The sequence below is a fragment of the Carassius auratus genome, chromosome 23 (assembly GCF_003368295.1).
Source record: "Carassius auratus strain Wakin chromosome 23, ASM336829v1, whole genome shotgun sequence".
Classification (NCBI taxonomy): domain Eukaryota; kingdom Metazoa; phylum Chordata; class Actinopteri; order Cypriniformes; family Cyprinidae; genus Carassius; species Carassius auratus.
The window spans coordinates 17,004,698-17,121,111 of NC_039265.1; the positions used below are offsets into that span (position 1 = coordinate 17,004,698).

Here is a 116,414-nt window from a genome sequence, read left to right on the forward strand (position 1 = left end):
ATAGAATAATCTATGAATAACAGATTGTGTTTGTGTTTATTTTTAAAATATATGAAGTATTAAATTATATATAAATAAATATTTTCAATAATTTACTAATAAAACTTTATATAAGATGTGTGTGCGATTTTATAATTAAAATTAGCGTTACATTCTAATCAGCGTATTTGTTTTTGAGTTCTAAATAATGCATCATTGCACATTATTCCAAATTCTTTTAGAAAAAACAAACATGTACTTGCTTGGATAAAACTTTTCACTTTTCAGTCGACCTGTCATAATGACTCGTCAAGCTGTGAATCTTTTTCATTTTTACTGGAAACTTTCTTTTTAGGACTGTATTTACAATGCATTTGACTTTATCATGTCATGCTAAATGACTCTTAATGATTTGAATCCTATATCATAACAAGTACTTTGAAGTCAAACCTCTGTTAGCGTGTGTGTGGGCATTTGTGTGCTTATTTGTACAATTTTCATTGTGTGTGGTATTTGTGATTGCATGTCTGGAATGTCTGCCAGTGAGTGAGCGCACATGTGCGTCTTGGTAATGACCTAAACCGTTTGATCTGATGTATCTGTGGTCCTTGCTCTTGGACTCATTACTATCAATAGTAATGAGATCATCTAATTCGTCTCGGCATAATTCGTGTGCGCGATTCATCTTCCACACCCACTGTCACAGCTCTGTTTCTCTTCCCGAGCAAATGTCCTCTGATAGAACTAATGATAACGTCTAAGACCAGCGTTTAAGCTATCGGGAGAGGAGCGGCCAATGTCCGAGTGGTTGTTGGTGTGGTGGAGTTATTATTAGTGTGTTGGTGGTCCTCTTAAGTGTGCGTGAGTTTGAGGAAATGAAGGCAGAAACAGAAAGAGAGCTCTGTGATCCGTTTCTGATGAGGCACATCTGGTTGAGGCGAGAACATCTCTTGTGTCACAATATAGGGTTTGATTACAGCCAATTAGATTGCCCCTGCAGTTGCTTTAGTTTTTTTCTATTTGCATAAAAAACATGGCGGAAGTGCTCGTTTCTCCACAGCCACAAGCCACAGTCCTGATGGAGGGTTAAACATTTACTGTAACACCAATCAAATGCACATTCACACACCAGTTGAGGTCTTTATTGTTGTGTAATCCAGTATTCTGGCTAATTTTATACAATTAAAACTGTCTATCTCTATTAAAGCTGACAATCACCCTTTCTGTCAGCCCTCCAGTGCTTGTTTAGGCAAGTATTGAACTTTAGCGCGTAACTAATTCTACAATTGCTTTGAGAAAGAATGACAACTTAAATCCTGGATTTGTTAAGGTCAGATGTTCTGTTACTTCTCTAATTGGTCCTGAGGGCGATAAAGTGGATGGAAACTTACACTGCCTTTCAAACGTTTGGGGTTAGTATGAATTTCGCTTTACAAAGCTGCATTTCTTTCATAAAAATTACAGTAAAAACAGCAATATTCTAAAAAAAATAATAAAAAAGTATTATAGTTTAAAATCAATCATTATTATTTTATTCATGTGATGCAAATCTGAATTTTCAGCATCATTACTCCACTCTTTAGTGTCACGTGATGCTTCAAAAATTATTGTGTGTAAGATTAGTGTTCCTGCTGAATAAAATATTGATTTCTTTCTTTTTTTATGATACTCATCTCAACCTTTATGTATATATAAAAAATAATAATAAAATGTAAAAAAAAAATTGAAATAATGGTATGAATTGGAAATGCAATTATGCAGTGATGGGAATGGTTAGGGCCTTTTTTTTAATACATATTTTTACACTTTGGTAGACATTTCTATATTACATTGCATTGAAGGTATACATTTCTTCTGGTAATTAAACCCATAACTGAACCATTAGTCCAGGTTTTAGTCCAGACTTAGAATTTTATTTTTAGACTATAATTTGCATTTAACTTTGTCTTTTTTAGCCTCACGAGAATACACCCTTGTGTTTTTAGCAGGGGAATGGTAGTCTTGATATTCTTAATGTCATGTGCTGTTGCCTTTTGCACAAATCGGCATGCTTTGCATTTAGGTAAAACAGCTCAGCTTTAGTTCAATTGCATAAACATGTCATTCATTTGTGTGTTTTTGCATAGTTCAAAAGTGATTCAAGATGCTCTCCTTTACAAAAAGATGGCTGCCTCTAATGTACACTGCAAACCACATTTGTGAATTGCTGGGATTACCGAGGACAACTGAAGTTCTTCTCATGATTTTAAGATTTGTGCTTAGCTACAATTTCACACTCACGGTTGGGTGATTGTTAGAAGTACTCACTTAAAGGGGAATCCCAAGTTTTCTTCTGTACCGGGATGTTCTTTTACACTCAGTTGAATTTAAATAGATTTCATGACAACTGCTTAGTCATTTTTATAGCCAAAGTTCACTACACCCATATGCGTGTGATCATTTTAATATTACTCATAATGGCTAGTTGAAAACCTACCAAAAACATCAAAAACCAATTGTGCATAGTTCTTTAAACAATTATTAGATAATTTCCCTGGCCTTCAGTTGACATTTATGTTATATATTCATTTCATAGTGATGTATATTTCTAATATGGTGCATTTGCTATTGGGGAGGTGAACATGCAGGTAATAAATTTCAATTATTAAGTGAAAACTTGTCTGTAGTGTGGATCTTACGACTCAGACTTAAAGATTATTCCAACAGAATGTATTTGCTCCAGACGCATTTGTCAACTAGTTAGTATAGTATGTGAGTCGGAGATGAAGCATTTAGGGGGTCTTCCTGAAGCAGATTTTTTAAAGTAGTACTTTGAAGTAATTAACTTAACCTTAAGACAACATCTCACTTTTGATGTCACATTATGAGGGAGAGACACCTGGCATGGAGAAAGCCTGTAAGGCGCAATGCTTTGTCAGAGGGGTAAAGAGAGGCCTGGCTTTATCAAAAATTAATTTTAAATGGGATAAAGTGTATTATTTTATGTAAATATTCGCTAAATATAAAGATGTTTATCATTTGAATTTTAAACCTGCAGGAACACCAAAGGAAGGCTCACAAGATAAAGGCTTCTAGAGTTAGTAAACTGACCAATCAGAATTATTATTTAAATGATGCTCCACTACTATTTATTCATTATTATTCAAATTTCTCCACCAACGAAAATAGTTCTATACAAAGTCACAGCAGCAACATTTGAAACGCCAAGTAAAACAGAGTTGCATTCTTTAGTTATTCATTTGTTATGGAACAAATCGGTGGAGTGAATGAATAATGTCATTTGTAAATAAATCAGTGTCTTTTAACGAATTGGTTCTTGTTTAAAAATGTTTGCATGTTAAAATAAACATTAAGTATTTGCATAAAAGTTGTACTTTTTTTTGCTTAATTTTTTTTTTTTTTTTTTTTTTTTCATCAATGCACGTTGTTTTATTGTTCAATTTATACAGAAAATTTTAAAGTTTGTTCATTAAAGTTCATGTTATTTTATTACAATGCTAACATTTATAAATATGATAAGACAACTAATAACTTTAATGGACTATTTGACAAAAGTAGAGAATAGAGGTGAATAGTTGTTAAATAAAATTATGCTCTTTGTTCATTTAATGTGATCATAAGCACAAGTGCCTCTGCTTGAATTTGACAGGGGTTTTGAGATAGCCACTAAATATAATTCAATATTGCAAAAAGGTAGCTGAGAAGTTTTCTTCACTGCACCATGCCTTGTGAGAGAAAGGACATGTGAGATAGTAAAGTGACAGCATGAGTCAGGATCTCACCTCATAGGCACCAGGTGAGAACAAGGCAAGTTCATTCAAACTTTTCTTTATTTAACACCTGATCAGTATGATCCCAGACCAGCTTTCCATCACAAAAGTCTCTTAATGACCACTTTAGCTTTGATAGAAAACTGATCTCAGAACAGTACTCAAGCCTAATCACCACCAAAACCTGCGCCATCTACGTACACTCTCCATCAGTAGGTGTCAGTGCCTTTAGATTTAATGGTAAGAGCGTGACTCACACTGACGTTCGACTGCCACTGGTGTAAAGGGTTCATCTCACTTTCGATAGTTTGTCGTCTTTGATTAATAAGCTGAGTGTGGCAAGGCCACATCTTTTCCTGCAATTACCTATGAGCCCACAAACCTGAAATAATTGGTGAACTTTTCTACTTTCCACCATGACTGGATACATAATATAATATACATAATAAACTGTTAGTGTACTAATGCTGTGTAAGGCAAAATATTAAATAAAATAATAAAACACCAGAACTAAAGGTTTGCTGCTGAATCTACAGAAAGCACGACTAACGTAGTCTGATTAAACTAAATGACTCTTATGAGTTGGTTCTTTTTAGTGAATCAAAAACATGGACAAAATAACCAGTGTTGTTTGACTCTTGAACAAATGACTCTTATGAACAGGTTCTTTGAATCAAAAACATACAGAACAAACAGTGTAGTCTGACTCCTGAAAAATTACCCATGATTTACAAATCCTCAAGCCAGCCTAGGTGTATATGATTTTCTTCTTTCAGAAAGAAATCCTGCTAACTGTTGTACGTGTGTTCCAGCAGATGACGTAGGCTCTGAGCAGAGGGAAAAACAAAACATCAGTCATGAACTAGAAGTACAAAATGAGGATTTATAAAGGAAAATGTTGGAGGATTTCGATATAATCCAAGAGGACACTGGTTTTTCTTTACTGTAAACAAAACTTGTTTCTTTCAAGACTAGCATATTCTAACTTGAGTTTATGCTATGTCTACGTCCTACTTCATCCACTGGAACACCACTCTCTCTTGAATATACGTATATGACAATTAGAAGTTAGGGATTACTGTTTAATAAAGTATTAAATATGGATTTTGTTTTTTTACACAAAGTGGAGCACTTTTAATGGTGGATGGATGCACTTTTTTGGGCTTCAAAATCTTGACCCCCTCGTTTACTGCCTTTTTACAGCTTGCAAGAGCCAGGACATTTCTTAATGTAACCCAGATTTTAAGTCATATACACCTAGGATGGCATGAGGGTGAGTAAATCATGGGGTAATTTTGATTTTGGGGTGTACTAACCCTTTAAATTGGTTCATTTTGGTGAATAAAACTTATAATACCAAAAGAATTGGGACACCCCCTTCCAATGAACAGGTTTAACTACTTTAGTAATTTCCATGAGTACAAATCTTAATGTTTCAATATAAAATTATATTCTGCGGAATTGTGTGCTTTTAACTTTACAGTAACATTTTTGTATATAGTGTAACTACAGTTTATAATCATCTAAATAACTAATAATTTCTCAGTGGTTGTTCATACAAGACTTCCAAAAAAAACAAGGTGTAAACATACTTTTTGCTTCAAATGACTCTTTTGAGGTGGTTATTTTTAGTGAATCAAAAACATACTGAAAAACCAGTGTAGTCTGACTCTAGAAGGAATGAATCTTATAGGTCAATTCTTTGAACCATAAACATATAGAATAACCATTGTGGTTTGTTTGACTCCTTAACAAATGACTCTTATGAACAGATTCTTTGAATCAGAAACATACAGAACAACCAATGTATTCTGACTCCCAAATTAAGTTGGGTTCTTTTTATTAACCAAACACATACCTACAGTTTATAAGCCATGGAACAACTAATAGTTACTGAGTGGTTGTTCACACAGTGCCTCTAATTATGGTCTCAACATAGGTTTTTATATATATTTTATCAGTCCGAACCAGGCTGAGTTGTCCATTTATCTGATCACCTCTCAAGTCATTCATCACATACACTACCTGATTCATTCTCCAAGTCTTTCTTCATCCAATCAGACGGTTTCTTTCCCACGCTATTTCATCCAATCCGACTTCATCAGCCTGCTGCCTAATTCACAATTCCATTCATTAAAGTGGCAAAGTAGACAGACGAGTTTGAGACACAGAAATAGAAAGATAATATCTGACATTGTGACATTATCATTATCTGCCCAGAAAATCCTCATCTTTGTAAAGTTGGTGGGGTGTAGAGCAAGAGAGAGGATTCATTCATAATGTCCTGTCTGCAGCCCAAGTTAGTTTCTCTGCATATGTGTGGATTTATCCAGACCTGTTCCAGTTCTCCCTATTAGTTATTAATGACCACTCTCCATAATCACCATTGCGACAGCACTAACAATCAAAAAGTAGACTTAAAACTAAACCAGGGTCTAAAGAAAGCTCTTCTTTGAACACTTCTATGCATGTGTTATTAAGTCGAACCCATAAACATTCATACTGTAACCTTTAACCTTCACATCAACCCTCTCACCCTGACCACTAAAGATAAAAGCAAAAATTTAGGAATGCTTCAATCATACTCCTACTGTCATGTGTTGGCGTTTGTTGCCAGCAGGATTTAGTGAAGGTGGAGTGAAATCATCCGCTATATTTATAGCAGCTATAAAAACCCATAACCCTGGGTAACAAATGTTAACATGTAACTCATCCCATTTTATATGCATGTTTGTTGGTTTTATAAACATGCATGGTAAAGAAAATCGGATTGACCAGCAGAGATTTCTTACAGTTTTTTAGAAGTCATCAAAATTATGATTTTCACCTGTTGGACACTACCAAATAAATGAATATATTAATGAATGGTCAACCAGTGTTATACAGTCACAAGTTTGGAATAATTACATTTTCTTAAAATGTTTTTTTGTAGAATAAATCTCATAAGCTCACTAAGGCTGTGTTTATTTGATAAAATAAAATAAATAAAAGTTAAAATTAGTTCTTTTACACTGTAATAATATTTCACCATAAAAGTGTTTTTACTGTAGTTTTACTGTTTTTTCTAGCCTTGGTGACTTCTTTTAAAGTAAAAAACAAATTGTAATTATTCCAAACTTTTGACTGTTAGTGTAGCCTTACATTGATGGACATATCTAGAGAGCAGAATGCCATAGACATAAGTAAAGGTAGATTTCTCTCCAGAGACGTCTACTCATCCGCCCTCTTGCAATGGACAGTGTGTCATCACTCTCAGTAAAAATCAATGCCACAACATTGCACAACCTCTGGTTGTAAAAAACAAACAAACATAGCAATCTAAATTGCCTGAAAATGAGCTAAACTTTTAAAGGTGAGAATGTGTTGTTTGGGATTTTCAATATAAAACTCAGTATTACAGGTTTTTAAACTGTGGTATCTTTTTAGCGTCATATTAGCTAACAACTTCTTGTGTTGTGTTGGTTTGGCAAATTCATCTGCAGAAGTCTATTGCAGAAAGAAATATTCTTACATGTATATAACTAGATTTGTAGATGCACAGTCAGCTTGCTCTCAAGTGTTCATGGACTGGCTTTGATCGCTCCAATATGGTGAACGCCTTACATATAATGAGTGGCTGAGAAACAGCCTCTAAAAATGCATCTGTTCTGTTTATTGTCAGACAGTTTTTATGCCAAAATCCACCTTAGCATCCACATAGCAATACTCTAGATAGCACTCACTACACCCGAGCTAGCATCCTGGCTAGTACCTCATCTCCAAACTGTTAAAATGTAGCATTCTTCACATACTTGTTGGTCATAAATCACTTAAAACAGCTTTAATATATATTGGCGACCAGATTCGTTTTTGGGAAGTGAATGTTTTGATGAATTATTCATTAATTAATTCGCTCAGCTGATTCATTCAACAACATCGATTACTTCAGAAACTTAAATGACTGTCTTTAGGACTCTTTGAATTATGCACACAACTGATTCATTTAAAAACTCTGGCTGAATTCAGAATAGCAAACTAGTTTACTAGTTCTACTATTTCTGCTATATATAGATCAGTAGTATGCTATTCCGATTCTGGACACTAACTAGGTAGAAACAAGTTTACATCTTCATAAGAGATTCATTTATTTATTCACTAATTTAACAGAATCATTTTAAAAAGCTGATGTGAAAATGAATGTTAAAATAGTTTTAGCGAATAGCAGACTCTGCACCAGACCTACACCAGTTTTAACAATAACAAAACGGAGAAACTATATTATGTGCTATAAATAGTGCATCATCATGTTTTGGTGTGAATGCTAATATACTTATCTTTATAGTTTCAATCTTGGCGTGAACGGTACGTAACTAAATTGTTAATACTTGATATTAACGTCTGTTTGTTGAACAGTTCTATAAAAGCTCCCTGCTGCGTGTTTCCAAAATATATAGCAAACACGGTTAACTCAACTCTAGTTTTAGACAGAAGAATCACATTTATATTTCTTGCCAAAGGAAGACAGAATGTGTTATCATTGGCACTGTATAAAAACAATAGGTTCATGGAATTTCCCCACTATAATTATAAAGCAAACATATGTAGGTGTGCATTGCTGCATGTGCATGTTTTGATATCAGTAAATAATGTGCTGAACTGGGGCTTCCCCCATATAATTAAAGCACTATCACAGCTGATCCAGCCAAACCACGCTCAACATGCTTTCACTCGCACAGTACCTCCTGCACGCATACACATTATGATCAAATAAACACTACCTTATACAGAAACAACAGCCTTTAGGCCCAGAACAACCAACACTGACCATGATGTAATCATCCATATTAAAAACAGTTTAGCCATTATGATGATACTTATGTTTGAGTAGAATCTGAGTTGATGACTTAAGATCAAACTAGTGACATCACAGAGATTCTGTTGAAAGAGACCACGAGTGACTAACACAACAGCCTTTGATGATGATTCTCATAATTGTCGTAATGTACGCAACTTGATGTCAGAGTATTGTCTGTCTTCAAAGTGGTTCTAATGGCACTTTTTCCACTGCGTGGTAGAGTCAGAGTTTAGAATCGCTTTAGAGTGGCCGGGATTATTCACATGTCGTTATAGTTTGCACTGCCTCTATAGTTCTATTGTTCCACTCCTCTGCTATCAATGAGAGGAAAGTCTGTACTTCGGCATCAGACAACAAAACTTTTTGTTTGTTAAAAAAAGGTGCGCTCATTCAAAACGGTTGTGTTCGATCCTTCGCTGGCTGTGCTGATTTATATGTAGTGGTTCTTTTGTGTTTGTGTCACAAGTTTAGTGACGCAGGTAGTGACAGTTCTCTCCAGCCAATCTGTGATCAGCAGAGTTTACACATCACGTTTTGGTAACTGTACGATTGGAACCTCAACAGAGGTGGTACTAAAACAATTGTCCAGGTACTGTACCCAGTGGAAAACCCCCCAAAAGTAAACCATGCAGTGGAAAAGAGACATAAGTACCACGTTATATATAAGGTTTATCTTCCTTATTTTGCAATTTATTTGAATGAGCAAGACTTCTGATTCATTAGCCCCTATAGCTAAAAAAAAAAATAGAAGAAAAAGAAAGTGCTGTAAGTTGTAAAAATATCTGGTGTATGAACCAGTGCAGTTTGATTATGAAAATAATTATAATAATTTGATAACAAATGTCCTTTTCAGAGCATCATGTAACTCTGTTTACTAAGCTTACAATTAAATTTCATTTATGAAATCACCAAAGAAATCTGAAAACAACTGTGCATAAATGTTGTTACTTTTGCTCAAAAAGCGTTATTACATTTTTTTTTTTCAGGTTAGATCAGCATGCGCAGTCCTAAGAGCACATCTCAGAACTGTTATATAGATGTTATAGATGCTAAATGTTATATAGCAACCGCGACTTCTAGAGGCAGCTTCAGTGATGCACTGATTTTACCGATTAGCGATTGGCTCTTTCATTCAGAAGGCGGGGCTTCCTGCGATTGAGCAGCCATATTGAGCGTTGCATTTTTCCCCATTCAAAACTATAAGAATGACATGTCTTGGGTATTCTATAGGTAAGTATTGTCTTGCAATTCTAAGAAAAAAATATATGAGGTATGAACTCAGAATTGTGAGATATAAACACAAAATTGGCAGATATAAATGTAAAATTCTGAGAAGGTAGGTCAGAGTTGTGAGATATAAACTTCCTATTGTGAGAAAAAACTTTTTTGGTGATATTTATGTTGTGTCGGGGAAAAATAATTGAGAGATGTAAACTTGGAATTGTGAGAAAGTTAGAATTTCGACTTCTGAATTCTGAAATCTGAAATTCCCAGTTCCGAGTTTCTATCTCTCAATTGACCGTTCGCAAAGAGCTTGATTAACTGCCGATCCGACCATCATAATGCCAAATCTGCCAGCTTGTCCAACAGTTACGGATGGAAACTAACAATAAATGTAATTTTTGACCTATTAGATTGTTTAACTAACATCTACAGTACACCTACCCCCAACCATATAAAATAATGCAAAAACAGAAATTATTGTTGTGGGGTGACAAAAATATGCTTTATTATTGTGCGCATGCCCAGGAGCCTTAACTGTATCACAACCACAAATAAGACAGAAGAGTAGATTAACCTCTTAAACTTGAACTTGAAAAATGGTGTTCCGCAGTTGAAATAGAATACTTTCAGATGTTAATTTCGTGCTTTAAGTAAATATGAAAAGATGATCGTTTCACATGACACTTTAACTGAGGCAATACAGTGATCTGTCATTAAACCACAAAACGGTGTATATTGTTTGAATTTCTATAAAAATAAAATGTAAAAGCTGAAAGTCCTGAGACATGAAGTAAACTGCTCTGTATTGTCTGTCCGTGAAATGCAAGTTTATATCTACATTGTATATATGTTTATATATTCAATTCTGAGTTTTCTTTTTTTAGAATTATGAGGAAAAAATTTGTATCACTTCCATATGTTTTTGACATTTCTTCAGGTACAGTTACTACAACTAAATGGCACCAGAAAACATCACACATTCTTAATAGTTAAAAATAGTGTGGATAAAGCTATTTATTTAAGGATTTGGTTTTTATTTAGTGTTTGATCATTTTTGTCTGATAATGTGAGCTATTGTGTTTAGATCAGAAACATATTGTTGATTGAATTAATAGAGCAAAACCTCCAAACTCAAGCAGTCATCTGACACAAAACCTTTCAGATTGTTTGTATAAAGTAATGGGTTTGTTTGACCCAGGCAAGGACACAATTCAGTATAATTACCTTCTTCCTTGCTGAATGGCACACATTTAAAATTGCAGCCTCCTTCTATCATCCATTCTCTCTCTTTCTCTGTACATCTCATTTTTCTCTGACTGATTTGATTTGGCTGTTTGGCCCTTACCTGCGTCATCATGTCTTTTTGAAGAGATTCCCATCTGCCTTGTAGCTGAGATACGTTGTCAAACACAGACAGCCCTTCCGGAAGAATCTTTGAGACAAACAAGGGCAGCCATGTCTAATGGGATTTCCAATAGTCAGAGACCCCAAAAGGCCCTAAAAATATCACAGGCATGCTGAGAGAGTTTCCCCCACCCTTATGTAGCAAAACATCAGAAAGAAATGTGCACTACAGGTCAAAAGTTGGAATAATTGAGACCTTTTTAAAGTTTTAGAAAGAAGTTTTAAACTCACCATGGTTGCATATATTTCTTTAAAACATGGTAAAAATGTACAAATATTATTATTAATCTAGTAATATTTATTACATAAAATAAATTAACAGTTTTCTATTGATGATATTAGTTAATTAATTCTATAATTAATATACTTTATTTATGGACGATGTAAACTAGCTTAAGACTTTGAGCCCTTGCAAAGGTCTTTCAGCTGTATTGATTTGTTGCGTCTCATTTTTGTATCTGTATCTGCCAGTGACTCACTAATCGTATAAAGTTACTGCTGACCACTCTGAACGTGTGATGATGTCATTAAGAACAAGCACGCACAGATGAAATCGTATGCTGTCATTTTATAGTATAAATGCATACAAAGGAAATATACCTTTGGGAGGATGTTATAAATAAATACTGGACTGCTGGATTTGCTGCTTTGCATCAAAAATTTGATTGCTTGCATTATTCACCATCCTTGCATCACATCTAGTACATGGTGTTGGTACAACATAGAGGGAGGAGATGGAGAGTTAAGGCAATAAATAAAATATCAAACTATCAATATACAAACACTGAGTGTGCTTGTATCCTGAATTGGAGATTTCATACCAAATTGAGCAAAAACGTGTGTGCTTAGAGATGTGGAAATCATCTTAACTTTCATTAAAGTCTAATTTTAGCTGTAAAACCCAGAAAAAATAAGTATTACCTGTACCTTGCCTTAATATTTTCCATCAATGAGTAAAGCACCTACAAGCCATTTCAAACCGATTTGCTTGATTTAAGAGGAACTGGCAACATTCACCAGAAAATTATATATATAACTTATTTTTTTAATAAATTATATACTTTATATTAATTTATTTAACACAAATGATTGAACATTTATAATTTAGATTTTTATGAATAAAATACCTTGAAATATGCATGTTCCCAGCAAAGCTTGTACTTCCTTCGCCAGCTGAGGAAGTTTAACTTGCCACAGGAGCTGCTGAAACAGTTCTACTCAGCCGTCATTGAGTCTGTACTGTGTACCTCAATAACTGTCTGGTTTGGTTCAGCAACAAAATCAGACATCAGAGGACGGCAGAGAACTGTTCGGACTGCTGAAAGGATTATTGGTGCTCCCCTGCCCACCCTTCAAGAACTGTATACATCCAGAGTGAGGAAAAGGGCTCAGAAAATCACTCTGGATCCCTCACATCCAAGTCACCCCATCTTTGAACTTTTGCCATCTGGTTGGCGTCTCAGAGCCGCAAATACCAGAACAGCAAGGCACAAGAACAGTTTCTTCCTCCAGGCAATCTACCTCATGAACAGTTAAATGTTCCCTACTTATGCTTATAAACGTGCAATATCCTTATATTTATTTGTTAACCCTCCATCCTAGAACATTCCTGCATCTCTCTCAATCCTATTCCATTATCATTTATAGCACAATTGTTTATACACTTATTTATTTGCCAATTTGTAAATCTTTTTTTTCTTTTTTCTGTGTGTTGTTGTCTCTGTGTACTGGAAGCTTATGTCACTAAAACAAATTCCTTGTATGCGTAAGCATACTTGGCAATAAAGCTCTTTCTGATTTCTGATCTCAATCACAATACCCCATAGATTTTCTATTGGGTTAAGGTCAGGCGAGTTTGCTGGCCAATTAAGAACAGGGTTACCATGGTCCTTAAACAAGGTACTGGAAGCTTTGGCACTGTGTGCAGGTGCCAAGTCCTGTTGGAAAATGAAATCTGCATCTCCATAAAGTTGGTCAGCAGCAGGAAGCATGAAGTGCTCTAAAACTTCCTGGTATACGGCTGCGTTGACCTTGGACCTCAGAAAACACAGTAGACCAACACCAGCAGATAACATGGCACCCCAAACCATCACTGACTGTGGAGACTTTACACTGGACCTCAAGCAACGTGGATTGTGTGCCTCTCCTCTCTTCCTCCAGACTCTGGGAACCTGATTTCCAAAGAAAATGCCAAATTTACTTTAATCAGAGAACATTACTTTGGACCACTCAGCAGCAGTCCAGTCCTTTTTGAAGCGAGACGCTTCTGAAGCTGTCTGTTATTCAAGAGTGGCTTGACACAAGGGATGCAACAGCTGAAACCCATACAATTGCATACAATTGTGTGAAATGGTTCTTGAAGCACTGACTCCAGCTGCAGTCCACTCTTTGTGAATCTCCCCCACATTTTTGAATGGGGTTTGTCTCACAATCCTCTCCAGGGTGCGGTTATCCCTATTGCTTGTACACTTTTTTTCTACCACCCCTTTTCCTTCCCTTCACCTCTCTATTAATGTGCTTGGACACAGAGCTCTGTGAACAGCCAGCCTCTTTTGCAATGACCTTTTGTGTCTTGACCTCCTTGTGCAGAAGGACGGAACTAGACTGAGAGACAATTTAAAGGCCTTTGCAGGTGTTTTGAGTTAATTAGCTGATTAGGGTATGGCACCAGGTGGCTTCAATATTGAACGTTTTCACAATATTCTAATTTTCTGAGATACTGAATTTGGGATTTTTTTGTCAATTATAATCATCAAAATAAAAAGAAAGTAACATTTGAAATATATCAGTCTGTGTGTAATGAATGAATATAATATATAAGTTTCACTTTTTGAATGGAATTGGTGAAATAAACTTTTTGATGATATTCTAATTATATGACCAGCACCTGAATGTATGTGTGTATATATATATATATATATATATATATATATATATATTTATATATATATATATATATATATATATATATATATATATATATATATATATATATATATATATATATATATATATATATATATATATTATTGAATTATTTCCTCTGTCCTTTATGCATCTGTGCACTGCACCATGTTGTGTCAAGAACATGTTTGTAGTAAGGGGAAATGTTGTGTTTATCAGGTCATGCATTTTTCATTCATGTTAAATACATTATTAATGCTTTCATAACATTTACCCTACTTCCTGAACCATTGTTTTATTTTTCACCCCTGGTTTCACATTAATTAAAGATTTTGTTTTATTTTTGCAGCCTGCTTCTGTCATAACACACTGTGACATGGTCAGCCTTTAAAGCACAGTTCAGCGTGACGAAGATGTTACACAGACCCTGTGATAATTTTTGCATTATTTCAGGTATAATTCTTAGTTATTATTGTTATGCAGACTGGCATACAGATGGGGAGTCAGTGAAAACATAAACAGCTTAGATTTATAGATTGATGATATAGAGAAATGTAGATTTACAACCATACTAAATGACTGAATGATGTGAATGATTTTCAATATGTGTTTTCTAGATTACCTCATATGGTCTTGATAACTTCTCGACAGTGAAAATGATTTAGACATCTCTATATCCGCAAAGGGCTCAGGTCTGAAGAAATATGAGCAGATAAAGCTTAAACACTCAGACAGTGGGTTTTTAACACTCACTATATTACACACTCAAATCCTTGGCTAGCCACGTTTTCCTCAAAGTCCAAACAAATTAATTGCTGATTTGAATGATGCAAGACATTCAAAGTGCTTGGATGGAAAAACATGTTTTGTTTTTTTGTTTTAAATAAGATTATCTGCTTGTGAGGGATCCCCTTGCTAAAATATAAAGTATAAATGCACTAAGACACAATTATACTGTCTGGAACAGATCAGGAGAAATTTCGCATTGCCATTAATTGCTCACTACTGGATTCTCCAGTGAATGGGTGCCATCAGGATAAGAGTTCAAACAGTTGATAAAAACATCACAAAAATCCATAAGAAATCCACATGAATCCAGTCCATCAGTTAACATCTTGTCAAGTGAAAAGCTGTGTGTTTTAACTTCAGGACTATATTGTTCCATAATAACAGTTCTCCCAGTGAAAAAAAAAGTCAATTTCCTATTTTCCTCTCAGATCAAATACCACTGACACATTGGTTAGAACAGTTTTAGACAATAAACGGTGACTTTTCACCAATCGCTTGTGCTTAATCTCTTTATATTTTCCCCTGATTCAGATGAGCAACCTTTATCACTGGAGACAATTTGACAGAGAACTTATATTAAGGCAAGACGCAAAGGTTTTAAGTTAAAATGTCTTAAAGATGGAGATGTTTCTTATAAACACTGTTTGGACTCTCATTCGTACGGCACCCATTCGCTGCAGATGATCCATTGCTGAGCAAGTGATGTAATGCTAATTTCCCCAAACCAGTTCTGATGAAGAAACAAACTCATCTACATTTTGGATGGCCTGAGGGTGAGCAAATTTGCAGCAAATTTTCCATTTTGGGGTGAAGTATTTCTTTAAGAGACGACACTTTCAAAAATTCCAAAATCCAAAACCTCACACATGAAGACGCAGCCAGATCATTTCCATAATGACCAGAGCAATCTACCTAGAGCAGCGAAAAGTACCACCTGCTTGAAGACATACTTTTTTAGCCTGTAAATATTGGCGCAAATACCAGTAATTTGGCAAGTGCAACCATTAGTTAATCACATTGCGTGATTAATTTTAATACTCTCCTCCCATAAATTTTCCATCTGAAAGGAAAAATCCTACAAATCCATATTAAAGGGGTCATATGATGCAATGAATGTTCCTTTCTCTTTGGAGTGTCAGATGCTCTAAAGAAGATCTGTAAAGTTGCAAAGACTAAAGTATTAAATCAAAAGAGATTTTCTTTATAAAAGTTAAGAGTCAACCACACCTACCTAAAACACCTCATTTAAACACGCCCCCACATGTCTACATCACGATGTGGGATGATTTGCATAACACCACCCAAATCATGGGCGTAGGTTTAGGGGGGGACGCTAGGTACTAGTCCCTATCAATATTTTGAGATGACAAATTTGCTCCTTTGAACTGCTATTTGGATCTTTACACTGCTATTTGGATCAATTCTAACGGCCAGGAGGACGACAGTACAAGAAACGCTGTAATTTGATTGGCAGTGGGGTATCTGACAGGCTACACGCGCGGGCCGGGACTACTTTTGTGCGTGCACTAGCAGCGAACGGGTGGTTTGCGTGCGCGCGCATGTTGATGACGCCGACGATAAGTTACAAGGGCTGTCTCTCTGCCACATACAAAGGCCATAGTAAAAACATTTTAATATTCCTTTTTTTTTTTGCCCCTTTTTGTACTTTGTAGATGCCACCCAAGAATAAGAAAGGGGACATAATAAGCTTTTTCATAAAGCAGAGTCAGAGTGTAAGTAGGCAAAATAACTAGTTAGCCACAAATAAGCTAGCAGTAGTGACTGACCAGGCTTTCAAATGCATATTCTGTGGAAAATAGTATTAACTGGTGATAGTATTACCCAGATAGAATGCTACGTTAGCAAGTAACTGAATGTCAATTAGCCTGTAAGTTACCTTAACTTAGAATCTTGCTGTCAACATAAACGTGAGTGTCCTGGAGGGTAAATAGTGTTTATAATAGAAAAAGGTTATTATTTATTTATTTCGATTTGTTTCCTTGTGGCAAAATATTTTTTGTTAGTGTAAATACTAATGTACATAATAATTTATCTTAATAAAACGTTTGGTTGTTCAGCATTACACAGTCTCAGATTTTTATTTTTTGAGAGTGCATTTTTGAGATTATACAGTTATACTAAATCACCATTAAATCACTGGTATCTTACAACAAAATAATTCCTTATGGGGGTGTCCCCACCAAAGCTGAGACCAAACCTACGCCCATGACCCAAATGTTCACACAAAGACAGAAGGCGTAACTTTTATTATCGCTGTTGCTACCGGCACCATGTTGTGGAGATGCTGTTTCGTTCCAAAAGAGGACACAACTAGAAATCAGAGGTTAAGTTGTATTTACAACACTGTTCTGGAACAGTTCAACCCAAATGTTCAGATGTGTGCAGCACATTTTATGGAGGACAAAGACTGTTTCCTGAGAAAGTAGCCTACAATGCCTGTGTCTGTTTCTATAAAGTCGGGCAATTCCAACTTTGCAATGACGGTCTGGTGCTTCTGACTCACAGCCTGTAAGTACATTTACATATTTTAAAGGTATTGCTACTAATGATTCAAACTTGAGTTTTTAGCAGTGTTGAGTAGCGCTTGTTCGTCATTTCTCTGATCACAAATGCACAAAAGGTTTATGTTTATGTGGCGCGGTATGCAACGCAACACATAAAATATAGTATAAGTCATTATAATCAGTAATTATGTGCCCAATGCAACAAATGCCGTTTTTGTAATGGGTTTTACTGGTTTTGTCTTCTCATGCAGGGGGACTTGGCATCACAGTATGGTAAGGGGCGTAACATTTTCGTCACAGGCCAATCACAATGCACTGGACAGCTGGCCAATCAGAGCACACTTCGCTTTTCAGAATGATGAGATTTGTAAAAAAAAATCGATGCATTTCAGAAAGACCAGGAGAAACAATAATGAACATTATGTGGAAAATAATGTGTTTTTTTAACCTTAAACCACATAAACACATTGCATTACACCAAATACAGAAAAGAATGTTCTTTTTAGCAACATCATACGAACCCTTTAAATAAGGTCAGGCGCAAAAATAACCTTTTCAACGCAATTTCTTCACTGCATGTCGTAAGTAAATTCTGACAGTGGCTATTATTATAATGCCAAAACAAGGTTTGTGATTGAAAATGATAGGCTTTTATAATTATATTTAATGAAAAGCCATTTAGAAAATATTTACTTTATTAAAGTGCAGTGTATTTTTGTCTACCTAATGTTAAATGTATATACACTTTTATGCTATTTCTTTAGAGATTAGCGCATTGATGTTGGCACCTGTTGCCAATCTGCCAATCCCTCTCATCTCATTTTCTATGGACATTTTTTTCTCTTTTAGAAATACTTCTGTAGTGTAGGATGATAATCTGTTATAATGAAAGCATGCTTTGCTTTTCGGCTTGAATGAAAACCCATCTTGTCTTCCTTGTTTGGGCTAAATAAGTGTGTACATGTGCGTCTGTGTGTATTGTTGCGCAGAAGCAGTATCATTAGCATCCCTTCTTAAGCCTTTAAAGTGCAAATGGGGACACCCACTAAAGTGTTCCTCAAAAATATCACACACGCAGTTAGCCTACACACAATGCTGTCCTGTCAAAGAGAGTCCTCTGCCATCTCTAATGATGCTTTCTGGAGGAGGGAAGACACTCTGCCCTTTAACATGATGCAGGGCAGGGAAAGAGACTGATAGTAGGGAGGAGTGGGAGAGAAGGTCAAACTGAAGGTCGTCAAGTGGCCAAATTTTTGGAAAAAGAAGGACACACCCACCTTCTTCCCTCCCATCTTCTCGAAAGCAGAGGATGTTTCACACACCCATGTCAACCGCATGTTTTCCTGATAAAAACAACATTGGAACTGTCTTTGCTGGCTTGCAGAGACAAAGCAGAGAAAAACAAGTGTAGATATCTGTGTGGCTCTGGAATGTTCTGTTTCGTCCTCCCAGAAGAAAATAAATCCTTTTATAGCCTCTCCCAAAGTTAAGAGGGTCTAAATACAATTTCAGGAGTATAAAAGGACAACAAGACATGAGACCCCTCTTCTGGGGATGTTATTGGCCCCCAAAATCTATGTTTTTTTGCCTCATACACTACCCTTAAAAAGTTTAGGGTCTGTAAGATTTGTGGTGTTTGGAAGAAGTTTGCATTTATTTGTTGAAAACAGTTGTGATGCTTAATATTTTTAGTGGAAACTGTAAAACGTTATAAAGTTTCTGGCATACATAAATCATTATTTTTTATATCCACTTTGTGCAGTAGATAGTTTTTTTTTTTTTTTTATCAGATTTGATATTTATAGTTTTATTTTTTATATTTAAAAAGTCATGCATTTTCTTCTTAGCACATCCCTACATTTATGTATGGCATTTATTCTTCTGTAAATGTGTGTTTTTATTTATTTATTTATAATTTTTTTGTAAATGTAAGACTTGATGAAAACATGTATACATATATTTAAACTTATTCAGCAGGCCTGCATTATTTTGATAAAAATTGACAATACAGACATTTATAATCCATTTCAATAATTGCTGTTCTTTTGAAATGTCTTTTCACTAAAAACAAATCACAGTTTCCATAAAAACATTAAGCAGCACAACTATTTTTAACATTAATAATAACAAGAAATGTTTATTTCTGCTTATTAAATGGTGAGTGAATTATGTTTTCTTCAGAAATTGTAAAGCTCTAGTTATAGTGACACAGCGTATTCTGTTTGATCGTATCATGGCATTACGATGCACTTCACAGCATCATTTCAATGAAAAAAAATGTGACTCAATGATATAACTCATGCTGAAAACAACCTGTCTGCCTTATCTTTAATCTCGCTATCTCATAGCTAACCTCCTTTTGATTGTAATGTAACTATATCCATATTCACACATCCATCTATCAATTTTTTAGTCATCAGCCTCAGAATTAAAAGAAATCCCTGCTTTCTGGAAGATCAGGGAGTATTTGTAATCAACGTCATCATTTCCTCTAAGTCAACATATCCCTTACATTACGATAAGTGCTGTGCAGCAGCGCAGTTCCTGTTAGCACCATTGTACTTCCTGGATTATTAGTGAAGATCAGAGATTTAGTAGCCAGGCATCAGAAACCTTGACATAAACGCTGCCAGTCAAACCAATATTATGCAACGATGGTGTTTGCGATGCTTTCAAGGAAATCATTAATAGAGGTTTGAAGTCTAGACGGCACGTGCGTCTTGAGTGTGTGTGTGTGTGTTTGTGTGTGCCATCTCCGGTTTCTCTGGAAGAACTGCACTGACACACTTTGCTCTATGATTGGAAAATGCAGCGTTTGGGTCATGTGACTGTGTGGAAGTGTGATGCAGTCAACGTCAGGGATGCTGGGAAGAGCAAGACAGCATCACTGTCCTACTGAGCTGATAGACTTCAGCTGAACCGTCTCACAAGCGATCAATAGCCTTGATACATTTACAGTAAACCATGCAAGCCATAAATACAGAGACAGCACAACTTTTTTTCACTCTTTCTGTAAACGTTTACATGAATCTGACCATTTGAGCAATTCAGTGCACTACATTTTTTTTATTAGACTCTCACCAGAAAGTAATGTTAATCAGTGCTAAACTTTTTTAAACAGTGAGTAGGGTGTTGTTTATGTGACATGTTTACATCACAGCCATGATTTGCTACTTGCTAATACTGGGTGGTACTAACAGGAGGGAAATTTTCTGAGGAAAAAAATCCAGATTAAGCTGGTTTGCAGGTCTTAGTTAGTCTGCTTACCTGGTCAGATGTCAGACTGGTCTGTTGGCTGGTTTTATAAGTTTGGAGACTTTTGAGCTGGTCGAGCTCAGGCTAAAAATAAAAAAAGATATAAAACCATATAAATACTGTCCAGTTTCTTCCACAGAGCAATTGTTTTGTGTCTTTACACATCAATGTATCATCACAAGCCGCAGGGTTTAATTTGGTTTTGTTTGTTTATGTTTATTTGACTATCAAAAATGTGATTCCATCCTCTTACATTATATGACATACAGACTGCAACGGTTTGTCTTAAAAATCTTTGTCTGTGTTCTACTGAAGAAACAAAGTCACCTACATCTTAGATGCACTGGGGGATTTGATGGAAACATCACACTTTCCTTTTTGGGAGACCTATCCATTTAATAGTGACATTAATGATACACAGTTTATCCAGGATCTGAACTTTGTGAGAAAAGGTGTGAAGTTAAAGGAAAGATAAAAGTTGAATGTGACAATAATCTTTCTTTGTAGTTTTATCTTGTCTTCTTAGCGATGGTGAGCGCCAGGAGTTTGTAGTTGAATAGTTTGCAGTCAGAGTGAGCCACAGCTGCAAAGATAGAAGATTCAGTATTATCACCATGTTTGAATGAAGCTTACGATAAAGAACATAATTATGCATTAGAACAGAACATAAATGTGCGTTCTAACACCTAAATGTTGTTACACTTTTATTGTTTAGGAGACTTAATGTTTTTTCCCTCTCATTTTCTGGTTATCATTGCTCCTCAATGATGCTGGAAGACTAATATCTTGTGGATTTAATACTTTTGGCTCATGTTTGCACCATGAAGGTAGTGAAATGAAAGGATGTTCTTAACAAAGCAGAAAGTCAAAAAACCACAAATCCTCTGACATCGTAAAACTCATTTATCTTCCTTTTAAGTGTACAGAAAACAGGCCTTTGATGTCTCAGGACTCTTCAGAAAGCAGAAAGCTTTCCAGGAAAGCACAGAGCACCTGTTTCAGATGGTCCCTGTGTTACTCCTCTCTTGTTTTGGCCATAGAACTGGCACAGAAACCACTTGAAAATTCACATAGAAGAGAAATGCTGGGCCAAAGCCTGGCTTCACTACAGCTAACTCACTTTGAAACATATGAATGTTGAGTCTCCAGACCCTTGAGGAGTATTGTTAGCATTACAACTTTCCAGAAATGAATATCATGTAGCATCACACATCACTCCTATATGAAAAAGAATACATTTTGGAATCCAGAGCTGGATTTTGGCTCATTTTCTCTAAGAGGGAGAAAGAGGGAGTGAATAATGAAGAATGAAAAGTCAATAATATTACGAAATATGACTTCATTTTACTGACTCGTGAGGATGGTAGTGACTCTGAAGATTTGCCACTGTTTCAGGATGAGATCTCAAGACATAAGTGAAGCGACCTGATAGTCCCCATCCAAATCACCATCATTGCACATCAGAAATTCAAAATCTCCTTGAGGCCAGATGATTTTCATAATGATTAGCTTTGCATTTTGAGCATCACCTCAATGGATTGTCTAATCCTGAGCTCTTCAAAGCTGCTTATAATAGTCCAATTATGCATGCATGCATGTGACTCTGACCATATAGGGTGCACTGCAACATTTATGCACTGCACTACACTTAACCCTGGGGAATTGGTGTGCTGCCCCCTCTACTGGTTAAAGAAAGACATTTCATTAAAAAAATCTCCTCTTTTCCTTATTTACTAATGTGATACTTTTCCATTGCAAATTATATTATCTGCATAATAATGTGTGTGGAAGTTAATATATATATATTTTAATGTGTGTGTGTGTGTGTGTGTGTGTGTGTGTGTGTGTGTGTGTATGTATATAATATATATGCACATTTAAAAATATTAAAGGAATAGCTCACCCAATAAAGAAAAGATGAGTTTGTTACTTCACTGTAACAGATTTGGAGAAATTTGTAAGCAAACAAATCTAAGCATTACTTCACATGCTCATCAATAGATCATCTGCAGTGAATGGGTGCAATCAGAATAAAAGTCCACACAGCTGATAAAAACATCACAAATATCCACCAGTAATCCACACGACTCCATTCCATCAATGAATGCCTTGTGAAGTGAAAGTTGTGTGTTCGTAAGAGACAAATCCATCAAGGTGTTTTAACTTTGAACTGTCGCTTCTGGCTAAAGTCAGACTGCTACCTCCAGTAAAAAAAAAAAAAAAAAGTGAAATGTGCACCGATCAACCATGTTTACAAACCAAAACTGTTCTAAACAATCATTTTACGGGTTTTGATGAGGGGACAACGGGGTGGAGGAAGCATTATTATTAATTATGGACTAATTTAGTTAGAAGAAATTGTTTAAAGTTAAAATGCATTAATAATAAATTTATTTCTTAAAAACAAATGCATCTTTTCACAAGATTTTAACCAATGTACTGGAGCATTATGGATTACTTGTGATGTTTTTATCAACTGTTTTGACTCTCATGTTGATTGCACCCATTCACTGCAAAATATCAATTGGCAAGGATCCTTTTCAGGAATTGGGTGCCGTCAAAATGGTTCATAAAAGCATCACATTAATGCTAAATCTCTCCAAATCTGTTCCGATGAAGAAAATTAAATCATCTACATCTTTGAATGCCTGAAGGTGGGTACATTTTTAGCAAAAGTTCATGTTAGGGTTAACTATTCGTTTAATGTTCGTCTTAAAAACAAAATAAAAATCACAAAACTTTGTTTATTTGAAGGTTTAAAATAAATTATCTTTTAATGTGATCTTAGACTTAAGTGGTTGTGCATCTCAGTTGCTGATGTAGAGGTATAACATTAAAAGAAAATCTAAGTCTATAAAAAAAACATTCAGTTTATTGACATAACTACCCAATTTACACATTTGACAAAAACAGGGTTTTTCAATGTTAACAACAGACAAATAAGCAATATTGAGCTCTGGAATGGTCAGTATGTACACAAAGCGGTTACATAATACAGTTGATGGCTTTCTCCAATAGGTTTGATAGTATTATGATTTGATCAAATCAAATATTCCATGGAGCATCCATCAGCATTCTGAAATAACACTTAAGCACCTTCACCAACACATATTTTCTAATGATCACACCATCTTAAACAGTCTTTTCTTTCTCTATATTTGCCCTCCACCACTGGACAGTATATAAATGGAGCACATCCTGTTCATGTCTTCTACTGCATTTTTTTGTTCTCTCTGGCAGCTTTTCTCTTTAATTGCATTATCTTTAATTCTGTCATGGTTGAGAAGGTCCTCCATACCCACACAGCCTAAAAAAACAGATTTAAGTATAATCAATACCAAACGTTTGACCAAGTTAACATACTCTGTACAATTAATAAGATGCATATTGCCGTATTTTATATGAAGAAGAATATTCTGAAAGGAAAAACTTACCACAACAATAACAGTGTTGAGCAAGAGTGGGACTGAGTATACTAATGAAATAAACATTCCTTTTGAATCAAAGTATTGGAACTTTGAAAAAGACCTAAAAACAGAATGCAGATATGTTCAGTATAACAATAAAACATGTATAACATAATGTCAGGGGGTTATGGAGGGTATATGGTCACCTCCAGTTCATCGCTGCCAGCTCATTCAGGTATTCTGCACTATAAACCATAGCGACTGAAAAGAAAAGAAATACAGCGTTATCTGGTGTATAAATGCCTAACATATTTTATATAACTAAATAAATGTAAATGATATTTGGGGTACTTTAGCAATTCACATATTTTGTTGGTTGTCATGTAATCTTTTCAGAAAGTTAATGCTGTGTTTTTCTAATATGATTGTATCCATTTTCTCTGATAATATTTTTAGTGCAAAAACTCACCCATTAGGAGAAAATGACAGATCTGTACGCGGTAGTATTTGCAGGACAGGATGGTGAAAGCAAAACACAAGACATGAAAGACCAGCAGAGCCATCAGCCAGGGTTCAGACCAGTCTACCTGCAAACCAGATCACAGGATTATTACTAGTTCTTCCTAATTACACACACACACACACACACACACACACACACACACACACACACACACACGTTTTCTTTACTTAATACACGTGGCCTCAGTTGTACTGACAAAATAACAACTAAACTCTGGATCGTTTGTATGTGAACCATAAAAAAACGTAATTTTGCTGTAAACTTACAGACTGTAGAAAGCTCCATAATGATGTGATGCGAACATTGCTGAATCCATCGATTGGAATAGCGCTGACATTTTTCGCTTTAGATTCGGTCATTTTATCTGAGTACACGACACTGAACTAAACCAACTAAACCAGTTACAACATAAACACTTCCGCATTCGTCACTGTCCTTTTCTCTCAACAGAAACTCATTTGCCGCCCATCAAAGCTATATTTATTTTGGTTGTTCTAATCTGACTTTTTATGTTTTATGTCATTTATGTTCAATAGTTTTTTTTTTAAGTATCTCGAAACGTCAAAAAAAATCCTTCGCCTCCTTGAAGTCCAAGTCCCTTTCACATACATTAACATTAAATGTTTCATTATTATAATAATTATTATTATTATTATTATTTCTACAAAATTTTAGGACTGGGTTGAAATAAAAATATATATATATTTTTAATTCCCACATCGGATTAAAAGGAACAAGAATGTCTCAATAAATGAAAGAAGACGTGTAGTAAAGGTAAATTCAAAATAAAAGTCACCTGGACGATTGTGATACTCGCACTACAAAAGTTAAAGCAAATGTTACAAGTAAATGTCAACTAAGACTTAAATATAGATGATGCGATACATTTTTTAGTTTCATTTAGTTTTCTTTAAATAATATACCCTTAAAGGGCTCTACAGTGCGAACATGAACACATATTTAGGAGCACCAGTGAGATTGAGCTCAGGGGAGCTTCAAAGGATTGTGTTTTTGCCTTCATCTTATTAAAACATTTTTTTTTTTTTTTTACTGGAGCCAATGAAAAATAAATAACTTGCCCTAGTGTACTGTGATAAATGTGATACTGATTTAATACAACAATTCTATAAACAAGAAGTTAATATTAAGTGACTTACATTGACTATATCCCTATTGTCTGATTTTGCTCTATTTCGTTATCGTCAAATAGTTTGAAAAAGTCACAGTGGAGCCACTGAGCATCTCCATTCAAACACAGCGGTGTTTCGCTTATGAATGAACTGTGTTTTTAAATACAGGTGCTTGTCATATAATTAGAATATCATCAAAAAGTTGATTTATTTCACTAATTCCATTCAAAAAGTGAAACTTGTATATTATATTCATTTATTACACACAGATTGATCTATTTTAAATGTTTATGTATTTTAATTTTGATGATTATAACAGACAACTAAGGAAAATCCCAAATTCAGTATCTCAGAAAATTAGAATATTGTGAAAAGGTTCAATATTGAAGACACCTGGTGCCACACCCTAATCAGCTAATGAACTCAAAACACCTGCAAAGGTCTAGTTCTGTAGGCTAAACAATCATGGGGAAGACTGCTGACTTGACAGTTTTATGTTTTTTGTCAAATATTGGATTATTGATTGTAGGGTGCTCCTAAAATGTAGAACATGCTCCTAAATTTTTTTAGTTAAAAAAGAAAAGTAAGCGTAGAGCCCTGTATTATATCTGGGTTTTTAGCTTTGTAATGGCCATTACAAAAAATTATAATAATTAAAACTACCAAATACTAAAATTGTCAGAAAATGTTTCATTTTAATTAATGGATGCATTTGGAGTAGAAATAAAGACGATTTTGTGTCCAGTTCTGAACGGGTTAAATTTCAAACCGCACCGCCAGCCGGCGATGACGCGCTTCCTGTGACGCAGTGAGATTTTAAAACATTGTCCTTCTCAGTAATGGCGGCTTCGTTCCCTTCGCTTTCGCAAAATAACAATAAATGGTACTTCACGCGCGAACAAATCGAAAACAGCCCATCTCGCCGAGCGGGACTTGATCCCGACAAAGAGCTCTCGTACCGACAGCAAGCTGCTAACCTCCTGCAGGACATGGGACAGCGGCTCAACGTGTATCTTTTTCAGTTTGTAAGGCGTCGTTCTCGGCAGTCGCTCTGAGGAGACTGACGCCGGTTCGGGCGGCTTCTGGGGTGTTGAGTTTCAGCATTATAATGACCAGAAACGGCTCTACCAGTATACACGCCTTTTGTATTGTGAAACTTGTGGATTAAGGCAAACGGAATAAAAGATTTATGTCCCAGTTTTGTGTTTTTGGTTTAGTTTAGGCCGCGGGGCCTACTGAACAATAGCGCAGCCGGTGTCATTGCCATTCCCACTCTCTATTCTCCATTACTTTCTTAATTATACCATTTGTTTAAACTTTATTATTAGATATATTTGTTACCTATGCCATTCCAAACCTATATCTGTTAGTAGTAATTAAACATACATTGATTTGCCCTGCTGGAGGGAAGGTCTGATACAGTTATGTAATAATTGAGAGAATATGAGCTATTGTTTTATTTTAGATTAATAATGTTCCTTAGATTAAAGGAAAATTTGTCAGGAGTGAGTACTTTCACTTTTAAATTGGAAGAATGGTTCTACTGTGTCTTTAAAAATGGTAGCACCGCTGATGTATTAAAATAGAAGGATTTAATGAAATCATTCATCTGTGATTGCTTCATTCATGTAGCTGTTATGATCCTTTTGAAATACTGAGTTTGTCGAGTTGGGCAGTTGTACTGTTTTCTTAAATGTGTTTGTGTTAAAATCCTTAACTTTGGACCATTAGGTCTCAACTTACAATTAACACTGCCATTGTGTATATGCATCGGTTCTACATGATCCAGTCCTTCACTCGCTTCCACCGTAATGTATGTGCTTTATCCTTCCACAAGTTTTATTAAAATCCTCTCTAACCAGGACCCTCTAACCTCTTTGTTTGTGTCATGTGCTGTGCAGGTGATTGCTCCTGCAGCTCTCTTTTTAGCCGCGAAGGTGGAAGAACAGCCCCGCAAGCTGGAGCATGTGATTAAGGTGACCCATGCCTGTCTCAATCCTCAGGACCCGTCACCAGACACCAGGAGTGATGTAAGTAATGATAGAGTGTATGTAAGACGGTCTTCAAACCATCTGTGAGAGTCACTGCTTCCATCTACTTGCTTTGTTTAAATGTAAATTATTTGTACTTTTTTTGTTTTTTTTTGACTGAATTTTACTTTTCGATTGAACTATTTCTTTAAGGAATAATAGTTCACCCAAAAATTCTGTCATCTTTTACTCAACCTTATGTCATTTCAAACCTGTATAACATTCTTTCTTTTGTTGAACATAAAAATATGTTTTTGTTAATGTTTTGAGGGTTTTGTGAACAAAAAATACTGAGATATTTCTCGAATTATCTTCTTTTATGTCCCACTGAAGAAAGTAAGTCACAGGTGTGCACTGAAATGAGGGAGAGTTAATGAAAGGAATAATTCATTTAAGAAATAGTTAAAGGTACAGGTTGTAGGACATGCCACGAGAGGGCGACTATCAAAACAGTAACAATCGCGTGGTTTGATGAGGCTAACAAGGAGCGTGGAATGATAGATTGTGTTGTCTTCTATCCAACTGCTGACGGGCATCAATCAGACAAAGATAAATCATGGATTTAACGCGAGTTCAACAATTTGCGCGAGTAGATTACATACAAAGTCAATGCAAAGACGTGATCAGACAATCAGATGCGTCCTCGCGCGGGTCTAGAGATGCGATGCCCCGTGTTTGGAGTATATGCCCCATACTACTAATTTTGTTGATTGTTATAATAGCATACGTTTTCTGTAAAGAAACGAATCACAACAACTCTCCTGTTGAGTAAAACACAAGCGAGATCAGCATTTCATTCTAGTTGAAGTTTGTCGCGAAACTATTTCCACATTTGTGCACACACTGTTGTCATGTGGTTTCTTCGTCAGTAAAGGTGTAACTAACGTCATTGATAGGCGACTGCACTGCCCCTTGTCACTGTTTAGAATGGGAATTTTCTCATGATTTACAAGTAGTTGAAAACATTAGAGATATTGTTAGTAATCAGCTGGACAACATATATAACACTAGCCTAGTGGTTTTTGGACATTTTACTGCAAATATCATACAAATTGGACCTTTAACTTTTGAATGTCCTTGATGAATAATGGGTTTAAAAAAAAATCCCATTTGTTTATTTTTTTCTCTCCAGTCTTTGGGGCTTACAATTTACCCACAATGTTATTATTTTATTTTACTGATATCAGATCAATATTTGCATCAACTAATCTAAAATATCAAATTTAGTCTTAAGCAGCAGAACCACAGCATCGACCATAACATTGCTTTTTTTTTAACAGGTTGTCTAACCCACATATTTCTATATTTTCGTCTGAATTGATCTTTTTTTTTTTCCTCTTAGGTTGGATATGTGTAAACTTTCTTCAGTCTTTAACTGTTAATCTTCATTAACTATCATATTTATGAATTGAAAGGGCATATCTTGTGTCATAAGGTGATTGGCTTGGTGCAAAAAGAGGGTCTTAATAATTTGATGAGAGTGAGTATGTAGTCCATGACCAAGAGACCATATGAGTAACCTGCCTGTCCTCTCAATCTCAGACATACCTGCAACAAGCCCAAGACCTGGTCATTCTTGAGAGCATTATACTGCAGACCCTGGGTAAGTTTGGAAGGGCAAGACTGAGTCAGTGAATCACCATACTAGAGAGATGCACAGAATAACCACATTTACTCTCATTAACTGCTTATTCCCAGAAGTCGACTGGACTATTACAAACTCCTCATTACTACTGTCAACTTAGTCATTTTTATTTCCATTTCAATCTGGTAATGCACAATACCTGTGTGTGGTTTCACAATGCTATCTATTTTGTGTGTTAATCTTGAGTCCACTAGAAATGAAAAAATATCTGGTATTAAATTAAAACACATGTAACAGTACCCTTTTTTCCAACAGTATCAGTGCCAAGTACCAACCTCAGTCTGCTTAAATCATAATTTATTTTTAATTTATTTTTAGTTGACTTTTTCAACTAAAACTGTTTTACAGTGTTTCTGCGTGTCTTAATTCACCCTTCCACAAATGAAGGCCTAAAAAGCTCTTAAATTGAAACAGATTGTTCTAGATTTATAATTCATGGTTTTAAACGTTGCATGTTCTGTGAAAAATGTATATCAGAAGGGACAGTAAAAGATATTCCCATAGTGATTGGAAGCAGAGGTATCCAAGCACTTTGTTTTTTGTTAAATAAATAAATTGGAGATCTATTGATTGTTTTTAAACTGTGAAGCATTACTAATACAAGACATTTACAATATTGGTCATATTATATATATTTTTATCCCTTGTAATTTAATTGTATATATATATATATATATATATATATATATATATATATATGTGTGTGTGTGTGTATGTATATGTATATATATATATATATATATATATATATATATATATATATATATATAATTTATTTATTTTTTTTATTTTTTTTTCTTATTTACTTGGTCATAAAATGGTCTTTAAAATGTTTAAATTTGCCTTCATAAGACTCGTAGAAACCCTGTTTTAATTTCATTAGCATTTAGCCTTCAAATCTCTTTCATTATAAAAAAATTGTTACTATGAATATCTTTTTTTTGGATTGTGTGCTATAGCAAAACAGTTTTACAGAATATTAAATCATGAGATGGTAATGGTATCAACTGCTGTTATATTATTATTATTGTGATATGTCCTCCGCTTTGGAAAATTCTCTTCCGGTGCCCATGATGCTCATTTGTTTTGAAAATTTTGACTATAACCAAATTGCCCTACAGGCCACTTGCATGGAGCTCTAAGATATTTCACCAGTCAAGCACAGGAAGACCCATGCTTTTGATTCACTTGCTCAGTGTGTAAATTGTGTGTGGGGGCTTCACTTCTAAAGAGTCGTTATAGTTCAAACCAAAAACTAAAAGTCTCTTTCTCGTCTGCTCTCTTCCTTCCAGCTTTTGAGATCACCATTGATCATCCTCACACACATGTTGTCAAGTGTACCCAGCTTGTGCGAGGTGAGAACCAGCTGCTCACAGTAAACTGTGCTTCGTATTGCTCAGTAGTGGGTACTTCTAGCCCACCAAGCTCACAGATTTCAAATCTGATTATGAGCCTTCCATTTGTTCTTCCAGCGAGTAAAGACTTAGCTCAAACCTCATACTTCATGGCAACAAACAGGTATGTCGATTTTCAAGTTTTTCAAAGGTTACATTTTTTACTACAAATTAGATCAAAAATACTTAAATGAACATCTGTTTTTGAAGTAAATGGCTGTCAATGTTGCATTGCAGTGTAGACTACCACATTTTGAAAAGTTAAAAGTTAGAAGAGAATTTACTTGAAATTGAACATTTTTGTAACTATACAAATGTCTACACTGTCACTTTTCACCCTTCTGAATAGGAGTATTATATTATTAAAGAAACCTTATTGACCACCAAAATTTTTTAATTATAGTGTATGTATTTATCATTTTAGAGTTAGAAGAGTGTTAAATAGTTTCTTGTTTTTACTCATGTTTTTCTAATCGTGGGTGCTCTTTTTGCTGCAGTCTCCACTTGACTACATTTTGCCTGCAGTACAGTCCACCCATCGTAGCTTGTGTTTGTATTCATCTGGCCTGCAAATGGTCCAACTGGGAGATTCCAGTTTCCACAGACAGCAAACACTGGTGGGAGTATGTTGACCCCACGGTGACCCTTGAGCTGTTGGATGGTATGTATTTAAATGGCAATTGTCTCTGTAATAGAGAGTGTAATGCTAGAGTTTTAGAAAAGGTTGTGAGGGTTGTTTTTATATTTTTTTATATTTGTTTTATATAAAACCATTGTTTTATTTGTTTCAGTTTACATGTAAAGTCAGTTTTATGATTTTTAATAAGCTCTTGTTTGAAGATCTGCAGTGTAAACTTGGGTGAAATTTTTGGAGTTTAGCCAGGAAAAGAAGCTATATAGCCTTTTAAATGTTTATTTTTTATTTTTTCTCAAGTTATATGTTTTCCACAAGTCCTAAAGGTTTTGTTAATGATTTCACAGAGCTTACTCATGAGTTCCTGCAGATCTTGGAGAAGACGCCCAGCCGCTTAAAACGTATCAGAAACTGGAAAGTAAGTCGGTTTACATAATTTTTTTTGTAAACAATTAGATTTTTCGGAATTTTCCGATAAATAGAATGCGCAAAAGAATTACGTTTATTTAAAATGTGTTCTTGTAGAATCTTACTAACCCCAAACTTTTGATCAGCACTCTGTTCTGACCATATACATTTCATACTCATCTTTTTCTTATTTGTTCTGCTTCAGGCTGCGGGTCAAACTGCCAAGAAATCAAAAGGTCAAGATGGTGATCAGTCTGATGCCATTATGAATATGATCTCCATGGCATCGGCTGACAGCACGTTGGCCGGGCTGATGAGCCTCTCTGGCCCACCCTCGGGTTCCTCCATGGACTCCTCAGCTGACGACCACAGCACCGCTCCCTCATCCCAACACTGGCAGCCTCCTGCGAAGGAGCTGCCCGCTACCAACGAGCTTCACGCGCCTGCTAAGATGTCTCTGAGCGAGTATCGGGTGAAGCATGCAGACGTGCTGGCGGCGCAGAAGCGGAATTTGGTGAATATGGAGGCTAGTGTGAAACAGGGATATGCCACTGCCGCCCAGGCCCTCATGAACCAGCAGAGGAAGGAGAAGCACCATCACCACCAGCAGTCCAGCTCTAGTTCCTCAGACCTAAACAAACCCTCACCCATTGTCCTGAAGATCCCGCTGGACGAGCGATCGGAACGTAGTTCCATAAAAATGCGCTTCCCAGTGCCAGGCCAATCCGGCAGCGGGGGGCACAGCAGCAGTAGCAGCAGTCGAGGATCCGAGCAGGACATTAAAGTGCGGATCCGAGTTCCTGAAAGGCGAAGTGGCTCAGGAGAAGATGGGAAAAATCGTGTGAAACGCAGAGAGCGGTCCAACCACCATCACCACCACCACCACCACTCTTCCTCTTTATCAACATCGTCTTCCTCATCCTCATCACAAAAACACTCGAGTTCTGCCAGCTCATCAGGAAGTAGCAAAAAGGTCTCAGGTGATCCTATGCGAATGAGCTCTTCGTCATCCTCATCCCGAAAAAGGACCCACTTGCCTGATCCTCCTTCTGGCAGCCATCTCTCGAAAGTTAGCAAATCGTCCAGAAACTCGTTTCAGTTGCCGGCGCTCACCGGCGTGCCCTCCCACGCGATGGGTCAGGGGTCGGACATCCTTCCCTCGCTGAGCCTCTCGCACCATCAGGGAAACTATTCGCATTCCAAATCGGACAAAGCAGACACGAACGGACACAATACGGGCAGCCAGTCCAACGAATACCAGGACACGTTTGACATGTTGAACTCGCTGCTCAGTGCACAGGGCGTTCAGCCAGCGCAACCGCCGATGTTTGACTATCGCTCTCAGTACGGAGACTATCGGTACAGCGGTAGCGCTCGCGGAGGAACACAGGCGCCACCTTTACCCTCAGAACCACCTCCATCTCTGCCGCCACTGCCCAAATAAACCCTTTTCCACTCAATTCAAATCAATCGTCTTGGGAATCCTGGGTTCCTTTTGTGCATCCAACTTTGTGATATTGAGTTTGACAGCAAAGTAATGTAAGGCAAAAAATGTACCTGGTGAATCTTTGCCCTCATGTTGTCTTGCGTTTTGTGCGGGCGAGTGTGTTCACAACACCCATCTGTGGCAATAATGTTATTATAGAACAAAATATGGCAAAAAAAAAAAAAGCAAAAATATTATTTATTGAAAACAAATTGTACATACTATTTTTAATGTTGCTCAATTTTATATCCGCGCTAACAGAAAAGCATAATGGAATTAAGGGTATGTATTACTGAATGAGAGGGACCCATTTTCCTCTTTAAAAAGTCTAACTGAATGCAAAAAAAAGAAAAATGATTTTGTTTTATGTATGGATTTAAGTCTTGCTAACAATGTCTTTTTTATCGAGTATGGTATTTATTATTAGCCTTTTAAAACCATAGTTATTAGCAGTCGTTGCTTGAATGCGTCAGACGATATCTGGATTTATTTTTCTACTGTTGTAACCTGCTTCCCAGTCTGTATTTACTTGACACGTAATGTACGTTTTGAGAATGGACATACGAATCCCCAATATTTACATCGAAATGTATGTTTCTAATATATGAATAGTCACTGAAGTAATGTTTGGATTTTGTTTGGTAAATCTCTGTGGTGTCTCTTTTTTGTAATTTTCAGCTTCTGTAAATGGACTATTTTTACATTTTTCCAAAAAGAAAACCTGTCTAATTTGGGAAAGTTTGTCTAGTAGACCTATGGTTCTAGATTCAGAGTCAGATGCAGTCATTGTTTTAAATGGTTGTAGAATTTCACGCTCGTATATGATACACTATACACAACAGGATGTCCAGCTTGTACTCATTTCATTCTTGTGTTTCAGTTTATTTCACAAACCCAGATGCTATCAGATACAGGCTATTTGTCATTTTAGAATGTAACTGACTTATAAATGGCCTTTAAAATTAATCTGTGATGGGTAAAAATACAATCCAATGAATCATCTTTCCACCAGTTTTCGGTGAAACTATCTTTTTTGTATTTCTTTGCAAAAAAAAAAAAAAAAGGCAACAGTATAAGATTAATTCTGTCTGTTTATAAATGATTACCCTTATATTGTCCATCATAGCATGATTTATTTTCTTTTATGTTGAAGGGATAGTTTGCCGAAAAATGTACATTCTGTCATTTGCGCACACGACTTATTTCTCGCAAAAGTTATTTTTTCCATATAATGACAGTCTGTGGGGGTTGATGTTTGTACTCCAAAGTATCTTCAGTTTTCAGTTTTGGATGACTATCTCTTTAAAAATGCTGTGTCTTTTAAGGTCTGTTAGGTATTTGTCATCTGTCTGTATTTGAACACTCCTGTTTATTTGCTGTAATACCTCCATTTGTGTTTAACCCTGTGATTGTATCAAGGTCATGTTTTTTTGGAGTTTGGAAATGTCAATGATAAGCCATCCGGTCCTAACTCATGAAATTAAAGCTGGTGGGAACTTAAAAGTTTTGAGCCAGTCGGTTTGTACCTTTAACAAGATCGTCTCCATATTCATATCTTGCGTGATCATGTTTTTGTATGCACTTAATAACTGCCCTGAATTAATGGCATGACTTTCATTGATCTATTTATAGACAAAAGTATTTCTAGTGGAAGCATGAAATGGAGTTTCAGAGTAAATTGTGCTTTAATGTTGCATTCTTTTAATAAGATGTTAGCAGGGATTCTGTTTCACATTTCAGGAACATTGTGAAATTATATGAAACACTATAAGCTATAATAGATCTGGTTTAGCATATATGATGCACTCCTCGTTTCCTGTCCCGGTTTTATCGTTCCAAAGTAGAATTTGAAGGTTTACCATCATGTTTCAGCTTTGTGTTTGCTGGTTTCTAGTTTGGTTCAGTAAGACTAAGACTGATGAGAAGGCGTTCTGTGGGTCTAATGCAATTCACGTCACCACTGTTTACCTATGTACCTCCGTCTCAAGAATATAGCGTTTTATCAAGTGTACAGTAAATTGTATTTTAGTGGTACCACATGAACTCTCAGGTTTTGAATTGAATTTTTGGGGTGTTTCTTGTGAGAAGTTAAGTTTGCATTTTTGTGAACTCCGTTCCTTTTTTTTTATAAATGTGGTTGATGTACAATATTGTTTTATGAAAAAAACATTCCTGTGGGTGTTTTTCTGACCGATTGCCGTGTAAATTGTAATCATGTGACAGACGTTCTACTCATGATTCTTGCAGTAAATTCACATTTCAGATTTTTCTACGACAAACTGAGCAGTTTTGCTTCCACCTGATGTCAACACCTTCATGGTTTGCCTTTGAATTCAGTGAATAAAGAGATATGAGAATAAACAAGGAATGTTAAATGTGGCTATTCAGAACAATTCTGAAGATCAAGATTATTTTTTGTAAGGATGCCGAAGAGCCAAAAATCTGGGTAAACCAAAAAGTCACAAGAGCTGCTGTAATCCTGATTAACTTTCCATTCCAGACATATTTGTCTAGCCGGAATGTGTAACTTATTGTTTTATCGACACCTTTATATGGAAAATTGCCTGAATTAGAGTGTCATAATTCAGATTTCAGACCCAAATCCAAAGAAAAAAAAAAGTAAATTATTTTTTGCTCAAAGGTAATGAAGCAAAATTAATATGCGATCAAGATGTTTTGCATTGTGCAATTACTTTCGATAATTAAGAGCATTTCCCCCATCCTTAGTCAAATGCATATTACTCATATTTCAGAAAGTAATTCACTGAACTACAGTGCAAAAATGAACCTGTTAACCTCTCTGCATTAGTATTCACAAAATGTAGATAATTCTTGCAGTATTTAGTGAATGAGCACTCTGACATGAACAGACTCTTATTGTTCTTGGAGTCCGCCATCCTTAGTCTCACATGACTGATGCTGTACCAGCCGTCTACAGTAAATCCAACACAATTTCCCTCCATCTATCTATAACATTGTTTTTCACTCGTATCTCAAAACTAACATGCATGTTTATTTTTAGGACCAAATCTCAAAATGCAGTCTATTGCGTTTGCAAGGCTATTAAAAATGTTAAGATAAAAAAGCGTAAGATTATGGCCACTGACCCAATTAAGAAACAAAGCTTTCAAAAGCATCACACACAGGTCCTCTGGAATCACATGTAAGCATTCTCTAACTATGTTCCTCATTAAAATAAGCTCAGCCTGGAAAAGAGTTTTTAATCTCAGTGTGACCCCTCAAAGTAAAATAAATAAGTCTCAAGATTGCAAATCAACCATTCTATACTATTAAACATAAAAAACTATTTGGAGCAATAAGGTAAAAAAATATTATATACACTTTATATATATATATATATATATATATATATATATATATATATATATATATATATATATATATATATACATATATATATTTTTTTTTTATTTTTTTTTTTTTTATGGATTTTTTTTTAACTTTTTTAATGGATAGGGATGTTTTAAGTAACAATCGGGCTCTAACTGCACATGCATGACTGATCCGGCCAATTAATAAGTTAGTTTAATCAAATAGCATAATTAACCATTAATCAAATCTTAATCTGATAACTCTCTTGCACAGCATCACCACAATCTTACACAGTTATGTGTGTGAGTTTGTTTGCACACATGGATGGTCTTAAGTGATGGGAGGAGCTTGCAGCCCCGGATGTAGGACACGTCTGTATAAAGAGCGATGCTTCTGAAGCTAAAAGTCATTAAGGTGCCAAAAACAAAGTGACACAATGAAGCTACTTTCAAGAATACTGATACTGACCTGTTTGTCTGTGGCCTTAACAAGTAAGTAAACTTTTCAATATCACAATATTATTGTGTTAATTAATAATAACTGTATCCAATAGCCATAGAATCATGTTCTTGTATATTGGATTTCACTAAACAAGATATTATGCTTAGTGCAGAGTTCTTTAAACTGCTTTCAAGAGAATACTGGATATCAGGAAAGTCAAAACAAAACTGTTTACTGTAATAGTTAATTATTTCACCTGCACTACTAACATTCCTAAACCCTCAGGCAGACTTAATGATGCGAGACAATGTCCTGATCTCATTTGACCTCCTTATAGTCATTCAGATTTCAGTAACAATGTGGCACATGAGAATTTCCAAGATCTGTTGAAGCATGTGTTAGCTAATCAGATCAAATAAGAAATAATACATAAAATACTTTGAAAAAAAAAAAAACAGCATAGACCAAGATCATTAATGTAATGGTTCTAATACCAATAATGCAATGGTTTCAATTATTCATAACTGTAGCATTGCATTCTGATTTATGTTATGCTATGTGCTCTTAAAGCAAGCAAGCAAGGCTTTATGCAGTAAAGCCGAAAGTATGGTCACATGGACAGCTGACCATCACATGCACAGGATTTGGGGTAACACTGCAGAAAGTGTGCTGAATGATCCTCGATGATTCACATGCCCCGCCTCTCAGTCTCCAGACTTTAAAGTTTGTGACTTTCATTGTCAAATGAGAGTTAACGGGATTCCAGTGCCTTTACTCTCAAATTTACTGTTTTCTCTAAATACTATTTAAATTTCCCTTTATCTCCCTCTGCATAAGGACAAGTCGACAGAAGCAACTCCAAATCCAGATTCAATCAAAATCAGACATGGAATACAAAACGGTTCCCAGTGTGGAAAGATGGAGACCCACGCTACAAGAACAGCTGGACAGGTAATAATACATTGCAGTCATAAAAGAAGGAAAGAAAGAGACAGATTTTCTACACTATATGTTTGCATCAACATGTAATTCTTTTTTTTTTTTATCATTTTAAACTGTAGTCTTAGCTTAGTTTTTTCATTAGCATTTCTGTACCACAAAGTCATGGGTTTGATTTAAAGGAAGTGCATGACCTAATAAAATATTTTCTTGAATGCACTTTGATTAGATTTTTATGAATGAATGAATTATTAATTTATGTGAATTATTTTTTATGAATAATTTGATGTACACTCTTAAAATAACGTTGTTCTATTGTCTTCCATGTTTCCATGAAAAATCCTTGGACAAAAACAGGGTTAAAATTTTTTTTTAAAATAAAAACCCTTAGTCAAAAAAGATTCTTTTACATTTTTCTTCACACTAAGAAAAGAACCGATCACTGAAAGGTTCTTTGGGGAACCCAAAACTATCATTCTACACTCTTAAAACTAAATGTTCTTTATTTGCATTTGGCTCCAAGAATATTTTTGGAGGATAATATCTTCCATTATACAAAACAATCTTTATATGTTAAACTCCACACTCAACACAGGTTCTTTTAAAAGCCGATCACTGAAAGGTTCTTTGAGGACCCCGAAATGATTTTTCTGTGGCATCACTACCCTTTATTTGTGTGTGTAGAGTATGGATAAAAGCATAATTGTGCATTTCTACAGGAGGTCAGCTGAGTTTTGATGTGGGAAATGATGCACCCACTTTGACTGGTGCCAAAATCACCTTCACCATTGACATTGTGTTCCCTCACAACCAGAAGGTCCTGCCAGATGGACAAGTTGTTTGGGCAAAAAATTGCACAATAAATGGTATGTTTCAGTCATCTTCATCCCTGTTTACAAAGACTAAATCTATTTACATTGTGCTGCCAGCACTATGACCAGCAAATGCAGTTGTATTAAGCTTGAACAATAATTATAGTCTAATTTAGGCACACAGTTCCACGAGGGTGAGCCTGTCTATGCTGAGGAGAACTCTGTAGGTGAATGGAACGCTGTGTTCCCTAATGCTCCTCTCCTTTCTAGACAAGGGGACAAGTAACCTCCATATGTGTTTGTGTGGAAAACCTGTGGTAAGGAAAGAAGGACTTACTGTACTGTTATATGCAATTATCTGAACGTTCCTGACAATCCTCTGTTGTGTTTGACAGGTAAATACTGGCAGGTGTGCGACGGCCCGTCCTCATCATTAACCATCGGAACTGATGACGTTCCTCTTGGCTCTTACATGATGGATGTTGTCATTTATCACTACAGGCAAAAAGAGAAATTCATCCCGATTGGATATGCATCCACACAGTTCAGTATCACCGGTATGCATAACTCATAATATTAATCTTTTAATAACAAGTTGTTTTACAGTTTAAGTAATGCAATATATTGAATCCCTGTGTTTCTAGACCAGATTCCCTTTGCGGTTTCCCTGACGCAGGTGAATGACAAAGATGAAGGTGATCGGAAATTCATCAAGAACAGAGCAGTGGCCTTCGACATCACCCTTCATGACCCCAGCCAATACCTGGGCAGATCAGACGTGACTTTTAACTGGAACTTCGGCGATGGCAGTGGCACTGTAATCTCCAGGGAACTCAGCGTCACACATACCTACACTGCAGCTGGAGCTTTCAAGCCCCAAGTTGTCGTTCAAGCAGCTATTCCGGATTCATCTTGTGCCACTCCACCAAACCTTCCCACTGAGGCCCGTCCCACCACCAACACCCTCACCTCTGAGAGCCCCATCCCCCTGAATGAACACATCACTGAAGGTGCACTGCATGGTTTGGTGGTTACAGCTGTGAAAATAGTAAAAAAGTTGCCTTATTGCCTTATTCATGTATGGTTTGTTAGGCCAAGATACAACTATTTGAAAATCTGGAATCTGAGGGTGCAAAAAAATCTAAACACTGAGAAAATCGCCTTTGAAGTTGTCCAAATGAATTCTTAGCAATGCATACTACTAATCAAAATTAAGTTTGGATATATTAAAAGTAGGAAATATACAAAATATCTTCATGGAGCATACTCTTTACTTAATATCCTAAAGATTTTTTTTTTGGCTATTGCTAAGAATATACCCTAGCGACTGGTTTTGTGGTCGTGGGTCACATATAAATTTACAAACACTTTTTAGAAACACCAGCTGCTGACAAGGAGGTGATTGCGGAGGAAGACTACATTGCAAACCAGGCCCATATATCAACAATAAAGCGTCAGGCTCCAAACACAAATGACTGTGTGATTTACCGCTATGGATCCTTCTCAACTGATATTGAGATTATTGGTGAGATTCCTCCCTTCAACAGCATTCAATTTTATGTTTATACCAAAGAGTAATGCAAGTTTGTGTTCTCAAGAGGGCATTGAGAGTGTGCAGATCGTCCAGGTGGCTGTACCTGATGGTTTTCTGCTAACGGAAATAGAGCAGAATGCTGTTGATTTCACAGTTTCCTGCCAAGGAAGGTGAGACCTGGCAAAAAATGTAGCTGGAACCACAAAATACAGCCTGATGGAGAATTCACGACCTTACCTTCTCTTTCTAGCCTCCCCACTGAAGTGTGCACTGTAGTATCGGATGCTGACTGCCATGTGCCAGTCACGACCATCTGCAATGCTGTTAGCCCCTCCTCAGACTGCCAACTCATCCTTCGACACTACTTCAATGACTCTGGGATCTTCTGTGTCAACGTGTCAATGACAAATGATGTCAGTTTGGCATTCACAAATGCCAGGGTTAATATTAACATTGGTGAGTTCATTTATTTACAGTTAAAAATAAAGCATGGTGCTCCAAAATGATAGCAGTGCTGTTTATTCATCATACATGCTTCTATTTCTCTGCAACATTTAGCAGGGTCCAGGTTGACATCTGCAGGTGCCGCTGCTCTATTGTTGGGAATCCTGACTATTGTATCGGCAATAGGTGCTGTGGCTTTTGCATATAAGTAAGTCATTCCAATACTGCTTAATATCCATGCACTGATTTAGTCAGCTGGCATGAATTATTCATGAATTATAATTCATTTTTCAACCTGCTCCTCTAGATTTCCTAAAGCTTAATCATTAAGCAAATTATTGTGAACATTAACTGGCAAAACTGGTTGGAAAGCACTAACTGGCCTTGTTTTTGCAACTTTCTAGGCGTCTTAAAGGGTATCAAAGGCTGACTGAGGAACCTGCTGCATGCCAATCCAAAGACACTGGCGTCAGCTCAATGCCAGTGCTCTTCTGGAGCCTGGTAAACCAGCAGACGCACAATCAGAAAAAAGGAGTAGTGTGAATTTTCCTTTAAAACTTTACAATTCAAATTTGAAGTTGCATTAGCGCTATTCTGAATAGTGTAAAAGCATATAAACCTTTTTTTTTACCATCTCATTTTTTTAAATCTTTAATATTTGAATTGAGATTTTGTATTCTTTTATACACCTATTTGAACCAAAATCCTTTTTTCTACAAAGTCATGTTTTTCATTACACTACATAGAATTTTGTACTGTAATTTTAATCGGAAAATTGGCCAACAAGCATTTAAGCAATTGAATAAAATATCACAAAAGCTGCTATTACTTTATGGCCTTTTTATCTTAGACATTGGTGGCAGATATTCTGGATTTTATATATATATATATATATATATATATATATATATATATATATATATATATAAACACTGTAACATTTGCACTTACCTAAAAAAATTATGCCCTTAATACCAACTGCTGAGTGACTACTAATCTACTTTTCCTTCAGCCAAAGTGGTTGGAAGCCAAACCTGTGGAAACTGGTTAGTAAGAAGATTACGTCTCTTGAATGCCTGGAATTACTTAAAACTGTCATCTTATATTAACATCCACAAGAAAGATTTTGAAAGAATTGCATACCAGCAGATTTTTTTACATCACCATCAATTTATTCAGTCAAAATTTGGCAAGCAAATTCCACAAATAATTATCATACTGGCCATAACAATACAACAACTGATCAAGAATGTGTCTCTAACATTTAGGAGTAGACTTTACACTTGATACCTGATGTAAATCGTGTGTAAATTACCGGTCTACTGTTTTTAGTTTTAGACATTTAGTGAACAATTTAATACTCCTCGCCTTCCTCTTCTCCTTCACCCTCGATGGAGTCGACACCGACTTCTTCGTAATCTTTCTCAAGGGCAGCCATGTCCTCTCTGGCCTCTGAGAACTCACCCTCCTCCATACCCTCACCCACATACCAGTGCACAAAAGCACGCTTGGCGTACATCAGATCGAACTTATGATCGAGTCGAGCCCAGGCCTCAGCAATAGCTGTGGTGTTGCTCAGCATACACACGGCCCTCTGCACTTTAGCCAGATCACCACCTGGAACCACAGTGGGAGGCTGGTAGTTGATGCCAACCTTGAAACCAGTTGGACACCAGTCCACAAACTGGATGGTGCGCTTGGTCTTGATGGTGGCAATTGCAGCATTCACATCTTTGGGCACCACATCACCACGGTACAGCAGGCAGCAAGCCATGTACTTGCCGTGACGTGGGTCACATTTCACCATCTGATTGGCTGGCTCGAAGCAAGCATTAGTGATTTCAGACACCGAGAGCTGCTCATGGTAAGCCTTCTCTGCGGAGATCACTGGGGCATAGGTAGCCAGTGGGAAGTGGATACGAGGATAGGGCACCAAATTGGTCTGGAACTCTGTGAGATCAACATTGAGGGCACCATCAAACCTGAGAGAGGCTGTGATGGAGGACACAATCTGACTGATCAGCCTGTTGAGGTTGGTGTAAGTAGGACGCTCAATGTCAAGATTCCTACGACAGATATCGTAAATGGCCTCATTGTCTACCATGAAGGCACAGTCAGAGTGCTCTAGGGTGGTGTGGGTGGTCAGGATGGAGTTGTAAGGCTCTACCACAGCGGTGGAGACCTGAGGAGCGGGGTAGATGGAGAACTCCAGCTTGGACTTCTTGCCATAGTCCACAGAGAGACGCTCCATCAGCAGAGAGGTAAAGCCTGAACCGGTTCCACCGCCAAAGCTGTGGAACACCAGGAAACCCTGGAGACCTGTGCACTGGTCAGCCTGAAAATAAAAAACAGTTTGTAAATTGACCCAACATAATATATAATCCATTTTATGTATGTCTTTATTTATAACTACCTACCAGTTTGCGAATCCTGTCCAGAACCAGGTCAATGATTTCCTTTCCAATAGTGTAGTGACCACGGGCGTAATTATTGGCAGCATCTTCCTTTCCAGTGATGAGCTGCTCAGGGTGGAACAGCTGACGGTATGTACCAGTGCGCACCTCATCTGGAAAGATGGTCAATGTTTAGTGACAGGAGCACTATGACATGCACAATCATCATCACTTAAATCAAGTCCCATCCTCTTACCAATGACCGTGGGCTCCAGGTCTACAAACACAGCCCTGGGGACGTGTTTTCCAGCTCCTGTCTCACTGAAGAAGGTGTTGAAGGAGTCATCACCTCCTCCAATGGTCTTGTCGCTGGGCATTTGCCCATCCGGCTGGATGCCGTGCTCAAGACAATAGAGTTCCCAGCATGCATTGCCGATCTGGACTCCAGCTTGACCAACGTGGATAGAGATGCACTCACGCTGTGCAAAGGAATGGGAAAATCTTTTTATTAGGTTTGCACCATCATTCTGTTGACATTTGCATGTGTTTAATATTTTGGGTACAACAATAGACACATAACTGACATTGCATCAGAAATGTTCCATAAATGTCTAAAAGTCTTTCTTTGGAATCATAAATGCATTGTTAACACCTGCAAAATGATATTTATCTTAAGGACAGGCATACAAGTGAAGTGAACTATTGTGGCATGATAAAGATTAGTAGGTTACCAAAAAGGATGAACAAAGAAAGCAGTCAGTTCTCTTTATTCAAAGGGAATGAGGCAGCAGAATGGGAATAAGGCAGATCCCCCACCCACACAGAACAGGCTTGCAAGAGCGTGCCTGATAGCCGTTGAAAGAGAACAAAAAAAAACAATGACATAAATCCACCTTTTCCCATTTAAGTCATCTCAATGGTCTACATGAGACTATGGATTTCAATAAAGGAACAATATTTATTTTAAGTAGGTTTTTATAATTGTCTCAGTGGCTGTAACCAACATTTGAAAGGAATCCAGAATGCTGCTTGATTTAAATTAACATTTTTCTTTATTTTTAGATTTGGTCACCACTCATTTTTAGATGCACCGCTAAACTTCCCTATGAGACATCGTGATGATAAAAAGACAGGTCCCAGAATTGAATAAAAACATATTTATCAAAATAATGAAAGCCATGAAAGCATTTAATGTAAAATTTGAATGGAAACAATAACAGCTGTGGAACAGAACAGGAATAGAAATCCAGTCATTTGCTGCACAGGCCAGACATGAGCTTCTGCAGACAGCTGCAGTCCCCACCCAGTTTACTCCTCACGCAGGGGGGAGGAGGGGTGGATGCAAATTTCAAGAAAATTCTATGGCAATCTCTGACGACAGAGAGCTTGTGAAAACCCCCCAAAAAAACAATCATTACATTTGTGCATTTTTTTAAAGATATTAAGTCACAATTATTAAATATAATACACTGTGATTTTAATTAAGCTGCAATTTGTAATTTAATATTATTATTATCACACACACACACACACACACACATACATACATATATATATATATATATATATATATATATATATATATATATATATATATATATATATCTGAGATAATGCCTACTATTTTGGCTATGATTTCGCATGAATATGTAAAAATGATTTCATCATGTAAGGTGGTTTTGGAGGTGCACCTTCAAAACAGGTGCACTGTTATGTAAATGTAGCTAATTGATGTGGAATGTTACACTATTTTATAATGTGCGTCATTAAAAACTCATGATCCTGTCATTTATAAAATATATATATATATATATTTTCGAACAAACCATTCTGGGTGGGTTAATGAATGAATGGATTGATAGATGGATGAATGTAATCCTGCAGGCGTTTGCAAAGGCATTTCTAAACTGAATGCATGTAGTACGAATATTATTTTTAAATGTATCATTCTGTGCATTACAATACCTAAGATTATTTTATATATATATTTTTGCGGCGTTGCGTTGTTGCAATGTCGCGAATTTGCCTCCATTTTAAGCAAAGGGCGCGCGGTGAATGACAAAGAAAAGCCGCTCGAGCTGCTTTGAACAAAATAACACAAGGATTAAACGACACAAACATTTATGGCCTAAACCCTTTGGCGCAACGTTATTTGAAATCAAAGAAAAAATATGCTACTCACCATTGTTCTGGAGGGGATGGGAGCGGTGAGGCGAATATCAGCAGGCAAGAAATTTTTTTATTGTTGGGAGTATACTGTGAGTACAGTCCAAGATTGAGACTGTCAGTTGATGATGAAGAGGAGGAGCTAGAAAGAGCGTGACGTCGAGACGAGGAAGGGAGATTAAAACACAGCCGGTAGTGACCGATATAAATCAGTGCAGCACATCTCATATCTCCTTACCAACATTTGTATGGTATTCATCCCACAATGTGGTTGATATTGAAACCTGTTATCATCTTTATGTTTGTACACGTTCCCTTTCACGAAAGCAATCAAAACGCACGATATGGGAAAATTTCTTTAATCATCAAAACAAAAGATTATGTTCTTCTTTAGCTTTAATAATGGAAATAATCAGTTTATGTTATAACGGATAATGTAAGATTCATGTTTCGAAATCCCCAGTAAGGCCTGTTCTTGCTCTGGCCCAACTGAAAAAGAATAGATAATGTTTGTGTTAGAAAGTCATTATTTATAATAAATAAAAATAAAATAAGTACAAAGAAAGAACAGAGAATGCTAGTGTTAAAATAAATAAATGTCAATAGAACAGAAAGGTAATAGATAATGCTTGTGTTAGAAGGTCATTATTTATCATAAATAAAAATAAAAGAGATGTGTTTTCAGCCGTTTCTTGAAAATTGGAATGAGTTGGGCAAGTAATTCCACCAGGAAGGACTATTTGACCATGGAAGTCTTATCACAGGTACAATGTAAAATGTTTCAATACAAGCATTTAATTCAAATGTAATTTATGAAATATTTCAAACCTTTAACCCACTTGGTAAAATCAACCAATGGCAACCGTTTAAAAGTAGCCCAAATTCTGTGGGAAAAAAACGCTGACTTGGCAACATTCAACAAGTGCTGCAGGAGTCAGATTTGACTGATCTCAAGTCGAGAGAGATGACTAACAAGACCATGCTGGAGTAGCCTATTTGCTGCTTAACAGATCCTGAGCTCATTTACAAATATCTGATCTCATAAGATGTGCTTCCTTAACAAGGAGTGCATGTGATTGCGAAATCGAAAGTGAAAGTAAACATTCAAAAGAGATTTAACCCTTTAACTGCCTGCTCAACCAAATGGTTGATTTGTCACTTTATGGTAAACGAAAAGCTAAGCTAATGTTTTCAGATAATCCTTTCTGCTGTCAGAATGTACTATTTGCTGAGAAATATAACTTTCTGATCATTCATTATAGTTCATATTTTCTGATTTCCATAGTGTGTATGAATTCCGGTACTTTTGCCATAAAGTGACATATCAACCATTTGGTAGAGGCCGATATTTTAAAAATTATGGGACGTATTGAAAAAAAAATACACATTGAGTGTGGTAACTAATGACATAAGGAGATAAGAAATGCAAACAAAAAATTTTTCAAATGCTTTTTTCTTGGTGGGGCAGTTAAAGGGTTAAATGCTCGCATATTGAGAGCGGGAGAGCGACTCCATGGAGTGCCAAAGTGACATATATTAGAATGTTTAAGGGAGTGGACACGAAAATCGCGGAAGCAAATCACATGTTGTGGGAGCAGCTGTCAATGGTCAGAGATTCTGTGGGAGGGAGATAACCAAAGAAAACCAAATCCCAGACATTTTGGGCGATTAGGCTTTTTTTTTAGGTCCAAAAAGAGCACAGGTTCAGGGAGAAGAGGACGAAAGCAATGTATTTTTGACACAATACAAATACTCTATATCATAAAAGAGTTTGTAATCTATTAAAGCATGTAGCCTACGGGATGAAATGTGCAACTGACCCGATCAGCATGTTGTTTGCAATCAGGGGAGAGTCTAGTTTCTAGTTATTCACTATTAAGGGAGTTTTCAATGTGATATTGATTTAACTTTGTTAAAGAGCGTCAGTGGATGAATGTCACAGTTTTGCATTGTGCTTTGAAACGGTAGGCATAGCTTAGATTTATGCTTTCAGGTTGAAAATAAAAATTATATATATAGATATTGATTTTAAACAACAATTAAATAATCAAGAAATATTAAGTGACTTAATTTATCTGACTATAACACTGTTGCCTGATTTTGACAACTAAAATAGTTTGAAACAAGTCACAGCTGAGCAGCTGCTTATCTAAAAGCAATCACAGCGTGTTTTATTTATGAAAGAACGTGAGTTTTTAAACTAGTGTGTTTTTACAGCAGGCTGACAGTAATGTAACTTTTAAACCTTATTGTCATCATAAAAAATAGAGCACTGTGGAGTGCAGCGGATCAGTGCTAGATTTTCAAATATTGGGGTGGACAGATATTTTTAATTATTGGGGGGGGGGGCTTTTATGGCATACACTGCTTCAAGTCAGACGCTGACTGATCTGTGCAAATCGAACACAACTGCATGCGCTCTGCAAGCGGTCCTGCTCCTCCAATGAATGATCCATTAACGGTTTAAATAGGCTAAATAAGTTCGTTGAGAAAATTAACTTATTTATTCAAAGCGCCGGGCCCGTGCCTAAATGTCACTTCAGAAGCGCTTCTGCACCGATTTTGCAGAGTAAATTAAGCATTAGAAATGCTGAATGAAAAAAAAAACTATAGGAAACACTGTTGTATTTCCTAAAAACTGCATTCATTTAAACTTTCATTTCTCATTTCTGTTACTGAACCTGTAATCATTGATTATATGAAAATGTCATGAGGTTTTACTGATATATTGAAATTATATGATAGAATTGAGTATGATGTACACAGTAGTGCCATCTTCTAGGCTACTGAACAGCATAGCCTGTGACTTTAACCAAACAAAATTACATGAAGCTTGGTCATTAAGTAGCTGAGGTCATATTATTGTGACTAATAATGAAGAATTGTAGCTGGTTTGAGACACCAGCACAAATCAGCTAAGATCAGGTTTTTGTCATCAGCATAAAGCACACTTTTAGTATTTTTTTTTTTTTTTTTTTTTACAGTGTTGAGTTTGTGAACACTGCACTTTAAAGTATACAATATCTGAATGCAGACTATCACACATGCTATCAGACTGTGCCTGATAGCTCCTCCCACCATCCTCCTTGCTATCTCTCTCCTGCCTCTGTGTCCTAGATTTTGTTGAAATGATGTCATCATGTTTGTCACATGGACAACTTGACTCTTTTTTCTTGCTCTGTCAGTGTCAGTGAGCTGTTCAGTGAGCACGTCTGTAACCAGGTTTCTACAAAACTTGAAGCTGGTTTGTGTGTGTTGACTGCACATTCCTAATAGCAGGGTCTGGACGTCTGAGCACAATGATTGGATTGAGACTCCTACTTTCTTCCCCAAGTCAGCTATCTCTGGTATTTTAGGCAGACTCCTGTTTCCTTAGCTTACATGTTTAAATAAATATGACAGTACCCTTAACTAATAAAACCAGACTTTCAAATAGTCACATATTGTTTATCCAATCACAAGTGTGCTTATTTACAAGTTGGCAAAAATTGCAAATGATTCAGCATTCTATCTGAAGTGTCCTATTGGCTAGAATACTGTTGGGAATTTTCACAGCTGCTGTATGAGAATAGGATGGGAGGGACGGGTCTGTGTGCAGTTGCCAGTGGTGAGCAAACTTTAAACATAAACCACACAACCTTTTTGGTATTCTGCCACTGAGTGTACTTAATGTCAGTCTGTAACCCATATAAAATGAGTAATGGACTTTTTACATGAACTATATGCTTGCAGTCCTTTACGAATATATATAGCATTGCTCATAAAAAAAAAAAAAAAAAAAAAAAACTTTAAATGAGTATCTGTCTAATGCATTTATTTAAACTTAATTGTTCAGATGTCAAAATGTCTCCAGTGTAGATAGTAGATAACATCTGGAAGTAGTTAAGGCTGAAGGGAAGTTGAAGTTCTGAATCTAAATGATAAGATAATCATATCATGTCCTTCAATCTTTACATATCACTTTGCATATCAGTATTTGTTATATCTTGGCCCTGCAGGATAGCTGTAGTCTGTTTTAGGCCTGCGCCACTGACAATATTGATTTTGGGGCCTTGTCTTAATGGGTTGTGGACTGCAGTGAGCAGAATCAGAGATTATGCTGAAAGAGCTACAGGGATGTAATCTGTTTTAGAGCAGTTGATTGATCTGGCATTAAGACTTGCATACAAAACTGAAATGGGCTAAAGATGCAAGGATGTTCATTGCTCACACACACACACACACACACACACACACACATATATACATATTTATATATAACAGAAAGGTTAAAAGTTAATCAAATATATGCATAACATTATATATTATGAATATAAATTGTTTACATAATGTAAGACTACAGTGAATTCCTAAGTTGTAAGCGTTATTATTCTAAACATGTCCAAGGAGCTATATGAGACCTGTATGCTTAATGTGTTCACTGCTGAACTGTTGTTAGCAACCATACTATAAACAGTAAAATGAAAGCTCATGCGTGAAAACCAGGAAAGGGAAGAGAAATAGAGAAAAGAAGGGGAAAGGACATTTAGGAATGAACTGGTTTTAACCAAACTGTAACAGGCGAAAGTAAGAATTTTACTTTCACATATATATATATATAGCAAATATATACCGAGAGTCCTGTCAGTATAAACAAACAAAAAAAAAAATCCCCGCAATATTATAAGGATAAAGGTACATTTCCTCTAGAAATTTTATGTGAGTCCAAAAAGATTGTTTTCCAAAATCAATACTTTTTCAATACCAGTTCATTCCTAAATGTCCTTTCCCCTTCTTTTCTCTATTTCTCTTCCCTTTCCTGGTTTTCACGCATGAGCTTTCATTTTACTGTTTATAGTATGGTTGCTAACAACAGTTCAGCAGTGAACACATTAAGCATACAGGTAAAAAAAGTATTGATTTTGGAAAACAATCTTTTTGGACTCACATAAAATTTCTAGAGGAAATGTACCTTTATCCTTATAATATTGCGGGGATTTTTTTTTTGTTTGTTTATACTGACAGGACTCTCGGTTTCATTGTCTCCTGCGATTTATCACATAGATAGATAGATAGATAGATAGATAGATAGATAGATAGATAGATAGATAGATAGATAGATAGATAGATAGATAGATAGATAGATAGATAGATAGATAGATAGATAGATGCTCTGTTGATGATGAAAGAATCAGAATGTAGAATTGGGGTAACTATAGGGCCAGATGGAAGAGTTAGTGTTAAAAAGGATGGTCCTTCCCCTCACTCCCTGCTGGGACAGCTGCATCCTCCCCCTGAGTGCTGCTATTCAGACTCGGGGTCATGTGATCTAAACATATTGGTCGTTAATGTAGGCTTGTGTATTATCTCCAGGATACTAGTCACTATCTAAACATCTCCATTATTCATCTCTTAGCAACGGCTGGAGCCTGGGAATGGGGGGCTGGGTGTCTTGGTCCCTGGCCTATATTCCCCCGATGTCTATGCAGGGTCATTTCACCCCATACATTTATGACACAACATTTTAAGCATTTCAGTAATCATATGCATTTTAGTGAAGAATAGGAAAAAGATGCTAATTAATGGCTGCTGATTGTCATAAGCTATTATTTCTTGAGTTATAGAATATATTGTACAACATCATCTGTAACCGAGTCTTAGAATAACATCTGTCACCTCAGAAGATCTTGTAGGCCTATGATAGTGATTTCATCCTAGTAGCTCATTTGAAATTGGTTTTAGTGCAACTTGGTTAAATATAGTCCCTCTTTTATTTATTTTTAGCACAAAGGTAATAGATGAAAGAAAGGGAAAAGATGTGACAGCTAACTCCAAAATGTACCTCAGGCAAAGCTCTTAAAAGGGGCAGAAGGTATAAAAGAGAACAGATGGAGAGTAGGTTGATCAAGTTACACAAAGATGCTAGTACATAAAGGTTCGAATGTTATACAATTAAAAAAAAAACCATAAAAAAAAAACCTTGATATATATGGTTATATTAATGCAACCAATTTTGAGTAATTTAAAAGCATAAACGAATATTGATGGAGAACAACCAAACATAGCCTACATCAAATTACATTTTTCCCCTTTCTCCTTTCTAGCAGCAGACTAAAGTAAAAATTGTAAGATTTGATAGTTGATTATGATCAAATTATTTGATTCCGAAACAATTAAGTCTAGAAATAAAATGTTTCTCAGTATGATTCAGTGTTTCAGATCTATTGGGTGAGGTTCTGGGTGGTGTCTAACTAAATTTAATCTTCTTGACAACCAATACAAATTCGTCTAGCCCTCCGAACTGGGCAGATTTCACCGCGTCTGACCAATCAAAAGAAACGTAGTCAACACTCGTATATAAAGTGAGGTCAGTCCGTTATAACGTTATTCTTCTTACATCGACCCCCTTAGTTGTCGAACTGTAAGATCTCTCCGTCAAGAATCTTTTCTCACCCGGCCAAGCAACATTAACAGGAACAATGGTGAGCACGACTTCAAATAACGTTACTCAATATTGATTACTTATAGAAGTAAAAAAAAATTATACGGCTTATTGCCTGCCTTTTAATGTATCTTACGTTAATTGCGTATTTAAACGATATTTGTGGTAGGTCTATATAAAAATACCTTTATGAAAAAAAAACCTCAAAAACGCTTTGGTTTTGTAAATGATGTGTTTGGAATCCTTTTTTTTTTTTCAATTATTTTAAATTAATTTATGTATTTAAATGTATGTACATACATAATATAGTCATGGATGTGTTGAATATGGAGCACGCTTGAACGAGACAACAAAGAGAATGTAGCCGCATAAATAATCTGGGTGTAGCCGGCTCCATGCTGTCCAGTACGGTGTCATATTGATTCAATGGACCAAAAAATAGAGAGAGAGAGAGAGAGAGAGAGAGAGAGAGAGAGAGAGAGAGAGAGAGAGAGAGAGAGAGAGAGATGCAGCGCCTGCCAAAAGGATTTGGACATTTATTTTTAAAATCTTTTTTTTTTTATTTTTTTTATCAAAAGTAGACTACTAATGAGACTATTTTAAAGAACAGTTTATTCCAGGGGGCGACAGATGCGATTAAATTTATTTGTGGAAATCGTATCCCATTTCAGGGCTGTTGGTGAAGCTGCTAAATATTCATGATGATTTAGGCAGCATCATAATGCAGCTGATGGACATTATCAGTAAACCAGCAGTTGATGGTGTTATATGACTACTGCCTCTGTAATGGTATCTCACTAGGATAATTGCACAGAAACAAGATATACAGGCAGTTAGTGTAACCTTAGAATTTCTAATGTTGGGTGAAATACAGTTTGACATGCTAAAGCTTTACAAGTGAGTGACATTTATATAGTGCAGTGATATTTGTTTATTCTGACTTTCAACTTTTGCCATTTGCTTCACAGCGTGAGTGCATCTCTATCCACGTTGGTCAAGCTGGAGTCCAGATCGGCAATGCCTGCTGGGAACTCTATTGTCTTGAGCACGGCATCCAGCCGGATGGGCAGATGCCCAGCGACAAGACCATTGGAGGAGGTGATGACTCCTTCAACACCTTCTTCAGTGAGACAGGAGCTGGAAAACACGTCCCCAGGGCTGTGTTTGTAGACCTGGAGCCCACTGTAATTGGTAAGAGGATGGGACTTGATTTAAGTGATGATGATTGTGTATGTCATAGTGCTCCTGTCACTAAACATTGACCATCTTTCCAGATGAGGTGCGCACTGGTACATACCGTCAGCTGTTCCACCCTGAGCAGCTCATCACTGGAAAGGAAGATGCTGCCAATAACTACGCCCGTGGTCACTACACTATTGGAAAGGAAATCATTGACCTGGTTCTGGACAGGATTCGCAAACTGGTAGGTAGTTATAAATAAATACATACATAAAATAAATTATATATTATGTTGGGTTAGTTTCCAAACTATTTTTTATTTTCAGGCTGACCAGTGCACAGGTCTCCAGGGTTTCCTGGTGTTCCACAGCTTTGGCGGTGGAACCGGTTCAGGCTTTACCTCTCTGCTGATGGAGCGTCTCTCTGTGGACTATGGCAAGAAGTCCAAGCTGGAGTTCTCCATCTACCCCGCTCCTCAGGTCTCCACCGCTGTGGTAGAGCCTTACAACTCCATCCTGACCACCCACACCACCCTAGAGCACTCTGACTGTGCCTTCATGGTAGACAATGAGGCCATTTACGATATCTGCCGTAGGAATCTTGACATTGAGCGTCCTACTTACACCAACCTTAACAGGCTCATTGGCCAGATTGTGTCCTCCATCACAGCCTCCCTCAGGTTTGATGGGGCCCTCAATGTTGATCTCACAGAGTTCCAGACCAATTTGGTGCCCTATCCTCGTATCCACTTCCCACTGGCTACCTATGCCCCAGTGATCTCCGCAGAGAAGGCTTACCATGAGCAGCTCTCGGTGTCTGAAATCACTAATGCTTGCTTCGAGCCAGCCAATCAGATGGTGAAATGTGATCCACGTCACGGCAAGTACATGGCTTGCTGCCTGCTGTACCGTGGTGACGTGGTGCCCAAAGATGTGAATGCTGCAATTGCCACCATCAAGACCAAGCGCACCATCCAGTTTGTGGACTGGTGTCCAACTGGTTTCAAGGTTGGCATCAACTACCAGCCTCCCACTGTGGTTCCAGGTGGTGATCTGGCTAAAGTGCAGAGGGCCGTGTGTATGCTGAGCAACACCACAGCTATTGCTGAGGCCTGGGCTCGACTCGATCATAAGTTCGATCTGATGTACGCCAAGCGTGCTTTTGTGCACTGGTATGTGGGTGAGGGTATGGAGGAGGGTGAGTTCTCAGAGGCCAGAGAGGACATGGCTGCCCTTGAGAAAGATTATGAGGAGGTCGGTGTTGATTCTGTTGAGGGTGAGGGAGAAGAGGAGGGTGAGGAGTATTAAATGACAGAATGAAGAGCAACATGCAAGAAACATGACATGGAAAAACAAGCAGTGAAAAATAAACCTTACCACCAATGAAAAAGATGTTACAATTCTTTGGACAACTGAAAATAAAGCTCCTTTTCAAACAAATGAATGTCTTCTGTTAAAATATTGTGTATATTTACCTAGGCTATAACAGATTTAAGCAATGATAGTGTTTTTAAGATAAAAAGTAGAACACTTGACATGTAATTATTAAAGTGTTTAAAACTAAAAAGTGGGAATGCTGAAGTTCAACCATCTTTCAACAAAACACTTTTGTTGCACACCGGTACTGAGGAAAATGTACATACTTATGCTAGAAGGAATACATCAGGGCCTATGAATGACACAGTAATGACTGTACAAGTAAAAAGCTGTTTCACTAGCATTAACAAATTTTATTATGACTATTTTTATTCTTTATGATCCAGTTTAAAAAAAAATATATATTTTTACCAGCAACATTTTCATAAGAACAATTCAGTCTTTATAAGTTTTGGCCAGCGCAGATATACTATTACATTTCATAAATAACCCATAGTTGTGTGGTTTTCTGAAGAACATATAATTAAAATAAAATGAGCTTTGGGTGTATTTTATTTAATCTGAAATAGGCCTACCAAGAAAGTTTCCTCATGCCAAGACTGATTATTGAGATAAACTTTGCATTTATTTCTTACCCCTAAATGGCAGGTAATTGTAAGCAAAGAATGAACAATATGTACATTGTAAATTACTTAATTAGGAGGCTAACACGAAATTAATGTATTTGAATAGAACAACAGCCACATCTATGCCCATAATTAAGTACAGTGCAACACACCCAATTTATACAAAAACATCAAAGACAAAACAGGTTAATTTTCTTCTATTTTAATAAATGTTAATTTTTCATGTGACTAACATCCATTATTGCTAATGCTTGTCACGCCTCGTACAGCATTTTCCTGTCACAGACGTTATTGTTCAAAGTTAGAATCAGCCAATGGGATGCCACTGACACTCAGACTAACCAATGGGGATGTGACAGGAATCGAAACGTCACCTCGCGCGCGCTCCGCCTTCGTGACGGTTGACAGAAAAGTATAAATATGCACACCCGCCTATTCAGGCATTATATTCTCACCAGACTCATAAAAGTCCACTTGTGAGAGCGGTCATAACAGAAATCCTACGATTTCCATATCCTCATTTTCTTTTCTTTTTTTTACAAAAGGTTTGAAAATGGTGAGTTTACAATTTTTATTTAACTTCTAAAGTGGTGTCATTATCCTTAAAGATTGGATGTTTTACATCGTCTGTGATAATGGTTTTTGACACAGCATTTAAAATTATGCATCATTATTTTAGTATTAAGGTGATGTACTATAATCCTGTAAATTTAAGCATTGAGGCGACGAAGTTATTTTTGGTAGCGTTAGGTATTTGAACTTACGAATTATTAAAGGTTAAATATTGTTTTGTTTTATTTATTTATTTTTCTTAAACGTTAATACTTCCGGGGGGGGGGGGTCAGGTTTTACAGAGTAAATGTCAAGAAAAAAATAAAAACGTGTCTTTTATACAAAAAAAAAAATGAAAGTCTAAGAGACTTTGCGTAATTACGCACCATTCATATAAATTAAAAACTTGCCGTTTATTTCCCTGGTATAAAACTACCGGTATTAAAAAAAAATACAGATCTGATTACCAAGATTTTGAGAAGAAGATGCTGAAGTGTGTAGTGAAATATCTTCCTTATTCGAAGTCACTTCTCTAAAGCAGTGTTCTAAAGTTACCGGCACAGGAAGTGAGTCAGGAGGACCACGTGCGTTCTGGTGAAACTTGATGAATACCAGTGCTCTTGTGTCAAGAGGTTTAAAGTTTAGGAAGTTCCTCGTAATAAGCTTAAGTGGTTAATGAGCATAACCAGCCTAAATCCGAGAAGTGTTTTACTCATTTCGGATTTGTCTGAATTAAAATTTTGTAATGATATACTAGGCTTGGATACTCTTACTTAATCAAATCAATGTCATCACTTAGTGTTATTTTACAATGTACATGAGAAGTTTTAGATTTTTGTAGTTCTTTTATGTTTGAAAAGTTGATGTGATTTTTAAGGGATGTAGTTTCATTGTAATTAAACAGTAAACCCCCCCCCTTTTTTTTTAGTTGGAACCAGTGAGACAAAGGCAGATCTGTTTCGTCAGCTGTTTGTGTGGTCAGGAATTTGTGCAACAATATCAGTTTCTGATCTGCAGTAGAGGCATTTTTCATCAGTGCTTCTTGAATGCATAAATAATAATAAAAAAATGCTTGTTTCACATACTGTAAATTAACATGCTCATAAAAAAAAAAAGTAATTTTTTGGGGCTTTATGAAAGTGTTTATTTTGTGAGCATGGATGATTGAATGGCTTAATCATTATTTGCAATTATAGAATTTTGTCCTAAGGTGCGTAATGTCTTCAAATCTTATAAATCACTCTTGTCTCTTCACAGCGTGAGTGCATCTCTATCCACGTTGGTCAAGCTGGAGTCCAGATCGGCAATGCCTGCTGGGAACTCTATTGTCTTGAGCACGGCATCCAGCCGGATGGGCAGATGCCCAGCGACAAGACCATTGGAGGAGGTGATGACTCCTTCAACACCTTCTTCAGTGAGACCGGAGCTGGAAAACACGTCCCCAGGGCTGTGTTTGTAGACCTGGAGCCCACTGTAATTGGTAAGAGGATGGGGTTTAATTTTAGCTATGATAATCATGTATTTCAAAGTGCTCTGTTCTCTAAACATTTTTTAATGACCCATCTGTGTAGATGAGGTGCGCACTGGTACATACCGTCAGCTGTTCCACCCTGAGCAGCTCATCACTGGAAAGGAAGATGCTGCCAATAACTACGCCCGTGGTCACTACACTATTGGCAAAGAACTCATTGACCTTGTTTTGGAAAGAATTCGCAAACTGGTTAGTCATTAATTTAATTACAACTCCTTTAGAGTTAATTAGCGTTAAATTATGACTAATTAAAACATAAAAAAACTTGATTGCCTTTTTAACATGAATCATGTCTTTCAGGCTGACCAGTGCACAGGTCTCCAGGGTTTCCTGGTGTTCCACAGCTTTGGCGGTGGAACCGGTTCTGGCTTCACCTCTCTGCTGATGGAGCGTCTCTCTGTGGACTATGGCAAGAAGTCCAAGCTGGAGTTCTCCATCTACCCCGCTCCTCAGGTCTCCACCGCTGTGGTAGAGCCTTACAACGCCATCCTGACCACCCACACCACCCTAGAGCACTCTGACTGTGCCTTCATGGTAGACAATGAGGCCATTTACGATATCTGCCGTAGGAATCTTGACATTGAGCGTCCTACTTACACCAACCTCAACAGGCTGATCAGTCAGATTGTGTCCTCCATCACAGCCTCCCTCAGGTTTGATGGTGCCCTCAATGTTGATCTCACAGAGTTCCAGACCAATTTGGTGCCCTATCCTCGTATCCACTTCCCACTGGCTACCTATGCCCCAGTGATCTCCGCAGAGAAGGCTTACCATGAGCAGCTCTCGGTGTCTGAAATCACTAATGCTTGCTTCGAGCCAGCCAATCAGATGGTGAAATGTGACCCACGTCACGGCAAGTACATGGCTTGCTGCCTGCTGTACCGTGGTGATGTGGTGCCCAAAGATGTGAATGCTGCAATTGCCACCATCAAGACCAAGCGCACCATCCAGTTTGTGGACTGGTGTCCAACTGGTTTCAAGGTTGGCATCAACTACCAGCCTCCCACTGTGGTTCCAGGTGGTGATCTGGCTAAAGTGCAGAGGGCCGTGTGTATGCTGAGCAACACCACAGCTATTGCTGAGGCCTGGGCTCGACTCGATCATAAGTTCGATCTGATGTACGCCAAGCGTGCTTTTGTGCACTGGTATGTGGGTGAGGGTATGGAGGAGGGTGAGTTCTCAGAGGCCAGAGAGGACATGGCTGCCCTTGAGAAAGATTACGAGGAGGTTGGGGCTGAGAGTGTGGAAGGAGAAGATGAGGGTGAAGAATATTAGAAATGCTGTTCACTTCCACTGCCTTTTCATTTTCCTGTCTATTGTCATTTTTGTGTGTTTCTTTTCCTCGCTTTCCAGTTGTCATCTGGTTAAAAGGTCAATCTTATAATCTTTGCTCTTGAAAGAAATAAAATGTTGTGATATTTACATGTTCTCCAGTGTTCCTTCTTGACTAATGATCCTTTACTTTATCCAGTTTTTTTTTTGTATAAAGTTAATATTTGAAGTGGATCTAAAAGGTTCATCAGTTTTTGGTTTAAGGACAACTTTTATAGGTTTTGATCTACTTCAAATGCTGACTAGTGTAATATGTCTCTAATTTGCTCATTTAATCTGATGAGATAAATTTAACACCACTGCCACTAGAGTTAATTTTTTTTTAATACAAATGAATGCAATAATAATTTAGCTTTATTCTTAATGCAGATTTAAACATGAATCCTTGGAGATCCGCATTCATTTTAGAATCATTCCATGTGTAAATAAAGGTTGCTTTACCTGTTAATGTCAAGTTTTAATTGGAGTTCTTTCAGAATTTCCTCAAGCTCTTGCACTGCAGTGGTATTTTGAATGTGAGCTCTCTGCTTTGTGTTGAATGCAGAGGGCAGTATTGCTTTACAAATGGCTGTTCTGGTCTCAGTGGTGCTCAGTCTGGCTGATGTGGAACAGTGCAGCAGGGCGATTAAATGTAAATTGACAAATGTTTCTTGTAGGCTTTCTGTTTGCCTAAGCTAATGTGTAAGTGTTGATGAATTGCCACTTTATCTGAGTGAAATATTCTTCCCATGTTTCAGAGTAAATGGTGTTAGAAGAGGCCTATGTACCACCCTAATCTAAAATTGGGCCTGGCATTCAGACCTTGTCAGGAGAATATGTCAAGCTGTTGGACAGGTGGAGTTTAAATATATATTCTTTGTTCCCCCTTAGTCTGCCTCTTCTTAGACAAATGAATATACAGTGCAAATAGACATTTAGTGGTTCTGGGCTGTAAATGAAATTTAAACCGCAGATAAAGGTGAATGTTTAATGCAACGTAATGCATGTTTTAATGCTTAAAGTAAAGAGGATGACCATTGTGCAGTTGAAAACATTTATTAAAATTGTGTGGTGCATTTTCTTTTATTGTAATGACTCCATTCATAATTTTGAGTGCTGAAACACAAGAAGCTTAACAGTCATGTGAAAAGGGAAATTTGCTGGAAAATCTCAAGTAATGCAATGCATCAACCATGCTGAATACTATGTCTTTATTAGCTAAATGTAACCCATTTGAAAGTCATATTACTGATACTAATAGATGAAGAACATGTTTAAACATTTAATGTTGCAAAGTAGCGAAAATAGCACTTACATGTCTAGTGATTTCAAAGCCATAAGAAACAAGTGGCTAATATCTGCATTTTAGGTGAAATAGGACTTGTAAACACCTAATCAGAGTCGACTTAATTTGTTATTCTAGATAAAATGTTAAAACCCATTTGTTTATTCAATAAATAACATTTTGGACAGTTAACAATATTTTCTATAAGACCTTTTCAAATTTGAGGTAATAGACTACTGTATGAGGGTTAAATTAGCTAAAACCATGAAATGCTTTGATAACGTTCATAATTTAGAAGTTTACAAAAACATTCTAATGTGCACACATGCATAAAAATATGGGACATGTACATTTGCACAATCTAGTTTGAACATTCTCAAATCTCTTGCATACTGTTTTATGTCTAGTACAGGCAGAAAAATGCTGAAGAACCCTCACAAATTCACAGTACAACAGTTTGTAAGCCACAACATAATTTTCTTTTTCCATTCAATAAATAGTGGTATGTTTAGATTCGTTTAAAAACTCTCACACTAATTTGTGGAGACCATCTCTATAGGGATGCTTTAGCTTAATAAAATCAAGCATGTTACATCTTCATAGACCTCATTTTCATTACTACTTTCTTTTTTGCCTTTTTGTCATCTTTTTGTTGCTAAATTGTAGAATACTTACACTTCCGTTATGGAAAACATGTTGCTCTTTGTCATGCAGGCGAGACTTTAAGACATTTTGCATACAGCATCTGAGATTATGAAGCATGACACTACCTGGTGCACTGGTGGATTTTATGTTTGTTCTAGCCATTGAAAAGAAAAAAAAAAACTGTACGGACCCATTTCATAATGTCATAACTATTTGTTTATTCTCCAAAAATGAATGTTACACGCCAAGTGACATGTTCTGCTCTATAGGATATGTGATGTGATTGTGAACGTACATAACAATTAGCCCTTATAGATGATTCAGTTTCACCTGCATTAGACTTCAGCAGTACTGTTAAATGCAGCATACCTTCCACAAACAAAGCAAATGTGCACAAATGCTTTATTCTATTATGTTCAGGTACTGAGACACACTGATCATTTGGGAGCACTCGGTCCAATTACAGATGGTAACCAACTTTAGAGTAGCTCAGGAGGGCTGGTCTGAAACTGGATAATGCAACAACAGAGCCGTTAATGGAGTGCAGTGCATCCTCACAGCTCCCCACGGTAGTTTATTTCACCTGGATGGTTTTGGCTAGAAAACGGTGTGTGAAATAATACCCACAGTGATTTTACAAGGAAACAACGTAAGCATTAAGTTGCACTTAAAGGGTTAGTTCACCCAGCAATGAAAATTAGCTTTTGTTTTACTCTCCCTCGAGTCCTCCTAGGTGTTTAGGACTTTCTTCTTTCAGAAAAATCCAATCTGAGTTATATTAAAAATTGTCATGCACCGGAAAAATAATTATTTGAACTTGTACATAAAGATAGCATCAGCTAAGTAAATTTTACAAACAAATACTATTTTGTCTTTTTTACTTCAAAATGTGACGTTTAATTCAATAAGCTACTTGAGGTTTCGTTTTCATTTATGTTTCCTAAATACATAAGTAAATTCAAATGGAACTGCCTAAGTACTGCCTACTTGAAACCATTTGTTATGTTTACAAGGATTCTTTAAGTAAATATCAAAGTTATGATGCCATATTTCCCATCAAGCAATGGGGCATAAATGATTAAAAATGTACACTGTTTTATGGTTGCTTTTGTTGTTAGTTGTTTCAAGCCGATCTCATGGCAATTCGTATATTTTTTACAAGGTGGCTTATTCGTACTAATTCATACGACCACACTCGTACAAATTCATACAATTGTTGCCAAATCGTACGTATTTTACGAGTTGCACAATTCGTATGAATTTGTACGAATGACCTACACCTAACCCCGCCCGTAAACCTAACCGTCACTGGGGTTTAGACAAATCGAATAAAATCGTACGAGTGAGGTCATACAAATTCGTACAAATAAACCACCTCGTAAAATACGTACGAATTGGCCATGAGATAGCATTGGTTGTTTTGTTTAGTTGGTTGTTGTTAGTTTTAGTAACATACTGTTTTGTGACACCTGGAGTTTATTTTCTACTTAAAATGACCTATTCATACTCAAACACTATTCACTGATTGTTATCGTCATTGTGTGTGGTGTACCATGTATTGAGGTCTGTGTTTATTTGGCTATTCATTTTATTGATTGGGCATATTATCTTAAAAGGATAACAGCCTGTCTACATGTTTACTTGCATGTTTGCCAGTGAACCACATGCTTTAATAGGATGGTGGTTTTCCAATGTTACCTTGTTAAAGTAAATTGTATAAACACGCATCTTTTATTTAATTAAATATTTAAGTTTTATTTAGATTATATGAGTGGAAAATCTGTAAAAAAAATATATATATATATATATATATTTTTTACACTTTTTACAGTGATAAGCATTACTTAATGTAAAATTTACAAACAAAGAGTCAACAAAATTAACTGGGAATTTCCAAGTAAACTTAACTTAAAAATGTCTAATTAAACCTACTTCTAATTATGTTTAGGCTTTTACTTGGCAAATGTTTGTAAATTTACTAGCCTTTTCTGAGTGAAAAAAACTTTCCAAGCTTTTTTCAAGTAAATCCTACTCCAAATTTTTTAACAAAACATGTTAAATAAGGTGTGTGCATCCATAATAAAATGTGTCTCACACGGCTCTGGGGCATGAATAAAGGCCTCCCATAGCTAATCCATGCATTTTTGTAAGAACAATATCCATATTTCAAACATAATAAACACTTTTCTCTCACTTCTGCTGACTGTCGAATGCGGAAGCAGTCCGGCAAATAATGATAATTAATAATTTGTTACATTTATTTAGCATTTTTATGGGTACTCAAAGTGCTTTACATGGAAGAGGGGAATCTCCTCAACCACCAGTGTGCAGAATCCACCTGGATTATGCAACGGCAGCCAAATTGTGCAAGAACACCAACCACACACCATCTTATTGTTGGAGAGGAGAAGGAGTGAAGAAGCCAATCAGTAAATGGGGTTGATTAGGAAGGCATGATGGTCAGAGGCCAATGGGCAAATTTGGCCAGGATGCCGGAGTTACACCCCAACTCTTTTTTGAATGACATCCTGGGATTTTTAATGACCACAGAGAGTCCAGAACTCGGTTTAATGTCTCATCCGAAGGATGTTGCTTTTAACAGTATAGGATGACATAGGACGTATGTGTTGTGCGCACCTCTGAGATATGCTCTCTGAGTTTAATGAAGCAAAGTTTTCTCTTGACTTATATCAGAATCTGCCAAAATTTCTCTTTACAAAATCCTTGTTTTGTGCTTCTAATTCTTTTGTCCACGTTCATCACTAATCACCCAATGCAGGCATCCTATGTCATCTGCTGGAACCGCTTCCTCATATGACAGATAGCGGAAGTGGTAGCAAAGTGTTTATTACATTTGAAATATGGATATTTTTCCGTCGAAAATGCATCAATTCACTACAGGAGGCCTTAATTCACCCCCCAGAGCCATGTGAGGCATGTTTTATTATGGATGAGTGCCCTTTATTTAATGTGTTTTGGACCGTTGAACAGAAACACCCGCCCACTACAATGATAGAGCTTAGAAGTGCCAGGACAATTTTTTATATAACTCAGATTGAAATTGTCTGAAAGAAGAAAGTCATTTACACCTAATATGGCTTGAGGGTGAGTAAAGCATAGGCTAATTTTCATTTTTGGGTGAACTAACTAACCCTTAAATGAAATTCACTAAAGAAAAAATGCAGGATATAGGGTGTCAGCTTACCTTAGGCTTTGTCATCTCAAGATAGGATGTGAACGAATAGAATTGCCAAACCAATGTTCAGGAATATAACCATGCAGATCAAAATCGTGTTTGGCCCCTAAAAGAAAAAAGGGTCCACAGCTGTTAGTGTCTATTGTCCAAAGTAAAATAATCAAATGATGGTGCTCTAGGTGGTATTTACATGTGCAACTGCTCAAAGGCCACTTACATCAGAGTCAACTACAACCCTTACACCAGGCTCAGCACATTAAGTCCTTAGGCCTACTGGAAACATCCAGGCAGGTGTGTTGGAGCTAAATTCTGTAAGAAGGTGGCCCTTCAGGAGTGGGACTGAACATTGCCACCAGGGTGTCCAGTCCTTCTCCTGGAAGGCCACTATCCTGCAGAGTTTAATTCCTAATTAAACACACCTGCACCAACTACTCAAGGTTTTTCGATGCTAGGATTTTTAATGCTAGGAATTTTGTGTTTTGGTAGGTTGGAGCTTATCTCTGCAGGAGATTGGCCCTTCAGGAGCAGGACTGAATACCCCTGCTTTAGAGGAACCATAAAAATAAAATACCTGTTTTTTCAATTGCAAGAGGTAGTGATGTTATGCATTGCAAATAATTTTTCTTCCATTCCATAATCAGTGAGCCACGAGATGCAGCTGTGATGCAACGTGATACTGGGTATCTGATGGACTGCAAGGGCTCTCTGAAGGTGGGAAGTTGTAATTTTGACGGTTCAGCCTTGAATAGTGAAAAATGTGGTAAAAGAACTGGAGCCAGGGCATTATGTCAAGGAACACAATCTGCTGGTATTCCAGAGCAGTGTGTTCCAGTCCACTCAAAAACGGTTTAGAACAGCGGTGTCAAACTCAGTTGCCGGAGGGCCAGAGCCCTGCAGAGTTTAGATTCATCCCTAATTAAACACACCTGATCCAACTAATCAAGTCATTCAGCTTATTTGAAATCTACATGTGTGTTGGAGTAGGGTTAGAACAAAACTATGCAGGACTCTATGAAGGACAAATAAAAGCTGTTCCAACAGGTTCAGAAAGGGTATTGAGGTAGGACTGAGTGAAACAAAGAAGATAAGGAATGAATTGTTTCTTTTTTCCTTAGGAAATCTAACAAGACTTATAGTTAAATACATGCAGAAAAGGTTGTAAAAGGTGATTTTGATTGATTTTTGTTATGCTACGCAAATCTGAAATGTGTGTCTGCTGACTGCAGTCTTTGGGATGTTTCATGTGTTTCAAAAATCAATTGAAATGACCAATTGAGACGTTACTTGTAATCAGATTACTAAGATTTGGTTTGTTATCCTTACCTCAACTAGCTCTAGAGGCTCTTGTCTCGTTTCGCTAGGGGCTTTCACAATAGACCTCTGCCTCATCTCAGTTTTGGCCTCGACCTTGGCAATGGGTTTAGCAACCGGCTTGACCACAGGTTTAGGTTCTGGATTAGGCACTGACTTGGGCTCAGGCTTTGATGCAGCTTTTGGGGCAGGGCTTGGTTCTCTTTTCAGTGAAGTTTTAGGCTCAATTCTGTTAGTTAATTTCTTCTCTTCCCTGACTTCTGTCCTAGACTCAGGCTTGCTTTCTGTCATCGAAGCTGGACGCTCATTTAAAGGCTCCCTTGTTTCAGCTCTGTGTTTGACTTCAGCTCCCTTTGGCTCTGGTGTGACTGCTTTGAAGGACAGCTTGGGGGCAGGGTGGGGAGGTGGTTCATCTTCGTCTGTGGTAAGGACGAGGTTGGTTCTTACTGGCGTAGCAGCAGGGGCAGGTTCTACTGCTCTTAACTCCGAGTCCATTATCTGCAGGGCTTTGATTTCCAGGTCCGATCCCTGCTCAGCTTTGGCACTCTGGCGGCTAGGGGTACGGGCTGGGACCTTGCTGCTGGGAGCAGAATGCTCCTCCGGAGCGGCGTCTGAAGCGGGAGCAATGGCAGGAGTGAAAGAAGGGGTGCTGGGTCGACTGCTTGGCCTACTTCCTGCTCGACTGCTACCTCTGCTACCACTGCCCCGACTGGCCTTATGTCCATTCCAGCTGCCAGTGCTCAAGAGGTTTGGATCTTCCTTGCTGGGTGCCTGAGGGACGATGACTGCAGTGGGTGAGGGGGTGCGTGCAGAGGTGGAGCTTGGTCTTAGACTTTCCATCTCATCCATGAAGGGGCGCTCCAGGGGTGTTGGTAGGGAATCCTCAGCTAACAAGGGCTCGTGCATCCCTGTGTCTGCATTCTCATTGCTCTCAGCAACCTCCTGCAAGGCTCGTTTTTTCATATACTCGGGACCTGAGGGACATCATGTAATGCATGCTTTATTAGAAATGGACAAGACTGATACTCTCTGATTATGATTTAACACTGAAATCTATACAAATACAATGACTTTTGATAGGTTCAAAGGTGCACTAATTACACTGCAGTGTTCCTAAACCACCAATATAACTGCATGAGGCTCTCTACTGTTTTTTTTTTTTTACCTCGTGTTATTATTCTAGTGTAGAATAAAACTAGTCAAGTCTAGTCACTGATATGACTGAAGTGCTTATGTGACTTTAAGTGTAATCACTTTTATATTGACAATGGCCAAAAGAACAAGTAATCTCTTGGTGGGTTTTTTTGTGTGGTTTGTTATTTTTATTTGTGTTATTCAGATTTTTTTACCATATAAAACTTTATTTTTCTGCCTGTTTTTGCTTTGTCTCAGATTCATGCTCAAATATATTATCAGAGTGGATGATAGAATTGGCTGTACAATGATTGAAATACTTACAAGTGCTGACAGTTATGAGGTAACTGTGTATGCATTCATATATTTGAGTGTCTATATTTAAATTTGTTGCCTCACTGTCTGTCTATCTCTGACACATCATCACATTTTTTTTCACAATAGACCAAATAACCCTGTGCTGTATATTTATCGCTGAAATGCAAGACTAGGGTGTTGAATAACTTGTTCAGTTTCACTTTACGGCTAGCTGTAAGAGGCCAAGAATGCAACCAATCAGGGACAGAATAATAATGCTATACTTCAAGATGAAAGATGAAATTCAATAGCCTCGTCAAAAACAAATGCAGCCTACCATCCCATGTCTTATTATTAAAATAAGCAATGAACTATAATAACACGTTTTGTTATGCTCGTCTACAGTTTAATCTAAGATTTTGGAGACCAAATGTGCCAACATAAAACCGTCAAGAGTTTAGCAGTGCCCTTCAGATCAGATGGACAGACATAGGAACATGGTTCCTAGCAATCTAATCCCATTTCAGACACTCCAAGATTTTTACATGTGCGCTTTAAGGGCTGAAGACATTAACAGCACATAGACTGCTCTGTGATGAATGTTGCTGTACTGTAAATCTGAATTTATGTCTGGATTAACAAGCATTCCTGCTGAATTTACTTCTCTGAGCTACAACCTCCACTAAAACAGACACTCACTGGACCGGGAGGATCTTAACCAGCCCCTGTTCCTTTGGCCTCTGTTGATATATATTCAGCAAACAATGAAGTCTTCTACCTACCTGGTTGATGGAAAGAGGGAGAGAGCTCTCTGGCAACCACACGGGCGATACTAGACTCATTGTTAGAGGCTATGGAGGCCTGGTCTGCGGCGTCTCCTTTGCTTTTGGCATGAGCTGTTCTGTGAAGAGGGAAAAGCCCTGTAGTCAGAGGTTTTAAATCAAATACTGGGAAATATAGCTAGTTTTGTGGTCAGAAATGGATTTGATTTCAGATTCAGAGCATCAAAAGGTGTGAAAACATATTTTCTACTTTCAGTTCATGAGAGTGAATTTGAATTGAAGTTTCAACACCCAACTGGAAAATAAATTGGAATGTAGGAAGAAGAATTTACTGAATTGAAATTCATAGAAATTCAACACCGGTAATACAGTCTGGAAAATGAAGTGATCTTCCACCCCAGGCCATAAAAGTAAATGGATGGGTGTTTAATATTTACATACAGTTGTTTACCTATTTTTGTCAAAATTTGCTAAATAAGCTATTTAAACTAAATAAATGGCAACCATTCCAACCATTTTTAAAAACTGATTTAAATCAGAGTTATACCTTGCTGTCCCTGGGAACTGAACTCATGGTCTTAGATTTGTTAGTAATGTGCTACCAGTTGAGCCATAAGCACGGAGCGTTTCTATAGCATCAATAAAACCAAAATAGAAATTCATTAGTACTTTACGTTACACCTGTCTACAACAGATGCATAAATTTTATATGTATGTTGTGGCAGTGTTTCGGAGGAGCACTATTCAAAGACATTAGATGAAATAGTTTACTATTATAGTGTAGCAAACATACTGCCAGTTCTTGACTGTGAGAGAAAAAAAAATTGTTCATTTTTATCAAAAGCATATTTTTCCCATATCTTGCTTGTAGAACCAGAGCAACTCAAGACATCCCATCTCATCTTTATTTGGAGAGAGTGGTTAGCAGTTGTCTGCCCTATAAAAAGCAATGTTAACATCCCCTCAGCTCTTAAGAATCCCATGCAGTATCCGTGCCAGACAGTGCAGGAACTCAGCAGAACAACAACAATGCTGAAGAATGTTCCAGAGAGAAACCCCACTCGTCCCCTAGAGCTGCAAGAGTTTGGGTTGCTCGTAGTGTGTTTGACTTAAACACGGGAGGAAGAAGTGTGTTGGGGGTCGTATGGCAAGAGGTTATTTATAGCAGAAGAGGGTGTCCTCTTCACCCATTGAGCTGGAATTAAAATAAATCACTCTTTTAACACCCTGCACCTCATAGTGAGAGATGAGGACTGCTGTGCTATGACGCCGCTTTAGAGAAGACCACCCTTTATTCTCTACCGCATGCATTGATTAAATTCAGTCATGCAAAATTATTAATGGGCTAAATTCTACATGTGCTGTATTGTTGTTGGCCACATTAGGAATTACTGCTCTGCAAAATTACAGTGCAAGCCATAGAACCTTATTTTCAGCTGCGTAACTTGACAACAAATACTTTTGACCTCATATACATACTTTTTTGCATTTACAGTAAGCATAAGTGCTGTATCTTAATGTATGAAGTAAGCAAACCTTCACGGTTCAGCTTTTTGTTTGTCAGTTTGATTAAAAAAAGCGATGTAGTATTTACTCTGTGATATTTTCCATCCTGTAATGTTATCCTGAGTTCAAAATAGCCAGAGCACTAAAAGACACTGTACTGAAGCTGGCTGTCAGTGGGACGCTTAGAAAAGTTCAGACCCTCTCAGTGGTACTGTATGTCATAGATATACATTTACAGTAATGTCTGCACTGCATTGCAAGGTATTGGCAGGTGCTTTCATGAATTATTGCTGAAATGAATATCCATAATAGGAATATTTCTTAATGTTGCTCTACAATTAAAAAACAACTATAATGAATAGAAAATAATGTTTAAAAGCATGCTTTCGACTTCTAACATGTTCAGTGTAGGAATGTATTGTTCTGCATTATTAGGTTGGATGTATGTCAAATGGCATTTTCAGCATACGTTAAGAGTGTGTTGTAGGGATGTTAAAATAATAAAACTCAATCACCAAATGAAAAGTACTACTAAAATATTCTGAGCCTTAGGTTTGCAAATCCCATTACAGATTTTGTTATTTTGCATGTTTTTGATATTTTGTATCATAAATCGTTAACATTTGCACATCTAAACTTTGATTAAACTTTGATCAAACAGTTTTTCTCATGTGAGAATTTACTTTGTATCCAGACTTGTTTGGATTGGATTGTGTTACAAATGACAGAAAGAAAAATATTTAATCTTTTTGTGTGGTATTTATTTATTTATTTACATACTTGCTTATTTACATTGCATGATATGTCAGCCTTTTTTGTGATGGTGTTGTCCCTCATCATTTATCAGCTGACATAACATCTGGCCCTTTAGATGACTACTGATAGCTTTTAACATTCGAGAAATGAATGAATGACAGAATCATTCTTGCTTGAGAATGCAGATGAATAAGAGTTCGCTATATGGGACAGAAGTCTAATGTAGACATACTATCTGAACTAAATTCTCTTTAATTTTTTCTTCACTTACAAAATAGTATGAGTGGCAAACATTATTCAGATGTACGTTCGTACACATACAGCAAAACAACCATAATGTATTACACAAAAAAGCCTAAAAGACTTCCTAAAGCATCATGTCTAATCATGTAGTCTGATAGTCACTGATAAAATGATCTGCCATGTCTGAGCTCAGGAACATAGTAGGGTGTTGTACATCTCTATACCACCAGTCTCCTCACTCATTTGCAGGATAGGCAAAATTTATATCCCTGAACGATCCGATACCAATGCTGACGCATTTCAGTATGTGATACCATCAAGAGGCCTTTTGTACTGTTGTACTAAATAGGAAAATAAGAGACATTGAGTTTTAGTATAATATTTACATATATAACAGATCATTATATATATATTGTTAGATATGTGAGAGTTGTAGATTACGTCAGGTACGTCTGTATGAGTGTCTGAAAGAAGCTGAGGACAGAAGAGGCTATCAGCTGTTGCATTCCCCTGTGATTGTGATATAGCAACAGTGCCTCTCCTTTTTTAGGCAGGCCTCCTTTTCTGACACCAGACCCATGTGCGTCATTTACACCCGGTGCCGCGGCCTCCGAGGAGTCTCGTCTTCCACACAAGACCCTCTGCTGTTCTGAATACACTATGATTAGAGCAAAGGCTAATTGGCACCTGTAACCCACTGAACAATCTCCACGACCACTGTTTTTGGGTTTTTATCACTGGTGGAGGGCAAGGGAGTCTGTTAAGGTACAGATAGGACAGAGGAGTTGCAGATAGGGCTTTAAATCACATGAGGTAAAAGTAGCCATTTTTACTTCATTTTATTATAATTTAATTTAAAGTTGTTGTTTTTTTTTTATAAAGATCTACATGTTATTTTATACTATTTTACACTTTTTTTATTTTATACCATTTGTATTTTACATAATTTTATTTTATACAGTTTTATATATATATATATATATATATATATATATATATATATATATATATATATATATATATATACTACTTTATTTTTATTTTATTTTAGACAATTTTTAACAAACCTACTGCGGGCCATGAATCTTGATTAAGAAATACCTTAACTAGCATTGCATGTCTCATCACCAAATTTAGGCCAGCCATATTGTAAATAATATGGCAATTTTTAACAAACCTACTGCGGGCCATGAATCTTGATTAAGAAATACCTTAACTAGCATTGCATGTCTCATCACCAAATTTAGGCCAGCCATATTGTAAATAATACACAAAAATCATGTTTTTGATTTCCAGTTTCTGTCTCTTATTGCTAACAATAAGATCCAATTTCTCCACTGCAAACAATGATCAGGCACTGGCTAAAACACTTGAATAATGGTGTTTAGTTGTTTAGTAACAACAGGCTCCTTTTTTTGCATTTACTTAAATGCTACTCTGGCTGGCAGGTATAAATGTTTTGCTTATGTATAGGGAATGAGAACAATGAAGTCTTGTTTTTTTGTTCCTGAAACATGTGCTTTGATTCATTTGTTTTCCTGTGTGCAGTCTGGTTTCGGTCCGCTGTCAGTTTGTCATCTTTAATAATGCTTGAAATTATTTTTATGGGATGAGCATCAACAGAAGCGAGCATCTGATGACTGAGAACCCAAGGCTGTTTGTCTTTGGTTTGTGCATCTCCTTATAAGGAGGGAAGATTTTATCAAAGCCACTGCACCTGAAATTTGCCCCGCTGTTTATAACCATAAGAATCACAATGATAAACTGCAGATGCTGTCAGGAGTGTGTGGAAATCTAAACATTTTATCCTGGAGGGAAGCTGTATTATTAGTGTCAGTGCATTAGACTTCTCTTTATCATGTCTAGAGCTCAGCCTAGCCTCCAAGACGCCATGAGTAGGAAAGCAGCTGGGAACATGTGGCCTGCTTTGAGTCTGTTTGTTTTTGCATTTGCACAGACTGTCTGGAAACCAACACCAAAGTGGCATCAGGATGTTTTTTTTGTTGTTGTTGTTCTTGTTGTGTAAAACCTACAAAACACATCCTCTGGCAGGCAACTCTCTGGAAGAATTGACCATAAACTAGTTATTTAGCAATTCATAAAAAAATGTTATATAGCAATTCATAGAAAAATTTGGGGTGTATTCTGAAAATATACGAGGTAAATCTAGCTGAACCGATGTTTGTGGAGAGTATTAAAGGCTTAGTTCAGTCAAAAATGAACATTAACCCATAAATTATTCACCCTGAAGTCATCCTTGGTGTATATGACTTTCTTCTTTCAGACGAATTCAGTTGGAGTTATTAAAAAAAATAGTCTTTGATCATTCAAGCCATTTGATGCAAGTAAGCTGGTGTTGCACTCCATCGGTCCTTGAGAAGTTTAATAAAAGCTCATCCATTTAAAAAAAAGTGTCTCACATGGGTCCGGGGGGTGAACAAAGGCCTCCTGTAGCGAATCGATGCATGTTTGTAAGAAAAATATCCATATTCAAAATGTAATAATCACTTTAATCTAGCTTGTAAAACAGAAGCAGTTCTGGCTGATGGCTTATGAGGTCAGCGCTGCGCATGTGGCGGTGATTCTCGTGAAAACCAACATTTGTTAACAGGAGCAAAGGAAGCAAAGTTTCCTTACTTTAGCAAAGGAAAACAAGTCTCCTTTTGGCTTATATCTAAATCCTCCGACACTCTTCTTTACAAATACTAATTTTGTACTTCTAATTAGTGGCCATTGTTTTGTTTTGATCTCTCTACTGCGTTTCCGCGTGCATCAGTTCTACGGTTCGCATGCGCAAAGCTGACCTCATATGTCATTCCCCAGGAATCCTTCATTTACAACTGTGACTATGAATACTAACTGTAACTTTGTTACAACCGATGCAGTGCAACACCGGCTGAATTGCATCAAACAGCTTGAAAGATCAGCTGAATTTGTTTGAAAGATGAAAGTCATGTACACCAAAGGTGACTTCAGGGTGAGTAATTTATGGCTTAATTTTCATTTTTCGAGGAACTAACCCTTTATTTATTCATTCATTGAATAAGTTAAATATATTAGGGTTTTGGTTTTTGTTTTTTATAGATGAAACCAGTTGTTGTAGAGTTATTTTCAAATACAAATCTAGAATATATAAAAGTTTCACTTTCAACTTACAAAAAAGATAACTTTTTCACAATATTCTCATTTTTTTTTAGCTGCACCCTGTTTTCATCCAAAATATCTTTAATTGTGTTCCGAAGACGAACAACACTTTTACAGGTTTAGATTGACATGGGGGTAAGTGATTAATGACAAAATTGTCTTTATGGGGTGGAGTATCCCTTTAAAGAGCAACACATCACGCCCCGATTAAAAGAAATTCAAGAACTGATGAGCAACAACAGTTGACATACATATCAGTCTGGAGAGGGTTATAAAGCCATTTCTATGACTTTGGGACTCCAGCGAACCACAGTCGGAGCCATTATCCACAAATGGAGAAAACTTGGAACAGTGGTGAGCCTTCCTAGTGTTGCAAACATGCCAGGTTCCACCTCCACACAATCACAGCGCACACCCTCACCTGAATATTAGATCACCACCACCAGTTCCTCATCACCCACTCATCAGCGCTGCACCATAAAAGCCACGCACACGCACTCAGTCTTCGTCTGGTCACGTTTGCGACAAGATCATTCCTGTATGCTTACTATAAGGACTAACTCCTCTTCTACTCTCTCCAGAGACTCTCTCCAAAGGACTCAGTTTCCCCGAAGTGCGTGTGTGTGGTTCACTGTTCCCTCCAAGAAGTCACAGCCTTACCTGCACGGATCCAAGACTCCTATTCACTCCGCCCTGCTCCTCTGCTTGTTTCTTTGTTAAATAAACATCTTCATCTGTTACTCCTCAGCTTCCCGAGTGATCCGTAACACCTAGGAGTGGCCTGCCTACCAAAATTACTCCAAGAGTGCAACGTGGACTCATCCAGGAGGTCATACAAGAACCCAGAACAACATCTAAAGAACTGCAGGGCCCATTTGCCTCAGTTAAGGTCAATGTTCTCTTTCAACAATAAGAAAGAGACAGGGCAAAAACAGCAACCATGGGAGAGTTCTGAGACAAAAGCCAGTGCTGACCAAAAAGAACACCTGCTCGTCTCATATGCTTGTTGCTGCAAAGGGTGGCACAACCAGTTATTAGATTTATAGGGCAGTTACTTTTACACGTAGGGCCAGGCAGGTTTGGACAGCTTTTTTTCTCTTAATAAATGAAGTCATCATTTAAAATACTGCACTTTGTATTTACTCAGGTTAACTTTATGTAATATTAAAGTTGATGATGATCTGAATCATTCAAATGTGATAAAGATGAAAAACCTGTATATGTTATGTGTGTGTGTAAATACGTGTCAATATTTTCAAAATATATACTGTATGTTTATATATTTGTATTTATATATGCATAATAAATATAAACCGTGCACACATATATTATGTAAACAAAAACATTTAATTTGGATGCAACAGTACTATTTTTTTGAACATTTTTGTTATCTTTTTGTTCTCATTATATATATTTTTTATATTCTCAAATTGACATTTGATGGCATATTTTATTTAAGTGTTTTGCCATGTAGGTGGAATAATGTATACAGTAATAGCAGCAGGATAAACCCCCTACTTCCAGATGCTACAAGATCAATCTCTGTCTGGATTAATCTTGCAATAACGGTCGACCATATCCAACAGAAGCTGTTGTGAGCAGTTAAATGATTTACTCCATACCTTGAGTTGGCGATTTCGGCCTTCTGTTTGGCTATGGCAGCTGCCCTCTGGGCTCCTTCCACACTGCGCTCCACTTTCTGCTTGATCTTAGTGCCCTTCAGCTGAATCATCCTCTTCTTTACAGACTTCACCAGCATGTTGTTAACGTATTTGCCTTCTTCTTTGCCACCCTCTGCAAAAGTGGTGCACCCATAACCGTGCCGTTGGTTGTTCAGCCATTCGCCCTCATATTTAAGCCCACTAGAACGTTCACTGATCCCATACCCTGAGCGTTTGTCGTTTTTCCACTCTCCCATGTAGATTTCAGTAGTGGTGGCGTCAATGTCTGACTCCACTGGGGGAAACTCGTGACCTTCACCTTCCCCTTCGCTCTCACCCAGGCTGATGGTTGAGTTGGCATCGCTGGCGGCGGAGCTGAGAGCTGAATCACTCCGCAGAAAGCTGATCTTACTCTTATTGCTGGAGAGGGATGTGCGGGAATCGGACTTCTTCAGCTTGCCAAGAAGCGAGCTACGCCGGAAGAGGCCTTTCTTCTTGGGCTTGACTGCATCCGGGTCCACTTGCAGGGTGAGGGCGAAGCCGCCACGAGATGGGCCCAGAGGCATGGGCATGTTGACCAGGGTCTCTTGGCCGGCCGCATTGGTGGCGGTGATGACCGGGATGTCCTGCTGAAGGAGTGTCCCGTTGCTGTGTTCACTGCGCAGGGAGCTCAGAGAGTTCCTCAGAGGAGAACGCACCACTGCTGCCATCCCGTAAGGAACACTCTGGCGTACTCCATAGCCGTGTCGCATGCCGCCAGTGAACTGGCCCTGGAAGGTACCTATATTGCCAAAGACATCAGTCAGGGAATGGTAAAGGGATAGTTCACCCATAAATACACATTTTTTCACCACTAGTTTAAAAGAATAGGTCACAAAAATAGATCACCCATTGCAGTAAATGGGTGCCTCTGGAATTAGAGATCAAACAGCTGATCGTCACAATAATCCACAAGTAATCCACATGTCTCCGGTCCATCAGTTTACTTCTTTTGAAGTGAAACAAGTAAATAAAGGCATTTTAACTTTAAACGGCTGCTTCCAACTAGAATATGTGTCATCTATCCACATTTCTTTCTGCAGTGAAAAAATGTCTTGTCTAAAACAGGAGAGAAATATGCACACACCAAGTACTGTTTGCAAGCAAAACCAGCCCTAAACTGTTCTAAACTAATATGTTGGTGGATTTTCACTGGACTTTTTCACTAGAGTAAGCGTTATTACAGATTATGGATTTACTTGTAGATTATTGTAATGTTTTTATCAGCTGTTTAGACTCATTCTGATGGCACCTATTCACTGCACAGGATCCATTGGTGAGCAAGTGATATAGTGATATATTTGTAATGCATGAAATGAAACCAACACATCTATGGCCTGAAGGTGAGTACATTTTCATTTTTGGGTGAATTATTCCTTTAATCAAAAAAATAAACTAAAATATATAATATAGCTAGAATTTATAATCTAAAATCTAACATCTTATATTACAAGGCTGAATAATAAAAGATTCACATTCAAGAATTATATAAATAGCTTTGAAGTAAATACTACAACATTTTTGTTTAGTTTTTCAGAGTACAATGAAAATGCTGTCCATGTTAATCTTAGTATAAACTAAAGCAGTTAAAACATTGTTTAATACATTTTTGTGTTCTATAGAAGTAATAATTATTTCTTATTTCATAAGAAATATTGGCATCCACACAAATGCACAATAACTTTCTATTCATTTTAAACGTGCTGTAGTTTGTAGTTTGCGCTTTATTTAAAAAGTCATGTTATCTCAAAAATATTGTTCCTCTGTGTTTTGGTGTGGACTTCCCCATTCTCCTATAATTAAACAAAATATTAAATCTTTATAGTTATCTTTAAAACTTTATACATTATCATGACAGTTATCGTCCTAGGTGTGAATGGGCCTTAAATGATGACAGAATTATCATCCCTTCAACTAAACTACATATTGTATTACAACACTGCATTTTATTCAAATACAGGCCACCTCTCTCATATCAACCTCTGGGGTAATAAAAAAACATGCAGTTATTTATGTCATGGGGGCTAGTGGGTCCGGTTTGGTCATGCAACACATGTCTGAGATCCATCAGTCCTCAGGGACGGGCAGGACATCCGTTATTGTGCCTTCATCCACACAGTGATGCACTAACAATTAGTGATGACTCAGCTTCCAGCTCAATAGATGCAGTATATAAGAAGACACTTGTATGATCATTTGTGTAATTTTGTGCACATGCAAAATGTAAATCTATAAATCTAAATCTATAATGACAAGAATGCTGGTACTATGCTGATAAAAAAAATACTATGTAGTAGTCAGAACTGATGATTTAGGAATAAAATTTAAATAATTAAGATAAAGGGAAGTCAGTAAGCTGTCTTAGATGTGGACATAACAGTCTAATGTGACACAACAAAAGAAAAATGACTTGGCCAACAGTGAATAAGCCTTTTTATTTGTACTCACACCACACGTCCAGAAAGAACAGGATTCGTGACACTAATTTGTAACCACCCTCCATTCTTCACTGGCAAATGTTTCTTAGCAGTAGGCATTTACCCAAAAGGCCATCTGTGGCAACACCAGGGTTCCATGATTGTAAGCCTCATGTTTATACTACTAACAAGAAAGAATGTTCATTAAATGTAATTATTATTATTTTTTATTTTTTTTCAGAGTATTCGTGGGAATCGTTTAGCCATGTAAGGATATCTGTCTACTGTTTATGTAGAGTTGGATCCTATTTTTAGATTGTTGTACAGTATGTACAGGATGTGAATTTTCTGCATTCAACCCTAAGTGATATGATTCTTTATAAAAATCAATTTTTATTCATTATTTAAATCAAAAGTTAATTATTAAATTACCATTAGCGAATTACCATTTTATGTTCACGATATGAATATATACATAATAAATATTAAGCTAAATGAATTAATGTAAATGTAATGTACATTTACATGTAACATGTAACTATATTATGTTCAAGACGACTGAATATCTCTATTGCTGAATTAAACGTAGCCTACAGTAGCCTACAACTATGAAATGTTTATTATGGTATAATATCTACAGATTCGCTTACTATAAAAATGGCAGATAGTGTCAGTGATATTTAATGTTAATGAATCAAATGTGTTACCACGTTGTATTATGCTACTATTTTTGAGTATATATATATATGTATATATATAATTATTATTTTTTTTTGCACTAGGCCTACAGTTTCTGATATCTAGGCGTATCCCGTGTGTTTTTGATATCCAAAATCTTTCTATTTTTTCTAATCTAGCAACAGATTGAGGACTAAGAGCAGCCTAAATGCAAATACAGAAGTTTACTTTTCCTTTTAGTAGCTAATTTCAGACTCGATAAGATGAAACGGAAACGGAATCTTTGAACTCCACCAACTATTCTCAGTTTAAAATCTTCTTGCGTTGCAAACTAACCCCTGGCTTAAAATGTCAGCTCACAGAGTGCAGTTTGCACTCACAAAAGTTCATTCTCCGACCTTACCGCCATCCGCGTAGGTCTCCGTCCCGTAACCATCCTGCAGTCCGTTATTCCAAGTGCCCTCGTACTTGGCACCGCTGGCCTGACTGATGCGCGTCCCGTATCTGCCTTTGAATCCATGCGTCCACTCTCCCTTGTAAATCCATTGTCCCTTGGTCTCTACACCTAAACCGTGACGCTTTCCTTGGGACCAATACCCCTCGTAAGTGTTTCCACTCGGCCAAGTATAGACTCCCACCACCTCGAACCCGTAATTCCAGGAACCGGAGAACTCTCCTTGTCCTTTAGGTCCGGTACAGATCCCGTGTCCGTGCGCTTTACCTCCCTCCCAGCCTCCACAATAAGCCCCGCCATCATCGAACTCAAAGCGACCTCCGCTCATCGCACTTAATGCAATTACCACTAACTTTGACTTTAAAAATCAACAGTAACGAACGGCTCGATCTCTGTTAAATCCATCTGTCAAACTCCAACGGAGCCAGGAGAGCCTTTCCTTGCGTTAAACTTCTAGAATAGTCGTGCACGCGCATAATTCCTTAAATATGTTGAACTGAAACAAGCGTGCTAAAGTTTGAAGTTGACTTGGGAGAGGGAGGATTGTTTTGTTTTTTAGTTACATGATATTGTTTCAGTTTACAATGATCTATTTAATCGAATTGTCGAGCCAGTGGTCTTTCATGGCTTTCACCCCTCTCCCCTCTCCCTGCCTCCCCTCTTTGCACTTGGAGCTCCTGGATATGTTTTAGCAGTCCCAACAAGGCTACCAGATCCCAACACTGTTCCAAAAATACAGGCCAATCGCCCCTCAGCACCCAGGCACCTTTAAAAGCGCTGCCAGATCACTTGCAGAACAGGGTTTGGGCTCAGTGTCCATATCAGTCTGTGTCTGTTATTTTAACCGTGTACTTTCAAACTTAAAGATACTAAAAATTGCATGTTGATGCAGTTGCATCCCTGTTATTATATAGGCTATTATACCTGTATTCTTTTTATACATTTTTATAGAGCATAATAAACTGATTTGACATTTTGGGTTTTATAGAGTTCAAGTAGCCTAAGTTTAGGAAAGTGACATCTATAACGCAATTTAATGTATGAATAGTCTATGTTACATCTCAATTCATTTCCGTTGTTTATTTATTCTCCATTTTATGTCTTTATGTTTTTTATGAACCTTGTTCATTTTTCTGTTGTTTTTTTTTTCCCTTATAACTTTTTAGTTGCTGTTTATGAAAAATTATAGTCTATATTTTAACATGCCAATTAAAACTTTGTTGTGTCTCACTGTAAATAAATAAATAGGCAAAAGTCTAGACACTCAAAATATCCCGAGCTGAATTGAAATTAGCAGTCTCCTAAAGAATTTTCTCTTTGGTAAAATAATCCTGTCTTGGTTTTAGTTGAGTGAATGTTGAACAGAGGCCAGTTTGCACTCACTGGATCTTTATCCATGCTGATAATAATGCTGACAGAGAGAGAGCTGTATTAGCTCTGCTTGATCTCACAGCAGAGAAATGTGCGAGGAAAGAGACAGAGCCATCTGCTGGCTCTTATGTGATGACTGTTCATCTTACTAAACCATTATTATTAAATAGAACAAACCACATCGTTTGAGACCAGTGTTCTTTAATGCATTTATTGTGTCTTATTATTAATATTTAGTAGAGTAAATTAAAAAGCCCCTAATACAGACAATTACTGGAATAGGCAACACCTCTTCTGTGATGGGTATGTCTACATGATGTAACCATCCATAATTATAGAAATATTACTATTAATATCTACTGTTTTAAGTACAGTATATATATATATATATATATATATATATATATATATATATATATATATATATATATATATATATATATATATATATATATATGGTGTAAGCATCCAAAGATTATATAAATTATATTGTAATAAACTTGTAAGTTTGTAAAAAAAAAAAAACATTAAAAAGCTATTCATGCAGACAATTACGTGAATACACCTACAGTATTCTGTGAAGGGCAGGTTTCAGTTTTTATATATATATATATATAATATTCGTACAGTATATTTATTTATTTATCTTTAAAAATATCGTGTATTCAGAGGGTAAGGAAAATGTTTTCCTACTTTTTACTTTGTTTTATAGAGTTTGGAGCAAGTAAATAAACACTATTTGTAAGAAATGCGAAACTAAATGCTAAAATGCTAATTTTTTCTATCTTCAAAAACATATAAAACCAAAATGATAAAAAAAAAATTAAATTATTTATTTTTAAACAGTTCTCCTTTCCATCTTCTCTGGAATCCGTATTTTGCACGATCCCGATAGATTTATCGTGGAGTAACAGAGAGTAAAGCAGCGGCTCGAAAGTGTCGATGATGCCCCTGTTCGTGGTGCTGAACCCCGCGCGCTCTTCCTCCATCCTTCCAGCCATCCCTCTCTCTCTCCCTCTCTCTCCCTCCCTCTCTCTCTCTCTCTGCTCCTCTCTCACACGCACAGAATCCTCTGTCATGGCGTCTTCCAACAATGTTACTCCCACCAACTGTAGCTGGTGGCCCATATCAGCCATGGATGAAGATGGCAAAATCACAGACGGAGAGGAGTGTCTCGAGCCCACGATAGAACACAAGCCATTCTCCAAAGACAGGCTCGTTCTTTACCACTGGACTCAGTCCTTCAGCTCTCAAAAGGTAAGAAAAACACAGCATGAAAATGGTGGGTGATTCTATACTATGCAGTGGGACAAATAATGTCAGTCAGATAACATTGCGCTTTCTCCGGGTGGATGCGTGTTTTATTGGCCTAACGTTACCTGTCTGTTCTGTTGCGTCCTTAATGAAGACATTACGAAACCTCAGCAGAAGATGGAACATTTTGACTTGACTAGCTTCAAGTCCACCGCATCCCAACATCATCGATCAGTTACATGCATAGTGCCTATCAGATGCATTTGAGAGCAGATATGTAACTGTTTACAACGGGGTTAAGGCTGTCTTTGTAGAGTTGTGTGTCCCTTTGCTCTGGAGGACGATGGCACTCTAAATTATTCAGTAAAATGAGGGAGCTTTGTGAAAAACAAACGGTGATTTCGTATTCTGCTCTCAGTCGCTTCGTGCATTATTCTACGAAAAGATGCCTTTCGTGTCTCTCATGAATGTGTAAACAACGACTTTAACAATGAAAACTGACTCCCAAGTTTTCTATGCATTATTTTAAAAATAAAATAGTATTTATTTTACGTTTAATTCTTTTTCCAACTTCTCCCTGTTGTATTAGCAAGCATGCATAATTTGATTAACAAACATATAGTATATGTACTATAATAATAATGTTATATATTATATTTCAAAATTATATATACACTAAAATTTTAATGATTAGTAAACAGATACAGTGTTGACAAACAGAAACAGTAGTGATGATGCTTTTAATTAGCTTTTTTTTTCCAAATTAAATGAAATGTTTATTTTATGATCGTGTGTGTGTGTGTGTGTGTGTGTGTGTGTGTGTGTGTGTGTGTGTTTAAATATAAGATGTATGACAAACATTTCACACATTTACACAAACACACACTATTATATATAGAGAGAGAGGGGAGGCATATAAATGTGCATATATACAAAATATTTGGATGCATTCAAAAGTTACATTAACACAAAAATTGATTTTAATGTTTATTAAATATATATAGTGTTGAAGAAAACTGTTCTTCAACTGATTCTTTTATTTACATTTTTCTAACTGAATACAATTTTCTGTATTATGGATTACTGAATATGTGCATACATTCAATAAGTGTGCAGTTTAATATAATATTTATGACAAATAAATACATAATTTCAAAGATTTCCACACACATACATACACTATATTATAATATCATGCATTAAACTCTCTTTCTGTTTTGTCTAAACTGTCTGGCAATCTTATATGATGTGTTAAATAGGAATTATGCGTTCTAGGAAACACGTTGTAGTGTCATGACCTTGAGTGCGAGGCTAGTAATGGCTAAACGGCTAAATATGACGGTCAACCCTTTTTTTTATTTTTTTATTCCAATGTATAGTAAAATGTTAAATGTAGTGTGAGATGGCATAATGCACTTTATTAAAACTTAGCCATTCTTTGTCTGATAAAATGTGAAATTTCTTATTAAAATCACTGATTCACAATGAAAAGGCCTCATTATTTGGTGGAATGTCCCTCCTGGCCTCAGCCTCCTGTTTGTTGTGCAGGAGACGACGCTTCTCTACAGCCAGTCTGCTGCTGGTTTTTACATGATCTGAATGAATGTCACGTGTTACCTAAGCTAAACCTGATTCCTCACAACAATATTAAATTGACCAAAACATTGGTAAGGCCCAGATCACAAAGTGATTCGTTTTGCTGATTACAGTAGTTACAGACTTCCATGGAAAGCTGAGCAAAAAATCAATGACCTGCCAAAATTCATCTCATATTTATTTACCAGCAGACTGAGAAATAGAGCTCGACATCATTGAGTGTGTTTTCCTTTGAAGACTGTTGCGAAATTAGTTTTTGACTGATTTTTATAGAAATATTAATTGGAGAACATTTACTAAGCTGTAATGCTGGCTGAGTCTTCTTCTGCTGATTATTATGTGTCTGGTCGAATCCAGACATCACACTGTTGTTGTAAAGTGCCTTATCAAATGTGTCTATTGGTTTTGCAACACCTCAGCGCAGTCAAAGCTGAACACAGCCTGACATTCATTAGGCTTTGTTCAAGCTGCTGGCTGATGCTCTTGTCACTCATCGGTCAGGGCTTCGTTTTATCTTGATCGATCAATCTGGATTTGTAGTATCAGGCAGGATTGGATCTTTAATGAGACTTGTAACCAAAACTTTACTAGCTGCGTTCCTCTTATCCATCAAAACATGAATCAAGCAGATATTCTTTTTAAGGGACTATTCGAAACACATTGTGTTGTTTAGCTAAATGCCAAAGTGTCAGAGCTCAGCATATGTTGTATTTATAGTTACTTCATACTGTATATGTATAGTTGCTATAGTTACAGCGGTAGACCTTAGATAGTGAGTATGTATACAAACAGCATTTTTAAAGAAAAAATATTGAGACATTGGAGAAAAAAAAGGTTATTACTGTTAGAGCCATAGGATGAATAAGAAGAAGATTGGACGTGCAAGCAATAAAATGGTTTATTTAATTACATTTCTAACAGATGGCCAGCCAGACATTTAATTAAAACTAGAATGCTTTCAAAACTCACATTAACACTGAAATTATTTTTTATGATTAATAAATAGATACAGTGTTAACAAAAACAGAATAGAACATCTGTTTACTTGTATGGGACATACATTAATAAAAAAAAAAAAACTGGGGTACATCATCAGGGATGTGTCAGAACACTAGAGAAGATGCACTCTTTTTTTGTGCATTGTTTTGCATTTTTCTAGTTGAATACTATATATATATATATATATATATATATATATATATATATATATATATATATATATATATTGAAAACTGAAAACTGAACTGCTGAATTAAGAATTCCCTAGTAGCTATTTTATATTTTATTTTAATGACATTTTCTCAGTCCATATAGTGTTATTTTATTATCATCAATTCATATGATTTCATTTTTTATTTAGGTTTCAGTAATTTTGTGGTCTGTTTTTGTCATTTTAGTAGTTTTTATATATAAATGTTAATATATTTCTAATTATTTTTCATTTCAGTTTTAGTTAATTTATTACATCAAGTTCAGCTAAATTAAAATGAGAAAAAAAGCTGAAATAAAGTTTTTTATGTTTTATTTTATTTATATTTTCAAATATATTTTATTTCAAGTAACGAATATGTTTATTATTATACATTTTTATGGTTTTAGTTTAGTTAACTATAATAACCCTAAGCTCTCAGATTTTTGAGGTCGTATGATGTCATGATGATGTTGTGTGTGTGTGTGTGTGTGTGTGTTTTGTGGCAGGTGCGTCTAGTGATCAATGAGAAGGGGTTGCTGTGTGAAGAACGGGATGTGAGTCTGCCTCTCACTGAGCACAAGGAGCCTTGGTTCATGAGGCTCAATCTAGGGGAGGAAGTACCGGTTTTCATCCACGGAGACACGATCGTCAGTGACTACAACCAAATCATTGATTATATAGAGACCAACTTTACTGGAGGTATGACTACAGAAAAGATGCTTGTCACTGTACCAGCTGGTATGCATTAAATATATATATATAGTATTTATTTTTCGCCCAAATAGTTCCATTAATAAGTCATTAGTGCCAAATGGCAAATCTGTACGGAGAATATGACAAAAATATGATTAAAAACTATAACAGTATCTCAGTGATAGCAACATAAGACCGGCCATCTAATGTCATAGAGTATTAAAGATAACTGCATTTTCCCTGTGTAAGCAATACAAATGCTAAATCACAATCAGTGTAGTGCACTATATTTTCTCTCCCAGGCTGCATGGCTGGGTGTCATTCTGAATGTCTTCACAGTTTGAGTGTGGGGGTGTTTTCACCGAAGCTCGTCTCTGATCCAAGATCACTCACTCATTTAAGTGATAAGAGCTGAGCGTGATCACTCAAGCTCAATGAAAGAGATCGAAGCAGATATAAGGCATTTTAGAGTCTCCAAACACACGTATCAGTAATTTATGAAGTTATCTGATGCATCAATTTGATTTGAAACTCGATGTGCTTTTTTGAGCACTGACTATTCTTTAATGTAAGTTTTTTAGATTTAGATTTTGAAACTTTAACTGAAACTAAAATAAAGCCTAATTCATTCAGATAACTCTGAATGCATAAAATGCCTTTCATGTGTTTACAATGTAAAAATAGGATTGTCAGATTTACTGCATGATTTTCATTTGCATTGTGGATGGTGTTAATGAGTTTATGTCCTAAATAACAAACTGTGAAATTAGGCCTGGTAGAGTGGACAAGGGATGTGTTCGTGATGTTTGTGCCATTTCAGCTGTTTGTGTGCCAGGGTAACAGAGATGTTTGATCCTGTATTTATCGGCTGTATTGATCTTGGAGGGCTGCAGGTCAGCATGCTGGAGGTGCAGAGCAGTGTAGAATGGGATAGCCCTTTGTATCATCCTCTATCTGCCCCAGTGCAGTAACATTATAGACTTATTTTTACCAGATATATCAGCTTTTCTTGGTTGTTGACACCAAATGTTTTACTAAATCCAACTTTATCTTTATCTATATATATCTATATATATATATCTATATATATATATATATATATATATATATATATATATATATATATATATATATATATATATATCTTTAAAAATTGTATATGCTTTTTTGTATATTTAATACATCAGTCTTCTATAGTTGCTTATATATATATATATATATATATGGCAAACAAAAATGAAGATGAAATTCTGAAAGCTTGTTTAAAATAAATCAGTGAGACTTTTATAACTGCATAATAAACATAAAATGCATATAAATATTATTTGTCAATCTATATCTCCCATTAAGATGTCTTAGTAAGATGATATTTTAATGCTTAGATATATGATCAAAGCTTTATAGTTTTAACTGTGGTAGAAAAACATATAATGCAATGCAATACAGTGATGATAGAGAGATGAATAAATAAACATTCATCAAAAACTTGATGTATCATATTTGAAATTCCTATTTTAAAGCTGCGGTAGGGAACTTTTGACGCTCTAGCGGTTAATAAACAGAACTGCTTGCGTGTTGCGGAAGAACATCGTAGCCGGAAACTACTTCTCTCTGTTTATGTCTATGAAGAATCACAAAGGTACTGGGTTACTCCGCCGCGGTACCCCCGAAGCAATCTAAAATAGTCCGAATATAAACACTTATTATAGGTGCACCGTAGTGATTCAGGACAAGCTAAAAACACGGTTTGGAAAATGGATTCATGGTTTACTCGCTTATTATATACATTTTTCTACATTTTGAACACAAACAAAGTTACGGACCGCAGCTCTGGTTGGTTGTTTTTTACCGGGAGCGATGGAGTTTTTGCAAATGGCAATAGGAGCACTGGGAGGAGCCAGAGGAGCTTGATTTTTTCACAGATTATCTGTCTCATATTCTACTGTCAGGACATAATGACAGGTTTAACAAATATGTAAAAAATATGTTTTTACAAAAGTTACCTACTGCAGTTTTAATGAGATTTAAAAAAATACAAAATAATGTATGTATAATACATAAGTAAAGCTAAGTTCCTTCAGTCCAGTAAGAGATCAATTTAAAATACAAATTCGTAGGTCTGCTTTATAAAAATCTGTAATCTGTAAAGATATCACAATAAAAAGTGTAACATGACCTGAAATATTATGAAAGAAAAAGTTAAAAAAAGTTTACTTTTATAGCAAAACATATATCAATTAGGCACGTAGTAGATTGTGTGAACATTTCTTTTTTTTTTTCAGCAGCAAGTTTTGATCAAATTGATAATTTTGAGGCCATAGAATGTGAAATGTTACTTGCAACATAAACAAAAAAACAAACAAACAAACAAAAAATTGAATGTGAAAATAAGAAGCAGGTTAATTATATGACCACATCAGAAGAGTCATGGCTATATTTATGTATATTAAAAAATGACAAAGAGCAGGCAAAAGCAAGCACATCGATCTCAACATACAAAAACAAAACTGCAGCATAGCATGTGTGATGTTTTGAGCACGCAGGCTCAAATACATTTCTGATACTTTTGGAGCTTTGGTGTTGCCGACTGTATATTTAAAAAAAATATATATATATACAGTATATATTTTTTTCTTTCAGACACAGTAGCGCAGCTGATTCCAGATGAAGGAACTCCTATGTATGCAAGGGTACAGCAGTACCGAGAGCTGCTGGATGGGCTGCCCATGGATGCTTACACACATGGATGCATCCTGCACCCAGAACTCACAACCGACTCCATGATCCCAAAGTACGCCACTGCTGAAATACGTAGTAAGTGATGCTGCAGTTCAATGCACCATTAATCTTTTCTTTGTGAAATGCATAGAAAGCAAAGCATCTAACTTGCAAAGCCTGCTTAGTCTGGGAATCATTTTATTTCTCCGATTTCACGTTTGAAGCAAATTGCTGTTTCAAATGTTGACTGTAAACTAACATGGCATCCTCTAACCTATCCTCTAAAGATGTTCTAATGCTGCCCTATTTATGCAGAGTTCATTGATATTGGATGTACAGTACAATGCAAATAAAGCCAAAGAGTTGATCCAGCCATTGGGTTGCAGCGAAATAAATAATGTCACGAAAACCCAGCATAATTGCAAATAAATCTCTTTTATAGTTCATAACTTGGAGGGAGTTCCTATGATAGGTGTTGTTTATCACAGTCACTGCTGTGATTTTATGCATTAAATTCCTTAATTAGTTGTCAGGGACATAAAAAATCAGCAGAAAATAGTGCCAGTTCACAATGTGCTGCCCGACAATGAATAACTCATCGTGAAGGAAATACAAAATCTTCTCAGATTTGGGGTCTATGAAAAATCTTTTACTGAACCACACAATTTGGTTTGATTTCTCTCAGGACATTTGGCCAATGCGGCATCTGAACTGATGAAGTTGGACCATGAGGAACCCCAGCTGACAGAACCATACCTCTCCAAGCAGAAAAAGCTCATGGTAAGTCAGCGGTTTCACTGCATCCATGATGTGTAGCACATTTTGGATGGATACTGTATTTTGTCCTAGCTGAAATAAGAAATTAAACTGCAGTCATGTCAGTTATAGATTTTCCTTGTCTTGAATACTTAAAACTATATTTTGTAGGCAAAGATCTTGGACCATGACAATGTGAACTACTTGAAAAAAATTCTTGGTGAGTTGGCTATGGTGCTAGACCAAGTAGAGGCAGAGCTGGAAAAAAGAAACCTGGAATATCAAGGTATGTTTTCTGTTCACTTAACATTTAACAATTAAAATAAAATCTTAACAAAATAACCCTAATATTTTTTTTTATAATATATCCTTATATAATAAGCATAAGAAATGTTATAAAAAAAAAATAAAAAAAAATGATGTATAGTCAATAAAGTAAAAATACAATAACCTTATTTAATAACCTTATTTTATATAGTTTTATTAAATTACATTAGGGTAATTTTTTTAATCTGTGCATTGTCATATAATTTTTGTAAATAATAAAAATTCACATTTGTTAATCTGCAGGTATGTATTTATTTGTTACATTATAAATATAAGATTTAAGTGTTACTTAGTATGTTCTTAGTATGTATGTTAGTATATTTGAGATACTGTTTTAATTTTTATCTATCTATCTATCTATATATATATATATATATATATATATATATATATATATATATATATATATATATATATATACACACACAATTTCTTTTCATATTTTCTGTTTTTATTTGTAATTTTAGGTAAAGTTTTAGTAATTTCGTTGTATTTGTGTCAGGTTTCCATTTCTTTTTTAATTGTTCTTATTTTTATTTTAGTAAATTAAGTTAAAATGAGAATTGTTACTTTGGCAACTAGCTGAAATTATTATTTTTATAGGATATATATACCATATTTAAAAAAAAAAATTATTCATTTTATTTTGAGTTAGAGTTGATTTTATTCCTTGTAAATGGTTTTAGTTAACTGTAATAACCCTGCTTTGTGAACCGTTGTTTTTGATCTTACAAGTCATCTTTCATTTCTACACAGGTCAAAAGTGTGAATTATGGCTTTGTGGACCTACTTTTACACTAGCTGATATTTGTCTCGGAGCCACATTGCACAGGCTCAAGTTCTTGGGACTCTCAAGGAAATACTGGGAGGACGGGAGCCGGCCGAACCTGCAGTCGTTTTTTGAGCGGGTGGAGAAGCGTTTCGCTTTCCGCAAGGTGTTGGGGGACATCCACACGACCCTGCTCTCTGCGGTTCTACCCAATGCATTCCGAATGGTCAAAAAGAAGCCCCCGTCCTTCTTTGGCGCGTCCTTCTTAATGGGCTCTCTCGGGGGGATGGGCTATTTTGCCTATTGGTTTTTAAAAAAGAAATACATGTAGTGAATGTGCTCTTGTAGTGTTTTGTGTCTGTGTATCTGTATGACGTTCGAACTTTTCGGTAACACTGTTTTACGATAGCAGGAAAAACAAGACAGTATACAGAGATTAACACTCTTTACTCACCTGGGTGAATAATTAAATAAATATCTAATGAGAACATTCCAAGACTAGGAATTCTTCTTAACCGCACCTTCTCTGGTAACGAACCTATTTTTGTTTTTATGATTTACTGGTTTATTTTATTCATATTATGCTTACATACAGCATAATTATTTTGTGTTGTTCTGTCCAGATTATAAACATTACGCATTCTTGCCATTTAGGACACCTATGGTTATATGGTACAGCACAACGGTATATTATAAACAGAAAGCCCAAAATAGTGTTTATTAATCTACTCTGAATTCTTAAGCATTCATATTCTGTACGGGTTTCCGAACACTTTGCACTTCTAATTTTAAGAAACTCAAAATTATCAGCATTTAGTTGTTCACTTTTTAGTGCAGATCACATCTGAAACACTATTTATCAGCAGAATGCAACACGTCACTGTTAGCATGACAATTTTCTGGTCTGAATCTGTTTGCTTCTTCATTTGGTGAGAGGAATCAGTGCCAGCAAACATATTAAACCCCTACATTTTCAGAATATTACACTGTACCAAGAATGCAAAACCCCAAAACACTGAAGAGAACAGAATGTTCCTTTAGAAGACTGCCAATTTTAGCATTTCTTTCCAATTTAATTGTATTTTTTATTTTTATTTTATCACTAGCAAGTCGTGGAAAGTATACTGAGTCACATGATGAGTAAAGTTCTTGAAATGGAGGTGGTATAGAAATGTGAATGTCAAGTTCCAGTTCTGAGCGTAAAAGCAAACAAACCTTGATGTTTAATCGAAAAATTTGACTTATAATAAAAATCAAATGGTCTTTTAAATTAGTGTATCCATTTTAAATATGCCACTGTTTAATTTATGGGTTTTTCTTTCATTGTATTTTTCCATTAATGTTCACTTATACATTTAAACTCTGCTTGACTTGAGAGGCCATTAAATGTTTGCCATGCAGTAAAGGCGAGAAATTACAAACATAATATGAGAGTTCTATGCCACCTCACACACAAGCCATATACAACTGTGAAGATGCATTAATACTCTATGATTTAATTTTATGTACTGCTGTTAGTCATTTTCAATACTATAACTACAACAAATGTACAGTACAATGTCTGAGCTGAATTTCTCGGCACCTCAAAACTCACAGAAATGTACTTGATCTGGAGTGATTGTTGTGAATTCAGATAAGTGGCGATCCCTTCTCTAAACCGGAATGACTGGAAGTAAAATTAATACATGAGAAATATATTGATGTCTGTGGTCACTAGACTTCACAATAGATTTTTTTATTTTGTAATTTTTATTTTTATATCTTTAAAATATGCATTTCTTTACAGTGCTTTCTAAGATGTTTGTTCATGAGCCTTAATTTGTTCAGTTGCCATCGATTTCAATAAATCAAAATGCTTACCTTAACTTCTTTGTATGGTCTGTATGCAGCTCAAGTCAGATAATTGTCTGTTTTTTTTTTGTAATATTTTTTAAAATAAGAAATACAGTGCATGCTGAGCATTTCTAGGGCTTTTCGCACTGTGCTGTGTTCTGGTCATTTTAACTCAGAAAGGAAATTATTTTTCTCTAAAAATGGTAACCTTATGGGCAATAATGCGATAATCGCATTGGGCAAAAACTCACAAAGGGTAAAACAACTCAGAACCAAAAATGTTAACATATTTGTACCTTTAACAAATACATTTTCATTTTTACATTATTGGTAAAAAACATGATCTGGCTACAAAATATTGCTTGTATATATTTCATTATGTTATTAACAAATTACGTATTAAATTTTTTATCAACTTGTTTTCTTTCAATTAGCATAAGATTGGATTTTGGAAATACAAAAACTTTTCTAATTAAAAGAAAAGTAGGTAAAAAGTTTACAGGCCTCCTAAAACACATCCTAGTATGAAATAGTCTTGTGACAGCTTTAGCCAGCTGGCCACAGGAGCAAATAGCACACAAGAAGCAAGGCCACACACGAATGTCGATCTGAGACTCCAGAAAGTTGTAAAGTTGTAGAGTTTATAAAGGTAAGGTCCCTGCAGCCAGTCTGCCCAGAGGGCCAGGAGATAACGCCTACAGAAAGAGCTTCTGGACCGTCTGAATGCCGGATTGGCAACGGCTGTCTGTGCGGCATGGGACGAGGTGAGACGGCGGGCTGTGATCTCTAAAGTCACACACAGTCCCGCCAAGACTATAAATACAAGGTATGCGGTCACAAACATGATGGACAAAAAAGTCCCAAATCCTAAATCAGCATCCTCATACAACTCTTGGTCCATCGAAACTCATGGTTCTTCTGCAAGAAGGGAAAAAATATTAATTATGAAAAATAGTGTAAGGGAAACTACATATCAACTAAATATTAAGAAGAATTGTATTCTACCCAAAATAATAGAAAATACAAATTAAAAAATGGCTTACCAAATGTGACATTCTTCATCATGTAAAATTCAACAAAATATCAACTTCTGTATAAACCAAAGGAGAAATCATCCTGACAGACTGACTTCTGAAATGAGCCACACAGTCATTATTGATTCATGGAAACAGGAAAGCACTAATTAAACGAATGCACTAATGCTATTTTGTAAATTCAACTTTATTTTTTAGTTGACTAACATTTAACAATAACTTTTGAGTTAAGCGCTTTAAATAAACCTACCTTACTCCTAACATTCTCCTTAAGAGTTTAAAAGGGAGATAAATTCCCTTTTCAATGCCATGGTTTCAGAAGATTTTATGGCATACATGCTTTCAATATTAGCCTATCTGCTCTACAACATCCATGTGTTTTTCCGGGTTCTTCTTCTTCTTGCTTAATAGCAATTGACTCCTTAGGAGCATTATCGCCAACTACTGTTCGGAATGTCAAGTAAACTTACATATTTGATGAGTCTGAAATTTAAGAAGGGGAAGGATTGAGAATTTTTTTTTTTTTTTTTTTTTTTTTTTTTACTAAATAAATGAAAGATTTGGTGACTGTTTCATATTCTCTCCAATCTATGGCACGCTCAGATTGCATACGAAGGACGCCTGCGCTTATCTTATGAATATTAATTAAGAAACACTGCGTTCACAGAGTACCACTATCTGATTGGTCACTAAGCAGGCTGACAATATAAATATTAATTTGGGTATGTATCAAGACGCTCCATCAAGTTTTCCAAGCAACGCTGAATATTTCTTCTTCTTCTTCTCTATTCTTGTTCTTAAATGTTTAATTCAGGTTTAGTTATAAGAAAAAAAATATTTTCGCCACGACTTCATCTTTTATTCAGTACCTTATTATAAGTTTATATTTTGCTTGTCCCTGAATTTTCCATCCTAAAAACACAGCCAACATTTCATTGTAAAATAAGTATATTTATTCACGAGAGTTTGATTACTAATAATAACGTTTTTTTTTCCTTCGTTTTTTCCCCCTACAATGGACTTATGAAGTATATGATGAAATTAATGTAGAAAACTAAAATTAAGGTATGCGTAAGCAGAATATTTATATCATGCACGGTTTTATATGCAATTTCGGATGCGTATATGCTAGCTATAAATTTAGAATTAGCAATTGAAACGTTAAAATTGTCATCCACCCCCATGTCCACCATCAAACACAGTAATTTCAGATATAGTGACTGACATTGTGTAGCAAATAACGTTTCAGGAAAAAATAGACAGATTAAAATCTGTTTTGAAGAGTATGTTTTTCTAAAACAAAAGTGCCCAGCAATGATGACACATATATAAATAAAAAGTAAGCATGATTACAATAATAGTCATAGGTTTTATCAACAGACTGTGGTTTTATCTTTCGGTGTTGCGTCATAGCTTGAGATTTTTAAATGCGCTACCGCGGGATTCCACGCGATGTCACTATAACACTGTTTACTATGGAACGAGCTTCTCTTGGACCTCGCATTAGTGTTTTAGATAGAGTTGCCACCCGTACATTAAAATACGGAATCATCCCGTTTTGAATCAATAAAATCAACCAATCAATCAAAATCCCGTATTTTCGGAGTTGTCTTCAATGCAGCATCATATGCATATCATCCCACCGGCATTTTGTGAAGACTCGTCCTATTCTGCCCCTGATTGGGTAATACTCGCAGCCATCGTTAGATTGATTGGTTTGTTCCAGGTTCACGGCCAATCAGAGTCAGAGGAGGGCGGGTTTCTTGGCAGAGAGTCGATTTGAAAGAATGGCGGAGGTTGTTCCCGTAAAAGAAATGATCCAGATACCCCCCGCGTCCAGCGCTGAAACGAAAGCGGATGCAAAAGTACCGTCGAGAGTGGGAGGAATCAAATACTTGGCTGGAGATTGTCAGCGCAAATGAGTATCAAGCCAATTGCACAATTTGTCGGCGAGTGTTCTCTGTTGCGCACAGTGGCTTGTCAGATGTGCGACAGCATGCCTTGGGAGAACAACATTCATTCACTTTACAATAAGGTTCATTTATTAAACATTAGTGTATTAACTAACATGAACTAACAATGAGTAAGTAAACCATTTGTTACAGTGTTTATTAATGTTGGTTAATAGAAATAAAGTTGTTCATAGTTCGTTCATGTTAGTTCACAGTGCATTAACTAAAATTAAGATTTTAATAAAATATTAAATGTGGAAATTAACATGAACAAAGGTGAACAATTGCTGTATAAGTGCAGTTCATTATTAGTTAATGTTAATTAATGTAGTTAACTAATGAACCTTATTTTAAAGTGTTACCCATTTGTTTATTATGGTTAAGGTGTACAGTCAGGCACATAAGCATTATTTTAATAAGAGATAAAGCTATATTTGATTATAAATATATAGTGCCTATGTGAAGCAAATAAACAACTAATTTAAATGATTGCATTATTCAATAGACTACTGTACAATTAACAATAGATATAAAAAATAGATTAAAAAATTGTGTGTTTTACATGAATTTAGAAATGTTTGTATATCAGTTATTTATTATGTGGTTTCACTGTTTGGATGGTTTACTGTCTGCAAACAATGACAAATATTTTATCCAAAATCTGTGTTCACAACACCTTATATTAAACTAAAGTTCATTAGCAATTAGTATTTTTATGAAAACATGTTTTAAGTTGTGATTTACCGCCACTGGCACATCATGACCTGTGGTCATCGTGGCCCTGAGGGTTGTCCCCCCGAGGCGTCCCTTATTTTTCTGTATTGAAGGTGGCAACCCTAGTTGTACAACAATACCACGAAAATATGATAGGTCCTACAAATACGTTTTTAAAGCATGCATAGATTAATCTGGCTGCATGCATAAATTTAAAACTGATTCTGCATAGTAGCCTATCTTTTTCCAGTTCCCTGAATTAAAGTGGATTAACTGAGTCTGTTTGACAACCAAGACTTGACTGACAGTTTCAGGCCAGTTACAATTATTCTGAAAAGCTCCTGATATAAAGTCTTCTGAGGAAATGCATGACAATCTACATGGTTTGTCTACTTCGTTTATCTTAACAAAGCAGAAAGCATTCATTGGTGTTAGAATATAAGCCTACCATCAATAATTTTTCATTATTTTGGGAATTTAGTCAGCAAGCAATATATACACTACCTATCATAATTTTAAATAATTCATACTATATATATATATATATATATATATATATATATATATGTTTATTGCAAACCAAGGTGCAATTATTTAATAAAAAATAAGAAGAAAAATGAGCCAAAAAATATATATTAGAATAATTACTGAACTATCTGAAGATTGGACTAATGGCTGCTAAATATGTATCTTTGCCATCATTGAAATATATTAAAATAGAAAAATTATTTTAAATTGGAAAACTATTTCACAAATATATAATGACATTTAAAAAAAAAAATAATACTATTTTACAAAAAATCTAATCTTGGTGAGCAAAAGAGACTTTTTCCAAAAACATTGTATATGTAAAATATATATATATATATATATATATATATAAATAAAAACAGAAGACATCAAAATAGATAATTTCATATTTATATTGGTTCTACAGAAGAAATCAATTTACAAAATATACATTACCATATGATTGATGACCATATAATTTACCAGCCATAATAACAATTGACTCAGCTGATCAAATCAACCACAAATTCCTTTTTGACATGCTTTGTGATCTTAGTAAAGGCTGTAAAGATACTGTGCTGGTGGCAGAAGTTCAGGGGCTCTTTCTAAAGACACACAGATGAACAGTCCATTCTTACAAGGCACCAAACGCCCCATCTCAGTCAAACACACCAACCTCTGTCTCTGAACAGGCCGTTACATCAGTGGAAATGTGCAATATTTACAGTAAGAAAACAACAGAAAACTACAAAACATAACATGCGTAGGAGAGAATGCTGGTTTTGTTTCCCTAGATTCAGATATATTCATAAAGGAGAATGTGTGATAATCTGACTTACTGCATTCACCTTGACAATAATAATAAAAAAGTGAACAAATATGACAATTTCATCTATTTTCAAAAGTGAAATGACATTTAAAATCGAAGTTAAATGGTAACTAGAGTTGTTGCCAATCCAGTAAATCTTGTGTAATTAAATGTTACACACTAACACAGGTGACAAATGTATTATTCTTGTCTCAAACTGATGTTTTAATGTGACGTAACTGTATAAGTGATATCTATGGCTTATGTACATGGTATTTCATTCTCTTTCACAAACACACAGGCACATACACTCACACAGTTGCCTTAAAATGGTCCTTAAAATTACCTTTCTACTGTATACTACAGTGTGTTTCAATGCGCAGGCATTACAGAGGAATGTTCAAAAGGTATGTGTAAGCTTATTCATGATGATATGACTGGTGCAACATTCCCTCTGATAAAAATAATCAACAATGTTCTCGAGGCCAACTGAACAAAAGAGCAATGCATGTATGAAAATGATTTGCGGAAGCTTAAATGGAGATATAGTCTTGTTTAGAGCTTGCTGAAAGCCATCTGTTCATTGTGTTTCTCATTAACACACATAATAACGAATGGTTCCTATGGGACCATGCTTAACATCTCTTCTTCTAAACGAGCAGTCTTTCTCTTAACCAGGACAGGTGTTCTCTGATTGGCCGGTGGTGTCCGGTGGTTGAGTTCCAGCTGCAGCGAGTGATAGCTCAGGGATCGATGCGGAAAGCCAGCAGCTTGTCGGAGTGAAGGTTGTTGAGGGTGTGCAGGTCTGGCAGACGCAGGAGCAGTTTAGAGAAAAGAGAGCTGTCATCAGGGTGGCGACGGGTGACAAGGGTGCGAAGCGCTCGGATGAGTCCTTCCTGTAACTGTTCCACAGCTACTGTATCCGAAATGCCAGAGCAATCTGTGGATAAATGAGGAACAATTTATTATTTAAAAAAAAAAAACAGAAAAGTGAAATTAAATATTATGAGTAAATTATAAAGGTATGTATTTATATATATTTATTTATTAAAAAATTTTTGGAATTGTGATTGTTTTTTTAGTATTTAATGTTTGATTTAAAATAATTAAATGCTCAAATAAATGTAGTATATTCTTAGTTAATGTATGTTTTTTAGTAAAAATTTAGAAATTTTTGTTTAAACAGACTTCCATTTGAGTTTCAAATTTATATAAACCATTTGTCATTTATCAGTTATCTGCTAAAACATAAAAAATAAGTAGTTTATCAGTATCAGATTTTTAATATTGCACTAATGAGCATCCCTTTTTTAAATAATTAACTCAGTGTGAGCGTATTCTTCACATCTCCAACACTAAGCATCAGCAATAATAACAGTGATACGTGCCTTGGCAAACAGCACTGATTCATTTGATTCCTGTGTTGCTCTTACCTGCAGAAACCAGCACCACCGCCATAAAGAGAGCCATCTCATCTGACTCCAGGCCCAGAGAGCTCAGCTTGGAGCTGAACTCGAACATGGCGTCCAGCAAGGAGCCCATGCCCAGACCCCTAAGGGTGAGGAGAGGATACGTCTGCCCGTTCAGGAAAGTCACTGTTCTTTCCTTGTGGTTGAACAGTGAGCAAAACCTCACCATGAGCACCTGTAAAAAGACAGCATGATCAGACGGATTCAAAAAGAAATTTACCCAGGTGATTTTTTGTTTTCAATCTCAAAATATTTTCATCATTTGTAGGGTGTTAACACTATGAAGTTATCTACACGTTAGTTTGTTTGTTTTGAGTTTGTTTTGAGTGATCTGAAGTGTCAAACTGTGGCTTAACAAATCGCGTGAGTTTGAGTTAGGCTGACTGGGAAATCTAGAGGCCTAGAAATGACACTCTTCACCTTTAATAGAACAGACGGGGAAGTAAACTTTAGTAGAAATGTGTAATCAGTACCTGGAAAGTGCCTGCTTTGAGCAACATGACTTGATCATGCTGGCAAAGCTCCTGGAAGCCCGGAATGCCCTTCGCGAACTCGACTACTTCACGTACAGCCGGGGTGAAGCACTGAGAGAAAGACTCCCACACCTGCTGGCTGGAGACGCCAGGTGCGGACACAGGGTATGCGTTCAGTGGACAGGCCTATGATAGAGATGGTATATATCATTTGAATGTTTTATTAGCATGTATGCTTAACTTTCATGTTGTGTTTCGGTTATCACATTGGATTAAAACCTACTGACTTTGCTCACAACGGGTAAAATGACCGGCTTACTAAGAAAAAATAACCTATTAATTCATTGTTATGATATATTGGATATTGGATTAAATTTTTTGGTCAACTTTTTATCCATTAGCACAAGTTTTGTATTTCTTTTTGTACTCACTGGCCTTAGTTTTTGAATGAATATTGCCAGACTTTTCCACAAATAATTGTCATCGAGGCCTATGGCCAACCAGTTCCAAAAAAGGAAAACAAAACCCGTGTTGACTGACAGAAAACAAGTTTGCAAAGGATTCAATCCAAGACTTGGTGATACTGCACAGTAAATCTATGAGCAGTTTTTAAATGGCCAGTCCAACAGAGAACACCAAATTAACCAGGGGTTAAATGCCCCTGTTATGGATTTTTGAAAAAGACCTTTCATGCAATTTGTAACACAGCTCAAAGTGAATTAAAACATCCTACAAATTTTGAAATCTGAAAGTGAACCATGTATAAAGTTATTGTCTCTCAAAAGAAAGAGTCGACTCTGAATCATTGAAAAATGAATCGTTGAGCGAATCGTTTGGGAGGCTTTGAGCAAATAAGTAATTGAAAGTGGTTTTGACCTGTATGGGTGTCAACCTGTTGTTGGGGACTCCCAAAACCAAAATATCAACCTTTCGTAACCCATAATAGGGTTCTTAATTTATTCCTATACACATAATATTGGTGCTATAATGAAACAATAACATGACAAACTCGTAGAAATAAAGGTTTCAAAAAAGGATTTCACAGCAATGCAACAGAAGAAACATTTTTGGGTTCCTAAAGAACCTTTCAGTGAACAAACAAACCTTTATTTTCTTATTGTAAAAACATTTGAATAATCTACCAAACCTTCCTTCACTATAAAGAAACTTTTGCACAATATAAAGTTCCATGGATGTTAAAAGTTCTTCATGGAACTAAAGATGGCAATAAAAAAAGTATGTATATTGAACCATTCTTACCAGCACTTTGGAGCCAGCAGCCAACTTAAACGGACACGAGGCCTGGGTTTGGGACTCGCCAGTCACGTAGCTGTTGTAATCGACCTGAGTAGGTTGTGAGGATGAGTTGGCGCTCATCTGGAGGTGATTTTGGCTGAACGAAGGAGCGTAGCTGTACCGATTACTGTCCACCGATGAAACCGAGCATTTACTGTCACTGGAAGCAACCGGGCAGCGAGGTGGGGCTGAGAAGCTTTCGTGAGCAGTCGCGTGATACCCCACGAGAGGGTTCACATGAGGGTAGTTGCTGTCCTGAGAAGGGTTGTTTTGAAAGGTGCTCGATCTGCTGCTGGTGTTTATGTTGCCCACACGCTTGCTCAGGTGGTCCTGCGTGTTTGTGAAGATGTCCTGGTAGGCTCGTGATAAGGCACCAATGGCCTCTTTGGATTGGTTCTCGCTGGGGCTGGGAGGAAGTTCGCATGGTGGTGAGGTTTCCATGCCCATGGGGGACGATTCGTTGAGGCTGTTCATGTAGCTCTGCATCTCATCCAAAAGCCGCTGCTTCTCTCGTTTAGGGATTCGGCCAAAACGCACAGCTAGGGGTCAGAGAGAGAGAAACAATTGGTTGACAACATGGACAAGACAACATGAAGCTATAATATGGTTTCTTAATAAATGTATTTGCTTTATCTGTATCTTATTTTACAGACCAAAAATGTTTCTTTATATGGACAAAAACTAAAAACAAATTCAAAGTATCTTTGAATATCTCACAGAAGAATGTAAATCAGGGTCAGTAAATAATGGGTGAAATATCTCTTTAAATGCATGGCGAATTTTCATTTCATATTGGCTCTTAATATTAAATTTTTGATAAAAAAAAATGCCTGGGATTTATCTGAAAAAAGAAGTCTAAGGCAATGGTAAAAAATACACAAGATGTTGCGAAACCACTGCATTTCTATGCGAATCAATGATAATAAAGATCCTGCCTGATCGGTTATCAAAATACCCATGTCCCATTTATTTTATAATAAAGCACATGGCAGCATCAGAAATAGCCTAGTGTGACCAAAAAAAGTGAAATATTGTCTGAAAAAATTGCTTTGGAAATGAAAAAAAAAAAACACTCAAAAATAGCACAGCTGCAGTGTAGGAGACAACTTGCTATCTAGAATCTTTGGTCGCTGTGGTGTATGATCAGTTGATGATCAGTAAATGCGTTAGTCATGTTTTTAATGCTTTCGCATCTTTCACAAGCCCCTCACTCTTTTCTCCATCACCACCCCCTCCTCTAAGTAAATCTGTCAGCTGTTGAATCTAAAAATAGCACCAATGCTACCATATGTTCCTCCCCCCACTCTTCATCTCTCTCCGTCACTACCTCTTCCTCTCTTCATCCCTATGCTACTCTCACTCCTCTCTGAAGCCCGTAAGTAGGGCAGTGGGGCAGGCAGAGCGTGATGACAATGCCACGGGAATTGGAAGATAAACTAATGACCGTGGTAAGGAAAGGAGGGAAGAGGACAGGAAAACGCAGGGGAGAAGAGAAGAGAAGAGAAGAGAAGAGAAGAGAAGAGAAGAGAAGAGAAGAGAAGAGTGTAAATTGTCAGATTGAGGTTTCAGTAGATGTAAGGTATTATGGCACATCCTGGGTTTACAGGATGAGAGCAGAAGGAAGGCAAGTGGCAGAGATGTTCCATACAGTATATCATATATGTCTCACAACTCCTGCATCTGAGAAAATTAGAGAAGCCAAAAAAAAAAATGTCCCACTCTTCTGTAACTAACATGCAATAGTTGCATGTGTTATCCTGCAGGATGATCAATATTTTGCATTGCTAAGTCCATAACTGACTTGCCACTTACCAATCAGGGTTTGTGCCATTTAGAACTCAACTGAAGATGCCTTTTAAACTGCAATTCAGTCCCTGAATTTCAGCTCAATTTGTATTGTATTGTTTGGCAAACCGGATACAAAATTGTACTTAGATTTGAATGTAGGAAATCAGAATTAAATTACTGTAATTTTTAACTAATGCAAAATAAACAATGCATTATTTTGTCAAAAAGAGAAAAGTTAAAAAAGCAGTGTGTATGTTTATAGATAAATATTTTTTTTTAGTTGAGATAAATCAGTTCTTCTTATTGTCATTCCAGGTCAATCTAGGTCTTAATTGATGTAGCAAACCGGATGCAGAATTGCACTTTTAAAACTTAAACTGAAATAAAAATTAAAAAAAGTTAATATTACCAATTCTAACTAGAAGACTTAAAACTCTGAATGTTGTTTTAACAAAAGTTTACTTATTTCATTTTTTTTTTTTTTTTAACTTTAACATAATTCATTTCTTAGAATGCATTGCCAGTGTTGAGTTTGTTTCAATGGCAATTCAGTAAATTCCTCTTCCTGTCATTTCAATTCAAATTCCACTTCCACTTCTGGTGGGTTGTGGCGAGTTCAAATTCCAATCCACCAGTTCTGAATTTGACTTAAATCTGTTAAATTCAGTTCAAATTCTCAGAATGAATCTGAAGACTAGGGTTCTTCATCCTGTGCAAACAACTTGACACACATAGCTTAGGGCGCTGCACTGATTACTAACAAATGGCAAGTTCATAGCGGAAGTGAAACCATGCTACACCATCGTGTCAAACCAAACATCTGTTTGTACCGCACAACCGAAATTAAACTAAAGACTGCAGTAAAGTGAAATGAAATCAGGGCGTCTACTTTATTGTGGTATTTGAGGCCGTTGCATGAGGTTTTCCTGTTTGTGCAACAGAGCCCGTCAGAGAAACAGGTTTCTAGGTTGTGGGCCCTAACAATTTCAGGAACTAGGGTAAAATGACTGTTTACCTCCCCCACTTTGTAACCAATAGACTCATTTCTGTTAGTGCCCTCTTAGAATAATATCCAGTGCAATCTGTTATCATAGCCAAACCTAACTTTGAAGCACATCCGCTGGTAACCATGAGAAATTCTGCTGAGAACCTGACTAAATAGGTCACAATGTACAAGTATCAGTTTATTTTGCTAAATTTCCACAAAAGTTAATTGGACAAGATTTATCATTCATTTCAGTGTTATTCGGGGGTTAAATTTCAGCCAAAGGCATTGTTCTTCTAAAGAGTTCAGATGCCTTGCTTTTTCTGCATCCCTTGCTTAATTTTTGCTGCAGCACAACATTAATTGCTGAGGATGTTATAAGGCCACAAGTGTGGTAATCAAGACGCCCGTGTTCCAATTTCTCAAAATAATTCTTGTATTTGCTGCAGTTTCCCAGATGACAGATAGCTTCAGGGACTGCGTGACTCCATCCCTCATAAATCATTGTCTCTAGGAGGGATTGGGAGGCAGAGCTTAGGGAATGTGCGAGGGGGAAGGGTAAACCGATTGAGAGAAGGAGGCGAGAAAAAGAAGGGACCACAAAGGGCAAACGAGAGACAGGAACGAGTGCAAAACAACTCTCTTGAAAGTTACCAACGGTGCAAGACTAAAAGAGGAAAGTAGGTTGAGGGGGAGGGGGGCGGTTGGGATGCTTGGCTTGAAGAATGCAATGAAAATACGACTTTTCACTATTTGTCATATGTCAGTGCCCTGATAACCTCTTAAAATTCTCACCGTCACGGGACATGCCAACAGACAGGCATTTTTTGAAGCGGCAGTGTTGGCAGCGATTGCGGTTCATGCGCATTATTAGGCAGTTCTCGTTCTTCACACACATCTTGTAGTTAATGTTCTGCTGAATGCTGCGGCGGAAAAAGCCCTGCAAAGAACAAGATATTTTATATGATAAACCACAATGACATGACAGAAAAGACTCATGCATGTTTGATTTATCAGAGGCTTGTTCTCTCTCACCTTGCAGCCTTCGCATGCATGGACACCATAGTGGAACCCTGATGCGATATCTCCACACACTTTACAAAGGAGCACCATTCCTCCAGTCTCTGCTCAGGTAAAGATAGAAACAGAGAGAGAATGGGGTCAGGACGTACAAGAACGCATGTCCTTAATATTGGGGACTCGTTATTCCTTTGTGAAAGAAGATGCTGACTTGTGTGATGCAGGTACTAAAAAGAGAACCCACTTACTGGTAAATGTGCCAGTGAATCCACAAGGCCTTTTGCCGGCGATGGGATGGGAGTAGCTCTGTGAACCTGCAGTGGCGTTGTTGTAGATTTCAGGGAACTGAAATACCAGTTTTGGAGAAGGTGCTTGCTGCTTGAGTGCCCCAATCTCGGTGAAGGTAACCTCCTCTGGGGAAGATGGCTGGGAGTGAGAAGATGGAGATTGGGTTTGATAGCCACTAGAGGGGCTTCCTGGGCTTCTTGGACTGGCACTGCCATTACTACCAGCATAGAGTATTACACCGCCTGTAAAAATACAAGAGTATATGAAGCCTTTGAGTGGGAAAAAAACATAAAAATGGAACTTTATTTTGTTGGTAAATTTCATTATGTTGCATTATCACTAGTCTTTCAAACACCTTACATTTTAACACGCCTAGTTAAAAGTTAGAGTTAGGGTTAATTTCATGTGCCCCGGTTCAATTTGTTGAACAGGCATATTTGCAAAGTCTGATTTGCATTGGCATTAAACAATGCTAAATGCTAAATATGTCTATTTAGGCTGAAAGCCTTTTAGATATTATAATGAAATGTTATTTATTTAAGCCAGCATGTGAGATTGTTCATTTGCTGATATCTTGCTCAAGTCTTGCTCCAGTATTCATTATTTCCTGTTTGGCTATTTGAGAAACTTCCTTGTTGCTCTACAATCAAATTCCAGGTTCACAACAAATGCGCTTATCAGTTTATTAATTGGTTCTCGGATTTTCATGAATGTTCAACAAGAAAGTCTACATCATTGCTGATCCTGAAACAAAATTCCCATCAATTAAGGGATAAGTTCAAAGGAAAATCAGTTTTAAGTTCACAACCATGAATAGGTGTTTCTACACTCTGTTGTTACTCAGCTATCATCATGTCCCTCTGGTTTTAGGAATTAATCATAGTTAGGGTTAGGTTTAGGTGTGGGATCTATGTTTTTTGATTCAGCATCTACCAAAAATTTTGATCTAGGAAAATGTATAACTTGGGAAAACCCCGCTGACCAATATTAAGCGAAGTATGCTAATATGCTGTTCTGAATTCAGCAAGTGTTTTTTAACTCGAGAAATGCTCCGACTGATTCAGTCCGTTTTAGAGAATCGACTCGCACCGATCGATCAAAAAGATCCGGTTCAAAATACTGCGGACAATACAACGGCGTATCTCTTTGTTCGCTATCTGTCAGGGTCTAGGGGTATTATGTGCGGGATATTTAACCGCTTGCAGCAGCTTTCAGAAGGGAGGTGATGTAATGATCTAAACGACTGGGAGTGAGTGAGCTTTCCTCCGTAAGAACGATCTCAAGCGTTAAAAATAAAGACGGGTCTACAGCATCATATTGCGACGATCCCCATTTTAGTGCACTCAAGAGGTTTACGGTTTGGTGTTGTTACACGTTACTTTAAATGAAACCATCGGCTTGTTTTATTTCCATTCCCCTGCAGGTTTCTCTTTCTCCCTCTGGGTTTCTGCATCCTATCGCATCCTCTCCGGTCATGCGCTCAGGATGAGCTGAGGCACGATCTCACGTGTTTGCGACGCGAGCTCTCCCGCCTCTGCTCTCCAATAATAGCCCTGGCATAGTGCCCCAGCCAAAACTGCACAACACCTGACCGCAGCCTCACATGGATTCCTGACACCGTTCCTACCCAAACCAAATCCGCAGTCTCGTGTAAACAGCTACAACAATCGTATCAAAAGCTACATACACAGGGACTTTGCGATGATGTTACGGTTCCCACACAGATGCGTCTCCAGTGAGAGGGGCAACGAGGAGTCACGTTTTGATAGAATGTGCACCGTGGCTTTCAGATTGACTTTTTAAACAACCCAAGAACACAGTCGGTCAAATCTGGGCCAAGAGAATGCGATTTAAAGCCGCAGTGTCCAAAACGTTTCTTGCACCATGGTGATTTAACAATGAAATGCAGTGGTGTCTTTCAACAGGCAAAGTTATTAATGATATTTTTCATAAACAAAATGATTCTTGCTTGTGCAAACAACGATGCTGGAAGCTGACCTTGCCGTTTTCACACTATTTACGCCACTATTTAGGCCAGTATTAGAGTCAGTGTCTCCATATGTGACCCTGGACCACAAAACCAAACATTTATTCAACCTCATGACATTGCAAGTGCACATGAGTATCTTATGTAGAACACAAAAGAAGTTATCACAATGTTAATGGCCAGTGGCCATGGCTGGTTCCCATTCACTTTCATTGTATATTCCTTTGCTGAATGTTTTTAGTTTAACTATGCCTTTAATACTGTGCAGTGCTTATGACAATATCTAAATAGTTCCTTATTACTGTCTTTCAATCTGTGTTTTCCACATAATTTGGAACCCTTCTGTGGTAAACAAGTTCAAACTACCAGTAAATAATTGCCTTACTCCTTTGTGTGTTTTTTCACATGCTGCACGCGGTATTTATTTAGCTCAAGTGTTTTTGTGATCCCTCCACTGGCACGTGCAATGGGACTTGTTGATATACTGCAGCGCAGGATTTTACAGCCTTGTGATAGTGAGTCCTACCTGAGTGTATTACTCAGTCCTGCCCAACTCACAAAACCCCACCCACTTATACAGAAATACTCACACCTGGACACACGTGTGAGGCCACAGAGGTTAGACAGACAAATGACATTATAGATAACAGGACATGCCCGTTTTTAAACCAAACCATAGCAGCTGGGGCACAGTTGTTTTTAGCACCAGTTTCACATGATTGCAAACCAGTCTAAGGCTTTAATTAGATATTAATCTAAAATATATAGGTGTGATATCATTTTGTCTTTTTTCCTGCCCTTTATGTAAATAACCAGTTTGAACATTAAGTGAAGATAATACAATTTCTAAAAGCTAAATGAGGAGCCGTGCACATGTCATTGCAAGCCGGTACAAATTAAGGTCAGTGGAAACACCAGCATTAGTTGAAGAATCAGCAGGTCTCTTTGTGAGCTTAGGCAACCCATGCAAACCCTAATCTGCTAGTGAGCAAAGGCAGGCGTAGAAACGTGAGGACTTTGCAGGGACAATTATTCCCTCCTCCCTGGTCTCAAATACTGGCATGGTCTCCCTTCCCTCCCTCCCCTGAGGAAAATAGCTGAAATACTCTGCCTTGCATGACCGCAATGTTTTGTATATCTGCCTTGATATGCAGCATATTAACATTTCTGCATTTGTATGGGTTTGGGCAGGAATGCAAGAAAGTAATGTGAATGTAAAATTATCATGATAAAAGCACATACTTTCACTTTTTAAAACTTATTAAACAAGCATGACATTTGCTTACTATCGAAGGAGATGTGCTCATATATAGATTAAATGGGTTATTACAGGATAGAACTTTCATAAAGTGAATATGAATACAATTTAAAGCCAAAAGTTTTCAAACTAGAGTTCTCAGACCCTCAGGACGTTTCAATACATTTAAAACATATTTAGTAAGAATATTATATTCTTTTATATTAAATTATATTATAACATTTAGTATTTAGTAAAAAAAAATTCTCAATTTTCAGCTCTCCTTTCAATGTAAGTACTACTTATAGTTGTTATTTGTGTTGAATATTTCTAGAGAGTTTTCTTCTTGCTCATTGGTCATATGTTCTATTAAACCTGCTTTGAAACTATTTAATATAAACAATATTTTAGTATATAAAGTATCTTTTTTTAAATAGTTTAATTGAAAATCTTCAAATATTGTAAAAAGGTTTTTGTATCACTAAATTCAAAATATTTAAAATATTATCCAAAAATGTTTTTATATATTTTTTAACAGTTTGTTTTGCTTAGTACTGTCTACAATATAATGTTTAGCATTTTCCACACACGGTATAAATAAAATAAAAAAAAACATTGAGGTCATAGGCATATGTATATAATCATAAACTTGGATAGGTAATTTCGTCCATTGCAGATTGTTCTCATACTGTCATGAAGCTGTTTATGCGAACCGCTCCAGAGGAGAAGTTGCATGAGGCGGGAAAACGTGATGAGGCGCTACACTGACTGCATGAAATCGCTGACCCACTGACCAACCTCCCCTTCCTAACGTATAATCCGCATCAAAACACAATCACTGAAAGAAGCAGTGAGGGCGGGGGCGTGGAAATCACGCGCTGCACGCGGCTGAAAGAGCGCATGCACGTGAGGACGATTGTAGGCGCGAGGGATGCGTTCGGTGGGAAGATACGCGCGCTGCGCTCCCACAAGCAAAACTAAAAGCCTCGCGCCTCTCCTATAATTGAAAAGCACTATAAAATAGAGGCAAGCGGCTATATAAAATGGAGGGGGGTGGGTGGATGGTCCGTTACTCTGCTTCTGGAACTTCTCATTCACCTCGTGAGCACAGAGCATATAGACTTTATGTTTGATACGTATTTAAACCATTGGAACGTGTAACAGAGTTCCATAAACGTCACAGCGTTTGTTTTACACCAATAATGAAAATAAATGGAACATTATAAGCTAATGCAAATTATTCAAGGTCCCGTTGTTGTACAACAGACACATGGTCGCCGTGATTTTGCCAAGTAAGACAAGTTCAACATTAAAATCTTTTGAAGATGCTGATTCGACATCATTGTCCAAAAATATAAACTTAACCCAATCACCTACCCCCCCTACACCTAACCTCAACCATAATTTATTCCTAAACTCAGCCTGAAATGATAGCTGATTAACTAGGGTGTAGAAGCACCTGATTGTAAGCCTAAACCAGATATTTCCTTAAATGTTATATCTCAATTCCGATTGGTTGATTGTAATTTTGTTCCAGGATCAACACGGATGCTGGTCCAGGAACATGTTGAACTTGGTGAAATCATACTCACCATAGTCACATATTCAACAGAGGTTTCATAAGTGGATTTGTAAAGCATCTGTCATCAGTAGGTTAGTAAACCAAACCAAATTTGCTATTTTTTGCATAAGGGACAAAAAGAAAAAACTGGAGTAGGCTACACAATCTAGTCCCTTCGAAAATAAAAGATTCTTTTTTTTTTCACCTTAAAATTCCTTATTGTAGTTTGGTAATTTTTGGGGGGTCAGTTTGGGTAATACTGACTTTTTGAATGAAAGCAGTTTATTCAGATGTTACCACACGAAGCACATTAGGAAACCACACACATACACATTTATTCTATTCCTTTCAGGTTTCAAAATGTTTAAGTTTGGTGTGAACAGTTTTTTTGTTAACCTGTATGTAATAGACCTATATAATATCAAACATCATATTGGTAATTGGACATGACATTAAACAATTCTTTGTATCAGTCAAAATTGCAATATTGTTGCATCCCTAGAACTCCATGTGGGCTGGATCTAAAGTCACGTTTGAGTTGATGTAGTGTGTTTACTTGTTAAATGTCACAGGAAATCTGCTTCCTTGTTTCCTTTTTTTCAAGCTCTTAAAAGGTCATGTGATCAAATGTTATTACTTCCTTGTCTTTAATGACTTTATGCAGCAGGTTATTGCGCCTCATATTTGTTTTTCTTGCTTTCAAGGCTTTCTGTCAAACAGAGGGTGAATTCAGAGGGTGTGCCAGGCACGAGACAGTTTTTCCATCACCTGTTCTGGAACGTGACTGCAGCTTTTGTAAATGAATCAGCTGTCAATTAACATTGAAGTGGACTTGGTTGACTGAGCCAGCATGTAATTGGCCGTTGGCTAACCTCGGTGATGAACCACTACTCAAATAAGCTTAACCGGTTAACCTCCTTTGATGAAGGCTGCATACTTGAGTAAAGTAAAATTATTGTAAGCTTTATAAAATAAATGAAAAACGAATGCAGCTTTAGTGCATGACCACCCATGTACCCCAAGAGTTCACTAACTTTCCATAAGTGTTGGTGGGACAGTGAATAATGTCTTTTGACTCTTGCTTTTCTATTTACTGTATACTCCAGTTGCATGATGTTTGTTTTGAATATCTCGTGTGATTAATGGCCATACTGTAGTTTACACTAGTAAAGTGTGCTGATGTGCCAAGTTTGACAGCGCACTTGGACCATCTACATACACGTGAGTTTGTTTTCATGGCTAGTACCAGGAAGTTGTTAGCGCACACGCGTGGTTTCTAAATAGATTCCATGAAAGCAATCACACAGGGTTTATGACAGCAGTTACAGAAGTTATTCTAAGTATAGTAATGTTTATCACCATCATTTATGTGATTCACACATTGGATTAGACTGATGCTATATTTAGGTGCACTTTGTAGTCTTTATGCTGAACTGATGATGAGTCTAACCAGCGCAATCAAAAAAGCATGCAGACGCCTTCATGACACCAGTCATTACTGCAAAACCAGTATGTATCACATAATTCACTGCAGCACTGTAAAACATCTTTGTTTTGAGTATAGTTCAAATGCAACTTGCGGATTTCAGAGTGAACACACAGGGAATATATTAAAGTTTTAGAACCATATGCATTGTGCATCAAAATACAGTTTAAGCAGTTAACACAAAACATGACATGTACATTTAATTAATTATGATGTATAAAATGCATAGTAATCATAATAATATTAAAACTCTAAAGCTATTAGAATAAGCATGTCTACTATCCTCAGTACTGTTAATGTAATTGTGCATTTAAAAAAAACACATTTAATCAGAAAACAAAAATGTATACAACCTTTAAATGCACAGAATTATGAGTTCAGCATTTGTATGAAATGCCAGGTGGATTATAATAAACATATTAAGCCCCATCATCGATAAAAGGACATTTTTATGAAAAATAATAATAAGCTATATTAGCAGTAATAATATTGCATTATAAAAATATAAATTGTAAATACAACAACAATAATACTACTAATAATAAATGTATTACTTACCAGGACTGCTGTCCATCTTTGATATGTTTTTCAAGATCCTCTGTCTTCAGAACTATTATCTTCGAGAAAGTCAGTGTGGGTCAGTGTGTTAAAGTCTGGTGAAAACAGGTATAAAAGTCACGAAATGCCTGTGCATACAGTGAGAATCCCGAAGAAGGCAGGCAGTATCTCGAGCACAGAGCATTTGGCAGCGGACACACAAACAGTCGGTAAAAATAGAGTCGGTCACAGGTGTGCAGACACTTTCCGCGCGCAGCTACCTGTACCCTGCTCTTGATCTAGTGTGAAGGACGCGTTAGGTGCGCTGGGTAATGTCTCTCGTCTGTCCGTTCATTGTCATCAGCATCTCTGTGGGACTGTCAAACTCCTGGCCATGCACACGCCCTTCCACACCCACATCAATCACGTTTTAGCATGACTGGCAAATGTGACTGGGTTTAGGAGAGCCGTCAACCTCCGTTGTTGTCTTTGGCAGGGATTTATCTCACTCTAACGTGCCCCATGATCTAGCTTTCTCTTTCCTCTTGATCCTAGCGTGCATTTTCATTGGCGGGAGTACGTGCTGTTAAAGCCACGCTGCATGCGCCCTCTGCATGTGCCGTGGAAGCGCTTGTCCTACTGACACACATTTTATGCAAAACACAGCGTGAGACTAGGCGACATGAGAGGCTTGCACATGGACTGCAGGAGGGGCTCTGCGTGACTGCTGCCGAGCGGGCCTTTTAAAATCTCTTTCAACATGTGAATGAGGCACAGAGGCATGGCATAAACAAGGGCATAAAACACCTTAGCTGTATGTAAGATGGTAATATAGTATTTATCTGTAAAAAAAAAATAATAATAATAATAAGATAACACAATATCAAATAACTGTTTTGGACAGCTCATATTCATTATAACTTGAACGAACTGGTCTACAACATTAATATGACAGCTAACCCAAAGATCTGACAAAATTCTGTTATCTGATTTCTAATTGTATAGTTGATTCTAGCCTGAATGTAGTTTTGTTGTGTTCTCTTGTTTGCCTAATAGCTATAGCAGAAAAAAAAAAAGTTTTTTTTATTTTAGATTGAAGAACAGAATTCAAAGAATGTATTTCCATAAAGAGAGACCCTGCATACAAAACTTCTACTAGAGAGAAGCAAGGGACAACACACACACACACACACACTTTTATTCACAGAATAAAAGTGAACAAAAACACAGCTTTTATTCAAAATGGAAATCTTGATTCTTGTGTTACAATATACACTACCTTTCAAAAGTTAGGAGTCAGTAAAAAAAAAAAAAAAATTTAGTTTTTCAAAAGTATGAACACTTTTATTCAGCAATGATGTGTTAAATGGGTGAAAAATGACATTAAAGACTCATATTGTTAGAAGAGATTTTAATTTAAAATTTAAATAATAAATACAGTCCTGATGAGAACAAAAACAAAACATGAATGGCAGCATAAAGACTAAAGTGCACCTAAATATAGCATCACTCTAATCCAATGTGTGAATCACATAAATGATGGTGATAAACATTACTATACTTAGAATAACTTCTGTAACTGCTGTCATAAACCCTGTGTGATTGCTTTCATGGAATCTATTTGCTATAACAACTTCCTGGTACTAGCCATGAAAACAAACTCACGTGTATGTAGATGGTCCAAGTGCGCTGTCAAACTTGGCTCTGACACACCAGCACACTTTACTAGTGTAAACTACAGTATGGCCATTAATCACACGAGATATTCAAAACAAACATCAATCAACTGGAATATAAACAGAAAAGCAAGAGTCACCTCACAATAAGTAATTTGTGCTTTTTTTAATGTAAATACATAGTAAAGGCAATTTAATATAAAGTGGGACCTACACACACAGAGATATATTTTTTATTTCTTAATAACTGGTTTTGTTTTAATGAAAGCATGTGCTTGTATACTGCAGTGGTTAAAATCAGATTTTGGGGGATAATGATTTTTAAACAAAATCTCATTTAAACTGAAAGAACAGCAAAACAGTGTCCTCTTGTGGTTAATAAACGCACACGGCTGCATTTTATGCTAAGGGCGAGGCCAGAAATGTTTTAGTGGGTGGGCCTACATAAAAAAGGGGGTGGGCAAAATGTAGTGCATGAAAAACAGCCATTAACAAAGGCAACTCTGACAAACAAATAATAAAATGCTCTTCCTGTTTTCTGTCGAGTATAATGACTTTTATGGCTTTTCTTATTTTAATTTTTTTACTTGAAGCACTGACAAAAAAAAAGTAGTTGCCATTGCATCATCAGCACGTATCATACGATTTATTACTGTTGTTGTTATTGATGATGATGATTTAATTACCAGCTTCTTATCGGGTGAGCCACTATTAAAAGTGCTTTACCATTGTGCTATTGTGGCAGTTAATATTAATCTGAAAAATATGAATAATATAGCTTTTTTTTATTTTATTTATAGCACAACTATTTTATGCTATAGTTTTATTTGCCATTAAATATAGGCTAATCATATATTTATTTAAATAGATGAAAAGCTTAAACCTTGTACAGCGTCTTGCAAATGGAATATGTATTGTACTGCCTATAACTTGATATTTATTTGGCCAGTCCTTTATAATGAGTATCAATAACTCTTATACACTGTAAAGTTGTCTAAACTGGAGTTGGTCAGTGCTATTTGAACGTAGATTTAGGTATAGTTAAAAATTATGTTCCAGAAAAAAAACACAGTATTCTCACTCATAGTGTTTGCAGACTATTGAAGTGCATAATAATAATAATAACAATAATGAAAACGTAATGCTTATAAAAGTGCTCTTGTTCATAGTGCTTTCATAAACACTGTGACATGAACTTGAGCAATAGTGATGGCTTTATGTTGTACTTCCAATGTTGACCACTAGATGTAGCTTTAATGCAAGAAGTGGCTCTTACACCCTTTAAATTACCATCTTAATTTAGCACTAGGTCACACCAATAGATAAAACCTTCCTTTATATTTTTCTTCAGTCCTTAATATAATATACCCCCCCCCCCATAAATACAATATGCCTGTAAATGTGAAAGTAAAAGCAGTGTAACAGGCAACAGGAGAGGCTAAAACATGCTTCTATAATATCAAACCATGCAACATATTATAAACCTCCTTTCAAGGCCTTTATTTGGACATCGAGAGGAAGCTCTGTCAAAGTCGGCCATAAACATTCTAGCTCGCATTTCTTTCTTTTTTTCTGAATCCATAAAAAAGTTTGATTACAGCTTGTGTGCTTGACATGTTGATTGAAATGATACATTTCGCACAAGATAGAAATAATCTGAAGATAATGTGGCGCCTTACGTAAACCCTGTTTCTGTGGTGTTTTGACAGTTGCCAGGGTTAATTGGCTGTGTTAAATTTGGAGCTCTGTTCCACAGCTATGAACCCATGACTGTGGGCAACTCGAGCACTGAGGAACATGTTATGGCAGGGCATGCCGATAATTACAGAGGGAGAGCGGCAGTGTTTGGGAACTGAACAGGGGCTGCTGCCAACATGCACACAGTAGAAACACCTTGTGCCTCGGGCTAAGCAGACAGCCATCAGCGTCTGTCATCTTTCTGTTGCTCTCTTCTGCCCACCAACACTTACCTGCTCGAACTCTTTCACTCTTTTATTGAAAGATCGCTGTTTGTGAAGTCATGCCAGATTCTCTGAGGCTGATGAGCAATTTAACAAGTTTATACCAAGCTCCCTCTTAGGGAAAGAGCACTAGTATGGTGAAGAGGATATATAGTGAAAAGTTTAGATGCGACTTTTAAAATGCTTTTAAAATAGTCTTTTGTTGTATGTATTTTTACTTTCACATTTAATGTTTAAAGGAATAGTTTATCCAAAATGGTTAATTTCCTCAACATTTAGAAACCTCAGGCCATCCAAGATGTAGACAACTTTTTATTTTATTGTTTAGAACACATTTGGAGAAATTTAGTATTACATCACTTGCTCACCAGTGGATCATCTCTTCTGCAGTGAATGGGTGCCATCACAATGAGTCCAAAAAGCTGATAAAAACACCTCAATAATCCACAAGTAATCCACATGACTCCTGACAGTCCATCAGTTATTATCTTGTGAAGTGTTAAGAGAAACAAATCCATCATTAAGACATTCTTAACTTCAAACTGTTGCTTCTGGCTAAGATATGAGTCCTCCATTCATATTGCTTTCAGGAGAGAAATATGCACAGATCAAGCACTGTTTACAAGCAAAACAGTTTTAAACAAATATGTCAGCGGATTTGAAGTGAGAGGTATAAAAAGGATTGATTTTTTTTCAAGGAGGAAGCATAATGAAAGATATGGACCCTTGGATGATTTAGAGTTAAACCGTCTTGATGCAGTTGATTTTTAAAAGCATGCAGCATTTCATTTCACAAGAAGTTAAAAGATGAACTGGATTACTTGTGGATTATTTTTATGTTTTATCAGCTGTTTGGACTCGCATTCTGACGGCACCCATTCACTGCAGAGGATCCATTGATGAGCAAGTGATGTAATGCTACATTTCTAAAAGACTATAAAAACAAACTCATCTACATCTTAGATTGCCTGAGGGTGAGTAGATTTTTAGCAAAGGTTAATTTTTGGGCCGAACTATTGCTTTATTTCAATTAGTTACTTTGCATTTCTTATAGGCTAATTATTTGGAAAAATCTACTTGCAATCTCTGAGTGAACATATCGTTTCAAAGTCTTCTTTTCATTGTGCATTGGCAGTTTTATTTGCTAAGGAGAAGGCATTGAAAAGGGGACCTTTCCTCTCGAGCACAAAGATTTGCCGCAATTACAGAATTGCTTCCATATGTGGATCAGGCAGCTTCTCCCGCAGCCCCCTCCAGCCCCTCTCTCTTTCCTCTTTTTCTCCGCGTTCTCTCTCCCTGTCTTTTAGAGACGTCCTTCCCCGACTTCTGTTTTTTAGCCATGCTATATTTTTCCGACCTTGCTTTCTTTCTCTTAGTGCCACGAACGGGTTTGAAAAGGCCACCTTTTAAACTAAGTCCGTCTTAATCAGAACATCCTGGTACTTTTGGCAGTGGGCTTCACTTGTGCTGATTCAATTAGAGTGAGAGAGCCACGGACAGAATGCGCCTGGATGCAAAAACGAAAGGAGGGGAGAGAGAGAGAGAGTTAGAGGGGGGGCATGAAGGGAAAAAAGCGAATAAAAAGAAGAAAGAAAAAATGTGGTTTCACCAAAAGAATTCTGACTGGAGGGAGGCAGCCTGGTGAGTGCAACAGGGAAAGGTGGAAAATGAGAAGCGAAGGAGAGGGAGAGAGCGAAATGTTTTTTGACAGAGGTCGGTTCAGAGAGGGTTCATGGTGACATCATGGCTGATTGTGAGGAAAGTATAGACAGGAGGGCCATTCACCTTTCATTGGACACATATGTTGGAGGATAGGCCGCGCGCTCATTTGCATGCGCTTATTGGCACTCTGTTAAGTTTTTTTCCGACAACTCTGGACCGCCGAGGCGCGCTTGCTCACTTGACTCGCGCACATAAACATACAAAAATAAGTAGGCCTACAAACATGCGCACACGTGCAACCACAGATTAAATATGACATGTGGCTTATACATTTACACGAACTTTAATGCAAAATATACACCACAGCCTGTCCCATTTTTTCCCCTTATAGCTTTTTCCAAAAGCACTCTGTGTGTTGTTTTTCCTCGTCTATGTTATTTCTTCATGTCAGTTGGAGTCAATGTAAGAGTAAATGTGTACATTTTGCCAAGCGAAATGAATGAGGCCCTTCATTGCCCGAGCCGTGCGTTTGACTTTGAAACTAAAAAGCGGATGGCATTCCTGTGCGTGTGTTCATTTACGTGTGCGTGCTTTGAGTAAATCTACGTTGTGCTTGTTTGCGTGCGCGCGCATGCACATGCCCGCCTCGCGCTCTCTACGCATGTCTCATTGCAGTACAAAGCTTCACATGACATCAATCTGCATGCAAGGAAATAGTGATCTCATTACAGGCATCTTGTTCCTGATTAAAACCTGCCGTGGCCACCAGCCTCTCTCTTTCTGTGTGTGTCTCTTTCTCCTCCCCTCCCTTTTTCGTTTTCTTCCCCTTCTTTTTTCCATCCTGGCCCACTAGTCCTTGGCATAAATAAATACACGTCTTAGTAGAAATGTTATTCGTTTATTTATTTGCACTCCTTACAATTAACACGGGGGAAAAGAAGGTCACGGATGAAAATGAATGAAGGAGGAAGGATAAAATAATGATGATGTCAGAGGCCTTTAAGATGAGTAATGATGTCATAGCAAAGAGTGACAAATGCAACTCTTGTGAAGAAGAAACCATTAGGAGAAAAAAAGGGGGGAGAAGTGGAGCAAATGACAGGGAGCCTGTGTTCAAATGCACTGTGAAAAATGATTTTTATTGAAGTTGAAAATAAACAGTATTGGACTTAGAAGTGTAAATCTACTAGCAATTTCTGAGTGAAAATTGTTTCTACGCCAATTTCTTTTTACAGTGAAATAAATGTACTAGTCGATTTTTGATTAATTCTGCTCTGTTTGCATTCAGTTAAATGTTTTTGACATATGACGTGTTAAAAACAACCACAGCAATTTATTAATTTGCTGAAGATTTTTCAAAGCACTACACTATCAAAGCACTATCTTTTACAAACTCAAAAGAGCCACAAGGTTTTATTTGTATTTATTTATTTATTTATTTATTTTTGTTACTTGTTGATGTTCCCTCAATATCGCGACTTCATGGTACAGCAAATTGTCTATTTGCAAACTTC

At 36.7% G+C, this 116,414-nt stretch overlaps 9 protein-coding genes and 1 long non-coding RNA gene across 11 annotated transcripts; 5 read left to right on the forward strand and 5 right to left on the reverse strand.

Annotated features, from left to right (window-relative positions):
* Positions 1 to 23,534: 23,534 nt before the first annotated feature.
* tmem18 (transmembrane protein 18) lies at positions 23,535 to 25,060 on the reverse strand. Its single transcript, XM_026200159.1, has 5 exons — positions 24,881 to 25,060; positions 24,561 to 24,678; positions 24,298 to 24,352; positions 24,119 to 24,212; positions 23,535 to 23,991 (listed from the first exon to the last, which is right to left on the reverse strand). Exons 1-5 carry the CDS (start codon positions 24,971 to 24,973, stop codon positions 23,896 to 23,898), a joined length of 456 nt encoding a protein of 151 aa, XP_026055944.1. The 5' UTR covers positions 24,974 to 25,060; the 3' UTR covers positions 23,535 to 23,895.
* A 1,477-nt stretch (positions 25,061 to 26,537) lies between these two features.
* On the forward strand, positions 26,538 to 34,420 carry LOC113041557 (cyclin-T1-like). Of its 2 annotated transcripts, XM_026200161.1 has the most exons (9): positions 26,538 to 26,753; positions 27,476 to 27,557; positions 27,646 to 27,774; positions 29,317 to 29,377; positions 30,712 to 30,774; positions 30,892 to 30,937; positions 31,311 to 31,474; positions 31,795 to 31,865; positions 32,061 to 34,420. In XM_026200161.1, the coding sequence occupies exons 1-9, from the start codon at positions 26,584 to 26,586 to the stop codon at positions 33,297 to 33,299; spliced, it is 2,025 nt and encodes a 674-aa protein (XP_026055946.1). In that variant the 5' UTR covers positions 26,538 to 26,583; the 3' UTR covers positions 33,300 to 34,420. The 2 variants fall into 2 exon arrangements, with proteins under 2 accessions (XP_026055946.1, XP_026055945.1); XM_026200160.1 differs by having other exon boundaries at positions 26,539 to 26,753; positions 30,712 to 30,937.
* Positions 34,421 to 37,042: 2,622 nt separating this feature from the next.
* LOC113041558 (melanocyte protein PMEL-like) lies at positions 37,043 to 41,661 on the forward strand. Its single transcript, XM_026200162.1, is given in 11 exon segments — positions 37,043 to 37,165; positions 37,953 to 38,066; positions 38,774 to 38,920; positions 39,043 to 39,183; positions 39,262 to 39,423; positions 39,511 to 39,876; positions 40,242 to 40,391; positions 40,465 to 40,570; positions 40,651 to 40,856; positions 40,959 to 41,052; positions 41,249 to 41,661. Coding segments are annotated over 11 exon segments (1,680 nt in total). The 5' UTR covers positions 37,043 to 37,110; the 3' UTR covers positions 41,388 to 41,661.
* A 333-nt stretch (positions 41,662 to 41,994) lies between these two features.
* On the reverse strand, positions 41,995 to 45,557 carry LOC113041559 (tubulin alpha chain-like). The gene is made up of 4 exons (XM_026200163.1): positions 45,420 to 45,557; positions 43,494 to 43,716; positions 43,262 to 43,410; positions 41,995 to 43,179 (listed from the first exon to the last, which is right to left on the reverse strand). Exons 1-4 carry the CDS (start codon positions 45,420 to 45,422, stop codon positions 42,199 to 42,201), a joined length of 1,356 nt encoding a protein of 451 aa, XP_026055948.1. The 5' UTR covers positions 45,423 to 45,557; the 3' UTR covers positions 41,995 to 42,198.
* Positions 45,558 to 51,714: 6,157 nt separating this feature from the next.
* On the forward strand, positions 51,715 to 54,442 carry LOC113041561 (tubulin alpha-1A chain). The gene is made up of 4 exons (XM_026200165.1): positions 51,715 to 51,864; positions 52,793 to 53,015; positions 53,099 to 53,247; positions 53,330 to 54,442. Exons 1-4 carry the CDS (start codon positions 51,862 to 51,864, stop codon positions 54,308 to 54,310), a joined length of 1,356 nt encoding a protein of 451 aa, XP_026055950.1. The 5' UTR covers positions 51,715 to 51,861; the 3' UTR covers positions 54,311 to 54,442.
* A 972-nt stretch (positions 54,443 to 55,414) lies between these two features.
* Positions 55,415 to 58,516, forward strand: LOC113041562 (tubulin alpha-1C chain-like). The gene is made up of 4 exons (XM_026200166.1): positions 55,415 to 55,561; positions 56,815 to 57,037; positions 57,129 to 57,277; positions 57,389 to 58,516. The coding sequence occupies exons 1-4, from the start codon at positions 55,559 to 55,561 to the stop codon at positions 58,361 to 58,363; spliced, it is 1,350 nt and encodes a 449-aa protein (XP_026055951.1). The 5' UTR covers positions 55,415 to 55,558; the 3' UTR covers positions 58,364 to 58,516.
* A 1,648-nt stretch (positions 58,517 to 60,164) lies between these two features.
* Positions 60,165 to 78,643, reverse strand: LOC113041560 (junctophilin-2-like). Its single transcript, XM_026200164.1, has 6 exons — positions 77,897 to 78,643; positions 74,321 to 75,140; positions 67,050 to 67,168; positions 64,849 to 65,810; positions 63,535 to 63,631; positions 60,165 to 60,926 (listed from the first exon to the last, which is right to left on the reverse strand). The coding sequence occupies exons 1-5, from the start codon at positions 78,273 to 78,275 to the stop codon at positions 63,551 to 63,553; spliced, it is 2,361 nt and encodes a 786-aa protein (XP_026055949.1). The 5' UTR covers positions 78,276 to 78,643; the 3' UTR covers positions 60,165 to 60,926; positions 63,535 to 63,550.
* Positions 78,644 to 80,180: 1,537 nt separating this feature from the next.
* LOC113041563 (ganglioside-induced differentiation-associated protein 1-like 1) lies at positions 80,181 to 90,665 on the forward strand. Its single transcript, XM_026200167.1, has 6 exons — positions 80,181 to 80,575; positions 83,867 to 84,059; positions 86,694 to 86,867; positions 87,457 to 87,551; positions 87,699 to 87,813; positions 88,611 to 90,665. The coding sequence occupies exons 1-6, from the start codon at positions 80,261 to 80,263 to the stop codon at positions 88,952 to 88,954; spliced, it is 1,236 nt and encodes a 411-aa protein (XP_026055952.1). The 5' UTR covers positions 80,181 to 80,260; the 3' UTR covers positions 88,955 to 90,665.
* A 149-nt stretch (positions 90,666 to 90,814) lies between these two features.
* LOC113041564 (uncharacterized) lies at positions 90,815 to 91,871 on the reverse strand. The gene is made up of 3 exons (XR_003275417.1): positions 91,741 to 91,871; positions 91,500 to 91,587; positions 90,815 to 91,374 (listed from the first exon to the last, which is right to left on the reverse strand). It is a non-coding gene; the product is annotated as an uncharacterized LOC113041564 (long non-coding RNA).
* Positions 91,872 to 95,071: 3,200 nt separating this feature from the next.
* LOC113041566 (nuclear receptor subfamily 1 group D member 1-like) lies at positions 95,072 to 110,338 on the reverse strand. The gene is made up of 8 exons (XM_026200168.1): positions 109,623 to 110,338; positions 102,754 to 103,035; positions 102,521 to 102,609; positions 102,281 to 102,425; positions 98,677 to 99,251; positions 97,417 to 97,602; positions 96,908 to 97,118; positions 95,072 to 96,414 (listed from the first exon to the last, which is right to left on the reverse strand). Exons 1-8 carry the CDS (start codon positions 109,636 to 109,638, stop codon positions 96,218 to 96,220), a joined length of 1,701 nt encoding a protein of 566 aa, XP_026055953.1. The 5' UTR covers positions 109,639 to 110,338; the 3' UTR covers positions 95,072 to 96,217.
* Between the last annotated feature and the right edge of the window lie 6,076 nt (positions 110,339 to 116,414).

Excerpts from the sequence above, each read along its gene's own strand:
- LOC113041562 (XM_026200166.1), top strand. Across the intron at positions 57,038-57,128 it reads CCTGGAGCCCACTGTAATTG|ATGAGGTGCGCACTGGTACA; the intron begins GTAAGAGGATGG and ends CCATCTGTGTAG. Across the intron at positions 57,278-57,388 it reads TGGAAAGAATTCGCAAACTG|GCTGACCAGTGCACAGGTCT; the intron begins GTTAGTCATTAA and ends CATGTCTTTCAG.
- tmem18 (XM_026200159.1), bottom strand. The coding sequence starts at position 24,973 with ATGACCGAATCTAAAGCGAAAAATGTCAGCGCTATTCCAATCGATGGA. Across the intron at positions 24,679-24,880 it reads TATGGAGCTTTCTACAGTCT|GTAGACTGGTCTGAACCCTG; the intron begins GTAAGTTTACAG and ends TCTGGTTTGCAG. Across the intron at positions 23,992-24,118 it reads TCAACACTGTTATTGTTGTG|GCTGTGTGGGTATGGAGGAC; the intron begins GTAAGTTTTTCC and ends CTGTTTTTTTAG.
- LOC113041561 (XM_026200165.1), top strand. Across the intron at positions 53,016-53,098 it reads CCTGGAGCCCACTGTAATTG|ATGAGGTGCGCACTGGTACA; the intron begins GTAAGAGGATGG and ends CCATCTTTCCAG. Across the intron at positions 53,248-53,329 it reads TGGACAGGATTCGCAAACTG|GCTGACCAGTGCACAGGTCT; the intron begins GTAGGTAGTTAT and ends TTTTATTTTCAG.
- LOC113041560 (XM_026200164.1), bottom strand. The coding sequence starts at position 78,275 with ATGAGCGGAGGTCGCTTTGAGTTCGATGATGGCGGGGCTTATTGTGGA. Across the intron at positions 67,169-74,320 it reads GCCGAAATCGCCAACTCAAG|AACAGCTCATGCCAAAAGCA; the intron begins GTATGGAGTAAA and ends CCCTCTTCACAG. Across the intron at positions 63,632-64,848 it reads AGCCTCTAGAGCTAGTTGAG|GGGCCAAACACGATTTTGAT; the intron begins GTAAGGATAACA and ends TTTTTCTTTTAG.
- LOC113041563 (XM_026200167.1), top strand. The coding sequence starts at position 80,261 with ATGATGCCCCTGTTCGTGGTGCTGAACCCCGCGCGCTCTTCCTCCATC. Across the intron at positions 87,552-87,698 it reads CCAAGCAGAAAAAGCTCATG|GCAAAGATCTTGGACCATGA; the intron begins GTAAGTCAGCGG and ends TATATTTTGTAG. Across the intron at positions 87,814-88,610 it reads AAGAAACCTGGAATATCAAG|GTCAAAAGTGTGAATTATGG; the intron begins GTATGTTTTCTG and ends ATTTCTACACAG.
- LOC113041559 (XM_026200163.1), bottom strand. Across the intron at positions 43,411-43,493 it reads CCTGGAGCCCACGGTCATTG|ATGAGGTGCGCACTGGTACA; the intron begins GTAAGAGGATGG and ends CCATCTTTCCAG. Across the intron at positions 43,180-43,261 it reads TGGACAGGATTCGCAAACTG|GCTGACCAGTGCACAGGTCT; the intron begins GTAGGTAGTTAT and ends TTTTATTTTCAG.
- LOC113041557 (XM_026200160.1), top strand. The coding sequence starts at position 26,584 with ATGGCGGCTTCGTTCCCTTCGCTTTCGCAAAATAACAATAAATGGTAC. Across the intron at positions 27,775-29,316 it reads CACCAGACACCAGGAGTGAT|ACATACCTGCAACAAGCCCA; the intron begins GTAAGTAATGAT and ends TCTCAATCTCAG. Across the intron at positions 31,866-32,060 it reads AACGTATCAGAAACTGGAAA|GCTGCGGGTCAAACTGCCAA; the intron begins GTAAGTCGGTTT and ends GTTCTGCTTCAG.
- LOC113041566 (XM_026200168.1), bottom strand. Across the intron at positions 97,603-98,676 it reads CTGCTGGCTCCAAAGTGCTG|GCCTGTCCACTGAACGCATA; the intron begins GTAAGAATGGTT and ends TCTCTATCATAG. Across the intron at positions 96,415-96,907 it reads GGTGGTGCTGGTTTCTGCAG|ATTGCTCTGGCATTTCGGAT; the intron begins GTAAGAGCAACA and ends ATTTATCCACAG.